Below are 144,179 nucleotides of genomic sequence, written 5' to 3'. Positions count from 1 at the left end.
CGACTCCACCCTCTCCATGACCAAGCAGGTCAACGCCGTCTCCTCATCCTGCTTCAACGCCCCCCGAATCCTCTGCAGGATCTTCAAGTGGATCCCCACCGAGACAAGATGAACAGTCACCCAGGCCCTCGTCACCAGCAGGCTGGACTACGGAATCGCCCTCTACACAGGAACGTCGACCAAGCTCCTGATGCCATTGCAACGCATCCAGAACGCGTCAGCACGTCTGATCCTCGACATCCCCTGTCGCAGCCACATCACACCCCACCTGAGAGACCTGCACTGGCTCCCCGTCAACAAGAGGATAACCTTCAAGCTCCTCATTGACGCACACAAAACTCTCCACAAGACCGGCCCAGCATACCTCAACACTCGACTCAACTTCTACACCCCCACCGCCAGCTCCGCTCCACCAGCCTCGCCCTCGCCACAGAGGTCAGTGAAGACTTTGCTGTCCCTGAGACTTCGTGAACAGGAGGCAAGCTCTATTTAAAGCCCTTGGAGATACTCATCAACATGTTTGATAAAGTTCAGTCCTGTCCTTTCGCTGCCCAAGGCAGAAGCAGCAACTGGAGGCCAAACCAGCAAAGCAAAAACACAACAAAGGGGCAGTACTCCTCCTAGCAGTTCTTCTAGCTCTTCTTCTTGGTAAGTTCCTTGATTCCAGCGAGTTCTAAAGTTCTGGGGTCTGGGCCACCATATTTATACTGCATTTCAATTTCTGGGGCAGAGTGTGTCTGTGTTCAGTTCAAACCAGTTTGGTCCTCTCTAGCCCAGCTTCCAGGCAAGAGGTGGAAACAGCATTGTCTAAGGTAGACCAGGCCCATTCAGGTGCAAGGAAATCTCCTCCCCCTGCTCTAAAATGCAGCCCAGGTCTATTCAGCCCAGCACTGACTCATCCAGGAAAGGCAGGTCACACCTCCATCATCTCCCCTCCCCCCCGCCACCCCCGTGACTGTCTGAAGAGAATGCACAACCCCAGCCCCTGTCTCTCTAAAGCCAGACAGTCAATCCACAACCCAGCAGAGGCACACACGATGGCTAAACAAGAAAATACCCACTAGTATTTTCAAACACACAATATGAAAATCATCTTTAATAAGCGATGCATATTTATAATCTGAGTTCAGGCATGCTAAACTACACCTTTTTATCTTGTCCACATGGGAAGTTATACTTATAAGATGTAATAAGTAAACTCCCATTCTATTGTATGGGACAGATAGCCTTTCCATAGTGAAAAACAAAATACACTGCATTTCACTGTAAGGGCATGTCACACATACCAGGACATGTCCCACCTTTCACATACACTGCACCCTGCCCATAGGGGTACTTTGGCCTACCTTAAGGGTGACTTACATGCAATAAAGGGGAAGGTTAGGCAGTGGAAGCCGGTACGTTTTGGAGGGAGGGGGTTGGATGGGACACACACGCATACACATAACACTTACAGCCATGCATTCACATGCGTGCACACACAAGCTCATCCATTCACAACACTCCTTACCAAACATTCATACATACACGCATGCAAAAAACATTAATTTAAAAGAAAAAACTCTTACATGCAGCGAGCTCTGCCTCAGAGGTTCCGGGAGGCTTGGGACTGCTGCCTTCCCTAAAGAGGGAATGCAGCAGTCCCAACATCATCACAGAGTTGGATGGGGTCAGTGAGACTGCTAACCCCACTCTGTGATGAAGTGTCACTGATTGACACTCGACCCTGGGCGCTTCAGGGATTAAAACTGAACCACCCAGGTACAAGGCAATCTGTGATGCTACCCCTCGTCACTGAGGGGAGGGCCTTAGGGACCTTTGCTGAGCTGAGGACTTCATGCCCACAGGAGCTGTGACTTTCTCAGACTAGCAAAGTTCAGCTCAGCAGCCATAAGCCAGCGCTTTTAGCGCATTGTCAGGCTCCTGGCTGCCTGACCTGAAATGAACAGTGAATGTACTCTCGAAAGGGTTTTTATGCTCCAGGGAAATTGCTAGGCGCTCAGCTAACAGTGGAAACAGTGGTTTGGGACATAAGAAAGGTCAAAGTGTGGTGCAACTGGGTGAGGGGATAAGCCCTGTAACCCACAATTATGTGCGGGAAACTACCAACACAGTGCAAAATTTCAAACCGATACCCAGGCACACAACAATTGAGTATAAAACAGTGTGTCAGTGTGGAAACAAATACACTTTGAAAGATAAGTCAACAAAAATGCAATAACTTTCTTTTTTACCTTCATTTGTGCCATGTTTGGTCCATCTGCATACCGCACCGAAGCCACATTTGTAGAAGCCAGGGTTGTGTGGTGTTAACCAAGTGGAGCTTGTGATGTGTTGGAAGGCGGTGACCCCAGGGGTCAAGATGACTCTCCTAACCACCCGGAACCTCCTCTCCCACAATTACTGCCGAGTCTTATCGAGGGGGAGTCCCCGCCGGGGAGGACTGATCGTACACACTGTCGACACACCACACTTACGAACGGACACCACACCGTGAATCTTTATCAAGTATGAACTTTATCAAGATAAAAGTAGGGAGCAATACAAAGCGATCGAGGGATCGCGAAAGTCTCGTAACAAGGGAACGGGGAAGCGGGACAGTCTTAGAGGGCTATCTGGCACGCCAGACACCCTGCGCACAGTTCTCAATCCTCGAACTGGGGGGTACGGGGGCTGGCGATGGGACTTGCTGTCTTACTCACTTCGGTTTCAGATAATCGTGAGGGTAGCGTTGATGGTCCAGCCGGACCACAGAGTTCTTCAAGCCGCGACGAGGTCAGCAGGGCTTGGTCAGGAGTACTTTGTCGTACTCGTAGTCAGGTGGAGCCGCGACAGCGTCCGAAGGGCTCGGGATGGTAGCAAGTGTCTCTCGTTCTCAAGAGTGGGCCGCGAAGAGGTCAGCAGGGCTCCGATGGTTCAGGTCTTACTCTTCGAGAGGGAGCCGCGACAGCGTCAGCAGGGCTCCGATGGTTCAGGTCTTACTCTTCGAGAGGGAGCCGCGACAGCGTCAGCAGGGCTCCGATGGTTCAGTTCCGTAGATTCGAGGATGAGCCGCGACGACGTCAGCAGGGCTCGGTGGGTCAGAGTCTGTTCTCCTCAAGGTCAGCCACGATCAGATCAGCAGGGCTTTCTTGTCCAAGATGCAACTGCCGACTAGATGGAAGGCAGGCTGTCTTATAGTTCAGGAGCTCTTTGATGTCCGGACCCTCAGAGGCAGGAGGCCGGAGGTCCGAGGGCCAGGCGCCTGATTGTCTGGCGGCTGTGTCTTTGATGCTTTTGGACCATGCGTCCAGGGAATCCCAGACACCCATCGAGGCCGGGAGCCAGCTCACTAGGAAGCCAAAAGGTGCGATCGAAACCAGCCCCCAGGGATGGTTCGGAGGTGTGAGGACATCCAGCTCCTCTGGAGGGGGCCGGAGGTGTGATGGAAGCCTTGGTTTCGGGTACTTGGTGAGTCGTTCACCCCCCTGGGCGAGTCGGGCGTGCACGCCTAGCTGCAGCCGGGAGCGGCCAGGGGCTGCCGAAAGGGAAGAAGGCGGCCGGCTGGCCGGGGTGGCCAAACATGGAGTCGACCGGTCACGTGCAGGGTTGCAGGCACGCGGTCTGGAGGTCGTTTCAGGACCGATGTAGGAGTCTCGTGTATAGTTCTGGGTGGATGGAAATTAGTTCTGTCCGTCGTTCTGGGTTATGGGGGGTCAGCGAGGGCCACGCCACGAGGCCGGGTCCAACATGCGTCCCCTCTAGCTGAAAGACGAGGAGAACTACCCATCCTCTTGGAAGCGGGACAGGTCGTCGGCGTTGGCGTGGTCGGCACCAGGCCTGTGTTCCACAGTAAAATCCATCCCTTGGAGGGAGATGGACTAGCGTAGCAGTTTAGGGTTCTCTCCTCTCATCTGCATGAGCCACCGGAGAGGACGGTGGTCGGTCAGGACCAGGAAGTGGGTACCGAACAGGTAGGGCCTCAGCTTCTTTAAGGCCCAGACTACGGCGAAGGCCTCTCGCTCGATGGTGCTCCATCTCTGCTCTCGGGGTAGTAGCCTCCGGCTGATAGAGGCTACTGGATGATCAATCCCTTGGTCGTCCACCTGGGAGAGCACGGCTCCGATGCCATGTTCGGAGGCGTTGGTCTGGACCACGAACTCTCTGGATTAGTCAGGGGCCTGTAGTACTGGAGCGGTGCACATGGCCTGTTTCAATTCCTCGAATGCCTTCTGAAAGGCGGGGGTCCAACTAACCTTCTTGGGGTTGGCCTTGGCTGTCAACTCTGTGAGGGGGCCTACAATACTCCCGTACCCCTTGATGAATCTACGGTAGTACCCTGTGAGTCCTAGGAAGGCCCGCACCTCGGTCTGGGTCGTGGGGGTCTCCCAGGCAGTGATAGCGTCTATCTTGGGTTGGAGGGGGGCTTCGAGGCTGCTTCCGACCTGGTGCCCGAGGTATACCACGGAGCTTTGTCCTATTTGGCACTTGCTAGCTTTAATGGTGAGCCCGGCTCGACACAGGGCGTCCAACACCTCCCAGAGGTGCTGCAAGTGCTCGGGCCAGTGAGCACTTAACACCGCAATGTCGTCGAAATATGCTGCGCTGAAACTTTTCAACCCGGCCAGGACCTGATTGACCAGTCGTTGGAAGGTGGCGGTGGCGTTTTTCATGCCGAAGGGCATCACTCTGAAGTGGAAATGGCCATCCGGAGTGGAGAAAGCAGACCTTTCTTGGGCCCTCTCCGTGAGGCCGATCTGCCAGTAGCCACTGGTGAGATCGAAGGTACTGAGGTACTGAGCCGAACCTAGGCGGTCAATGAGTTCGTCGGCTCGGGGGATGGGGTGTGCGTCGGTTCGGGTGACTGCGTTGAGTCCGCGATAGTCTACACAGAACCTCAGCTCAGGAACGGTGCCAGGGGCGGCTGCCTTCGGAACCAGGACCACGGGGCTAGCCCATGGGCTGTCGGAGGCTTCCACCACTCCTAGGTCCAACATTTTGTCGACTTCAGCCTTGATGCAGGCTCGAACTCGGTCAGGGACTCGGTAGGCTCTGTGTCGTACCGGAGGGCTGTCCTCGGTGTCCACGTCGTAGACGCACCAACTGGTGACGCCGGGGGTGAGGGAGAAGAGGTCTGGGAATTGTCCTAGTAAGTGGCGACATTCTTCACGCTGCAAGGGGGTGAGGGAGGAGGAGAGACTCACTCCCTCTACGGAGCCATCTTGATCCTTTGCACACAGGAGATCTGGTAGAGGGTCCATTTCCTCTTCCTCTCCGTCGTCGGTGGCAAGGAGTAATCCCAACTCAGAACGCACAAAGTGGGGTTTGAGCCGGTTCACGTGTAGGACTTTCAGGGCGTTCCTGGCTGATTTTGTATCAACGAGGTAGGTGACCTGGCTCTTGCGCTCTATCACCTTATAGGGTCCAGTCCACTTGTCCTGCAAGGCACAAGGTTCCACTGGGGACATGACCCAAACCTGTTGGCCTGGTTGAAACTCGACCAGAGTGGCATTCTGGTCATACCAGCCGTTCATCTCCTCTTTGCTGGCCTCCAGGTTGGCCTCGGCCAGCTCGCGAAACTTCCGCGTCTGGTTCCGGAGGGCCAGGACATAGGAGAACACATCAGTGGGTGTGCTCGGGGGGGCTGTCTCCCAGCCTTCCTTGACCAGGCTGAGGGGACCCCGGACGGGGTGCCCATAGAGCAGCTCGAAAGGGCTGAACCCCAAGGATTTCTGGGGAACCTCTCGGTATGCGAACAGGAGGCAGGGCAGGAGGACGTCCCACTTGCGTCGCAAGGGCTCCTCGAGACCCATGATCATCCCTTTCAGGGTGCGGTTGAACCGCTCAACCAGGCCGTTACCCTGGAGATGGTATGGGGAGGTGAACCTGTACGACACCCCACACTGTTGCCAAAGGGACTTCATGTATTCGGAGATAAATGTTGTGCCTCGGTCGCTCACTACTTCCCGGGGGAATCCCACCCGGGAGAAGATCCCCATGAGGGCCCGGCCCACGACCGGGGCCGTCACGGTCCGGAGGGGGATGGCTTCGGGGTATCGGGTGGCGTGATCGACCAGAACCAAAATGAACCGGTGACCTAAGGAGGTCCGGGGGTCCAGAGGTCCGACGATGTCGATCCCCACCCTCTCGAAGGAGGTACTGACAACTGGAAAGGGCTGGAGGGGAGCCTTGCGCTTACCTCCGCTTTTGCCGCTAGCCTGACACGTGGGGCAGGACTTACAGTGGTGTTCCACATCGGCCCACATGCGGGGCCAGTAGAAATGGGTTACTAGCCGTTGGAATGTTTTATCTTGGCCCAGGTGTCCCGCCAGGGGCACATCGTGGGCCAGGTTGAGGAGGAGGCCGCGGAAACGTAGGGGTACCACCAGCACGCGGGCTGACCCTAGTTCGGCGGTCTTCTGTTCACTGTAAAGTAGGCCATTTTCCCAATAAAGGTAATGGGAGCCGGACTGGTCTCCAGCGGCCTGGGCTGCGGCCTGTTGCCGGAGCCCCTAAAGGGCAGGGCAGGGCAGGAGGTCTGCTCTCAGCAGAACTCCTTTCGGGACGGTCCTCCTTCTTGGCGCCACTGGGCCAACTTGGGGATATCTCATAGGGTGGGGACTGGCTCGACGGCGGGTCCGAGGGGACCTTCGTCGGATTCGCTTCCTTCGATGGAGGGCTGGTCGAGGACCATGGGGTGCTCGCTATCCTCGGGTACATCAGGGGCTGCACTGGGGAACTCGGGCTCTTCGTTCCTGGGATTGGACATTCTGGCGGTCATGGCTCGGGTGCTCACACAGGCCCATTGGGGCAGACCCAACATTTCTAAATGGGTCCTTCTTTCTACCTCTTTCCACTGGGAACTCTCTAAGTCATTCCCCAGGAGGCAGTCTACAGGCATGTCCGTGCGGACCGCTACCCGTAGATCGCCCGAAACTCCCTCCCACTCAAACGGGACCTGTGCTATCCTGCAGGTGCGGACGGAATTATCAGCTGCTATCACTCTACAGGAGGTGTGGGGGATGATCATGCACTCGGGGACTAGCGTGTATCTAACAGACGTGATGCTGCCTCCTGTGTCCCTGAGGGCTCCTACGCTGCGCCCATTCACCTTAACTGTCTGGCGATATTTTTCGGTGTTGTCAGACAGGTAATCTCCTGGGATCATCTCGCTATTCCCCAGGGAGGCTAAGACCATGGCTGCAGGCTCCCACTCCCCCTGTTCCTCTATCTCTTCCTCTTCTAGGGCCACTGAGGATTTCTGTCTGGTGGAGGGGCCAGTGGGAGTGGATTTCGGGGTCATGGGATATCGGGGTCTCCGGCATAGTGCCCGGGTTGCTGACACTTGTAGCATGTGGAGCTGGGGCGGAGCCCTGGGGGTCCTGCACTCGGGGGTGCTCTCGTCGCGGGAGGAGAGCGTGGGGCCTGGTTTCTGGGGGTACTGCGCTGGGGCCCTGACTGGGATCCTTGCTGTTTGCCTCGACCTCCCCCACCTCGCTGGCGGGAAGATCCTTGGTCGTTCCGTGGGGGGTCTCCCCCGGGCCCCTTCTGGACTCGGGTGGCCACCCAGCGATCGGCTTCAACAGCCAGTTTCCGTGGGTTGGCGAGCTTGCTGTCCATGAGGTGCTGTCTTAGTTCCACAAAGCAATTGGCGGACAGGTGCTCGTAAGCGACTAGGTCGACTAGGCCTTCTAAGGTGGTCACATTGCTGCCCTTGATCCACCCATCGAGGGCCCGGGTGTAGTAGTTCAGATAGTCTACCCAGGTGGTGCCAGGAATCTTCTTGCATTCCCTAAACCGCTGGCGATACATTTCCGGCATTAGGCCGTAGCGGAATAGGAGAGCGTCTTTCATGTGGGGGTAGGCGTTCATGTGTGCGGTCGGTAGGTCCAGCAGGGTGTCTCTTCCCTCGCTGAGGAAGCGGCTCCACAGGCCGGCCCCCCAGTCCTTCTCGGGGACCCGGTGGGCAGACATGGCAACCTTGTAGGCCTTGAACCACTGCTGGATGTCGTCTCCTTTGTAAAACTCCTTCACGAAGTCTTTGGGGATGTGCACCTTCATTTCTTTGGGGACCACCTGCTCTCCAAGTCCCGGTGATCTGGTTGCTTCTGCTCTGGCTTTCAATTCGAGTTCTTTGAGGCTGCGCTCGTGCTCGAGCTGCAGTTTCCGACCTTCATGCTCCCTCTAGAGCTTCTTCTCCTCTAGCTCTCCCTGGAGCCGCAACTGCTCAACCGCCAACTTTTTTTCTGCAAGTTCGAGTTCGCCCTCCAATTTGAGGCGCGCCAGTTCGAGCTCATGGCTTCGGTCACGTTCTCGGTCGGCCCTCTCTTCCGAGGACCGATCTCTCCCGGTTACTGGGCTCTGGGTCGGTTGCTGGATTCTCTCACCGGCCGGTGTACCGAGTTCGGTCTGTGACCTCCCTCCCTCGTCGTCTTCGGTCGGGGGGAGGGGTGCTCCGGACTCTACCCAAGCGGTTAGCGCTTTCTGGAAATCTTCCTTAGTACTTAGTCCGGTACTCGGGATACTCAGTTCTCTGCAGAACTGCTTTAGCTCTCTATGGGTGTAGTCTTCCAAGAGGTCTTTGTCGAATGTTGTCTTCGCACCAGATTTTGTAGTCGTCATTGTTGCTCTTCCTTTCTCGTGCGTTTGCTGCTTGTGGGTTCAGGTAGTGTGTCAGTGGTACGATCTTTAGACGTAGGTTCGTATCGCGTCGCTGCCACCAATGTTGGAAGGCGCTGACCCCAGGGGTCAAGATGACTCTCCTAACCACCCGGAACCTCCTCTCCCACAATTACTGCCGAGTCTTATCGAGGGGGAGTCCCTGCCGGGGAGGACTGATCGTACACACTGTCGACACACCACACTTACGAACGGACACCACACCGTGAATCTTTATCAAGTATGAACTTTATCAAGATAAAAGTAGGGAGCAATACAAAGCGATCGAGGGATCGCGAAAGTCTCGTAACAAGGGAACGGGGAAGCGAGAAAGTCTTAGAGGGCCAGCTGGCACGCCACGCACCCTGCGCACAGTTCTCAATCCTCAAACTGGGGGGTACGGGGGCTGGCGATGGGACTTGCTGTCCTACTCACTTCGGTTTCAGATGATCGTGAGGGTAGCGTTGATGGTCCAGCCGGACCAGAGAGTTCTTCAAGCCGCGACGAGGTCAGCAGGGCTTGGTCAGGAGTACTTCGTTGTACTCGTAGTCAGGTGGAGCCGCGACAGCGTCCGCAGGGCTCGGGATGGTAGCAAGTGTCTCTCGTTCTGAAGTGTTGGCCGCGACGGGGTCAGCAGGGCTCCGATGGTTCAGGTCTTACTCTTCGAGAGGGAGCCGCGACAGCGTCAGCAGGGCTCCGATGGTTCAGGTCTTACTCTTCGAGAGGGAGCTGCAACAGCGTCAGCAGGGCTCCGATGGTTCAGTTCTGTAGATTCGAGGATGAGCCGCGACGACGTCCGCAGGGCTCGGTGGGTCAGAGTCTGTTCTCCTCAAGGTCAGCCGCAATCAGATCAGCAGGGCTTTCTTGTCCAAGATACAACTGCCGACTAGATGGAAGGCAGGCTGTCTTATAGTTCAGGAGCTCTTTGATGTCCGGACCCTCAGAGGCAGGAGGCCGGAGGTCCGAGGGCCAGGCGCCTGATTGTCTGGCGGCTGTGTCTTTGATGCTTTTGGACCATGCGTCCAGGGAATCCCAGACGCCCATCGAGGCCGGGAGCCAGCTCACTAGGAAGCCAAAAGGTGCGATCGAAACCAGCCCCCAGGGATGGTTCGAAGGTGTGAGGACATCCAGCTCCTCTGGAGGGGGCCGGAGGTGTGATGGAAGCCTTGGTTTCGGGTACTTGGTGAGTCGTTCACCCCCCTGGGCGAGTCGGGCACGCACGCCTAGCTGCAGCCGGGAGCGGCCAGGGGCTGCCGAAAGGGAAGAAGGCGGCCGGCTGGCCGGGGTGGCCAAACATGGAGTCGGCCGGTCACGTGCAGGGTTGCAGGCACGCGGTCTGAAGGTCGTTTCAGGACCGATGTAGGAGTCTCGTGTATAGTTCTGGGTGGACGGAAATTAGTTCTGTCCGTCATTCTGGGTTATGGGGGGTCAGTGAGGGCCACGCCACGAGGCCGGGTCCAACATGATGCTGCGCGGTATGGTGGGGCTTAACCTGTTCCTCAAAGTCCTACCTCTTCTGAACGTGATCTGTGGATGATTAGAGATATGTTCTAGAATGGCTTTGTCTGCACGTAAGATACCCCAATGCTTTGAGAAGCTTTTCCTGATTGAATGGTGCAAATTATTGAAATCAGTGATCATTCGCACAGATTGTTCTTGATGTTGTGTGCGAACGTGCGACCTCAGTGTGTCATCTCTCTTCACAGTCTGCTTTCAGCTTTGTGTAGTGTAGTGGCGGAAAATCCCCTTTTTGAGAACCTCTCCTTCATATCAGAAAGGTATTTATTTTTACCTATCTGGCAGCTGATTACTTGAGTCTCGGGCCGGGCCGGGTCAGAATTATCACCGGCTGAGCGGTGAGGGCCATTCTGCAGTTATTATTATTTACCTTTTTCAACTTTTCAAACTTGCATTATTTCACTCCTTCCTTTTCTCCTCCTCTTCTTCCCTCTCTTATAGACCACCAATTTCATTTTTCTTAAGACACAGGTATGACGAACTAGATCCTCAACAACCATCTCTAGTGTCCCCTGAACTCTGCACAGAGCATGAGCATGTTTTAGAGACTTTTACACTCCCTTTTTAGGTTTCGAATGTCGAAAGCTGCGCACTGCGCAGCTTTTCGCGCAGGCGAAATCTTATGTCTACAGTATGTGTGTGCTGTTTCGCCCCTCTGTTCCATTGGCTAGCTCCATAAATGGAGGCTAGCCATTGGAACAAAGATCTGTCCGTCAATGCCGGAGCAGATTCGTGGGCGTTCCCGAGAATTTTAGGCTTTTGCCCACGTCATGTGGCTGTGGGCGTGTTTTAAAAAAAAAAAAATTAAGCTTTGTTTTCGCCATTTCGGAAGTGTCCTTTGCAGGGGTGGGTTGCGCGATGTCCCGCTGTCCGTTCCCCCCCCCCCCGCGCTGTCCGTGTGCCCGTTCCCGCCGTCTTCCCTTTATTGCCGTTGCACGTATTTATTTATTTATTAACATGCCGGTTATTAGTAAAGTACATGTAAAAGGCTAACACAGGTACACGCAAAGCTGCTCTTGATTTGTTTTAGGCTCTGTAAAGAACGTCAGCCCGGATTTGTACGGGATCAACAATTCTTTGTAGTTTTAATGCCCCCTCCCTTCTCAGCCGGGACAAGCCCCTGCCCTCGAAGCACACTGTGTTCACCTTGTTTTGCGGCGTCCAAAGGGGCACTGAACCGCTGGTAACTGGCAGTGCTGGGGTGTATTAAACGCACAAATCCTTGGTTACAGGACATAAGGATTATTATAGTGTGAGTGCAGAGTGCGCAGAGTGCAGAGTGCGCAGAGTGCAGATTGTGAAGTAGTGAGTGCAGAGTGAGTGTGCAGAGTGTGAGTGCAGAGTGCAGAGTGAGTGTGCAGAGTGAGTGTGTAGAGTGTGAGTGCAGAGTGAGTGTGCAGAGTGCAGAGTGCAGTGTGCAGAGTGCAGTGTGCAGAGTGAGTGTGTAGAGTGAGTGTGCAGAGTAGTGAGTGCAGAGTGCAGAGTGAGTGTGTAGAGTGAGTGTGCAGAGTAGTGAGTGCAGAGTGCAGAGTAGTGAGTGTGCAGAGTAGTGAGTGCACAGTAGTGAGTGTGCAGACTAGTGAGTGCAGAGTGTGAGTGCAGAGTTGAAAGTGAGTGTGTAGAGTAGTGAGTGCAGAGTAGTGAGTGCAGAGTAGTGAGTGCAGAGTGTGAGTGCAGAGTAGAGAGCGCAGAGTAGAGAGTGCAGAGTAGAGAGCGCAGAGTAGAGAGTGCAGAGTAGAAAGTGCAGAGTAGAGAGTGCAAAGTGGTGAGTGCAGAGTGCAGAGTAGTGAGTGCAGAGTGCAGAGTGACTAGGTAGTGCAGAGTGACTGCAGAGTGCTAGGGAGTGCAGAGTGACTGCAGAGTGCTAGGGAGTGCTGGGAGTGCAGAGTGCTAGGGAGTGCTAGGGAGTGCAGAGTGACTGCAGAGTGCTAGGGTTGCAGAGTGACTAGGGAGTGCAGAGTGACTGCAGAGTGCTAGGGAGTGCAGAGTGACTAGGGAGTGCAGAGTGACTGCAGAGTGCTAGGGAGTGCAGAGTGACTAGGGAGTGCTAGGGAGTGCAGAGTGACTAGGGAGTGCTAGGGAGTGCAGAGTGACTGCAGAGTGACTGCAGGGTGCTAGGGAGTGCAGAGTGACTGCAGAGTGCTAGGGAGTGCAGAGTGACTGCAGAGTGCTAGGGAGTGCAGAGTGCTTGGGAGTGCAGAGTGACTGCAGAGTGCTAGGGAGTGCTGAGTGAGTGTGTAGAGTGTGAGTGCAGAGTGAGTGTGCAGAGTGCAGAGTGCAGAGTGTGAGTGCAGAGTGCAGAGTGAGTGTGCAGAGTGAGTGTGTAGACTGAGTGTGCAGAGTAGTGAGTGCAGCGTGCAGCGTGCAGAGTGAGTGTGTAGAGTGAGTGTGCATAGAGTTGAATGCAGAGTGCAGAGTAGTGAGTGCAGCATGCAGAGCAGTGAGTGTGCAGAGTAGTGAGTGCACAGTAGTGAGTGTGCAGACTAGTGAGTGTGCAGAGTAGTGAGTGCAGAGTGTGAGTGCAGAGTAGAGAGCGCAGAGTAGAGAGTGCAGAGTGGTGAGTGCAGAGTGGTGAGTGCAGAGTGCAGAGTAGTGAGTGCAGAGTGCAGAGTGACTAGGGAGTGCAGAGTGACTGCAGAGTGCTAGGGAGTGCTAGGGAGTGCAGAGTGACTGCAGAGTGCTAGGGAGTGCTGGGAGTGCAGAGTGACTGCAGAGTGCTAGGGAGTGCAGAGTGACTGCAGAGTGCCAGGGAGTTCTAGGGAGTGCAGAGTGACTAGGGAGTGCAGAGTGACTGCAGAGTGCTAGGGAGTGCAGAGTGACTGCAGAGTGCTAGGGAGTGCAGAGTGACTAGGGAGTGCAGAGTGACTGCAGAGTGCTAGGGAGGGCAGAGTGACTAGGGAGTGCAGAGTGACTGCAGAGTGCTAGGGAGTGCAGAGTGACTAGGGAGTGCAGAGTGACTAGGGAGTGCAGAGTGACTAAGGTGTGGTAGGGAGTGCAGAGTGGTAGGGAGTGCAGAGTGACTAGGGAGTGCTAGGGAGTGCAGAGTGACTGCAGAGTGACTAGGGAGTGCAGGGTGACTGCAGAGTGACTGCAGAGTGCTCGGGAGTGCTAGGGAGTGCAGAGTGACTGCAGAGTGCTAGGGAGTTCAGAGTGACTGCATAGTGTTAGGGAGTGCTAGGGAGTGCAGAGTGACTAGGGAGTGCTAGGGAGTGCAGAGTGACTGCAGAGTGCTAGGGAGTGCAGAGTGACTATGGAGTGCTAGGGAGTGCAGAGTGACTAGGGAGTGCTAGGGAGTGCAGAGTGACTAGGGAGTACTAGGGAGTGCAGAGTGCAAGGGAGTGCAAAGTGCAAGGGAGTGCAAAGTGCAAGGGAGTGCAGAGTGCAAGGGAGATCTAGGGAGTGCGGAGTGACTAGGGAGTGCAGAGTGACTAGGGAGTGCTAGGGAGTGCAGAGTGACTAGGGAGTACTAGGGAGTGCAGAGTTGTGAGTGCAGAGTGGTGAGTGCAGAGTGGTGAGTGCAGAGTGGTGAATGCAGAGTGCAGAGTAGTGAGTGCAGAGTGCAGAGTGACTAGGGAGTGCTAGGGAGTGCAGAGTGACTAAGGCGTGGCAGGGAGTGCAGAGTGCTAGGGAGTGCAGAGTGACTAGGGAGTGCTAGGGAGTGCTAGGGAGTGCAGAGTGACTAGGGAGTGCTAGGGAGTGCAGAGTGACTAGGGAGTGCTAGGGAGTGCAGAGTGACTAGGGAGTGCTATGGAGTGCAGAGTGACTGCAGAGTGACTGCAGGGTGCTAGGGAGTGCAGAGTGACTGCAGAGTGCTAGGGAGTGCAGAGTGGCTGCAGAGTGCTAGGGAGTGCAGAGTGCTTGGGAGTGCAGAGTGACTGCAGAGTGCTAGGGAGTGCTGAGTGAGTGTGTAGAGTGTGAGTGCAGAGTGAGTGTGCAGAGTGCAGAGTGTGAGTGCAGAGTGCAGAGTGCAGAGTGAGTGTGCAGAGTGAGTGTGTAGACTGAGTGTGCAGAGTAATGAGTGCAGCGTGCAGAGTGCAGAGTGAGTGTGTAGAGTGAGTGTGCATAGAGTTGAATGCAGAGTACAGAGTAGTGAGTGCAGCATGCAGAGCAGTAAGTGTGCAGAGTAGTGAGTGCACAGTAGTGAGTGTGCAGACTAGTGAGTGTGCAGAGTAGTGAGTGCAGAGTGTGAGTGCAGAGTAGAGAGCGCAGAGTAGAGAGTGCAGAGTGGTGAGTGCAGAGTGGTGAGTGCAGAGTGGTGAGTGCAGAGTGCAGAGTAGTGAGTGCAGAGTGCAGAGTGACTAGGGAGTGCAGAGTGACTGCAGAGTGCTAGGGAGTGCTAGGGAGTGCAGAGTGACTGCAGAGTGCTAGGGAGTGCTGGGAGTGCAGAGTGACTGCAGAGTGCTAGGGAGTGCAGAGTGACTGCAGAGTGCTAGGGAGTTCTAGGGAGTGCAGAGTGACTAGGGAGTGCAGAGTGACTGCAGAGTGCTAGGGAGTGCAGAGTGACTAGGGAGTGCAGAGTGACTGCAGAGTGCTAGGGAGTGCAGAGTGACTAGGGAGTGCAGAGTGACTGCAGAGTGCTAGGGAGGGCAGCGTGACTAGGGAGTGCAGAGTGACTGCAGAGTGCTAGGGAGTGCAGAGTGACTAGGGAGTGCAGAGTGACTAGGGAGTGCAGAGTGACTAAGGCGTGGTAGGGAGTGCAGAGTGGTAGGGAGTGCAGAGTGACTAGGGAGTGCTAGGGAGTGCTAGGGAGTGCAGAGTGACTGCAGAGTGACTAGGGAGTGCAGGGTGACTGCAGAGTGACTGCAGAGTGACTGCAGAGTGCTCGGGAGTGCTAGGGAGTGCAGAGTGACTGCAGAGTGCTAGGGAGTTCAGAGTGACTGCATAGTGTTAGGGAGTGCTAGGGAGTGCAGAGTGACTAGGGAGTGCTAGGGAGTGCAGAGTGACTGCAGAGTGCTAGGGAGTGCAGAGTGACTATGGAGTGCTAGGGAGTGCAGAGTGACTAGGGAGTGCTAGGGAGTGCAGAGTGACTAGGGAGTACTAGGGAGTGCAGAGTGCAAGGGAGTGCAAAGTGCAAGGGAGTGCAGAGTGCAAGGGAGATCTAGGGAGTGCGGAGTGACTAGGGAGTGCAGAGTGACTAGGGAGTGCTAGGGAGTGCAGAGTGACTAGGGAGTACTAGGGAGTGCAGAGTTGTGAGTGCAGAGTGGTGAGTGCAGAGTGGTGAGTGCAGAGTGGTGAATGCAGAGTGCAGAGTAGTGAGTGCAGAGTGCAGAGTGACTAGGGAGTGCTAGGGAGTGCAGAGTGACTAAGGCGTGGCAGGGAGTGCAGAGTGCTAGGGAGTGCAGAGTGACTAGGGAGTGCTAGGGAGTGCTAGGGAGTGCAGAGTGACCAGGGAGTGCTAGGGAGTGCAGAGTGACTGCAGAGTGACTAGGGAGTGCAGGGTGACTGCAGAGTGACTGCAGAGTGCTAGGGAGTGCTAGGGAGTGCAGGGTGACTGCAGAGTGCTAGGGAGTGCTAGGGAGTTCAGAGTGACTGCAGAGTGCTAGGGAGTGCAGAGTGACTGGGGAGTGCTAGGGAGTGCAGAGTGACTGCAGAGTGCTAGGGAGTGCAGAGTGACTATGGAGTGCAAGGCAGTGCAGAGTGACTAGGGAGTGCTAGGGAGTGCGAGGGAGTGCAGAGTGATTAGGGAGTGCTAGGGAGTGCAGAGTGACTAGGGAGTGCTAGGGAGTGCAGAGTGACTAGGGAGTACTAGGGAGGGCAGAGTGCAAGGGAGTGCAAAGTGTAAGGGAGTGCAGAGTGCAAGGGAGATCTAGGGAGTGCGGAGTGACTAGGGAGTGCAGAGTGACTAGGGAGTGCTAGGGAGTGCAGAGTGACTGCAGAGTGCTAGGGAGAGCTAGGGAGTGCAGAGTGACTAGGGAGTGCAGAGTGACTAAGGAGTGCTAGGGAGTTCAGAGTGACTAGGGAGTGCAGAGTGGCTAGGGAGTGCTAGGGAGTGCAAAGTGACTAGGGAGTGCAGAGTGACTAGGGAGTGCTAGGGAGTGCAGAGTGACTAGGGAGTGCTAGGGAGTGCATAGTGACTGCAGAGTGACTGCAGAGTGCTAGGGAGTGCTAGGGAGTGCAGAGTGACTGCAGAGTGCTAGGGAGTGCTAGGGAGTGCAGAGTGCTTGGGAGTGCAGAGTGACTGCAGAGTGTTAGGGAGTGCAGAGTGAGTGTGTAGAGTGTGAGTGCAGAGTGAGTGTGCAGAGTGCAGAGTGCAGAGTGTGAGTGCAGAGTGCAGAGTGCAGAGTGAGTGTGCAGAGTGAGTGTGTAGAGTGAGTGTGCAGAGTAGTGAGTGCAGCGTGCAGAGTACAGAGTGAGTGTGTAGAGTGAGTGTGCAGAGTGGTGAGTGCAGAGTGCAGAGTAGTGAGTGCAGCGTGCAGAGCAGTGAGTGTGCAGAGTAGTGAGTGCACAGTAGACAGTGTGCAGACTAGTGAGTGTGCAGAGTAGTGAGTGCAGTGTGTGAGTGCAGAGTAGAGAGCGCAGAGTAGAGAGTGCAGAGTGGTGAGTGCAGAGTGGTGAGTGCAGAGTGAAGAGTAGTGAGTGCAGAGTGCAGAGTGACTAGGGAGTGCAGAGTGACAGCAGAGTGCTAGGGAGTGCTAGGGAGTGCAGAGTGACTGCAGAGTGCTAGGGAGTGCTAGGAAGTGCAGAGTGACTGCAGAGTCCTAGGGAGTTCTAGGGAGTGCAGAGTGACTAGGGAGTGCAGAGTGACTGCAGAGTGCTAGGGGGTGCAGAGTGACTAGGGAGTGCAGAGTGACTGCAGAGTGCTAGGGAGTGCAGAGTGACTAGGGAGTGCAGAGTGACTGCAGAGTGCTAGGGAGGGCAGAGTGACTAGGGAGTGCAGAGTGACTGCAGAGTGCTAGGGAGTGCAGAGTGACTAGGGAGTGCAGAGTGACTAGGGAGTGCAGAGTGACTAAGGTGTGGTAGGGAGTGCAGAGTGCTAGGGAGTGCAGAGTGACTAGGGAGTGCTAGGGAGTGCAGAGTGACTAGGGAGTGCTAGGGAGTGCAGAGTGACTGCAGAGTGACTAGGGAGTGCAGGGTGACTGCAGAGTGACTGCAGAGTGCTAGGGAGTGCAGAGTGACTGCAGAGTGCAAGGGAGTGCTAGGGAGTTCAGAGTGACTGCAGAGTGCTAGGGAGTGCTAGGGAGTGCAGAGTGACTAGGGAGTGCTAGGGAGTGCAGAGTGACTGCAGAGTGCTAGGGAGTGCAGAGTGACTATGGAGTGCTAGGGAGTGCAGAGTGACTAGGGAGTGCTAGGGAGTGCGAGGGAGTGCAGAGTGACTAGGGAGTGCAAGGGAGTGCAGAGTGTAGAGTGCTAGGGAGTGCAGAGTGATAGGGAGTCCAGAGTGACTAGGGAGGGCTAGGGAGTGCTAGGGAGTGCAGAGTGACTAGGGAGTGCTAGGGAGTGCAGAGTGACTAGGGAGTGCTATGGAGTGCTAGGGACTGCAGAGTGACTGCAGAGATTAAGCTAATGGCAATGTAAATGACAATGCCATTTATTTATCTGTTTTCAAAACCAACACATAAATACAAATGTTGTCATTTACAATGCCAATAGCTCTAACTTTTCCAAAGGCAAAACGATTGCATTGTAAATGCTTGTTTTATTTACACGTAGAACTCGCGTGCTTGCGTCAATCTCCTTCTCGTGTTATCTTGTGTCTCCTTTAAACCTTTTCCACCAACATCACTGTTGGACGTGGCCCATCTGGCAGGTCCGCCCCTGAAGTTTTTATGGTATATGTAACCTGGGGAGGATGAGTTCCCCTCTGAGTGAGTGTGAGGAGAGAGCGACCTACCCTTCCATAGGAATGCATGGGGAATGGATGAGTCCTCGGTAGTTCCCGATGCGTAGGGTGTGCAGGGTCAAGTCTGGTATGTATGAACTCGTGAGATTGAATGCTGCGCAACGGTATATGAGGTATGAGTGTGTCTAGTGTAGAAGTCCCCCTTTTGGAAGTTGGCATATTTGTGGAATATGTGCCTGGCGTATGATTGGCCGGGGCTGGCTGGTGAGCCTGGCTCCCAGGATCTGGGAGGGTCTGCCCCGGTGGTGAATGGAGTGTTTAGCATACTGATGTGAGGGGAGGAGTGAGCCTGGGTCTGCTTGTGGATTGACTGTCTGGTTTGAGTGTCATGAATGAGGCTGGGTTTTCCCCAGACAATGCTGGCTCCACCCCCTGGGGGGCGGCTGATGTTCCTAGCCTGGCCAGTGTAAAGAATCCCCCCATAACCAGTTCCAGCTGGTTCTCCCCCTGCCTGCCCCTTCAGACCAAGAATGTGTGTATAAAAAGGGTGCTGTGACACTCTGGACTTGTTCTTGTTCTCAAACTTGAATCTACCAGGAGCTGCTGCTGCTTGGGCTCAGGGTTGGTTTGCCTCCCTGGGCCCTGCCCTACTCCTGGACTCCTGATGGTTTTCCCCCTCCGAGGAGCGGCTACGCTCCACCTGAGGTCCTAGACTCCCTATGGACTTTTGCAACCTTCATCTGGCCTCTGGGGAGCGCTTTTCTCCTGATCCCTAGCGCTGAGAGCGCGGCATCTATACCCTAGCGCTTGGGAGCGCTGGATTCATCGAGCCGGTGCCACCCGGCAGTTGCCCTGCCCCACGGAGTTGCCAGACGCCCAGCGAGTGCCTACCTCGCCTACCCCCTTGCGTGGCATGTTTACGAGGGAGCCTACTCCTCGAGTTCACCGCTGCAGCCCGGAGTCGGCCGTGGAGGCGCTGTGCCCGCCTCCCTATCCAGGGCCGCGCTGCCATTGGCGGCCCCGGATAAAGCATTGCCGTCCCGCCATTGGTCCTGGCCGCCGGGACTCCTACCGCGTCATTGCGGGGCCGCGCAGGGATTGGCCCGATCTTGGAGGGCTTCCCCAGGCGCACCCGGCCGTCTATGGCTCTCCCGGAGGAGGGAGCGCCGCCATCGCCACGCCAAGAAGTTGAGGCCCCGTGAAGCCGCCGCCTCTATCAGCCGGTGAGTGCAGACGCTCCTCTGCCAGGGGGAGTGCTGTGGGTCCGCGAGGCCTCCTCCCTGGGTCCCAGAGTCTGGAAGGACTCCCACGATGCTCCGCATACGGCTCCTCCTTCCTTGAGCCCAGAGAGGCTCCCTCTTGGCCCCCTTCCTCTCTGAGCCCGGCGAGGCTCCCACCTTTGGCCCCCTTTACTCCCGAGCCCGGCGAGGCTCCGCCTTGGGCCCCCTTCATCCCTGAGCCCGGCGAGGCTCCCCCTTTGGCCCCCTTTACCCCCGAGCCCGGCGAGGCTCCGCCTTTGGCCCCCTTTACTCCCGAGCCCGGCGAGGCTCCGCCTTGGGCCCCCTTCATCCCTGAGCCCGGCGAGGCTCCCCCTTTGGCCCCATTTACTTCCGAGCCCTGCGAGGCTCCACCGTACCAACGCCCCCCCCCTCGTTCTCGAGCCCGAGTGGCTCCTCCAGTTGGCACTCCTTGTCCCCAGGGTCGGCGAGGCCCACACGACGTCCCTCAGTTGCCCAGCACTTAGTGGGCAACTGCTACGTTTAGGTTTGCCCTGGGCTCCCTGCCATGAACATTGAGACTCTGGGCCCCTTGCCCTAGAAAGGCCCGCTGGCCTGTGGATGGCTATGGACTAAGACTAGAGTGATCCCTACAAGTATTCTATGTTGCACCTCTACCGGTGCTCCTGTATGTTGTGTACCTTGACCTCCTTCGCCCCCCTCTGAATATCAGATGTCCCCTGTGTGTGATTCCTAGCAGTGGTCCCTTGGCCCTGCGCTGTACCTTCTTCCCTGTAGCCCCTGCCCGTGCCCCTGGCACCTTGTACAATGTATGTTCCTATGCGTCCTGCTTAATACAGAAACTATTGTTATATATATATGGTGTGGAGTTCCTTTTGTGGGAGGCCGGGGATGTTGTTGTTGGTGGGTGCGTGCGCAAATGCTTCACATGTCCTCCGAGTTAGGCCTGGCTGCCCGCGCCGCGTTACCTAGAGGGCGAGCAGGGGTCGATTTTACATAGGAGTGGTGGTCTCTGACTGGTTGGGGTGCAAGTCCTGGCCAGCCGGGGGTCTCATTTCCTACACTGGTGGCTAGCGGTGGGATCCGGACTTGTGTTTGCGCAGTACCACAATGATAACTGGCCTCCCTACAAAACTCTGTATTGTAAATGGTCGCAAAGAAAAGAGATTATTGTTTTAAGAGTTTACGTAAATGTCCGTCCTATGAAAGATGTGTTCTGGTTAGATGGCCCTAGCTAGGGAGGGTAGATCAACTCCCTAGTACAATGTGTTTTCTGGACTCGCCAGAAGGGTGGGATCCAGTGGTGGCAGCATAATTATGTTCAATGTATATGGTCCCTGTCCATTCCTTAGAATAATGATACCTGTGCCACATAGGGTCAGGTCAGGTTGCTAAAAAATGTCTGTGAAAAATGTTAAAGATTGTTAGAAATACCCGTCCTGTGGAAAGTTTTAAGGGTTACTTAAATATCTGTTCTGTAGAAAAAAAAATGTACATGTATGCTGAGAGTTAGGTGTCCCTAGCTTGGGAGGGTAAATCATCTCCCTAGTGTAATATGGTTTTTTTTGGATTCACCAGAAGGGTGGGATCCCGTGGTGGTTGCAAAATTGTGTTCAAATATGTATGGTCCTTGTCCCTGCCCTAGAGTAATGGTACCTGTGCCCCGAGGGTCAGGCTGAGGAATCAGGGGCGGTGGAAAACTGTCCTACCAGTCTAGGGAACGGTATGTGCATGAATGTTGAGGTATGCTGAGTAATGGAGTATGAGTTCTCTGGGAGGGGGAGCTTGCTGAATCAACGTTAATCTTGTCCTTCCTTATCCTGATGAATGTGTTGGAGGCATCATGCGTTCCGTACCCCGCTGAATGTGGTTTAGGCGTCAGGTGTCGCCCTGGCTGAATTTATGTTAAGTTGTATCCCGGACAAGGAAGACCTGCTGGCTCGGCCGCGGCTTGCCTTGGGGAGAGCTGAACCTTGAGACCTGCTGGCGCTGCTGCAGCTCGTTTTGTTAAAGTTATGGTAGTTGTATCCCGGACAAGGAAGACCTGCTGGCTCGGCCGCGGCTTGCCTTGGGGAGAGCTGAACCTCGAGACCTGCTGGCACTGCCGCGGCTCGTTTTGTTGAATTCATGTTAGTTGTATCCCAGACAAGGAAGACCTGCTGGCTCGGCCGCGGCTTGCCTTGGGGAGAGCTGAACCTTGAGACCGGCTAGTACTGCCGCGGCTCGTTTTGTCGAATTTATGTTGAGTTGTATCCCGGACAAGGAAGACCTGCTGGCTCGGCCGCGGCTTGCCTTGGGGAGAGCTGAACGCTTAGTTCCCAGGTGGAAGACCAGTGGAGGAAGGAAGTTCCAAGACTGTTAGGAAAGTGTGTTCTGAGGGTGTTTCTCCTGGGAGAACGCGGAACCTCAGAAGTAGAGGTAGGGTGGGGCATTCTTGCCCGTGACCTCTGGCAAGCCTGAGGGTGTGGACCCTAGGTGGAAGGAACAGTGGTAGTCGTGGCTACCCTGAGAAAGGGAGTGGAGAAGGGCTATTGTGGGCCCGGGGTTACCACCCCCCACTTCGGATTTGCAGGGACCAGTGGTATCTGGGTGGCCTAGGGCCTGGTCCTAGTCACGGACAACTAAGGCGTGCCAGGGGGGTGGCCTGGTTGGACCTATGTCTTTATTATTTTTGTTATTTTTTTTATTATTTTTCTTGATTTTTAGCCTGTGTATGTCTATCGGCCCAGGTAGGCATCGAACTGGAGGGTGTCTCGGTAGCGCGAGCCACGTCCATGTTCTACCGCCCTGCAGCAGGGAAGTCCATCACGGTAGTGATTGGTCTACCCGGCGTTTGGGCTGGGAGGGGCATGTGTTGGACGTGGCCCATCTGGCAGGTCCGCCCCTGAAGTTTTTATGGTATATGTAACCTGGGGAGGATGAGTTCCCCTCTGAGTGAGTGTGAGGAGAGAGCGACCTACCCTTCCATAGGAATGCATGGGGAATGGATGAGTCCTCGGTAGTTCCCGATGCGTAGGGTGTGCAGGGTCAAGTCTGGTATGTATGAACTCGTGAGATTGAATGCTGCGCAACGGTATATGAGGTATGAGTGTGTCTAGTGTAGAAGTCCCCCTTTTGGAAGTTGGCATATTTGTGGAATATGTGCCTGGCGTATGATTGGCCGGGGCTGGCTGGTGAGCCTGGCTCCCAGGATCTGGGAGGGTCTGCCCCGGTGGTGAATGGAGTGTTTAGCATACTGATGTGAGGGGAGGAGTGAGCCTGGGTCTGCTTGTGGATTGACTGTCTGGTTTGAGTGTCATGAATGAGGCTGGGTTTTCCCCAGACAATGCTGGCTCCACCCCCTGGGGGGCGGCTGATGTTCCTAGCCTGGCCAGTGTAAAGAATCCCCCCATAACCAGTTCCAGCTGGTTCTCCCCCTGCCTGCCCCTTCAGACCAAGAATGTGTGTATAAAAAGGGTGCTGTGACACTCTGGACTTGTTCTTGTTCTCAAACTTGAATCTACCAGGAGCTGCTGCTGCTTGGGCTCAGGGTTGGTTTGCCTCCCTGGGCCCTGCCCTACTCCTGGACTCCTGATGGTTTTCCCCCTCCGAGGAACGGCTACGCTCCACCTGAGGTCCTAGACTCCCTATGGACTTTTGCAACCTTCATCTGGCCTCTGGGGAGCGCTTTTCTCCTGATCCCTAGCGCTGAGAGCGCGGCATCTATACCCTAGCGCTTGGGAGCGCTGGATTCATCGAGCCGGTGCCACCCGGCAGTTGCCCTGCCCCACGGAGTTGCCAGACGCCCAGCGAGTGCCTACCTCGCCTACCCCCTTGCGTGGCATGTTTACGAGGGAGCCTACTCCTCGAGTTCACCGCTGCAGCCCGGAGTCGGCCGTGGAGGCGCTGTGCCCGCCTCCCTATCCAGGGCCGCGCTGCCATTGGCGGCCCCGGATAAAGCATTGCCGTCCCGCCATTGGTCCTGGCCGCCGGGACTCCTACCGCGTCATTGCGGGGCCGCGCAGGGATTGGCCCGATCTTGGAGGGCTTCCCCAGGCGCACCCGGCCGTCTATGGCTCTCCCGGAGGAGGGAGCGCCGCCATCGCCACGCCAAGAAGTTGAGGCCCCGTGAAGCCGCCGCCTCTATCAGCCGGTGAGTGCAGACGCTCCTCTGCCAGGGGGAGTGCTGTGGGTCCGCGAGGCCTCCTCCCTGGGTCCCAGAGTCCGGAAGGACTCCCACGATGCTCCGCATACGGCTCCTCCTTCCTTGAGCCCAGAGAGGCTCCCTCTTGGCCCCCTTCCTCTCTGAGCCCGGCGAGGCTCCCACCTTTGGCCCCCTTTACTCCCGAGCCCGGCGAGGCTCCGCCTTGGGCCCCCTTCATCCCTGAGCCCGGCGAGGCTCCCCCTTTGGCCCCCTTTACCCCCGAGCCCGGCGAGGCTCCGCCTTTGGCCCCCTTTACTCCCGAGCCCGGCGAGGCTCCGCCTTGGGCCCCCTTCATCCCTGAGCCCGGCGAGGCTCCCCCTTTGGCCCCATTTACTTCCGAGCCCTGCGAGGCTCCACCGTACCAACGCCCCCCCCCTCGTTCTCGAGCCCGAGTGGCTCCTCCAGTTGGCACTCCTTGTCCCCAGGGTCGGCGAGGCCCACACGACGTCCCTCAGTTGCCCAGCACTTAGTGGGCAACTGCTACGTTTAGGTTTGCCCTGGGCTCCCTGCCATGAACATTGAGACTCTGGGCCCCTTGCCCTAGAAAGGCCCGCTGGCCTGTGGATGGCTATGGACTAAGACTAGAGTGATCCCTACAAGTATTCTATGTTGCACCTCTACCGGTGCTCCTGTATGTTGTGTACCTTGACCTCCTTCGCCCCCCTCTGAATATCAGATGTCCCCTGTGTGTGATTCCTAGCAGTGGTCCCTTGGCCCTGCGCTGTACCTTCTTCCCTGTAGCCCCTGCCCGTGCCCCTGGCACCTTGTACAATGTATGTTCCTATGCGTCCTGCTTAATACAGAAACTATTGTTATATATATATGGTGTGGAGTTCCTTTTGTGGGAGGCCGGGGATGTTGTTGTTGGTGGGTGCGTGCGCAAATGCTTCACATGTCCTCCGAGTTAGGCCTGGCTGCCCGCGCCGCGTTACCTAGAGGGCGAGCAGGGGTCGATTTTACATAGGAGTGGTGGTCTCTGACTGGTTGGGGTGCAAGTCCTGGCCAGCCGGGGGTCTCATTTCCTACAATCACCCACACATGAGTTATTCGTGCATTTAAACGCTTCACAAAAGGTTCTTTTCGGTTGGGGTTTCCACCATTAGCAACTTCTATATGAATGATAGGAGTCACATTATATTGGACAACAAGTACATACATCATGGTGTATGTATCATCATTCTCCCTTGTATCCTTCCCAGCCCTGAGGAGTCACGGAAAGATTGTTCCACATGCGACGCAACACAAGTCGGCTGGCTTGCTTGAGAATTAAAAGACCGAACTGTTTCCAAACTATACAAAAAACGTATTACATTTTTCTTGGCGTATCTTTCAAAGTGTATCTGTGTCCACACTGACACACTGTCTTATACTCAATTATTGTGTGCCTGGATATCTGTCTGAAATGAACAGTGTCTGTCAGTCTGACCAGTATTCAGCCTGACAGACACTGTTTGTGAGGGGCAAAAGGAGGAGGGGTGTGGCGCCACAGCCCCAATGAACCAGAAGCGGCTGAGGTTAAGGCTTGGCAAGTGGGTGCACTTGCCAAGTTGACATGGCATTAAAAACTGCATACCGACACTGCAGTGGCAAGTCTGAGTACCTTTTCAATGGCTGCTCATGTGGGTGGCGCAATCAGTGCTGCAGGCACAATAGCAATAACAGGTAAGAAGTGCCTGTAAGGGATTTTGTTTATAAAAAACGTATATTATTTTATATTCATTCAAGGCGTGAGTCCTAAGGGAACATTCACCAAGGTGTCATTAGACAACAATAGTTAATGCAAGATGAGAGCATAAACACACGGGGATATCTTATTTGTTTGAGAATGTCAATATATTTATATAGCAAAAATTAAAAAGGAGTACAAAAACATGAAAAAATCAGCAATGAATCATTAAAAGAGGTGAAATCAAAGCTATCCCACATTTCATGACAAACAACTATTCCAAACAAATCAGATATGACATATCTCCGAATGAGGATAAATATCAATGGAGATCAACAAGTATCTCAGGAATAGCTGGTACGGTCGACGTTTCGGTCTTAGTGGCATCAGTCCATCAGACCATCTTCAGGACAGTAGATATTGCTAAAAAAGGACCCTTCTATCCTTAATATTTCCACGATTAAATATTAATGTGGATTTGTGGTCAGCTACGTCTATGTAGATGGCGGAAATTGCACTGAACCACAACACAGAGCAGTCAAGATGATAACGATATTAAGGATAGAAGGGTCCATTTTTATCAATATCTACTGTCCTGAAGATGGTCTGATGGACTGATGCCACTAAGACCGAAACGTCGACCGTACCAGCTATTCCTGAGATACTTCTTGATCTACATTGATATTTATCCTCATTAGGAGATATGGCATATCTGATTTGTTTGGAATAGTTGTTTGTCATGAAATGTGAGATTATTTTGATTTGACCTCTTTTCAGGATTCATTGCTGATTTATTCATGTTTTTGTACTCCTTTAAAATTTTTGCTATATACATATATTGACATTCTCAAACAAATAATATATCCCCATGTGTTTTTGCTCGCAACTTGCATTAACTGTTGTTGTCTAATGACACCTTGGTGAATGTTCCCTTAGGACTCACCCCTTGAATGAATATAAAATAATATACGTTTTTTATAAACAAAATCCCTTGCAGGCACTTCTTACCTGTTATTGTTGGATCACCCAAGCCTACAAGGGTTGATTGGGTTTCCCAGCCTATATATTGCAGGCACAATAGCAGCATTTGATTTACAAGTCCTGGTACTCTCAGTTCACTTTACTAGGGACTTACCAGTAAATCAAATATGCCAAACATGGAAACACCAATCCATAATCAAATTTACAATAGGAGCACTTGCTCTTTAACACTGAACAGCAGTGAGAAAGTGCACAGACACACTAAACCAGTAAAAGCAGAGTCAAAACCGGGACATCACAAAGCAAATAGACAGGGGGAACATGCCAAAAGATGCAAGGTCTAACACCTGGGCTTGCTATCTGGAGAGGAATAGCAAGGTGACAAAAAGCCTGGGTAGAACACTAAGCAGTTTAAATGTCCAATGCACAGAGAATCCTCAGAAGAATCCCTGATTTGGGGGAACCATATAAAAGTTACTACGGGGTTCACGTGTGGTACAGAGCTGTGGCTACCTACTTCCCTTTCTGCTTGTGATCCAAAAGAAGGGCGGGATTGGAAGACATTGCTATGGCAAATAAACAAACACCACGATGAGACTGGAGTGAAACAGCAAGGAAAAAATAGAGAGCAAGATGAGGGACAATACAATGGGGAGAGGGAGGACGAGAAGGGGAGCAAGCTGTAGAAAGAGGGATGAGAGAGAAAGAGACAATGTGTACAAGAGAAAGATAGTTGTGGCTGGAGATCGAGAGATGCAGGAGGAGGGCGAGACAGAAAGAAGGGCAAGACCCGGGCTGTGAGCACAAAGCAGCCCTGGCAAATTTTGTCAGATCAACCCCCGTATGGTGGGTAGGGAGCCAGGGCACTTTATATCATGCACACATACTGAGAACAGTTTGTGGTTGTGTTTATATGCACATGTGATGGCACCCTTATCTAGAAGTGGTGGTATTAAGGGGATGTTGGTAAGTGGGATGGAGGGGGTATAGAGGAGTGACAGCCTTGCTCTTTTCCTCAAACCTTTCATGCCCAGTGGACACATTCGGCTGTATTAATCTCCACCCTAGGAGCTCTATAGGGTAAATATAGCACTGTTAATAATAGACATGGCGCGGGCTGTCTGTCTCCACAGCCGCATGTGGTTGGAATGGAGCTGGGTGTAACCAGAAGTGAAGGAATGGAGCTTGGGAACAGTAGGCATATCAGTAGGCATATAATGTCAGGTCTGGTGCGCTGAGCCCACCTTGTGCAAGTGGTAGAGTAAGGAGTTCCTATATGACCCGTGGCCGTTTGTCCACTCATACTACAGTCAACATGTTGGATTTCAAATGTTTGAAGAAGTGAGCCGCGAGCGGTAGGGGGACGTTAAGGAAAAAGTAGAGGAATTTGGGAAGAATAATCATCTTTGCTATTGCAATATGGCCAGCTAGGGATAAGGGTTAATCAGACCCTCCAGGATATCGCGATTTCGCGATTTCACGATTTGCCGCGAAATCGGCACTTTTTAAAAAATGCTGCGATTTTTACAAAAATGCCCGCAAAATCGGCATTTTTGTAGAAATCGCAGCATTTTTCGCTATATCCTGGGGGGTCTGCTTTATGTGGCTATCGCCTGTGAATTGGGCTAGCAGCCAAAGACATCCAGTGCTGAGTTTTACGCCACGCCCAGCCTTCACTGCCACGCTTGTCTGCCCACACCATTCATGGAGCATTCGAACAAGGAAGTGGTTGCTAATGGACGCCATTTGTCCGTCATTTTAACAGGGCACCTGTTGCCCCACCCTAAAGCCGGCACAGTTTGCACCCACCTCCCTTCTTCACTCCGATGCTGCACCAAAGCTCCTCAGATACTCAGCAGCATTGAAGCGTCAAAGCGGGATGGCAAACCTCACACCTCCAGCCCTTGATGACCTGTTAAGAGGTGCTTCGAAGGTGACTGAGAGGGAGGGGCTGCAGGTTCAGGAGCTGCGACATCTATTCACATGCAAACAGCCCTGAATGTGTCATGTCTCTGCTATTTAGAGGGGGGCTCACACATTCCATTTCTACCCAGGGCCCCAAACATCCGAGACTCGGCCAGATTACACCCCTGATTACACCGAGGCAGCACGTGGTTCTCTTCAGAGAGCGTAATTACTGTCACTAAATTGTAAGCAAACCTCGGTTCTTCAAACATGCAGTCTATAATTTGAGAAAATACAGAAATGGCACAATCGCACCCACACTGATTAACAGAGTATGGAGGACAATCAGTTCAATCAGTTCTCTTAGAGTATCTCCTGTAAGTACTGTGCATCACAGTGGGGGGTGGCATTTTGGACAGAGAGGCTGTCTTCTCGTTGTCTTGTGCAGGAGGGGGCGAGGAGCCCAAGATGATACTAGAATACTGCATGCCCACCCCTGTGCCCACCCTGGTGGATCCTGTTCCCTCTCCTGTGATGGCTCCTGCCCTCCCCTCAGTGATGGCTCCTGTCCCCCCATGTGGTGGCTCCAGTCCACCCCCGCCTGTGATGGCTCCTGTCCCCCCATGTTGTGGCTCCAGTCCACCTACACCTGTGATGGCTCTTGTCCCCCCCTGTGGTGGATCCTGTCTCCACCCTGGGTGGCTTCTGTCCCAGTCCTGGAACGGCCCCTGCAGCGAGGGTGAAGTTCTTGATGGGCCTCTTCTCAAAAGGGCTCAGCTCAAAATTAATATGGAAAGGTCGGCGAGTAAGTAAGTGAAGGGATGGGTGAATGGCTGGATGAATTAGTGAAAGGGTGAATGGATGAATGAAAGATTGAATAAATGGATAATGAGAGAGGATGGATGGATTGATGAGAGGGGAAGGATGGAGAGAAAATGTAAATAGCTGGATGTATGGGTGGAAGGGTAGCTGGATGATGGGTGAGGGGAAAGATGGATGAGGGGAAGGATGGATGGATGAGGGGAAGGATGGATGGAGGGGAAGGATGGATGGATGAGGGGATGGATGGATGGATGGAGGGGAAGGATGGGTGGATGAGGAGAAGGATGGATGGATGGGTGAGGGGAAGGATGGATGGTGTATGAAAGGAAGGATGGATAAGGGGAAGGATGGATGGATGAGGGGAAGGATGGATGAGAGGAAGGATGGATGGATGAGGGGATGGATAGAGGGGAAGGATGGATGGATGGATGGATGGGTGGGTGAAAGGATGGATGGATGATGAGGGGATGGATGGATGGATGGTTGATGAGGGGGTGGGTGAAAGGATGGATGATGAGGGGAAGGGTGGATGGATGGATGATGAGGGAATGGATGGATGATGAGGGGGCGGGTGAAAGGATGGATGGATGATGAGGGGAAGGATGGATGGATGATGAGGGGAAGGATGGATGGATGAAGAGTGGGTGGGTAGATGGATGGATGGATGATGAGGGAAAAGGATGGATGGATGATGAGGGAAAAGGATGGATGGGTGATGAGGGGAAGGATGGATGATGAGGGGAAGGACAGATGGATGGATGGATGGATGATGGGTGGGTGAAAGGATGGATGGAAGGAAGGATGGCTAAGTGAAAGGGTCGATGGAGAGATAAAGGGAGGATGGATGGATGACTAAAATAGTGGATGGGTGGAAGGATTAGTAAGTGAAAGGATGGCTGGATTGGTAAAAGGGTAAATGGCTGAATGGATGAGTGAATGGATGGATGGGATGAAGAGTGGATGGATAAGTGTACAGATGGATAGGGTGAAAGGGTGGATGGATAATGGAGATGAGTGAAAGGATGGATGAGGGGATGGATGAAGGGATGGATGAGTGAAATGATAGATGGAATGATACATGATGGATAGGTTTGCAAACGGTTGAATATGTTTGGAAATGGCTGGGCTTACTTATATACTATTGCGCGACCTCTGATGTGTCTGTAAAATGTACCTATTGTCCTGAAGTTTTGTCCTGAATTTTGAGCTCCTGTCCTGAATTTGTGTCCTGAATTTTGACCCTTTGTCCTGAATTTTTACACTCACCGTCCTGAATTTGCACCAATGCCAGTTGGTCACCCTATTCGCTGGCTTGGAGACGGAGCGCCGTGCAGAGATGTCTGTCCCTCAAGATAAACAGACAGAACCACTCAGCCGAGAGAGCTGAGGCGCACACGGGACGGGGTATCTGCAGAGGCGCGCTGGACAAGGGATGAAGTCAGAGGGTTGAGCTCACCTATTGCAGACCATTTCCCCCTGGGAGTGAGCCATGGGAAGAATCCTAGAGGCGAGAAATTTAACACGGGTGTCAAGTGGCCCCATGTCATGGGTGTCAACTTCAACCAGTCCCCGCTTTTAAATCGGAGACGATTTGCAGGCTGACATTTTGCAACGAAACTACAAGTACCAACATGCAGTTCGCTACTGTTTAACAAGTGACCACTTGGCGGTATTGACTGCTCTTTCTCTAGTGGTTAGGTCTGTCGAACGGGCATCCGGTGGGATATCAGGTCGTGTTCAAAATACACTGTACTATTTAACGTGCTTACTAATAAAAGGGGCGATAGGTATAGCCATCATTAGTGCAGCAGGTACAGTGGCACCAAGCTCTAAGGCTATTGCAAGACACAAACTGACCTGCAATGGTACGCCTCTTCTGGCGCAGGGCTTTGCAACGTGATGCATCTGGGAGATGCGTCACGTAGTAAATACCCCGCACCATGGTGCATCTTTTGCGCCGCCGCTGCGTCACAAAAGTGACGCAACGGCGGCGTAAAAGCAGCGCAAGGGGCTTGTAAATCTCCCCCAAAGTGTCTACATTGTAAAGAAACCAAATATACATAGCTTCATGTTCTTAAATAACTAAAAAAACTAAGATATCTGTGTTTGTTGTAGGAAAAATGGCCACATAAAATGCCGCAAAATTGCCGCTAAATTTCCATATTTGTGCCGCTAAATTTCCATTTTTGTGCCGCTAAATTTGCTATTCGATGCCGCTATATCCTGGGGGGTATGTGAACCACATACGTACTCTGTCCTCCAGCCAGTCATAGTCCAGCTATAGTTTCCATGCCACAGTCCATCCGTATTGTGACTTAGCCATATGCCCAAGTTAGCAGCGAGGTAGTTGTGGGGTAAAAGTGGGTGACAGAGAGAGAGCCGGGGAGGGAAAGGGCCATAGACATGAAAGAGTGGTAGATAGATAGATAGATAGATAGATAGATAGATAGATAGATAGATAGATAGATAGATAGATAGATAGATAGATAGATAGATAGATAGATAAGCAGAGGACAGGAGAGAGCTAGAGAGACTGGATGAAGGAGAGACCACGATGAAGCAGAGGAGAAAAGGTGAGAGAGAAGAACAACAAGAGAAAGAAAAAGAGGTAAACAAAGAAGAAACTGGCTGGGAGCGAGTGGTCACAATAAGGTGGGAGAGCAAATGAGAGAGATTAGCAAAACAAGAGAAAGAAAGTAAAAGAGAAATTAAAGGGAGAGACAGAGTATGAGAGAAAGACAGAAAGACATAAAGAGGTTAAGGTGGAGAGCAAGAAAGAAATGTGATGGGAGTCCGGAAAAAAGTACCAGGGCGCAAAACAGCCCGATGAGAGACCCATTTCGAGATAGCAAGCACATCGATGTGCGCTACCCACACTGCTCACTTCTCACTAGTGGAGAAATTACGTCATGACGTCATGCCAGGTGAGCATTGTGGGGGAAGGGAAATCCTTTAAAGAGTCATTTTCTTTCTGGATTTCCCTTCTCTTTCTGAAACGCAAGATCAGCAACATTGTGGTAGGGCCACCAGGGCTTTAATTGGAAACTTTTTCTGTATTATATGTAACAAGCCATAGTTGCAGCTTATTTCTCTTATGCAACTAATAACCATTGACAGAGCCAATAGTCCTTACTTGTTGTAGGTATGATGTTACTTGTTGTCTCACATATCTGGATGCAATGACAGAAACAGCAAAATACAAGTCGGGCAGCAGACTATGCTAAACACAGATTTTTAGCGTAAGTTTGTTAAAGCCATGCCCCTAATTACACTGGCCACGCCCCTTTGACAGACCACCCATTTTTATCATCCCACTTAAAGCCCTGAAAGAGAGAGAGAGTACATTAATGAATCGATGTGAGACTCCCAACCACCATACTCTGTTAGCCTACGTATTTGTTGATCACCATATTTCTATTGCAAATACACATCCATTTAATTGTTGCTGATTTAAATGTCTGTTTCTCATATGTGATGTGATGTACTATTGCCTGGCGTTGATATTTGATTCTACATTCTAGTGCACTGTGTTATTTGGTATCAGTCGCGGCCAGCATGGCTCGCGGGTTGCGGGCGCGGGGGGGGGGGGGGGGGGGGGGGGGGGGGGGTTGGGTATCGCATTGGAGGTATCAGATACAAACGTTTAAAAAATTTACCTCCAGGCCGGGTCCCACGTCTTCTCTGCTCCTGCTTTCCTGCCTCCTACAGGATCAGGAACAGGAAGCAGGTAGCCAGGCTCCCTTCCCTAAGCCAATCACAATGCTGCATTACAGCGTTGTGATTGGTCTGAGCACCGTAGCACGGTGCTCAGCCAGGGACTGGAGAGGTGGGTATGCTCTCCATGCAGGCTGTAATGCAGCCTGCAGGGAGAACAAGGAAGTGTGCACGACTGTTTAGGGCGGCCCGAGAGGGCGATCAAATAGTCATTGTGCATTTCGGGAGTGGGAAAACCAGTCCTCCCCTGCCCTGCTTGGAGAGCAGAGACACCCGCCCGCCGCAAAGCAGCAGGGTAGAAAACATAAAATTACAATAACATATATATTTTTTTATTTTGCCTCTGGGTTATTTTGGGGCAGATTGTTTTTGACGAAAGAGGCAACACTAAAAAGATGTGCGGTTTGCCAAAGCCACAATGACATTTAGTTGCCCTGGTTGTGCTGAAGAAAGGATAGGGAGTGTGTTAAAGAGTTCCAAGGACGAGTTATAGGGATGAGCAGTAGAGATATGACGTCAACAAGCCGCTTTAGACGCAATTGGCAAAAAAAGTTTAACTAAAACGTAAGCTGGCTTTGGGGGTGGAGGGAAGCTGACGTCACGCACCCAGATACCTCGCGGGTAAAAAGGGTTCAAGTGAATTATACCTTGGGCAGACAGAAAGAGCAGGGAAGCCACATGGGGTGGGTGGTGGTCATTGATGAGGGAACAAATCACAGATACTCTAAAAGATGGAGAGAAAAAAAAACAGGGCGAAGGGATGGGTCGCAAAGGACAAAATGACACGAGAACCCGTGTTTAGAAAGATAGGAAAGGTGAGGAAAAGGAAAATCAAAAGAAAAGATAAGAGACTTGACATAGAAAACATTAGGGCAATATGAAAGGGTGAAATTCGGGAAATACACTAATAGTAATGAAAGTGATGCAACTGAAAAGAAAGAGAAGAGAAATAAAGTGTAAGAAAGACGGAAAGAGGGGAGAACTTACAGAGGGAAAGAGTCAGAAAGTAAAAAGCGGGAGAGAAAGGAAGCAATGATTGAATGCCGAGAAATGAAGGGAAGGCTGCAAAGGAGCAGGGGAGAGAAATTGAAGAAAGGAGAAAGAAAAATAAACAATGCATGAAAAAAGAAAAAAAAAGAAAGGAAATGACAGGACGGAAAATGTGTTTGCTAAATGCGACGTTAGTGGAACAAAGTGGGAGGCACAAGCTGAGACGGTAAAGAACGTCGCTAGGAAACTGAAGATTCAGAAGCCGGTGTGTGTATTCTGAGCAATAAATGGGAATGCGCGTTCTCTGCTCAGATGCAAAGAGAGGTCTGCCGTACTATGACAGCTGTCCCGCCCAAGTTCTGAGTGTCCCAGCCCTGCCGCGCTACCTGCTGCCGCCGAGCTGTGTCTTTAAGGGCTGGACTTGGCCAGCCCAGCTCCTCCCTGGGCCGCCTGCCAGGGTGAAGTCAGCCGCCCCGAGCGTTCAGTTCAGTGCGCGCTGTTGCCGGCTCCTGCTCCTTTACTACAGAGCCCGGAGACATGGCACAGCCTGGCCGCCAAGCTCCTGCACCACCCCGCGGGAGCAGGACTCCCGTGTCGCCGCAGTCCAACCCCTAAATCCACCCAGACTGACCGCAGCGGGAGCCCCAGTGCTCCCCTACCACCATGGCTCCTAGCCCCCAAGACAACGAAACTTTGAGGAACCTTACAGCCAACGATAGTGACTTCAGTGGAGAAACTATCCCTCAACAATTTTTGGTGGGCACCATTTTCTCCTTCATCATCCTGGTCATTGTCTTTGGTAACCTGATGGTGATCATCGCCATAGCCAAGACGCCGCGGCTGCAGACCATGACCAACGTCTTTATCACATCGCTGGCCTGTGCGGACCTGATCATGGGGGTGCTTGTGGTGCCTCCAGGTGCCACCAGCGTGCTTTGTGGGGACTGGCTCTATGGCACCATTGTCTGTGAACTGTGGACCTCAGTGGATGTGTTGTGCGTGACGGCCAGCATCGAGACCCTGTGTGTGATCGCTGTGGATCGCTACATTGCCATCACCTCGCCACTGAAGTATGAGATGCTGGTCACCAAGCTGCGGGCTCGGCTGGTGGTGTGCTTGGTGTGGGCCATCTCGGCCCTCATCTCCTTCCTGCCCATCATGAACCACTGGTGGAGAGACACGGCGGACAAGGATTCCATGGAGTGCTACAACAACCCCAAGTGCTGCGACTTTGTGACCAACAAGTCCTACGCCATCACATCCTCCATCATCTCCTTCTATGTGCCACTGGTCATCATGATCTTTGTATATGTGCGGGTCTTCATTGTGGCCACCAGACAGATCAACCTCATCGAGAAGGACAAGGTGAGGTTTAATGAGCCCCCGGAACCCAACAGGAACCGGAGGGGCTCCAAGAGGAGGCCCTCGAGAATCATGGCCATCAAGGAACACAAGGCCTTGAAAACACTGGGGATTATAATGGGGACCTTCACCCTCTGTTGGCTTCCCTTCTTCATGGCCAACATCATCAAGGTCTTCTACAGGTCCCTCATCCCGGGCCAGGTCTTCCTCTTCCTGAACTGGTTGGGCTATGTCAACTCGGGCTTCAACCCCATCATCTACTGTCGCAGCCCCGACTTCAGGAAGGCCTTCAAGAAGCTGCTGTGCTGCCCACGGAGCGCGGACCGCAAGCTGCACACAGTGCCCCGGGATGTGGCCCGGTGCCCCTGCGCCTTCAGCACCCAACGGAGCTGTGGAGAGATCAAGCAGGCGACCGAGGGGCAGGAGGGCAATGGCAGCCTGAGCAGCAGCAGTCGCTCCAGCAGCAGGACTGACGAGACCCCGCTCAGGACCAGCAATGGCAACGCCCACCATGAGAAAGAGTCAGACATGTAAGGTACCCTACTCAAATGTACCACAATTCCTTGCCCAAAAGCAGTGGGCGCCCTGGGGCCTAATGCTTCCCACACCACACATAAGTGAGCTCTGCAGTCTAAGGGATGCCAGCCAACCCAGCAGGGGGTCCTGCAGGCCAATGTCTGCTCATAATAAAGAGGGTCCTTCTCTGTCCCAAAACATCCTCCACACAAAGGTGGGTGCTCTACTGCCTCATGCCCACTCAGCGAGAAGCCCTGCGCCCAAAGGGGTGCCCATAACAAAGCCTGGAGTGTTGAAGTCCAATATATTCCACCACACGAAGGGAGGAGTACTGCAGCCCAAGGCATGTCACCCAACACAGCCAAATATAATCCCTCTACTCCGCAGGAATCCCTGTAGTCCAACACCTGCTCCACAAACAGGGGGATCCCACCACCCAGGGCATGCCATCCCACACGGGGAGAGACTAGACGCTCAATACATGCCTCCCCCCCCCCCCCCCCTGCAGCAGGGCATTAGTGTAGGCCAAGCCAAACAGCACAGCAGGGAGTCCTCTAGTCCGATGCAGAGGGGACCCCCTTGAGCTTACCACTGCCTTGGGGCAAAGGTCAGAGCTGACGACTTTAAGGCTGGGAACCAGGTTCGAGTTTCGTGTTGGCTCCACATCCTGTGATTCTGGGCATATCACTTGATATCCCCGTGCCCACCAAAAATGAACGCATCCTCTGTAATGTAACGGGTGTCATATACAGCGCCCCAATTCCTTCGGTCGAGTTCCCGCTATATAAAAAAAACAAAATAAAGAAAGAGCTAGGAGCATCGCAGCCTTGCGGTGGCTACACCACACAGGGCATGCCACTCAGCAAAGCAGGGGGCCCCAAGCTGCGTGCATGCCATCTGCTAGGCACAGAACCTAAAGGAGCGATGCCCGCCGCGCCTCACAGCGTTCAGTACTGGCAGCCCAGCTCGGATACCTAGAGGCAGGCGAGAGATGAAATATCCCATTGCGAACGCAGATTTCAGTGTCTTGTATAGTGTTTAGCAGAGGCAAATAGCTTGTTTCTAGGAGCCCCAAGGTTGTTACATAGGGGAACTAAGTTGCATGCAGTGTGCCTCAGAGTACACGGCGCGGCCAAACTGGGTAGTTGTGAATAGAAGACATTTTTCCCCTCGTTCTTCAGTTGAAACCACTTCAACACGTCACAGCTCTTAACAGAGGAACATATATTATTTTGTAGTTCGTGTGTTAAGCAATCGAAGTCCCTTGCATTTGTAATCGCTTAGCACGAAGAAGCTAGCTGCAAAAAATGATAAAATGGCATCCCCACAGTACAAGTGGGATGCCCACGAGGTTTGTCGTGTGGTGTCTTAGCGCTAAGGGGTAATTCGCATGGTGAAGACGCGCTAAAAAATTACCATAGTCGCTGCTTTTGAAAATGCTGCTTTCTGTCACGAAGCAGGCATAGTGCAAGGCTAACAGGTAAGTAAGAAAGTCACGGGGTCTGTGTGAGTGAGACATTCAAGACAGAATAGGGGAGAAACACAAATATGGTATTGTTACTTATAAAGCGCGCGTGGAGTACATAGTTGTCTCTTGGGGCTGTGCCCAATTAAGTGGTGATGCTAACACTGGATGCGGCAACCCAAAATGAATAGTTATTGCACCTGCACGCACCCACGTATAAAAGCACTGGAAATAGGAAGGAAAAGACCAACTAGCCAGACATACCGACAGACAGAGACATGGGTAGCCGGTCCTGAGGAATGGAGGGGACAGACAGAGAGAGGTGAACAAAAAGTGAGAGAGAACATGCATACATATGTGTTGGGCACGGGCAGAGGTTTCCTTTCCACAAACACATACTTTGCACTGTGAGGGTAAACAGACCTCCGCGCGCCCCCACTTCCTTGCAGGGGAGAAGCGTGCTCACTCACGTGCATTAATCTAACTGAAGGGATGTGTTTATTTTAAGATAACAGGGCTGTTGACACTGCCTGGGAGCGCAGCAAATGGACGCCGAGCGTGAACATCAGGTGCCAAACAGCGGGTGCGAAGAACCCACGGGGTGCCTGGGTAAATGTCCCAGGCGAACACACTGGAACCATCCTCTGAAATTATACCATTAAAGTAATAATTCATTTATTCCTTTAATTATCCGTTTGAGTCCACCTATAATAAAATTACACCACCCAGTCCGACAACTGTGAGTGCATAGAAAAGTGAGAAAACCTCTCGAAAATATTAATAGAGAACATTAAAAAGCTTTCTACGTGTGGTTCTGAAAATGTATGAGTTTTAAAAGCGTGCAGGAACTAGTTATAACTCTAGAACTAGTCTTAAACCGATTTGAAGCGGTGTTTTCAGTAGAACTTGCTGGCACTGTTGTCCAACACAGTAAAAGTTTTATTATAAAACTCATTCTATCAACCGCTAACAGATGATAGTCAGAGTGGGCCTGCCCGAAATTCATTAGAGTGACCTGAGGGTGAACTACGCATTTCTCTACCAAACGCGCAAACCCACCGAGCTACCTTAAGTGAAACACCTATCCTTTTGATTTAATATCGCAGGCGTCTTGTGTAAACATATACAACTGCACGAAAAGTAATGAAACGCTATGTGCCTCCCTCCAATAACTGGGTGACAATTATGTTGCCCGAACTCAGTAAGGGGACGAGGACCTTGCGCTGCAAATAAAGGGAGTCCTGTGAGTTTATTCAAATAGTGCTTATGAGACAGGGCTCTGTGTGTATGCATGACACGTATTTGCAATTGAAGGCAAGTGACTAGTCTTTGCCCAGAATCACACAATGAGGAACTGCGGACGCCAGGATTAGAATGCATGTATTGCATTGAAAGAGAGAGCAAATTAGCTCCTTAAAATGCGTCCTTGTGCAATGCAACTGGCTCTCATGTAAAATGCTCCAAAACCTTCGGGTCGGGTTTGAGCTATATTAACAGCAAAAAACAAAAGCATTCTCGTGTCACGTATTGACGAGAAGCAGACCCTCCCTGTTTACTCTTGGCATCGCTCTTGCATTGCAAAAGGGAACACGGGGATCCGAGGAGCGAGCTGCAGCTTCGATAAAGCGCTCCCCCCATATCTTTGGCGCTCAGGGGAAACCTTGTGCCTTCTGTGTAAGGGAAGCCACAGCCTCTGTGATAGAGACGCCGCCCCACCCCCGTGTTCATGGAAGTCCATGCGCTGTACCCAAGCAGTGTTTCTTATGTTACTTTCTAACGTCAGGATGCCTTTCAACATGGAGGCAAGGAGAGCGCGTTTCCCTTGCTCTCGCCAAGCCCATGCCACTCTTGGTATGTCACTGACACTTCAACTGAGCCAATGGGCGCACTACCATGGGCTCGTGATTAATCCAATTCCGAATCATGTCCCAGGGGCATTCCCATCACCGCGGAAAAGTCATATCACACATGGCACGCATTTCACCCGTCCTCCGTCCTAGGGCCGCCGTCCCCGATGTCCAGAGTGGTCTCCTCGCCTAAGTTCGTCTGGTCCAGTTCCAGCAGCCAGGGAAAGCTACGTCACTTGTGCCAGGGAGAGTCCCACTGAACCATGAAGTGTCAGTGGTCACCCTAATCCCAGATCCAGAGGGCACACGTGCCCACGGGTAGTCCACGCCGTCTGTCGGGGGTGTCTTAAACCTGCACCCAACACACAACCCCTGGAGGGATATGTCCCCTCTCCATAATGTGACCAGCGCCTCGCAGTACTGTTAGTTGCCCACGCGCTGTCCCCAATTGAGACACGGACACAGGGTAATACGTTGCAAGCTCTTTTTAACTAACTGCGCCCGTCAAACAGTCTTTATTTATTAAGTGCCTGTTAGGACAGCCTGAGCTTTTTCTGGCCACGTTTCACACGCAGACCCACACACTGCAGCTTTACCCTTGCTTCATTGCTTGCTGGGGCCAGGGGTCAGTGGTTCCCCAGTCTGACACCCAGCAGGTGGGCAGATGACACTCTTGCATGAAGGGGCGGGGGAGGGGGTATTCAGAGCACACATCCCACCCTCGTGATTTTCCTTCGTGTTTCGCTTTGGATCTGAGTGATCTATTTTGGTCTCAAGGGACCTTTCTCCTCTTGCGTTTGGAATGTGCTGCTGCTTTTGCGCCACCTAGCGGCAACAAGGAGAATAGTGTATCCGAGCATGGGCGTCAAATGATGTGGTGTTTCCAATATACTGCATAAATATATGTGCTGGCGCAGCCCTACTCAGAGGGGACAGTTTTCACCTTTAAGTCACCAACTCTTGACGGCAGTGTTTTATCTGGGCCGGTACTAAGAACAGGAGTTTTTTTTTTATTTTGAGAGGGAGAGTACCGGAACTTCACAAGAGCGACGTAATGCTAGTAATTTGAGAGCAGCACCGGCACTTGTCAGAAACAAGCAGGTACTCGCATCTTTTTTTTTAAGTTCAAGGGCTGGTTGACAGGGCAGCTCGCTGGGATAATACGAGCTAAACCTAAAAAAAAAAAAAAAATTGTGCCTTTGAACCGCGCTAAAGCTAAAAAAAAAATGAGTGCCGGTGAACCGACAGACAACTTGCGTGAGCTGCGTACTAAACTATTTACGAACAAGATATATATATAATTTACTGTTGGCAAGTGTTACCTATTGCAGCACTTTTACGATGCTTTCAATTTTCATTTTATCAGCCTTGTATGGTTAAAAGGCGGAATCTGATCAGTTTTCAACCACAGATGCAATTTCCGCCTAGATAGTTTACCTTCTCCAGGCTGCTACCCTTAAAATGCCAGTAGGGCTGGGACTGGCCAGTTGCATGTCAGCGTCGCCCGGCATGAGGCTTATTCTGCCCACCTGTGTATCACCGGAAATCATCACTTCCCTGCGGGACAGCCTGCCTATGCCCAGCAGGATTTTTTTGGGTCTGGATTTATCAGCCTTAATATTTCAGAGCAATCAAAAAACACGAAATACAGTCGATTTCGATTGCCACCTCTCGGCCGTATTTCCACCAAATAGTAGCAAACAGGTAAAGCACGCTATCCTATGACACATTGTTGATATTCCCATTTCCGCCATAACATAGATTTTTAAACAAGAGGCTGAACTTCGTTCTTGAATTACAGCCGTGGCTCTCACATTGGGCGTTAATTAAAACTATGGTTTGTGTTTTTCTGTGGAGGATGCTAACTCGCGTTCTTTGCCTTTTCCCACAACGTTTAATAACAGATATTATTACCCAAGTCGGCCCGATAGATAGAATATAACCTTTAGTTTAAAGGAGTAAGACGCATCTGTGCAGCAAGCGCTTCGCCCGCTAAGCTACCTTCTTCACGCGACTCATCCTTGTAATGATAGGCAGCCGCGAGAACTCATCATGGAACCTGGGGGTTCTACTGAAACGAATTAGAAGGCTTCATAGGAGCCAGTGGTAGGGCTGGGGCAGAATCCGGCCTTACATTAGACTGAGCCTGCCCGGTGACTGACCCTGCCCGTGCCCGTGCCCGTGCCCTATCGGTCTGTCAGAAGTAGTGGCATATCTGAAACATTTCCTCTTATGTGTATGCCTCTGCTTGGAAAACTTGTTTAAATCAACGCCTCCCAATATGGTTGGCCTTAACAGGGAAGCTGGTTCCGGGACTACTTCTGGTGTGAAAGGCAGGGGAGAACCCGCCTGGAACAGCTGGAGCTGTAGTGGTTGAAAATCTTTATTGCATGATTTAAAAAAAAAAAAAAACACGAATGCAGCCCTGCGCACGGCTTTAAAATTCCTAGAGGACAAGCCAGAAATGTAAAAGGGAGAGCCCAGTAAAAGGCCAGGTTTGTATAAAGGTGCATCATGTAAGCCGAGCCATCAACATATTTGGCATGTAAATTGTGCAACACACACGATATAAAAATATTACAAAGGCTCTCCAAAACTCAAAAAATGTCTTTCTTTAACATGCAGGAGAGTTTTAGTTTAGTGAATTTAATTGCATCACTGTATTCAGAGGCACTCATTAAAAGAAAGTGAAACTATGTTTCTTGGTTATCTATTTTCAATTTATTGAACTATTTGTAAAGTGCTCTGAAACACTTATAGGGTCAAGTTCGCACTATATAAAACTTTACACATAAATTAAATAAAAAGAAATAAAAAAAAGTAAAAAACTTTTATGCCCCAGCCACCCTGACAACAATGCCATTAGTGAACCAAGGGCGGTACAAAAGGGGGTGGTGATGGACGGAGCATCTGAATCAATTAAACTCTCACACCCAGTCAAAAGATCTGGGTTTAATCCATCACCGTTCTTTAGCCCACCATGCCATCCCAGTTCAGACATGCTTATATGCAAATCAGTCTGCCCTGTGCCTTATGGGAACAGTCCAGCCCGAACTGCCAAGCCATGTCTTCCCTGGACCGGAAACAAGCTTCCAAGGACCGGTTTCTGGCATTCCAGCGTCTTCAGCCCGGCTTGCTTGAATCCAGTGGCAAAGTGAGCAAAGGACTCACGTCTGGGCATACCCTGCCACACCTATGGCGGCCAAAAGCGGTACAAAAGGGGGTGGTGATGGACGGAGCATCTGAATCAATCAAACACTCACACCCAGTCAAAAGATCTGGGTTTAATCCATCACCGTCCTTTAGCCCACTGCCACCCCAGTTCAGACATGGCTATATGCAAATCAGTCTGACCCTGTGCCTCATGGGAACAGTCCAGCCCGAACACTTTGCCACTGGATTCAAGCAAGCAGGGCTGAAGACGGCTGGAATGCCAGAAATCAGTCCTCGGAAGCTTGTTTTCGGTCCAGGGAAGACATGGCTTGGCAGTTCGGGCTGGACTGTTCCCATGAGGCACAGGGTCAGACTGATTTGCATATAGCCATGTCTGAACTGGGGTGGCAGAGTGGGCTAAAGAACGTTGATGGATTAAACCCAGATCTTTTGGCTGGGTGTGAGTGTTTGATTGATTCAGATGCTCCGTCCATCACCACCCCCTTTTGTACCGCTTTTGGCCGCCATAAGTGTGGCAGGGTATGCTCAGACGTGAGTCCCTTGCTCACTTTGCCACTGGATTCAAGCAAGCCGGGCTGAAGACGTCTGGAATGCCAGAAACCGGTCCTTGGAAGCTTGTTTCCGGTCCAGGAAAGACATTGCTTGGCAGTTCGGGCTGGATTGTTCCCATGAGGCACAGGGTCAGACTGATTTGCATATAGCCATGTCTGAACTAGGGTGGCAGAGTGGGCTAAAGAACGGTGATGGATTAAACCCAGATCTTTTGACTGGGTGTGAGTGTTTGATTGATTCAGATGCTCCGTCCGTCACCACCCCCTTTTATACTGCTTTGGCCGCCATAAGCGTGGCAGGGTATGCTGAGACGTGAGTCCCTAGCTCACTTTGCCACTGGATTCAAGCAAGCCGGGCTGAAGACGGCTGGAATGCCAGAAACCGGTCCTCGGAAGCTTGTTTCAGGTCCAGGGAAGACATGGCTTGGCAGTTCGGGCTGGACTGTTCCCATGAGGCACAGGGTCAGACTGATTAGCATATAGCCATCTCTGAACTGGGGTGGCAGAGTGGGCTAAAGAACGGTGATGGATTAGACCCAGATCTTTTGACTGGGTGTGAGTGTTTGATTGATTCAGATGCTCCGTCCATCACCACCCCCTTTTGCACTGCATTAGTGAACCAAGGGGCAAATCAGTTGTTTTGTGCAACTATATGCGGTTTCAGTGGTTATTTAGATGGAGCAAAGGCATAGTCTATTAAATCCACCAATCAATCAAAGCCAATTAATAAAGCGCTGCTTACCACCCATGAGGGTATCCAGGCGGTGGGGGGAGACTGCCACAGTTCTGGGCTTTCTGTGAATAGTTCGATTTTCAGTTTCTTCCTGAACTCTTGAGGGTTTTGGGCTGTTTGGAGGTAAAGGTCATTCCAGTATTTAGCCACCAAGTGGGAGAAGATACAGCTGCCGCTTCTGAAGATGCGAGGAGTTTGGGCAAAATGGGGGGACATGGAGCGTAGTAGTCTGGTGGGTTGGTGGAAGTTTACTTTGTGGTGGAGGTGGTTGGGCTGGTGTTCTGAAGGGCTTTGTAGGTGTGAGTGTGGAATTTGAACTTTTGAACTGGCATCATTTGTTAACTGAGAGCCAGTGCAGTGCTTTGAGGTGGGGTATTATGTAAGTTCACCTACGGAGCAGGGCCGGACTGGGAACGCAAAAAACTGCCTTGGCAATTATGTTAGACCGGTCCTGGGGGAGGGGGGATGCTGGTGGGAAACACTGCTGCTGCACTTTTGTTGCAGGGGGCCGAATTTGTAGCACTGGTAACAAAACAGCCCCCACTGGTCCAAAATCAGCCCCCACCCTTTCGGCCCACCGTGGAAACACCCGGTGTCCTCTACGGCCAGTCTGGCCCTGCTAGGGAGGTCAAGGGCGAGCTTTGCTGCTGGGTTCTGAGTGGTCTGGCATCTGATTAGCATTTGGGTAGTGATCCCCATATATAGCATGTTGCCGTAGCCTGGGTGGCTGGTGAGAAGGGTTTGGATGAGGGTGTTTCTGGTGTCAGTCTAAAGCCATTTGAACATTTTCTTCAGCATGCAGAGGATATGGAAGCATGCCGAAGGGACGGCATTCACCTGTTTTCTCATTGTAAGCTTGCTGTCGAGTTTGATGCCTAGGTTTTTAGGTGTTCTGTGGGTATGGGGGGCCGAGGTATGCTGGTCACCAGTTGTCGTTCAAGGGGGAGGTGGTGCATCCGAAGATGAGTACCTCGGTTTTGTTTGTGTTAAGCTTGAGGCACTCACTCTGCATCCAACTGGCGATGTTGGTCATGCAACTGTGAAAGTTAGCATTGGTGTTGGAGTGGTCTGAGGAGAGGGACAAGAGGAGGTGAGTGTCATCTGCGTAGGATATGATTTTTATATTGTGAGATCTGACCAGGGTGGGTAGGAGGGCCATTTTGAAGAGAGGTGGGCTTAGGGATGATCCTTGATGGACCCCCAAGACGATGCCCTTTGGGACATTATACATTATGCCTGTATAGCAGTAGCAGATACTAGATCCTGAAGAAACCTGCAACACCTTTGGGTCACATGCTGAAACATGTTAATTTAATCAGCCCAATTCGATCTAATGGTTCTTATGGTATTTTCTATTTTTAATCCTAGCACAGGGCAGCCAGAATAAATAATTCAGTAAACCCTGTAGTTAGTCTTAATTCACTTCACTATTAGCACTGCACCTTCACTACACCAAGCTAGCTCTCAATGGGTCTTATTATTACTGCCTCTAACAAACAAAACATCCCTACGCTCCTCCCTCGCAGCGAGGGGGTTGGAGCCCGCACCATGACTAGGTTCATGGTGCAAGGAGGATCCCCAATGATGAAGAATGCCACCTTTGGTGGGTGAGGGAAACCATCCTTTAAAGCAGAGGTCTTCAAACTTTTTTGCTCTGAGCCCCCTTTAAGCAAAATGTTTTGAGGTTGGGCCCCCCTCCAAAACTTTATGAATTTTTTGGGGGGAGCAGGAGGGACATGGCTATGTTCAGGGGCAGGCACCCTTCCCCTGCAAACAATCAATCACAGAGCTAAATAAACCATATTTACAATACTTGTGCCTCAGTAGGTACTGGTACTCTAACAAACCAATGGCACTCCTAGGGACCATTCAGAAAAAAATTCAAATATTCAAAGACCTAATTAGCCGCCACATGCAATTAATGCTGTGGACAATGAGTCACTAATACGTCCACCATATGTATTTTTGAGAACATTTATCAATTTCCTTAGTGCACAATAACAGACAGATGAAACACTCGATTCACTGAACACAATAAAAAATTAGCAAAGTGTCCCCACTGAAACAGAACCACAAGGAAAAGAAAACAACATATTTTGACGCCTGCAACTTTAACAAGCAAACTAACAACATGGGGACATTGAAACTAACATTAAGGCAAGTAGACTGCTAAAGATGACTTTTTGTAGTTGTTCCATTTGAGGAAAACACATGTGCAGGAGTATGCTGCATGGAAATCTATCTGCATTTTCCCCACATTCGCTCATTTATTTCCCTGTTGCTCTCCGACTGTACATCTGACATACCTAACGACGTCCACCATTTTTGATTTCCATAACCTCTTGCAATTTTCTATTTGCATTTTCCATCCATAGCATGTTCGGTTCATCTAACTATTTTATCTCACGCCTCATCTTTTTCCACCCAAACCTCTGTCCACTTTCCCCCTCTTCCTGTCTTCATAGCTCTCCACTCCACAACTCCTTAATGTCCCAACTAATTCTAGTAATATAGAATCACGTGCACTTTGTTCCTTAAACAATCACTCCACTACAGACCTATAAAGTAAATAACAAACATGACAATTTATGACGCCAATAGCTTTAACTTTTTCAAATGCCAGACCTTTACTGTGAAAACACAAAACACTTACTTACATCAGTTCTCGTGTGTATGAAATGCGAAAACCTGACAGAAACTCCCAGGCCGCAGCGCCCGCTTGCATGTGGCTCCTCTCTGTATACAAATGACACCCGTGATAATCCCTATTTGAGCTGTTTTGCTGTTTGAGTGGTACCTGAACCCTGTATCGAGGGGGTTTCTGTCCATCACATTTCTGTATTCATAGCTTGACTGACATAGCTCAACATTCTGTCCCAACAGCTTGCAAGACGGTCACTACTATATGGTCCTCAACTGAAAATACAATGCATACATTGGTATGCATTACCGTGTTAACAGGGCAGAGGCCTTTGACTGAACCACTGCACAACAGGGGCAGCGCTAGGCATGGGCAGTGTGAGCAGCTGCACAGGGCCCGGTAGTCAGCCCTCCATTTTAGGGCCTTGCACCAATGAGACACAGCCATTTTATGGCATTAAAGATGCAACCTTGCAAGTGCGCCGCCGCCACTTTAGGGAGCCCCCTCCCCTGGCCTCATTGCTTTGGTTTAGGGAAGCGAACCTGAGGGGGGTGAAGGGTGGGGGGCAGTACCAGTTGCAGGAAAACACATTACTCATTTTTGTCCAGCAATTAGGTCTCCACCCCCACCCATGCAGAGGCACAGTGTGATGGCTATTGTCCCTCTGTTTAGCTCCCTGGCAGTATGCACAGGTAAGCATCCCTCACACCTCCAGCCGTTTATGAGCTGTTAAGAGGCACTTAAGGAGAGGGATGGGCTGCATCTTCAGAAGCAGGGGCATCTATTGAGATGCAGGCAGCCAGTGGCGGCTGGTGACTTTTGAAAGTAGTAGGGCGTAAAAGTTGGGGCTGAGTGTTACATCGGAACCTAGCAAAGCAAGCAAGCCTGATCAACAAAAGGGGATTCGGGGGTTGTCCCCTCGGTGAAAATGTTTAAAAAAAGTGCACCTTAATACAAAATTATTTTACATGCAATTAGACATGGGGTCACAAATTTTAAAAAGTTCTAGCAACCGCCTCCTTAAACTGAACGACTTGCATGCACAACTGTACCTTTTATAATGTGTATATGTAATTGTGATTGTGTGTATGTGTAGGTTGCATTGCCGCTTCTTTTACTGAGACAATTCTGTGTGTGTGAACCTTGCACTGCTGTGGCAGTACTGTACATGCAGTGTGTATGAAGCATGAGCTGCTGTCCTGTACCTATGTGTGTGTAAGGAGACGCTGTCGAGGGATGAACCGCCCTCCTCATATCTGACTCTCGCAGGGCTGACTCTGCCTGATTATCTGCTCCTCTGAGGGGTTGGAGGAAGTGGGTTTCCAAAGGCCATAATTAAGAGGCAGCCCCATCCCTATGTAATTGCTGCGCAGTGTGGCTTTTTAAACCGGCTTTCTTTCTTTTGGTCCGAGAGAGGCCCTTCATTACCAGGTCTTAAATACTTGTGTCAACTGATATGGGGGAGGCGTGAAGGAGCCGTGATAATGAAAAGCCCAGGAGCTGTGTGCTCTGCCCATCGAGGCCTCTGCTGCTGCCTGGCACCGCGGACCGGATCGAGAAAACCTACAACTAAATAAACGCGCTGATTTGATGTTGTGCAGTCACAAGCTCATGCACCAATAAGTCACGGAAGCTGAGCAGGTTTCGCTCACAATAGATTAGTCTTGAATTAAAATGCAACGTGCAGACTGCAGGCGATGGTTTATGGGAAAAGTATGCAGTCTTTCTTTTTCGTGATAGACTCTTTCACAAAACGCCATCTTGCAGTCACGGCTCGCTCACAGTGGGGGCCAGGGGGGTGGGGATAAATAAAATAAAAAACTTACCTTGTCTTCACTTGACCGGGTCCGCACCATCTCTGCTCTGGGGTCCCGTTGGCGCCTAGACTAATTAGTAATGGCTGCCAACTTGCCGAGACACAGTAGTAGCCAATCCTGATGCTGCTCTCTTTAGAGGGGAGCTGCTCTCTAAAGAGAGTAGCATCAGGATTGGGCTGAGCATTAAAAAAACGTCGTTCGTTTTTTCAGCACTGGGGTACGTTGCGTTAGGCAGGAAAACCCCTAATCCGTTGTTTTTTTTAAAGCCACATAGTTTACTAGTTGGAAAAGCCCTGCCGGGCAACACCACATGCGCAGTGAGTGCTCACTGTGCCGGCACAGAGTCAGTCCAGCGCCACCCAGTGTCAGACAGTGCATACTACTGTCCATGTCCATGACACACACACACTACGGCCGCAGGGCAATAATTATCGGGCAATTTATTCGAGCGGCGCGTTAATTTATAAAACTTTTATTAACGCGCCACTCTAATAAATTGCCTGATAATTATAGGTGGGGCAACGCCCAAACGCCCTAATGGTAAAACCGCCACTGCAGGCAGCCCTGAATGTGTCACATCTATGAAAATTAGAGGGGCCTAACAAATTCCCTTTCTGCCCAGGGCCCCGAGAATCCTAGAACAGGCCCCGCTGCACAAGCCAGTGATAAAATCTCTGCACCTCAGAGCCATCGGGGATTACTTAATAAGTGACACGCGCTGCATGCACTGTGCCTCTCGCTCACCAGATTTCTTTAGGCAACTTCCTTGACCTTGCCAGCACATTTACTCACCTCTGCCCTCACTGTACTCCGGAGTAAATTAAGACAGCCTGGAAATGCGGCAATTAAAGATCGCCGCACATCCAGGCTATCATTAATTTACATGCATCTGAAGAGGTATTCGCGCCCCCCTGGGAACCACCCCACGCCCCCCAGGGGGGCGCGCCCCACAGTTTGAAGACCTATGCTTTAAAGGGATGCCTCCTGTATAGTCAGCCTTCTCTGTCTATGTTTTCCCCTCTCTTCCAGACCAGAGGGTCTTTTTGTGTTAAGTGAATTCTTGGGGAGATCACCCACGCTGGTCTTTAAATCTCCTCCAGCCCTATGCTAGTGTATGAATAATAATCAATGTTTGCCTAGTCACAGAGGAACAGACTTCCCTGAACTGCTAAGCCTCAAGCTTTGACACTTGAGCACAAGATGTCCATTTTGTCTGTTTTTCATTTCTTAGGTTGAGCCAACCTGCTAGCATAGCTGTCTTGTTACAATAGACTTATTGTGGGTTTACCAAGAGCATACAGGGACTTACAGCCAAATCATTGCTTACAATTGGTTGGCATTATTGCCACTCACATTTGCTCAATGGCTTTCCTTGTCCATTCTGCCTTTGTCCCTTCCTTGGAGCATAGCCTCTTTTCATTTTTTCTGATAAGCTAGCTTCTATCCTGCCAACTATCACTTTTCGGGAACAGCTTTTTTTGGCTTATCACATGCTAGTGCATGTGTCTTCCAGTTCCCTTCCTCTTGCGCTTCTGCCTGTTGAAATACCCAAAGCCCAAGATTCCTGTCTTCCTCATGTGCTGCATGGTCTGTCTTGTGTGCATCTTTCCCTCGCCCAAGCCAACGCACTGTTCCACCTTCTCATAGGCATCTCAGAATGACTGGTCAGACAGGGACCAGGCCCCAGCATTGTGTGTTCTGGTCCCTCTTGTGTCCCACAACCACAGCTGGTAACTGTGCCAGGAGGTAACACAGAAAAAAACACAAACACATGCCAGTAACATTAATTTGTCAAACTATCTTTCATTTCCAAACAGTCTCCTTGTGTGTGTGTATATATATATATATATATATATATATATATATATATATATATATATATATATATATATATATATATATATATATATATATATATATATATATATATATATATATATTGATATTGATTACTGGCAGTTGCCAGTGGCTAATTATAGTCATGAAACATGTCGACCGCACTTGGACTGAGGGTTGAATGAGGCCTGACTACCCTAACTATCACGCCTCAGTACCCCTCACCTCTTCACGTTTTTTAATGAGGCAGTGAGCCATGCAATTAAAGGTTTCCCTCTTTGGACTCCACTGACCTGTTTTAACCTCACCCACGCTCACCTTTGCACTTTTCTAGGCCCCTCACACACATGCACCCACTGGCATAAGGAATAAAAGATCTCCGTAAAAGAGCGGCACTTTTGTGCTGCCCGACGGGCATTGCACCGCCAGCCTGCCGTTGGAGCAGGGTGCCAATGATGATACTGAACATTCATCGGGTGGGATGACATCAGCCATTCAACCTTTGGTATGTGTGAGGCACCCTAGATTCCGAAAAGGGATTACTTTACTCTCTGCTATGTCACACCCTGGAAGAGAAAGACCATTGTGAGTTTCTCTAGTTAATCTTGTTGGGGAACTTTGTACTTACTTTGTTGATTCTCTAATTATAGTCAGAACCAAGTTTCCATAGGAAAAGCATTTTTTTGACTTGGCTATAAGTTTGGTGTTTTTGGACCAATCTTCACGAAATTTTCCCGAAAAAAATTTCAAAGTAGGTTCTGTTTGCCATGGAAAGCTTGGGGATGATCCGTGTGGTGGGAACTGAGAAATTGGGGTGCAAAAAAAGGGTACATTTGTCATGTTAATTAACATAGGAACACGTTGTCGAACTTACAGCCCGAACCGCTGGACAGAATGACACCAAATTTGGCAGAAAGGTAGATGTTGTAAGGCAAATTGTACCTTTTGTTATTTGGTGGAAATCTGTCTTGTAGTTTTTGAGAATGAGATATATCTCTGGGTGCAGATATTTCATGGTGGTTTTGCAATGAATTGAGATTGCGCGCGCTAACAGGAATGCTCTGATTGGTTGGACGCAACATGAACAGAAAGTTGCAGCTGCCATGTTTTTGTCCGGTAACAGTTCCCGGGGCAGAACATTTTTGTGAAATCCCACATGAGGAGTCAGGGTGGAGATACTCTGACACAATGTTTGAGAAATGGGTGTTTTAGTACACAAGTTATGTGCCCAAAATAGTTTTTTTTCATTGCTTGTGATATTCATGACGACTTCACAATCGCCAACGCACCACCTCGTGTACCGTCACAAGGACATCATCACTATTGCAATGTCATTGCAATATATAAAAATATATATATTTGTATACACTCACCGGTCACTGTCACACACTCATGTATGCACTCACAAAGTCGCTCAGACGCTTATCCACCCATTCACATACCCACTCACTCACTTATACATTCAGTCATATACCCACTCAGATATTCATGCACATACTCCCATACCCATTCAGGCCTTCATACACCCACTTACAGACTCCCTAGGAGAGTGATGCACCCATATACAGACCCACTCAGAGACTCATCCACCTACTCAGAGACCCAGTCATAGACTCATGCGTACAGTCTCATACCCACTTAGAGACTCTTAAACCCCCTCATAAACCTACCTGGGCAAATATGTACCCACTCACAGACCCACACAGATACTCATGCACTGACTTACAGACTCACTCAAGGAGTCACGCAACCATATCCAGACCCAATCAGAGACTCAAGCAATCACTTACAGACCCACTCACACACTCATGTATGTACTCACAGACCCACTGAGATAATCCTACACTGACTTACAGATCCACTAAGACAGTCCTACACCCACACACACACCCAGACAGTCACTCCCACACTGAGTCACAGCTCCTTTCAGAGACTTATGCACTCAGTCATACATTCAGAGACTCACGCACCCACTCACGTACATACTCAGATGTACATGCACCCACTCACTCACCTAACCCAGTCAAAGCTCATGCATCTACTCTCAGACCCACCCAGACATTCACCTTCCCAGTGACAGACCCACTCAGGCACTGATGCATGCACCCATTACTCACTTACTCAGAGACTTATGCTCTCACTCACAGACTCTTTGAGAAACTCATACACCCACTCAGATCCACTCAGACACTCATGCATCTACTCCTGGACCCACTCATACAAAACACACCCATACAGGCACTCCTTCACCCCCTTACAGACCCACTTAGAGACTTATGCACACAGTTAGTTATACACTCAGAGACTCATGTACCCACACACAGTCGCACTCACAGACCCACTCACCTATTCAGACACCACTGATTTACACATTTATGTAGCGACTCACAGATCGAATCAGACAGTCATAGACTTACAAAGGCACTAAGGCACCTCCTCACAGAATGAGTGAGAGACTTACGCAACTAATCATAGACCCATTGTGACACTGATGCACCCACTCATAGATGTACTTAAGCAGTTACGCAATTCGTTACAGAAGTACTGATAGACTGATCGTCTCACAGATCCCCTCAAATACTTATACAGTGAAAGGAGAGACTTACATCATTAGTTTCAAATCCTACAGCCTTATTATGATGAAGGCTGTCGGATTTGAAACTGGCCGGTCGGGCCAACTGGCTTCCGAAGGGCTCAAGGAGCTTGTTGGCCAGTCGGAGGCCACTCATAATCCTCTATGTTCAGCGTTTATGCTGTGGGAATTATGATGTTGGTTTCCGGAAGGCTTTTCATGCAGTGCTTTCCTACATGAAAAGCCTGTCAGAAAGCAAGCAGGGCCCCCTTGCCACACAAACTCCTTTTGGAGGCCTGGGGGCACCTATGGTTCCCCCTGTTAATCCCTGCACCACGTGGCAGGCACCACAAGGTGCCTGCCAGAGGTGCGGGATTAACAAAAACACCCATTGGTCCATGGGAGCTTGTGCTACAGCCAGTTTATGGCCCCAGTACAAGCTCCGATAGAGAAATTGGAGTGTGCGACCTCACCGTGTGGTTGCATCCTAATAATGTGTCCGGGACCGCCGACCGTAATGAGGGCCTTAGCGATACAGTGGTGCATGCAGTCATAGACTACACTAAAAAAGGTATGCATTGTGTAATATAGATATTAAGGGAGATGTACATGCTATATATCGTTGTTTAGATAGTAATGTGTTTAGGGTGCTGATTATAATTCATCTTACAGTAATACGTTTTGAATGTGGTTGTAGATATTATATGTCTGCATTTGTTTTGTAATTTTGCAGCGTGATCACGATCTTAACAACAATGTCACAGATTAAAAAAATTCCCTAAAAATGATTTGACAAGAAAATTAACAAAATGTTTGCCTCTTACGTGGCTCTGATTTAAATAATGCCAATAAGTGTATTTTTCAATATGTGAATTACATTTGCTGATCACAGACTCTCCACAGTAAATGCAACAAAGTTGTGCCAACTCAAAAAATTCTTAAAAATAAAACCAGTTATTATTGTACTTTTAGATAAATATATACCAAATCAAAAAATGAGTGGGATATAATATAGATATAACATACAATATCTAATTATAAAAAGAAAATCCAAAAATCTTAGAGGCTCACTTAAAAAAATGGAAGTTACAATTAAGAAATAGAATTAAAAAAAAACTGAAATTCACTGGAAAAAATCAAAGGTTAAAGGGACGTTATAGTTAGGCTGATTTTTCACTCATACAAAACCAAAGAAATTCAGCAGTTATATTTAGCTGAGCTAACTATAACTCATGCCCGCAATGCACAACTGATGACCTCACATATTACATGACTCATGACATGGTCAGTGACATGTGGCACCCAAGGTAAAGAGACTGTTCTCGATAAATAAAGGTTTCAGATATTTTCTCTTCAAAATCGTAATTTCTGGACAGAGCAGCATGATGCTTTCAAGTTATGTTAAGTTTGCCCAGGGTTCAGCAGCACTTAAACAACATATTTGCCCCAGCCTCAATATATTATTGATTTTTCTGGGCACCCATTCTAAACTAAAATAATTCATGTTGTAAATTATATCAGGGACCATTGTCAATTGTCCTGAAATTCACAGGGCATATTTTATTTTGTACAAATGTTGCAAAGATGTTTTATTTTTCATTGATATAAATCTACTTCAAAAGACAGTAAGTTGCTCTCTGTTTAAGTGTCCTTTCATTAACTAATAATGACAATTCATTGGCAGTCTCTTCAAACTTAAATAACACTCCATAATTAAAACATAATCCACGAAAACATAGTTCTTTTCTGGTGGGCAAATATTAAGTAAGACCAATAAACAATCAATTAATCAAAATGGCTGTAACCACCTCGGGGCTTGGAGAGGACATGACTTCTTAATAGTCACAGGATCAGAACTTTCTGTAATTACAGGATGTGTTGAATATCTCACCCTTTGTTAAATTTCAGTAGGACAAACCTGCCGGAATTTAACCAGGAAAAATTGTATTTTATTTACTATTGCATGCAGAATTTGGTGCTCTAATCACCAAACTGTGTATATTAGTTCCCAAAAACATATGATAGATGGTATTTATTGCACCCAATAAATAATGAATCCCATGGCATCATTGTTTATTGGGTGAGATAAATATCACCGGCTTCATTCCGATAAGCTCTGAATCAGGACCATAAAGTTTAACTGAAGTGAGAAAAATAGTAAGTTGTATATTGTGCCCCTCATAAGTGAACTGTACAATTAGTAGTCATATATTTTGCAAGATGCAGTAAGAACACTTAGCTCCTCACAAGTGATCCTATCTCAGCAGAAAACCAGGCTACCATAAACCATGCACTTGGGTCTGACATGCCACAGCACCACACTAGGCCATCGATCCATATCCTTGTCATCATCTTCCCCCACCACTCTTCGCATGTGTCCTGCTTTTCAGAGAGCTCTCAGTCTTTCAAAGTTTTTAAGAGGAAAGTAAGGTGCTGCACCTACTGCACTCTTCCATTTAAATGCTTCAAACTGAGGCAGGTAAATTGTGATTTATGAATTAACCAAGTGTACAATTCTGGCCAGACACAGCATTTTTCATTCAGTTTTCATGAACAATCTACCATTCTTCAGCCACGGCTTTCCAAATGATAACTTTTAAGTGAATAAGAAATGTTGGTCAGACCCTTCAAATGTGTTCTGCCTGTATTTAAAAAGGACACATAACATGTCTTCTTCACTTATTCATCCACTGGTTGGTACCGTCCAGCTCAGTGCAAAGGGCAGAGGAGTATGGTCAGGAATAATACAGACACATTATTGACTTAGTAGATCTGCCCAACCTCACCCACGTCTTCAATAATGGGGCGTCCTTGTCCGTTACCTTATTTTTCACCAGGAGATTTGGATAACTGGAAGCAGATTCAGGGCAGTGGCCAATCAACTGTTTTTTCGCCTTTTTTTCAGAGAAAAATCTGGAGTTTGGGCACGTTCTGTGTGCAAAAAGTAATAACCCTATTCAGCATCCATTTTAACAAATTGTATTGTATTGCAATATTTCCATAGCGCTTACTACCTCTATATGGAGCGCTGAAACACGTGCTTGCATGGACAACAAGCTATGCCATATACGGTGTGTGGTTGGAAGGTTGTCTTTGTTTTTTTATCATTTGTAGGAAGTGTTTCCATGTCGTGTGTGATGACCACTACAGTGCGGTAATTGTGTTCTGGGACGCAGAGGTTAGCAGTGTGGTGGATGATGAGCTGTGAGACAGAGATGTTTAGTTTATGGTGTTCAGTAGGCTGACAGCTTTGCGCAGCTTTCAGGCCCATTTATATTGTATTTCTAATCATCACAGTCTACCAGTCTACTTAGCTGGTTCTGTACTGGCTTGTCCAGTCAGAAATTTTGTTTATATTATTGGTCTTTAGGTGGCATGTTTGGAGCAAGAAAAAAGTGGACAGATCTATTGGGATGGGCTTTGCTACGATCATCCAGGCGGGTGAGCAAGGCTGCTTTGGTCTCAGGGCAGGGGAGGAATGGTCTGCCAAAGTGCACAACGACTGTTTGGTCGGCCCTCTCGGGCTGCCAATACCAGTGATGCACACTTCCCTGTCTTAATGCAGGCTGCATTACAGCCTGCATGGAGAACAGGCCCACCTCCCTCGCTGAGCGCCATGCCCCATCGCTCAGACCAATCACAATGCTGCATTGAAGCATTGTGATTGGCTCAGGGGAGAGAGCCTGGCTGCCTGCTTCCTGTTCCAGTCGGAGGCAGGAGAGCAGGACCAGAGAAGTCGCGTGACCCGGCCTCGAGGTAAGTTTAGATTTAAAAAAAGATTATTTTGGCCCCACCTCCGCTCGACAACACCGCGACCCCACCACAGCAGCCTGCTCGCGAACCCTGCGCCTGCCCCCCACCCACGAGCCATGCCAGCCGCCGCTGATACAGAGTCCTTTGAACATTGTCACTGTAGCTATAGAGTACCAGTGGGGTGATTGCAAGATAGGAGTCATGCATTCTCTTGGGAGAAGGCAGAGAAGAGGTCTTATGGTAGCATCTTGGATGAGTTCTTTTTTGCATGTGATGAATCTGGGTGCACCAATGTACAGGCTGTTGGTAAAGAGGAGCTTTCAGATTACGATTGTGGGAATGGCTTGCAGTTTCAGTTAGTATCCGTTGTATGGGTAGAAGTTAAACAATGTTTTCATTGTGTAGAAGGCACTCGGTGACGTTGTTAACATGGCATGACGGATAGTCTGAAACCATGGTAATCCCTAGGTTTCTGACTTCTCTTTTTTATGGAGGGAGTCTTGAATTCCATGAACCTTATTGCAGTAAAATGGCATTTTTGCCATTGTTCACAAGTCATGATCTCTGTTTTTGCAGCGTTGATCTTTAGATGTGCATTCAATATCCATGTGTTTAAGGCGGGAAGGCAGTCATCAAGTTTTGAATTGTTTTTCTTCCTGGCCAATCATTTATAGAATGGATTGGGTATCATTTGCTTAGTTGTAACAGATGATTTTGAAAGATGTAATCCAGTTTAGCAATGGGATTAGCTAGATGTTGAATAACAGAGGAGATATGACACCACAGTGTTAGGCCTGAGGAACTGATGAGAAAAGTGGAGAGTAAACGACACTTTGACTGATCTGAGAAGAAGCAATCGATTTTAAAGTATTTTCACATACTCCAAGATGATGGAGTCTTTATAGTAGTGTGCGAAGGCAGACAGTGCTAAATGCAGCTGATAAATCCAGACGATAGGTCGGCCACTCTGTTCTTGTCCACTGTGAGTATTAGATTATCACAAATGGAAATGATGGCTGACTATCTGCGTGGTCTGAAGCTGGGTTTTGGTAAAAGATACAACCATAAATAAGTGCATACACATACTCACTTTTGTTGCATTACACTTGCTACCACAGTTGTTAAGTAGCATTGTTAGTTAACCCACTGGTACTTATTTAAACACACTTTGAAAGATGAAAAGCTTAATTGACTGCAATAATATTGAAACCCATAGCCTTCCAGTTGTCCAAAGAGTTCTATAGTAGGGAGATGAAGCCACTGTGCTCTTCTGCTCACTCCATCGGCTGTTAAGATATCTCAGTGAGATAACACACCATTTGCAGAGTTCTTAGTGTTTCCAGCAGCTAGCAGCTCTCACTTTCCAGCATTGGCAAAATAACTTAGGTGATTATTGGGTCTGTAGTAGAGCACTGGATGTAATCTGTAGGCATGATGTTTGAATCCATGTTAGAGAGAATAGTAGTTTAATGCGTTTGTTACAGAGTTTCAGGCATACCCCATATGTCACAATATCCAATGCAGTTAAAAAAGTAGTTCAATGGGTTATGTGCCTGCTGTCAAGAGCTGCATGTAAGGTGCAGGGCGTACATTTGAATCTAACTCGTGTTCATTCTTCCGTCGCCAATTATATGAATACCATTGATTTGTGTGTTAATTATATCTGTTATTGAGCTTCCAGATTAAAATTGTGCTGTGTCCTGTAAGTACAGTCATTATCAGTACACCTATTCACCTACATCCACATAAGTGAATTTCACCGAGTGTTAATTATTATTATTATATTCTTATATAGCGCCAGATTCGACCCCCGAAGGGGTATCTCCGCGCTTGTCTTGGGAACCAGTCCTGGTTTTTCCCTGTGAGATAGCTCCTACAGGGCATCCCCAAGGTGAAAGCCAGGCATCCCGCCGCGGGGGCCGTTGTGGAGATTAAGCAAGCTTAATGCCCAGAGTTGCAGAGTGTGAACCCATGATTAGGTCAGGCACCGAAGCGAGAATTATCAAGTCCATGGACATTTGAGCTCAAGACCCTGCCGCGTCGGGAATTGAACCCTGGTCCCGGGTCTGACCACTGCTTCAGGGTCTGCCTGCTCTAACCAGTGAGCCACACTTCTCCACAACAATTAAGGTGCATGTTATTTTTCATTCCTACCCTAAAACAAGATGCAGCGCATTGTTAGCAATTCCTTCTGCCTCTCCATGTTCCAATCACATTATGTTAATCCTAATGTGGAAAAGGGGTTGCCTTTTTAGTCAGGTTGAATTTATTTTATTGACCTATTATTACATAGCTCTTAACCACTTATGACTTGAAAGAGTGTATCAGAAGGGCGTGGCATTCCCTCTACTCTCGGCCAACACACTTAGCGGCCCAAAAGAAAACGTGCAAAAGCTGTTAACTGATTGTAAAGGTCGGTGATTACTAGGAGGGTTCAAGGCCATCTCTCTTTTAGTTCACTCCCTACTCCATTCTGAAAATCCCGGCAAACCATTTATTGGGAGAGAAGGGAAGACTGCTCTTTTTTGATCTCTGAGCTAACCCTTTTTAGATTCTTCCCTTATGCATTCCTCTTTTATCCTACTAAATCCACTCCTCAAATTAACAACTTATAATTCCCAATAATATTCCACCGCTGATCCATTTTGGGTTCCAGAATAGCGTGGAACTCACCGAAAAGCAGTTTAACGTCACGTCAGGGGTAGTAAGCGCTATATAAATACACTGAGAATTATAATTTGAGTGCCCTCGTTTCCAAACAGCTTTGTGAAGTCTACACGAGGAGCCAAGTTAGTGCTTGAAATGGAAATCTAAAAGTGTGAGCACTCACTATCGCACAGTATCAGGGGGCTTATTTACAAGCCCCTTGCGCCACTTTTGCGTCATATTTCCCATGTTAAAAGTGATGCAAAAGTGGCGCAAGGGGCTTGTAAATCTGCCCCCAGATTTCTACGGAGAAGGTCCGGTACTCTGCAATTCCAAACATTGCATTCCAGATAAGAAGTGCATGGACTCTCCCTTTCAAATGAAAGAAGTGCAGACAATCAGTACCTTCAAGTATTTGCCCATTTAAAGCACTGAGCCAAGTTAACGGAACAGGTAGATTGGTTGTCACCGATTTCTGAAATCTGGCTACATCAATGAACACCAAATTAGAATCTGAGAATGTTCACTGTGAGTTTGTGCCTAAAAAGTGCATAGCTACACAGAGCTTTAAGTAAAATGTAGTGTAAACATGCCTGGTTGTGGACAGTAATTACCTATTCAAATGATGGGTGTCCCAGCAGGAACGCTTACTGTGGCTTTGATGGTTGAAATATTAAAAAAGCCTTAATTCCCCCAATAAGTGTTGCATTTCAGAAACCATGCAGAAAAAAATAGGACAGTAAATGATAAATTCATATATTCATGTTGCTAAGAGGATGATAACAAAATTGAATTCTATAAAACAAAACATGTAGTTGTTTTGAATGTTAACACAAGTAGAAACACATCCTAAAATAAGACCTTTAAGAATAAGTTCTTAAAACTACTACATATTCTGAGAAAAACTATTCAATGTATTTCCAGACAGATCTGTGAAAAGTGTGATGCGCTGCCACGAGCTTTAGATTAAATTACATTAACAGCATATGTATATATAAACCTGAATTTGGCAGCACAACTGCAGAAAGCAAAAAATGCTGGGGTTCGACCGATTTTAGGCCTCAGGAAAGCAGCCACAATTCCTACAGTTTGAAGTCATTGCATTGTTTCCCTCTGTACCAGAATCACATGTAATGAATGCCTTGTGCTCTTATTATAAAAGCGTCAATGGACTGGAGCCAGAAATTTCATGGAAGGATTGCGCACTATGTTCCTAACATAAAGCTATCCTTATCTGCAGCACATCACCTCTTTAACCCGCCAGCAAGGGAAGTGGGAGCTTTAATCATATGGAGCAGAAGGTATGGAGATCACACACCTGCAACTTGGTGTAGAATACAAATGATATACATAAATTGAGATAAGTATATAATATACCCAAGCGAGTCATAGGTCAGCTCTTTTTAACTAACGGCATATAGAAAGTAGTTTGCTGGTTGAGTTGGTCCTTATTTGTGTGTTGTAAGCTGAATAGAGAACGTGAAGACGCAATTGTCTTTATAGGTTCTTTCCTTGGAATGTGGAATGATTTAGTTATCTTGAAAATAGCCATGTTTTCAACTGTCACCTGAACTGTATATGCTCCTGTACCAGGTGTGGCAGGCCCATTTGGGCGGAGGGGCCAGAACAGTGTCTACAAGGCTTAACAAAGGTCAGCCTGACCGACTCTGTTCACTTTCAGTTCAGGCAGTCAAGAGCCAGGCATGCATATTAAGCGCAGGCTCCTGGCTGCCTGAGCTGAACTTTCCTGGGCTGAGGCAGTCACAGCTCCTCTGGGTGTGATGTCCTCAGCTTAGCAAAAGTCCCCGAGGCCCAGGGCCGGACTGGTAAACAAAACCAGCCCTGGCAAAGTGCTCGGTCGGCCCCCTGCCCACTCCGGGGGGTTGGAAGTGCCGCCGAGCTCTTTGCCGGGGCCGGTTTTTGGCCGATTTTGTTACAGGGCCGATTTTGCAGCTATGCTGCAAAAACAGCCCTGTAACAAAAACGGCCCCCAGGCCCCAAAACCGGCCCTCACCCATGCGGTGCACCGGGGGATTGCCCGGCGCCCGCTACAGCCAGTCCGACCCTGCCGAGGCCCTCCCCTCAGTGAAGAGGGGTAGCGTCACTGATTGCCTCGAGTCTGGGCGCTTCAGTTTAAAGCCCTGAAGCACCCAGAGTCGAGTGTTAATCAGTGACACTTCATCACTCACAGAGTGGGTTGGAGTCAGTAGTCTCACTGTCCCCATCCCACTCTGTGATGATGTTGGGACTGCTGCCTGCCCTCATTGGCTGACCTTAGGTCAGCCAATGAGGGCAGGCAGCAGTCCCAAGCCTTCAAGAACCACTGAGGCAGTGCAGAGCTGGCTGCAGGTAAGTGTATGTTTTCTTTTCTTTTAAAATTTTTGGTGCATGCGTGTATGTATGAATGTTTGGGAAAGAGTGTTGTGAATAAACGTGTTTGTGTGTGTGTGCACACATGTGTGAATGCATGGTTGTGAGTGTTATGTGTATGTGTGCGTGTGTGCTTCCCATCCGCCCCCCCTCCAACCAAAACTTACCAGCTGCCCCTGTCCTGTACGTTTCGAATCTTATGTGGTAGAGAGTCCCAGAGCTTAGCAGCTTGTACTGAGACAGAGTGCCACCTATGTATTTCTTATTTTAAGGTGGTATGTTGATGAGTAGTGCAAGCCTAGAGCACAATGTCCGGTGTTTGCTGGTATTGCTTTAATTTAACTTGTAGGTGTAGTGGTCGGGTAACCCTAAAATCAGGACAGCCTCAAAAAGTGCTCTGTATTTTGACAATGGCATATAGAGATGGTTCACTCTAGTCAGGCCCTCATTATGAGCAGCCTCAGCAGTTACCGCCCACATCAGAATCATGAGAGCCGCAGTTACACTGCGGACCAATTAACTTTCACCACGGGTCAAAGTGCGAAATTATTGTGGGAATCGGATCTGGTGTTGCCAATTCCTCTGGTAAGTCCTGGTTACTTAGTCCAACTTGCAATGGGTCGGATATTCCCCATCCCTGAATTTACTGGTACACCTGGTATGAGTGACCCTGAGGGTAAGGATTATCAAGTGCATTTATCAGGCACTCATAATGAGGGCAATGGGCTCTCCTTACAGCTGGCCTGGAGTAGCATCCCCCAGTTGAATACCACTTTGTGCAACTACAAGTTTCCAGTGTCTCTGGAGCTAGAATTATCCGTTTCGCAAACTCTGGACCCGGTAATTCTAGTCCCTGAGACATCGAACTCGGAGACCTCTAAAGAGCATGTAGCTGCACTCAGGGCCAGCTTTAGCCCTAATGGCACCCAGTGCCACAATGTTTGTTGGCACCCCCTCCCAATGACCACCTCAGCCACAGATTCCCTCACTACCACCATTTGACAGTGTCCCTCATGTATCCATAACCTCTGTCTCTTAAGATTAATTTAGTTTTATAGCGCCACTCATACCAGTTTAAGGTGTCAGAACACTTTACATCACACACACATTGCAGAGTTAGAATTATACATGTGTAAATGAGTGTGTAGGAAATGTTACAGAAGACAGAGGCCTACAAAGTGTAGGAGTCACATGTCATCCATTCTGGTAGGCAGTATAGTTTGAGCCATTGGTCTGGAAAAATAAAAATTCAGAATAAAAAATGTAACACCATTGTTAGGGGTTGTCTTTAATAATAAAAAATGATTTCCACCGATTGCAGGGGAACATAGGAAGAGCCCTGAAAGAGGTTAAGGTTAGCTTTGACTTCTGGGGGACCCTGCCTCCATCGGTGGCGGGTAGAGTCGCCCTCCTAAAGATGGTGACACTCCCAAGACTGCTGTATTGTTATAGAGTGTTACCGGTCTGGATCCCACCACGAATGTTCAACCAACTCAAGTCGCTGGTGCTAGCATTCATCTAGGGGGCCAGTAGGCAGAGAGTAGCACTCATGACTATTATGAGACTGAGGGCAGAGGGAGGGTTGGCGGCTCTGTACTTTGAGAACTACTATATAGCAGCGCAAATGCAATGGCTCACAAAATGGGTGGCAGACAAACTTAGAGGGCAAGGAGAGCTGAGAGAGGAGACCCCAAACTTGAGGATTTTATCAAAAATACTACAGAGACTTCCTTGCCGAGACTGGGAACTCTCTGCAGACCTGAGGACAGCATGTAGATGCTGGAACAGGATCCTGAGAAGATCCAAGATTAAGCACCCCTATGCGCCAGAGATTTCGTTGATTATATGTGAGCCGTGTGGCTCCCACCTTGTCATTGCCAACTCTGGTTTGGATTTTGTAAGTGAGAGCAGTTTTACTGCTCTAGCTTCCAAAATCCAAACCAGATTGCTTTTCCACATGGGGAGCTGCATGTCAGCAACTCCCCGTGTGGAAAAGCAATGCCGTCTCCCGATGGAGGCAGGGAGCCGGCGGCACCGTGGGGGAATTGGGGTCCCCCCACAGTCTCCAAAAGATAGTGCCACCCCGGGTGATGGGGTCCCCGGGGCCAATAGAGGGGCCACGCAAATAAATATATGTGGCCATGCCCCGGGGGATGGGGACCCGGGTTTGGAATTGGCCACAGGAGGGGGCACACGCGGCACCCTTCCCGTTTGCATTAAAAAAAAAGTGGTTCCAGGGCCCAAAAAAGGAGAAAGAAGGGGGCCACACAGCCCCCCTTCTACATTTTTTTTTTTAAATAAAGACCGGCATCGTGCCAGAGGCCCGCCCCCTCCCAGCAACACTCTGCAAACGTGCCCTGTGGTGCGTTTTAAGTTAGGGAATTAATTCTCCTTCAATACTGGGGGTCCCTGGGGGCCAATTAGCTCACCGGGTACCTCCAGTAAGCGCCACAGGGCTGCCTTCCAGAAAGGTGGTCCAAGGCCACGCCCCATTTTACACCTCTCTGCAACACAGATCTGTGGAGCTTAGTGGAGGTACCTGGTTGTCTAGTTGGACCCCAGGGACCCTCAGGACTCAAGGGTATTTAATCCCCCAATTTACAACGCACCCTGTGGCGCGTCTTAAGTTGGGGGATTAATTCCCCTTCAATACTGAGGGTCCCTGAGGGCCAACTAGTCCACCAGGTACCTATTGTAAACGCCATAGGGCTGTGTTGCAGAGAGGTGCTCCAAAGCCACGCCTCTTTTTTACACCACTCTGCAAACGCGGATTCTGGTGCACTGCTGGTTGGGCGATGAGGTCCCCTTGTGTCCAGAGGACTTCAAGACACAAGTGGACTTCATCCTCTGAGCAGCCGTGCGCCAGAAGCTGCGTTTGCCGTGGCGTGTAAAAAGGGGCCTGGCCTCAGAACACATCTCTGAAACGCAGGTCTGTGGCACTTACTGGGTGTACCTGGTGGGCTACTTGGCCACCAGGGACCTTCAGGATTCAAAGGGACTTAATAGGGATGTCATAGTTAGAAATTAGCATGTAAAAAACAATTGAAATTCACTGAAAAAAACATAGGTTTCAGGTACGTTATAGTTAGAAATTAGCTTTTTAAAAACCTTATAAACTCACTGAAAAAAATAAAGGTTTCAGGGACGTTATAATTGGATGGGCATTTCACTCTTACAAAACCATAGAAATTCCACAGTTATAGTTAGTTCAGCTAACTATAACTCACGCACCCGGAATGCACTGCTCATGACGTCACATACTACATCATTCATGACATGGTCAGTGACATCACTGATGACATCTTAAATGACAACACTGATGACATCATCCACATGAAATTCTGATGCACCTCCTCACACTCTAATATAACCTTTGATACACCCACTGTAAAATACAGGCTACCATTTTCTAAATCATTGACACACCAATACAAGTTACTACATACACACTCACTGATTCCTAGGTCTACACACACATCCACTCATTCATCCATACAATCACTCATACATGCAGTCACTCATCAATACAACACTATCATATGCACACATACACCTATACAGACACTCACACACCGCCACTCATCCATGCAGTTGATCACACACCTAGTCAGTCATGCTAAGAATCAATCACACTCCCATTTACTCACCAATACAATCATACACACACCACCTCACTTATTCATACAAATACTAACGCATACTTACTCTCTTATATAATCAGTGATACAAGTACACACTCATCCATACAGCCAGTCTCAGAATAATTGACTATCATGTAGTCATTTATATACTTCAACTCTCACATACACTGTCTTTTACATATGTAGTTACTTGGACATGTACCACTGAGAGATCCATTCACTCATCAACACACCCATACACACACTCATACACCCATACAGCTGTTTCCACATGCACTCTTGAACCTATACACCCAGTGAATCAATCACTCACACATCTATGCACAGAGTCACACACCTCCCACCCACACACACACACACACTCAATCTCCCAAAAAAATACTTAGACAACCAATCAATAACCTATATAGACACTCATGTAGCTACTGACTAACCCATGCAGCAGCTTGCACAACAACAGACAGACTGATACAGACATTCACACAGTTTAGTCACTAATCCATGCATTCAGTAAGACACATTTATTCACTCACTTATACAGTCAGTAACGCACATACAAAATCCTCCATCCAGACATTTATACACCCAGTCATTCTTCAATACACCTTGGAATATATATATAAAACATATTTAAACTTTACAGAAATACACAGTCACTGGATGATGTTATCAGTGTTGTCATTTGAGGTGTCATCAGTGATGTCACTGACCATATCATGAATGATATAATATGTGACGTGCAAGGTATAGTGAGCTGAACTAACTATAATGGTGGAATTTCTATGGTTTTGTAAGAGTGAAATGACCACCTAACTATAACGTTCCTGAAACCTATGTTTTTTCAGTGAATATATATATATATATATATATATATATATATATATATATATATATATATATATATATATATGTATGTATGTATGTATGTATGTATATATATATATATATATATATATATATATATATATATATATATATATATATATATATATATATAAATATATATTACCTACTGGCGATAGCCAGTAGGTATATATAGTTAGGATTTTTTCTCTATGGAACTTTTGAAAATTCTATGTCTAATAACTTTGGCGTTTGTGGACGGAATTGGCTGAAATTTTCAGGAAAATGGCACATTTTGTTTCTAAGCAGCCCCTGAAAATTGGGGGGGGGGTCGTCAAGGGGGGGCCGAGAAAAAAGGGGGGTCCCAAAACGCGTTTTTCCCATTCATTTTTCCATAGGGCGGTTGGCCTCACTTTTAGCTCGAGCGGCTGAATGGATTTGCACGAAATTTGGCAAAATTGTAGGGACTGTTAGCCCGATGAGCCTTTGCTAGGTCTCAATATATGTGCTTCAGTGGATTTTGAGAAATTAACGTTTAAAATAAGATATATATCTGTAACAGCGCTCCGGGCAGCGCTCCGGTTCGCGTACTTTTCGCGTAACGGAACTTTGCGATGCGAAGCTGATTGGCTCTCCGGTGTCTGTCAACATTCTAAACAGTCCGGAGCGGCCGCCATCTTGTCTCTCGGTAGGATCGAGAGACAAGAGGAGGCCAAAACAAACGGGGAAATGAAGGAAAGGGGGCAAGGTAGACCCCTTCTGACCCCCTAGGATTGATGAGGGCGATATTATAAAGCCACGCGGGCCCCCAAAAAAAAGAAATCCGATTTTTTCGCCGTAGTGACGCGTCTTGGTACGCGAACCGGGCAGCTAACCGGGAAGCTAACCGGCAGTGTAACGGGAGTCTGAGGAGAAGCTGATTGGCTGTTATCATTGTAAACAGTCTGGAGCGGCCGCCATCTTGTCTCTCTGTGGGATCGAGAGACAAGAGGTGGAAAAAAAAAAGGTGTAAATGAATGAAAGGGGTAAGGCAGACCCCTCCTGAACCCCTAGGATTGATGAGGGGGCTATTAAAGTTCCCTGCGGGGCAAAAGAAAAAAAAATTGCGATTTTTCGCGGTAAAGGTGCTTCCTGGTACGTTAACCGGGCAGCTAACCGGCAGCGTAACGGGAGTCCGACATATTGTTTTTTTTGAACGTTTGTGATATGTGCACGTGTGGATTTTGTCTAATTAAGGTTAAAAAAAATATATATCTTTAAGCGTGTTCTGGCGCGCTTACGTTTTGGGTTTGGTTTGCGCTGCAGAGACGATACGTCACGGTTATGCGATGCATCATGAGGCGTCTCACGGGCTACGTGATACGTCACTTAATAAAGAATATATTTTACAGCTATAGATATTAGCTTTTAAAAAACCAATGAAATTCACAGAAAAAACCATAGGTTATAGACCATATATAGTTAGGAATTTGCATTTACAAAACCTTGAAAATTCAATGAAAAAACCATAGGTTATATACCATGTATAGTTAGGGATTAGCATTTAAAAAACCTTATTTTATTTGCACAAAACCATTGAAATTCCATATATAGTCACTGATGACATCTCAAATGACATCACTGATGACATCACTGATGACATCTCAAATGACATCACTGATGACATCACTGACATCTCATTTGACATTACTGATTACATCACTGATGATATCATTTATGTGATAATACATCTTCAGACTCTAATATAACCTTAGATACACTCAGTGTAAACAGGCACTCACAGACTGTCACACATCCATGGAGTTACTCACACACCTAGTCAGTCATGCAAAGAATCAATCACATCTCCATTTCCTCAACTATACAGTTATACACACCTTACTTATTCAAACATATACTAACACATATTTACTCTCTTATACAATCCTTGATACAAGTTCCCAATGATTCATACAGCCACTCTCACATTCACTGGCTCTTATGTTCAGTTATTTATATATGTCAACTCTCACATGGAGTGTGTTTTACATATGTACTTACTTTGACATGTAGCACTGAGATATCCATTCACTCACCAATATACTCATGCACACAGTCAACTGTCCATACAGCTGTTTCTACATGCACTTTTGAACCCATACACCTAGGGAATCAACTGCTCACACATCTATACACAGACATATTTTAACTTTACAGAAACATACAGTCACTGGGTGTTGTCATCAGTGATGTCATCAGTGATGTCATTTGAGATGTCATCAGTGATGTCATCAGTGATGTCACTGACCATGTCATGAATGATGTAATATGTGACATCATTAGCAGTGGATTGCGGGTCCGCGATATATAGTTAGTGCAACTAACTATATATGGAATTTCAATGGTTTTGTGCAAATAAAATAAGGTTTTTTAAATGATAATCCCTAACTATATATGGTCTATAACCTATGGTTTTTTCATTGAATTTTCAAGGTTTTGTAAATGCAAATTCCTAACTATATATGGTCTATAACCTATGGTTTTTTCTGTGAATATATATATATATATATATATATATATATATATATATATATATATATATATATATATATATATATATATATATATATATATATATATATGATTTTAAATGTTCAAGCCATTTAGTTAATTGAACATTTAAAATCATATATGTGTGTGTGTGTATATATATATGCATGTATATTCATATATATGATTTTAAATATTCAACTACTTTAATTAAATTAACATTAGTTCAAATGGATGTGATTCAAATTGTCCCTTCAAATGATTTATATGAGAGTGTGTTGCAGTGGCAGCGGCTGGCCTTGTGTGGTGCTTGACATACCCCAGGTCTGGGCTGGAATACATTTATACCTGTATCTACACCTCTAGGGCTGTAGTAACTTTAAAAGTGCATTTTGTGAATTGGAATTGTCTTATTCATTTGTTGGTGTGTGTTAGCATGTCCCTCCCAAATCCCTCCGTACATGTACATAACTCCTCTCATTTAGTAACAAGTATTATCGACTTTTCAGCCACACCCCCATGTCCCACCCACATATTGTATAAAAATGTATACCTATGTTTGTGGAGCTCTTCGCCACCTTTGAGGAGGTCCCCACACAGAAATGATAGGAGAGGTGGAGGTCTCCATCCATAGGCTAGTGAATTGTATTTGCAGTACATAAATAGTAGTACTGTACTGCTACTTCACATACTACAAAATGTAGCTTGTGATTCTAGTCTGCTGGCTGGTACTCCACTTTTGATTTTTAGATCCCATACAGCTTTATCAATAATGGTGGCCTTGGAGGATATTTGGTCTTGCAAATGGTCCAACGTTGATGCAGTATTTGTAAAAAAAAAATGTTTACAAGAATACTGGTTTGCTAATGTATCTTTTTTTTAAAAAAAATCTAAAAAAAGATTGGTTTGGGGGTTCGCTGGAAGTTTTCAGCGCATGTCAGGTTTGACTAGGTTATCAAAATCTTTTTTTTTAATGGGGCACTTTCCTTAAATCAAAGTGGATTGCACAGTGTCGTGGTGTTATGACCATCCTTAGGCCATTTTGAATAATTGCAATTTGGCAATGGCTTATTAAGGTTGTTTAACAAGGAATCTTTATCAAAACCTTCACAGATACATGGTGGTGTCCTGACTAACAAGTCTGAATAGCCCTGGTCAAGAATTACATTATTCAAAATAGGGTAAACATGCTAATTGTTATGTGACCTATGTAAAAGGTGTGTTTTAAATTAACTCTTGTCTATGTACAGTGTTTTTTGTGGTATCATATTTGATTTAGGATGAGGGGCACAGGTTGGCATCACATTAGGCTTATTAAATGTGAGGTATGTTTTTTAGCAAATTGCTTGGGCTTATCCCATTGAGGTTGTTGAGTGATGCAGAGAGGTTTCTGGTGGTATCCATCTCAATGCAAAGAAGGCTGTTGGCTCAAAATATGTGAGTCTGGTTGCGAAAGACCAATTGATAGCCTACAGTGGAATTAGAGAGCAGCCATTGCTTATTATTGATTGGGTTTGTTGTCACCCTCACTTGCTTGTTTTTTTTGTTGGCTTGTGGGGGGATTTCCTTCCTCTTCTTGTGTTTGCCCTTCCCCAGGAGCATAGCCTGTTTCCTTCCACTGAATACTTTTCAGGTGCTACCTTCCTTTTTTTAGTGAAGAACTTCATAGGAGCGCATGTGTTTCCAGATTCCACCCTTGTGTACTTCTCTACCCCCTCCACAGCACTGAGTTTTGCTCTCTCTTTTCCATGTGCTCAGCCCCAACTCCCTCCGTGTTAGGTTAACAAGTGCTTTAGCCACCCCGCATTGCATTCTCACTCATGTGCTCCTCCCTCAAGTACTACTTCCCCTTCACATCCATCCACTGCCTGTTGCTGGCCACTCACATCTACTGGCTCCCAATTACTGCGCAGTCCCACACACCACCCTACCACTGCCTGTTTCTGCCGCCATCCACCCTTCTGCTACCTGTAGAAGCCCCCTTCCTGCACCTGCAGTACTTTTTAGGTCAAGTTTACTCGAACCTATTACTGCTAAACTAGAAAATTCCTAACAGGCGGATTTCAAACAGTTCACGAGAATAGAATCACGTGACAAGCTCCTCATGCACGAGCTTGCCCGAGCCTTCCCCCTGCCAGCAGCATTTCTCCTGCACTCGGCCCACCTTCCTCCCTCTCTCTCCATATGGTGCGCTCTGCCTCAGGCCAGCATCTCTCCTCACCTAATTACGGCCGGCACATCAAAGGCTGCTGCTCCCTATGCGTCTCGTCACCCTTCCTCCATTGTTTTCACTTCCCGAGATTTGACGTGGGGATGGATGAAAGCGCTTTCTGGGATATCTTAGGCCTGTAGTGTTGCCTTAGAGCACCCGGAGGAGTCTCACTAACTTCTCTGGACATTTACTAGAAATCATCACTTAATATAACCCCGGAGGGCTGAGTGTTTCTCTCCCGCTGCTCCCTGAAGAGTTACCCGAAAAAACAGCTTATATTTGGGTCATGCAACAAAACTCGTATTTCATCGCCCATCACAAATTAACCGCGGTCCAATCCAACACATGTAAACACCTGACCCATTTAAAATCCCCTTTCCAACATGCTCTCCCGCTGCATAAATAAGGAACGCGCTTGCACAAATTCAACTCGGCGTGAAATGAAGGACTGGGCTCCCGAAGCAGCAGCTCCCCCAGGCACTTTTGGTCTGTAGTGGCACGCGCTTACGACATTAACTGCAAAGCACAAAAATAAATCACCATAAAAACTCAATGAAATATGTCAATTTCTTCCAGAGTAACCGAGATATTATCTTGCAGCTGGCGCTTTTCTGCTCGAAGGCAGCATAGAACAGCTCCAACTGCCGGCCTGACTCCACAGACCACCACGGAAGACATTTTAAGGAAACTGTGCGTCGAATAGATGGATTGCTGAATCTATATGGTTCGCTATAGAGGAATCAATGTTCTGCCTCTGAGTTAATTAATGTATTATTGAGAAAGTGCAGGTGTTCCTATGGCAGCAGAAAATGACGCACTCAAGGAAAGTGCCAATAAATTAGATTTCATGCAAAGAGTAGAGTACAGCTAATTCCCGCCATGCTGCGAGTCATGACAAGCGCTTCCCTCCCTTGTGGGGGTTAGCAGGAGGGAGTGGGGCGGGAGGTGAGGACGTGACTGCTCAAGTACTTTCCTAAAGATTGAAAGTCGAGAGTGCCGTGCGCAAACAATAGTACAAAAGGTTGATTCCAGCACTGCAGTGTGAATGCACCCAGATTAGTACTCAGTGGTGCAGAATAATTCAAACTATCTTTCAATCACTTGTTTGCTGTCAAGGGGTTTGCTTGTGTTTTAATTCTTTAGTTGTCTGGGCTGGACTGTCGTTTTTACGTGGTCCCAAGACTGATTTGCGCACCGGTGCAGAGGCGGTTCTAGAATTTTTGGGGCCACAGGCAGAAAGGAGAGTCTCCTCTCTAATTCGCATGCACTGTGAGACATTCAGGGGTGTTTTAATCTATAGATGACCTTGCTCCTGTAGCTGTGTTATGCCACCAAAAATATTCACTGCGCCAAGACCTCAGATTCACAAAAAGGTTTTACTGACGCACCACTATTCTGCCAGCACATATGGACAACTCACAAGTGCACCCAGGACCCTAGGTTATGCATTTATAACCAGTTTCCCTTCTAATGGATCATTAACATGGGAACCACATTGCCCAGAAGTACAGTAGATTGCATCCTTACTGCTTATGCAATCAGTCACAACATGAGCGGGAGGCAGCACTACAATTCCCAACCTACCACCCCACTTGACTCTGTAAACCAAGCACTAGTCTTGCAGATTTCAGTGGTTAGTTTCTGGTATCCCCCCGTGCATATCGCGCACCACCATTTGTCTGCCTAGCCCTAGGCATCAGTCTTCAAAGGCTGCAGCTCCCCCGCCTCCCCCCCCCTGCCACAGCAATGCCGAGAGCTTTTTTTTTTTTTAATTACGAGCAGAAAAGTCCCAGCAATTGCTCAGTTTTTCACAGTACTTGCACCACTGCCGAATACACCATGACTTCCCAGACTTGCACGCAGAAGACAGCATTATACTGGCCTGGGTTCTCATCAAGTATTTTACCAGAAAAGTCCCAGCAATGGCTCAGTTTTTCACCCTACTCGTCTCCTCTGTGCACAACCCTCACCCACCCTCAAACACCCTCACTCACCCACACACCCTCACTCACCTTCACACCCTCACCCACCCTTAAACATCCCACTCTCACAGACCCTCACACCCCCTCAACCTCACACCCCCTCAACCTCACACCCCTTACCCTCACACCCCCTCACCCTCACACCCCCTCACTTACCCTCACACCCCCTCACTTACCCTCACACACCCTCACTTACCCGCACACACCCTCACTTACCCTCACACACCATCACACACCATCACACACCCTCTCACCCTCTCACCCTCACACCCCCTCACCTCACCCTATCACCCACACACACCCTCACATCCTCACTCACCCTCACACCTCACCCCCTCACCCTCACACACCTACAACTCCACCCTACAACTCAACCCTACAACTTAACCCTACAAATACAACATCCAAATCCACCCTACAAAACCAACCTCCAACTACAACTCCAGCCTCCAAATCCACCCTACAAATCCAACCTCCAACTACAACTCCAGCCTCCAAATCCACCCTCCAAATCCACACGCAAGACAACTACAGAACCCAAGTCCACCCTCAAAATCAAACTCCATCCTCCAACTCCACCCTCCAACTCCACCCTCCAAATACACCCTCCAACTACAACATCCAAATCCACCCTACAAATCCAACCTCCAACTACAACTCCAGCCTCTAAATCCACCCTACAAATCCAACCTCCAACTACAACTCCAGCCTCCAAATCCACCCTCCAAATTCACACGCAAGACAACTACAGAACCCAAGTCCACCCTCAAAATCAAACTCCACCCTCCAACTCCACCCTCCAACTCCACCCTCCCACTCCACCCTCCTACTCCACCCTCCTACTCCACCCTCCTACTCAACGCTCCAACTAAACGCTCTAACTCAACGCTCCAACTCAACGCTCCAACTCAACGCTCCAACTCCACATTCCAACTCCACATTCCAACTCCACATTCCAACTCCACATTCCAGCTCCACATTCCAACTCCACATTCCAACGCCACCCTCCAACTCCACCCTCCAACTCCAACCTCCAACTCCAACCTCCAACTCCAACCTCCAACTCCAACCTCACCCCTCAATGCCACTTCACCAATCAATGCCACAACACCACTTAATGCCACAGCACCACTCAATGCCACAGCACCCCACAACGCAACAGCACCACTCAACGCCACAGCACCACTCAACGCCACAGCACCACTCAACACCACAGCACCACTCAACGCCACAGCACCACTCAACGCCACAGCACCACTCAACACCTCAGCACCACTCAACACCACCGCATCACTCAACGCCACCGCATCACTCAACGCCACTCAACGCCACAGCAACACTCAACGCTACAGCACCACTCAACGCAACAGCACCACTTAATGCCACAGCATCACTTAGCACCACTGAAGGCCACAGCATCACTCAGCACCACTGAAGGCCACAGCATCACTCAGCACCACTGAAGGCCACAGCATCACTGAACGCCACAGCATCACACTTTGCAACCAATCAACAACAACTGGTTCTAATATGTTCTCTCAATGTTTTAAGCTTTATTAGAAATGTTACAAAATAATGTTAATATTTCACTTCTGTTCTTGGATTATCATCACAGTAAAATACACCGAACATAATCTTCCCATAAGTTATTTACAAAAGTTTAAGCTATTGCCATTATACATTACAATAACTTTTATTTAAGTATTAATTATTAAAACAAATAAAAGCCATTGTTATTTGTAATATTAATACTTCAAAGTCATGTAAATACAACACATATTGCATTAGAATGCTATAGGTGTCACGTTTGCAAAAGTTAAAAATATTGGCATTGTAAATGACAAAGCTAGTAATTTCCCTACTTTCAATACCAACACATAAATAAAATATTTGTCATTTGCAATGCCAATACCTCAAACTTTCCTAATGCGAGAACTATTGCATTGCAAATGCTTGTTTTAAATGTATCTATTTGTTAATTTATTTTGAAGATCAGACTGGAAATTGCTACTGGTCCATCTGCCTTAAAACACTTTTGCAATACTTCTATTTCTTTTTATTTACCGATCTATCTTGGATCAGTAACCAAAAAAAGTCACCCATGTCATTCTGTAGCTGTGCACGGTAGAACATCATCACACCTTTATTTTTTTAGGTCTCGGCCTGCTTAGGCTGCGCTTGCGCATGCTCGCCGGCGAGATCTTATGTTTCTCAGTGTGGGGCTTGAACCCGCCCCTCTTCTCCATTGGCTGGCTTCCTAAACGGAGGCCAGCCATTGGAGGAGAGGGGCGTCTGTCCATTTAAGCCCGGTCTTTTGGGGATTTGGGGATGTTTTTTAGTTTCTTTCTCTCCTCTTCCATTGTCTGGAATTTTACATTCCAGCCAATGGGAAGAGGAGAGAAAGAAAAACACGCCCCCAAATACGAAAATTACGGGGCGTTCCTCCGAGGCATTTCTTCTTGACCTTGGAGAAAGATGGTTGGTCCACTATCCAACCCTGGAAGCGCCCGGCGCTTGAAGTCAGGAGAAAGAGGCGAAATATGCAAAGTAGGAATGAACCCTGCAGCTTTGCTGGTACCAGATGGCACTGTTGAGTCCAAACATCCACCGACCCTAGACACCTCAACACAAATACACAACTCATGTGCAGCCCTTCCACCCATGCAGTACTGGCGATGCACCCCGTGCTCATGCACACCCTCACTCTATTAGCGTAGTAGGGACATTCACAGACTACACCCTTCACCATCCTGGTCTGTGGCTTCTAATTCCACCCACACCGAACAGATATGCTTCAACCCTTCGTACCCTCGCCACGGGATCAGTAACCCTTCCCACTGCCGCCTCCTTCAAACACACCCAAGAGCCCCCCCCCCCATCTCTCAAACGTCCGCACCTTCCAGCAGCCTTTGAATGATGGAGTCTATATTCAGCTTGTCGCTCTCGCCCATGGCTTCCGTACCCCAGAGCGTTTCCGATTCCTTCTATGTGCCGCCGGCTCTGTTGTAAACAATCACCTGCAGCACTTACCGCGCGGCCTTTGCAACCATGTATTTTGTGATTGGAACTGGGTGGCGCCGTTAGTGATTGGTCGAGTGTATAAAGAGGCGGGTTCCTTTTGAACTACAACTGTCTTGATTGGGTGCCCGAATACTTCGAAACAACCCACTGTACTTGGGAAAGGAACTCCTTCACACGCGATACCTTTATGAGCATGTCGAAAAGGGACAGGACAAGGACACTGAAGAAAGATGCAGGAAGTTCAGGCTTATAGATAGATACAACCATTGGCAAAGCCACCAGGTCTCTCTTACGTGAGGTTTTTGGATGTGGAATGTTTTTAAAACATTGTAGGAGCAGCGGTGTAACATTGCTTAATGCCAAGAAAAAAGCGCTATGACGCTGCCAGTATTAACTGGCTCACGTTTTTTGTTGTTATTTTTTTTTATTCGAGCCTGGGCTGTGCGGCTCTGCTATGGATGCTGTATTGAAGTATAGACTTTAAGCCCCGCCCACTCTCCACCCATATTTGTCATAGCCCTTGGTGAAGGCTGGCTTCTGATTCGCTAATAGACTTGTTAGTGCTCAGGAGAGAACAGCGCGAGATTGGCAGGCGCACACGGCTGGGCCTTCTCGGCCGCCTTAATTAGCGCCATTAATTATTTTATTTAATTGTGTCCCTGATTATTCGTCCGTGACCAGGGCATGAGAGCCACCGTGCACGGCCAGGCCATTTAAATCGAAGTCTGACTCCGAGATCGCTTACCAAAATGTGCAGTATTATCCGCAATCTATTCATCCGGTCCTCCCCACCACCCCTGCACAACACGCAGTGGGCGACACAACAGTCGCCAAATAAATGAGCAAAGCATCAGCAAAGCCAATCGTTCTGTGTGTGGGGGGTTCTGTGTGTGTGTGTGTCTGGGGCTCTGTGTGTGTGGGGGGCTCTGTGTGTGGGGGGGCTCTGTGTGTGTGGGGGGGGGCTCTGTGTGTGGGGGGGCTCTGTGTGTGTGTGTGTGGCTCTGGGTGTGGCTCTGTGTTTGTGTGGCTCTGTGTGTAGGTCTCTGTGTGTGTGGCTCTGTGTGTGTGGGGCTCTGTGTGTGTGCGGGGCTCTGTGTGTGTGCGGGGCTCTATGTGTGTGGTTCTGTGTGTGTGTGGCTTTGTGTGTGTGGGTGCAAATGCAATAGGTCTCGCATTTGCGAGAGATTCAGCTATTACTCTCTACTACACTCTAATGCTTACCTATTGCCATTGCAAATTACAATACCATATATTTATCGGTTTTAAAAAAAACAATAAATCAAAAAAATGACATTTGCAATGCCAATAGCTCTAACTTCAACAAAGACAAGACCATTGCATTGTAAACGCTTGTTTTTAGCTTTCAGCCATGCTGCACAGGATCTTACTGATGCAGTACAGCATGGCTTTAAGGCATTGGCAAAACCAATACGTCCTAAAGGCAAAATCTTTTGACTTTGCCAATGCTGTTTTGTAAGTGAAGAAGGCAAAATAGCGTGGCTTAGAAAGACACTAAAACTGAAAGCAAGTCTTTGAAAACTGTTGACTAAAGTTATTTTTTAAAATAAATACGCTCATCTGATAATATGTACTTGTGATAAGCATCTGCTGTGGCAATAATATTTCTATGATTTCTTTTTAAAAATGTTTGATTTCTTTTGATTCTAATGCTAAAAGATGCAAGCAGGGGAGTCAAGACTCTGCGACATCCTCCCAACTTTTCTCTAGAACAGAAGAGCATTGTTCTAGATGAATTTGGGTTGCTTTCAAAACACCAGCCACCTCTGAAAGACCAGTATTTCTTAAAGTGACACCAGCTTGACTGGAAACCTTTGAAGTCAGTCCAATATTGTTTCTCTCTGCTCTGTAAAAACTACCTTTTCCTGCATCAAGGCAAGGTGTGAGGGAAGGCCAGCTATCTCGATATGATCTACTATTCTTTGTATGGGCTCTGCTTTGAATCCTCCTCCCACCTTTTAATAAAAGCAAAAGACGTTTTATAGCTGTTGCATAGTTGGCAGCAATCTGTGACTAAAAAACATGATTATTTTCATGTTCCAAAACCATTTGTTAGCATGATGATGACGTCCCCAGAAATGACATCATAGAACCTTCAACCAGAGGATGAGATTGCAGAATTTCAGTTTGTATCCACTTGGAACTTAGTTCAGGGGAAAGTACTATGTGGCACTGATCTAAACCTGATTGAATCATAAAATGCCATTTTTAGGTCTCGTCTGAGCCAGCGCATGCGCTGCTCTGCGAGACATTTAGTAACTGGGTTTTAAAGTGCTACCAGAGGCTTTTGCTGGCCTCAGGCGTGCGGCCACACGTGCGTGAACGTGCACAGCTGCCATCTGGCTTTCTGTAATGGCCTTACAGCATTTGAAAAATGCTCCTCCACCCCTTTGCTCTCTGCTCTCGCTATCACTACCACCTTCCTTCTTCCCCTCCCTCTTCGTCACCTTTATTTGCCTCTTCTATCGCTTTTATTGAACATTCAGAATCTGTTTTTTGGTTTTGGTACCGACAGCCTTTCTGAACCCGATCAGAATTTGCAGTTAGTGTAAATAATACCATCTCCTAGTGAATAACACACGAATACCATCTCCCCGGATTTTCTTCCTGTTTGGAGCTACTTGAAAAACAGACAGCCAACCAGAGTGAGTTCATGCTGACTGTCCAGCTACTGGGCAGTTCAGCCAAACCTACTCTTGTGTACACTGGAAGGTGTACCATCATGTGTAGCCTGTGGTTAGTTGTATGCGTTTGTTATTCAAGAGTATGGACCGCCTAGGTTAGGACAGCGCAACATGCCTGTTTCTTGTTCTTTTTTTTTATTCAGAGATTCAATTATATTAATTGCAGAAATAAGGTGTTCGTCATTTTCCATTTTGCACTCAAGGTCTTTAAATGCACGAAACTAGAGCCTGTTTGTGTGAGGCATCGCTCATTTCATGCTGCCCAGCCCATCGCTTACACACACTCCCCTTTAATGCCCAATCTGAAGATCAGCCAACATTTTGGTAACTCTTCACAACCTCAACTCCAGTGTCATTTCACTTCCAGCACACGTTTGTTTTTAGCAAATGCCATAAGGTTCGGATTGCTGGTGTTTATATTCAGGTGATTATGTATCCTGACATCCTTTAGGGCAGTTAAAATACATCGGAACCGAGCCGGGCTAGTGTTCTGCCCCGTGGGATAAGATCTTCGCATGGGTATTTATAGCGCCTACTACCACTGACGAGGCGCTGAGGTGTTTAGAGCAGATATTTTCGGGGAAAATTGTGAACTGAACGAAAATATGCGAAGCAATCTGAGAAACATTTGAATAACATCTTATTTGAATACATTCAATGTGGTAATATTATGAGAAAATAAACTTTATTTACAATTTGACTTCGAACCGCGGTATAACTATGGAATTGTTGCAAAATGTTTACGATGCTATTGTCAAGGTGTAGATAATTCAGGTTCCGAGAAAGTAACTCACGCTCATCTTTATAAAAAATATTTGCGAATTCAATATTTCAGAAAATTCAAATGAGCTTATAACTGTTTATTATTGAAGACACAGTTCGAATACTAAGTACTTTGTCATTTATGTATTAAACATTGGTATAAAAGAGGAATAAAAGAGGAAACACAGCAAACTCAGCTACCTAACGTCTGCGAGTGTATGACCACCTGTTGAGTGCCAGTGTTTTTTTTGCTCGGTGTTTGTGAAAAACGGTAATTGCAGTGGCAACCTCGGAGCACAAACTTTGGTTCAAATTATCATTAGCTTGCTTGCACATTAAGTTGTCTTGTAGTTTTAGTCTGATTATTTCAGTTCGGGATATGTGATAAGAGTCGCTGTCATCGAGATTCTTGTTTTCATGCCCTTCAGACAATGTATATGAACTTAACACAGACAAACGTCTAGGTACAAATTACAAATAGGAGCTTTGTTGTAATTACAGTTGTATATGAACATTGGAGCAGCAGCAATTAAACCCGTAACTGATAGTTTTTACACGGTTCGAACACACGACGGAACTCTCAGCATCATTGATGATGTAATGATTACAACACTTCACAAATAGTTTTAAATTGTTTTAACCCCTGTGTATAACTGCATTTGTGACTTCGACGAGTTTTGGCACACACTGTGACTTGCAGTATCTGAAGGAAAAGGATTCATTGCTGCTACATAACAGAATGGATGGATAATATTTGTGTAAAACTTTAGCTAGCATATTAGCCTACTAGTCACATTTAACTCTGTAAACCATATGCTTTGTTACTCTACTGGGTAGCTGTATAATACAGCAGCTGGCTATTACTTTGCCTCCGTGCGTTTTCTGGAAACATTTGACTACTTACGATTCTCTAGAGCAGGTTCTCTGTCAGGCATTTGTTCCTGAACCACACTGGTGTGGTTGTGTGTTTTGAAAGGCGTGTGTTATTTTTAAAGAGGTATTTCCTGAAGGGCCGAGAGACGAGTGGGTCTTACAAAACATGTATTTGTAAAGAGCACAAATCAACCCTTGGGGCTTTTTGGCGCAGGCTACACGTGTATTGTTATCCATCTCAGTGGTACTAATGTTATCGACCTCTGAAGGATGTAAGGCTGAGTGGGCCTTCGAGAATAAAATCTGTGATCATGAGCAGTTCAGCAAACCAGCAGACCTAATTAGACCATCCATTCTAGTCTGTCTGATGAGTGTACAGTTTATCGTTTTTTCATGGTAGTTTGCAGTAACACTTTGGGTCTTGAGCCACGCCGCCTAACCTGTTTCAGGTCTGGTAGTGTTGCAGCTTAGGAGTAAATATCTTGTGCCCTTACAAACAACCTGTGACTGTATGTCAACCTTCCTAGTTCAATGTGTGTGGGTCTTCTGGGGAGTAATATGTCCGATCAAGGTACAAACGGAAATATTCCATCTATGGTACTTGTTTCTCAGTCACTTGGAGAAAGCCTGTCCCTTTCTTGCACTGTTTCTGCTGCTCATGGGTGCAACCTCCCTGTGTGGGTATTGCTGATGTTTCCCCGCTTTATGTTCAATAGAGAGATCTCCGAGACCCACATACCGGTAGTTCCCAGTTCCCATGTTTCCCCTGTTCCATCGGAGTTCGGCACTCTGTTTCCTGGCCGCCCTAGTTATTGTTGTTTTTTTTTTTGGCAACATCTCTCCAGATGTACACACTGTTGGCTAAAGAGAGGAGAAAGCCCGATTGCAGCCAGCGATGGCTGCTTTGAGAGGCAACAGGTTTCTTTAATCTCCTCCTGGTGATTTACAGTCTTTCCCCTTGAGCTGTGATAAGGCTGTGAGTGACCAGTTTATTGCCATAAGTTTGCCTGTTCTTTCCCCAGCCTGTGTAATCAGTGCTTGGGTATGCCCCAGACTTGCACAAAACAAGCATTGGCATAGCCAATAGGCCTCGCCTTTGGGACCTTATAAGTGTTTAGCCATGCAACAGTTGATGTTGTTGCACCAAGGTTATTGTTCTGCATAACTAAAAACTTATAAGGAGACCTATTGGCTGTGCCAATGCTTGTTTTTATGTCTCGCCTATGCAACGCATGCGCTGTCTCTCGACACATGCTGTATCTACTGTATGTTACATTACAAAAGAGGGGAGTTGAACCCATGCAGTCGCGGGGACCTGGGCGTTGTCTGGTAAATGTAAAGAAAGGGTCCCCGCAAGGAGAACGTGTTTGAGTGAGAACACACTGACACAGTTGCCAAACAATTAAAAATTAATCAAACTGTTATTCTTAGATAAATGTTGTCATTTATTTAACAACACTACGTATGAATCAGTGAAACATTTTACAATCACATTAGAAAAGTGAAAAGCCCCATGTAGGGAAAGGGAAAAGGGGGGAGGAGAAGAAGTGGTGCTCAAAAGCGGTGAAAAAGTTAGGGAAAGTACACAGACTCAAAAAAGGTAAATATTTACAATCTTCGAAACGTAATTGGATTTATTCCAAAAACCAAGAGCCAACACAGATTATGGCAAGTATTGAAAATACAATTCGACTGGGGACATTCTACGGTCACGTATATAGTTTAATACAATCCAGGGGATGTGCCGAAAGTCCCAATGGAGAAAGTCGTCGACCCCTATATGTAGGCTAAATTAAGTCCTTTACCGGGGTCTTCATCAGGACAAGTGCAGTGGGGGAAGGGGCGATTCATACGTAGTGTTGTTAAATAAATGACAACATTTATCTAAGAATAACAGTTTGATTAATTTTTAATTGTTTGGCAACTGTGTCAGTGTGTTCTCACTCAAACACGTTCTCCTTGCGGGGACCCTTTCTTTGTATCTACTGTATGGGTTTTCAGCAGGCCCATTCATTTCGATTCGTTCCTTTATGTGCCTTTCGAAATTCCTTTGTTTTTGTTGGTGAATACTTTACATTTGTCTTTCCTTTTGCTGTTTTGATGAAGCGCTGGAGACTGACCCTGTTACATGGATCACTTCACTATCAGCCATACATGTTAGTTTCGGCACACTACTATTTCTTTTGCCTGGGCTTGTTTTGACTTTCCAAACGTGCTCAGCAGTGGGTTGCAAATCTCGTCCTTATCTTATCTTCACAAGTGCTTTTTCAGCCGAAGGCTATGTTGTTGTTCCTCCTATAACATTCTTGATTTTGTTAGCTCAGAAGTCCATACCTTGAATATTACACTTACCTAATAGAAGTGTAGTTTAAGAAAAAGGTCAATAGTAGGATCAACCTATTTACATTGTGCTTTTGACAGCATGATTATTTGGATATGATTAAAGAGGTAAACATGTTGTTATTGCTAGTTTTTTAATGAAAATGGAAGCAGCTGTAAGTTGCGTGCTTTCAACATTTGATGCTTTCTTTTAGGTTTTAATTGTTGGTAACATGAAACCTATATCAAGGGATGCCTCCTTGTGCTCGCCAAATGAGGCTTGTAATGTGAGGTTACATATCAATATAGCCTGCACGTAAACAGTGCAACACCACCTCAGCACCACTGCCGCACCACCTCAGCAACAGCACAAAACCACTTCAGCACCAGTAAGCTTCCCTTAGCATCACTTCAGCAGAACCACAGCAGGACCACCTGAGCATCACTCAGCAGCACTTGAGCACCACAATTACACCAGCATAGCACCACCACAGCATCACTCGGCCCTATCGCAGCACCATTTCAGCCCCATTACATTACAGCCTCAGCACCAGGACACCCCCTCAGCACCAGCACAGCAACACCTCTGCACCAGTGCAGCCCACCTCACTATCATCGCAGCACTTCCCCAGCATCACTATCTCAACATCAGAGCAGCATCAGCATATTTTTATTTATTTTTATTTAAAAAGTTTTATATAGGGCTAGCTAGACCCATAGATATCAGAGCGCTTCACATACACACTGTGAAAAACAGAAGGGCCTCTACATTACATAGAAGGCTGGCAGTAAGTAAGCAAACCACGGATAAAGAATACAGCATGAACAATAAATAACTGTGCAACGTAGGGGGAGATAATAAAAAGAAAAAGAAGGTGATTAGCATAGTCCGTTCACCAACAATCCTTGAATGGGAGTCAACTCGGATATTGAGGTCTAGGTTAGTTGACGTTGTTGAGGAAAGTATTTGTTAAGGAGAAGGAGTTTCAGGTCCCTTTTGAAACAGGAGAAGGAGGGGTTGCATCTGAGGACTCCAGGGAGAGCGATCCATATCCTGGGAGCATTGCCAGAAAATGATCGGTATTGGGTGGTTTTCTTTTTCATTTTTGGCGGAATGAGAAGGAGTGAGTTTGAGCTTCTAAGTGTTCTGGATTGACCTGCTCTTATCAGTTTGTTGTTCAGGTAGTTGGGGGCCAGAGAGTGGAGGGTTTTGTGTGTAATGCAGGCCAGCTTGTAAATACATCTCCCTTCCATGGGAAGCCATTTGAGGGAGTTGAGATCTGGAGTGATTTGTTCAAATCTTTTTACTCCAGATACAAGTCGAGCGGCCATGTTGAGCACTGCCCTTAGAGGGGCTAGGTGAGCTTTTGGAGTCCCTGTAAGGATGGCGTTCCCGTAGTCGATTTTAGAGAGAACCAGGATTGAACTACTGTCTTGAGGTCATCATGGGGAAGAAAAGGTTTCAATTTCTTGAGGTGTTTTAGAGAGAAAAGAGCACGTTTTGCAGAGTTTTTGATGTGGGCCTTCATTGATAGTTTCTTGTCAAGGGTGATGCCTAAAGACTTAACTGAGTCGGATAGAACGAGGGGGCAGTTTAGGGCAACCAGATTCTTGAGCCACTCTTGGATAGGACGATGGTTGCTTTTTGGAGAGAATAGGATCAGTTCCATTTTATCTGGGTTGAGCTTTAAGTGGTTGATGTTGAACCAAGTTTGGATCTCCGTAAGAGTGGTATTGAGGTGTTGGATGTCATTGGTTGATTTTGAAATAGATTTGGGTGTCATCCGCGTAAAGGTGGTAGCTCACTCCAGCTTTCTTCAAGATGATTGTGAGGGGCTCCATGAAGAGATTGAAGAGGGACGGGGAGAGGATCGAGCCTTGTGGTACCCCAAGTGTGACTTTTGTTGGCTTCGAGAGAAAGGAGTTGATTTTAATTTGTTGCGAGGGATGTTGGAGGACGGAGGAGAACCATTTTAGAACAGTACCATTTATGCTGGAGCAATTCGACAAGGTCTCCAGAAGAGCTGGATGATTTACTGTGTCGAATGCCACTGATAGGTCAATAAGGATGAGTAGGCAGGCATCACCATCATCTAAGGGCTTGCGAATGTCGTCTGAGACGTTGAGTATAGCTGTTTTTGTGCTACAGCCTTTTCTGAATCCCCATTGAAAGGCGTCGAGGAGGTTGAACTCATCAATGTGTTTATTGAGTTGGTGGAGAACACATGACTCCAATGTTTTTGCAAGGAATGGGAGGTTGGAGATAGGTCTGAGGTTGTTAAGATAATAAGGGTCGGCCCCTGGTTTCTTTAGAATGGGTGTGATTTGTCCTAGTTGAAGGGAGTCTGGGACACAGCCTGAGCTGGGAGAGGCGTTGATGATTTTTGTCCAGAAAGGGGAGATGGTGTGGTTGAGTTCTTTTATAATTGTGAAAGGGAGGGGGTCCATGGTGTGGGAGGAGGTTTTATATTAGAAATTATCTTGAAGACCTCATTTTCCGCCATTAGCTCAAAGTCGGACCAATGCGCATTGTTTTTTAGCTGGCGGCCGGTCTGATTGTCCTTATTCAGAAGTTTTTCTGCATGGTCAAGGGAAGTAGAAGGGGGCAGGTTATGAGGGAGGGAGAGTTTGCGGTTTGTATGAAGGATTGATCAATTTTAGAGACTTTATTAGTGAAGAAGGTGACAATTTCTTCATATCGCTCATTGGTGGCTTCGATATCTTGAGAGGGAGAGCAGTTAATTTGGCTTTTCACAATGCTAAAGAGTTCTCTCGGTCTGTTTTTCGCCAAATCTAGTTGGCTGCGGAAAAAAGACGCCTTTTCACTGAAAATGTGTTTTTTGTATGCCTGCCGAGCAGATCTAAGTTGCGTTAGGTGTAAGGTGGAGGATTTAGGCCTCCAAGCCCTTTCCGTTTGTCTGACTTGACGCCTTTCATCATTCAGCTCCACGTTAAACTAGGGGTTCGATTTGGTTTGCCTCTGTTGTTTGAGTTTGAGTGGAGCTACTTGGTCTAAAACCTCTGTCATTTTTGAGGTAAAGTGTGTAGTGAGGCCATCAACCATCCATGATGAGGGATGGAGTTGAAGATGGGGGTGAATCATGGTTTCAAGTTCGGATAAAGGAACTTTTTTGATGTTTCTGGTCAAGAGTTTTGGTTTGACGTCACAAATAGGTTGGTGGCTGACAGGTGTGTCAATCCTGAACAGAATGAGATGGTGGTCGGACCAATCAATGGGAGAAATCGCTCTCTGAGAGATCAGTTCGTTGTTGGTAATGATCGCATCTAGTGTTGCACCTTTGATGTGAGTTAGCTTATTGCAGAGTTGTTTGAGGTTATGTATTTCCAGAAGGTTGGATAGTTTCAGGACAGTGGAGTCTTTTGGGTTATTCCAGTGGATATTGAGGTCACCCAGGAACTTTGGTGTCTGTCAAGAAGAACCGTTTTATTAGGTCTTTTAGTTCTTCGGGAAAAAGGGTACGTTCTCCAGGTGGATGGTGTGGAATTTGATGGGTGAGGAGCCCTTGGTGGTGAGTTCGACACCCAGGTATTCAAACGATAGGTATTCTGCAGGTTTGAGTTTGGTAATCTGTATTCCAGCTTTGAGGGTGATGGCCAGTCCCCTCATCTTTAGCATCCCTCAGCATACCACAGCATCAGCACAGCACCTCCTCAGCACCACCTCAGCAGCAACTCAGCACTACTTCAGCATTAGCACAGCACCACATCCGCACCAGTGCAGCATCACCTCAAAACCAGCGCAGCAACATCTCAGCATCACTCAGCACCACCTGAGCACAAGCACACCACCACCTGTGCACCAGCTCTGCACCACCTGAGCATCAGCAAAGCACCACTATCACAGCATGACTCAGCAACACAACCAGTGCAGCACCAACTCAACATCAGCCCAGCACCACTTAAGCACCACCTCAGCACCAGGACAGCACCAGCACAGCATCAGTTCACAACCACCTCAGCATCAGCCCCCCACCACCTTCCCATTAGCACAGCACCATCTGAACAGCACCACAGAACCATCTTAGTATCAACATATCACCATCTCAGGATCAGCACAGCACCACCTCCTCATCAATGCACCACTACCACTGCGGCAACAACTCAGCATTCAGCACAGCACCAACTCAGCACCAGCACAGCACCACTTCATCATTTGCACAGCACCATCTCAACATCAGCCAAGCACCACGTCCATATCAGTGCACTCCTACCAGCTTAGCCCCAGCTCAGAAGCAGCACAGTCTCACCTCAGTAGCAACTCAGCACCAACGCAGGACCACTTCAGCATCAGCGCAGCACCACCTCAGCATCAGCGCAGCATCAACTCAGCCCAGCACCAACTCAACATCATTCAGTACCACCTAAGCACCAGCACGGCACCACCTGATCACCAGTGCAACACAACCTCAACAGCATGATTTTGCACCACCACATCATCACTCAGCACCACCACAGTGTCAGTCAGCACCAATACAGCATCACTCAGCACCACCTTGGCATCAGCACAGCACCACCTCAACATCAGCACATAATCATCTCAGCCTCAACACAGCACCACATCCTCATCAGTGCACCACCACCAGTGCAGCACCAACTCAGCATCAGCGCAGCACCATCTTAGCTCCAGCACAGGACCACCTCAACATCAGCAGAGCAACATCTCAGCATCAGTACAGCACCACCGGGACAGCCCCATCTCAACACCAGTGCAGCCTCACCTCAGTAACTCAGGACCAACACTGTACAACTTCAGCTTCAGCACAGCACAATCTTACCATCAGCATAGCAGCAACCCAGCAAAGCACCAACTCAGCACCACTTGAGCACCAGAGTCGCACTAGCACAGCACCTACACCTCAGCATTGCTAGCACCAGCACAGCATGACTCAGCACCAGCACATCATCATTCACAGACACCACAGCATCTCCCAGCAGCACCTCAGCATCACCACAGCTTCTCCTCAGCTTCACTCAACACCACAACAGCACCACTTCATTATCAGTACAGTACTACCGCCGCATCAGTGCACCAGCACATCACCAACTCAGCACCAGTGCAGCCCCAACACAGCATCAGCACAGCAAAATCTCAGCTCCAGTGCAGCCCCACCTCAGCACCACTGCAGCACCACCTCAGCAGCAACTCAGAACAAATGCAGCACCACTTCAGCATTAACGCAGCACCACCTCAGCACCAGTGCAGCTTCACCTCAGCACCAGTGAAGCACCCATGCAGCACCACCTGAGCAACAGCACAACAACATTTGAGCCCACACAAAGCACCCCTCAGCACCACCTCAGTATCATTCATCACCACCTGGGCCCCACCTCCGCACAAGCACACCATCACCTCAGTATCACTCAGCGCCACCTCAGCACCAGTGCAGCACAGCACCACCTCAGCATCAGCACAGCTTCACCTGAGCACCACCACAGACCACCTCAGCATCAGCACAGCTCCACTTGAGTATCACCATAGCACCATCTCAGCAACATAACAGCACCACCTCCTCATCAGTGCACCACCACCAGTGCACCATCAACTCAGCATCAGCACAGTATCACCTCCACATCAGTGCACCATTACCAGCGCAGCCCCACCTCAGAAGCAATTCTGCACCAATGCAGCACCACTTCAGTATCAGCTCAGCACCATCTCAGCATCAGCATAGCACCACCTCTGCAAAAGTGCACCACCACCAGCACAGCTCCACCTCAGCACCAGCAGAGCCTCACATCAGTAGCATTTAGCACCACTTCAGCACAGCACCACCTCAGCGCAGCACCACCTCAGCATCAGTGCAGCACCAGAGCAGCACCACCTCAGAATCAGTACAGCACCAGCACAGCCCTATCATCAGCAAAATTCAGCACCACTTCAGCATCAGTGCAGCACCACCTCAGCATCAGCACAGCAAAATCTCAGCTCCAGCGCAGCCCCACCTCAGCAGCAACTCAGAGCAAATGCAGCACCACTTCAGCATTAATACAGCACCACCTCAGCACCAGTGCATTTTCACTTCAGCATCAGTGAAGCACCCATGCAGCACCACCTGAGCAACAGCACAACACCATTTGAGCCCACACAAAGCACCCCCTCAGCACCACCTCAGTATCATTCATCACCACCTGAGCCCCACCTTTACACAAGCACACCACCACCTCAGTATCACTCAGCGCCACCTCAGCACCAGTGCAGCACAGCACCACCTCAGCATCAGCACAGCTTCACCTGAGCACCACCAGAGCACAACCTCAGCACCAGAACAGCTCCACTTGAGTATTACCATAGCGCCATCTCAGCAACATAACAGCACCACCTCCTCTTCAGTGCACCACCACCAGTGCAACATCAACTCAGCATCAGCACAGCATCACCTCCACATCAGTGCACCATTACCAGCGCAGCCCCACCTCAGAAGAAATTCAGCACCAATGCAGCACCACTTCAGTATCAGCTCAGCACCATCTCAGCATCAGCATAGCACCACCTCTGCAAAAGTGCACCACCACCAGCGGAGCTCCACCTCAGCACCAGCACAGCCCCACATCAGTAGCATTTAGCACCATTTCAACACAGCACCACCTCAGCGCAGCATCAACTCACCATCAGTACAGCACCACCTTCTTATCAGTGCACTATCACCAGTGCAGCACCACATCACCATCAGTGCAGCACCAGATCAGCATCACCTCAGAATCAGCACAACACCAGCACAGTACCATCATCAGCAAAATTCAGCACCACTTCAGCATCAGTGCAGCACCACCTCAGCATCAGCGCAGCATCAACTGAGCACAGCACCAACTCAACATCATTCAGTACCACCTAAGCATCAGTACGGCATCACCTGATCACCAGTGCAGCATCACCACAACAGCATGATTCAGCACCAGCACATCATCACTCAGCACCACTACAGTATCAGTCAGCACCAACGCAGCATCACTCAGCACCACTTTGGCATCAGCACAGAGAACCTGAGCACCACCACAGCACCACCTCAACCTCAGCACATCATCATCTCAGCCTCAACACAGCACCACATCCTCATCAGTACACCACCACCAGTGCAGCACCAGCACAGCTCCACCTCAGCATCAGCACAGCACCACCTCAACATCAGCATAGCACCATCTCAGCATCAGCACAGCACCACCTCCACATCTGGGCACCACCAGCGCAGCCCCACCTCAGAGAAAATGCAGTCCCACCTGAGCACCAGCACAACCCACCTCAGAAGCAATTCAGCACCATCACAGCACAACTTCAGTATCAGCTCAGCACCATCTCAGCATCAGCATAGCACCACCTCTGCATAAGTGCACCACCACCAGCGCAGCCCCAGCTCCAGCACAGCCCCACATCAGTAGCATTCAGCACCACTTCAGCATCAGCGCAGCACCACCTCAGAATCAGCGCAGCATGAACTCAGCTCAGCACTAACTCAACATCATTCAGCACCAGCTATACACCAGCACAGCATTACCACCACGTTATGATTCAGCACCACCACAGTATCAGTGCAGTCCCAACACAGCATGAGCACAGCAGCATCTCAGCTCCAGGGCAGCACCACCTCACCACTAGTGCAGCACCACCTAAGCAGCAACTCAGAACAAATGCAGCACCACTTCTGCATTAACGCAGCCCCAATTCTGCACCAGTTCATCTTCACCTCAGCACCAGAACAGCACCAACTCAGCATCCCTCAGCATCACCTGAGCAACAGCACATCACCATTTGAGCACCACCAAAGCACCACTTAGCACCACCTCAGTATCAATCATCATCACCTGGTCACCACCTGAGTACCACCTCAGTATCACTCAGCACCACCTCGGCACGGTATCAGCACAGCACCAGCTCTACGCATCACCAACTCAGCATCAGCACAGCTCAACCTGTGCACCACCACAGCACCACCTCAGTATCAGCACAGCACCACCTCAGCATCCGCACAGCTCCACCTGAGCATCACGATAACACAACCTCAGTATCAGCACAGCACCATGTCAGCATCAGAACAGTACCACCTCCTCATCAGTGCACCACCACCAGTGCACCCTCAACTCAGCATCAGTGCAGCACCACCTCAGCACCAGCGCAACACCACCTCAACATCAATATAGCACCATATCAGCATCAGCACAGCACCACCTCTACATCAGTGCACCACCACCAGCACACCCCCACCTCAGCAACAATACAGTCCCACCTAAGCACCAGCACAACCCCACCTCAGAAGCAATTCAGCATAAATGCAGCACCACTTGAGTATCAGCTCAGCACTACCAGAACATCAGCACAGCATCACTTCAGCACAACACCAACTAAGCATCACTCAGCACTACCTGAGCACCAGCTCAGCACCACCAGAGCACAAGTGCAGCACCGCTACCTCAGCACCACCTTAGCATGATGCAGCACCATCTCTGTATCACCGCCTCAGTATCACTAAACATTACCTGAGCGCCACCACAACACTACCTCAGCATCAGCACAGCACCATCTCAGCATCATATCCTCATCAGTGCACCACCACCATTCAGCATCAGAGCAGCATTACCTCAGCACCATCTCATCAACAGCACAGCAGCACCTTAACATCAGCACGGCACCATCTCAGCATCAGCACAGTACCACCTCCACACCACTGCAGCAACAGCACAACCGAACCTCAGCAGCAGTTCAGCACTAACAAAGCACCCCTTCAGCATCAGCACAGTATCACCTCAGCATCAGCGCAGCATCACCTCAGCACAGAACCAACTGAGCATCACTCAGCTACACCTGAGCACCAGTGCACCTCCTCAGCATGACTAACCACCCCAGCATCTATCAGCACCACTTCAGAATCACTCAACGCCACCTCAGTATCACTCAGCATCACCTGCTTATTATTCAGCATCACCTCTGCACCAGCACACCACCACCTCAGCATCACTAAGCACCACCTCAGTCTGCGCTCAAACTCTGGCATAGGTTCATTCTGCCATTGTGTCCGTCCGCTTCTCTTGTAATTCAGGTACTATTTCCCAACCTCCATCAGACCGTTGTTTATGTCTCCTCCCCATAACAATAAAAAAGCTACAACAAACAAGCATTAGAACAGTGAGGAATATGTTGCCAGCATTGAAAGAACAAAACAACTAGAAGACATTTTTTATGTGAATTCTTTTTAATAGAGTAGTTCAGTTGTACATGTCTTCTTGGTGATATAAAAGGTAACAAAAATGATTATAACAATTTTTAATTATGACTTTTTAACATGCTACATAGCAGCCACAATGGTCTACAACATAGCTCAAAGACGTTGCCATAGTCAATAGCTCTGGCTAAACACTTATAAAGTCCCAGAGGTGAGATCTATTGGCTATGCCAATGCTTGTGTTTCTACCTGATTTCCTACTTGGATTTCCCCTCCATTTTGTGTCCATCTTTCTTCTTAATACTTTAATTTCTCTCCATAGCCCTTTCTCTTTCTGTTCATACTCTCACCTTTCTCAATTTCCTCTGTCATTTTCCACTCCCTTCTTGCCTCTCCCTTCCTGCCTCCACAGTACAGCTCGTTCTGATCTCAGTCCCACCCTTTTTTTGTATCCTTCCCTCAGTCTTCTTCCCTCTTTGAATCTTTCACCTCCTCCCTCTCTCCTAATTTATTTCTCGCTCTCTTCCCCAACCCTTGCCTCGTTTTCCGCCCCTTTCCTCTTTGCTGTCTTTAACCTGTCTCGCTTTTTCACTCTCCCGTTGGTCCTTTCTGCTCTCAGGGGCGTCTCGTTTTTTCCAATTCTGTATTGACCTCCCGGCACATCATGTTGCAACCCCTTGCCTCTCCTGAATCCTCATCATCTCTCCATTTTCTTATTTATTTATTTATTTCAGTCCCTCAGGCAGTACACCAAGTCCATACTGTGTACAACCACCCTTCCTTCACTATCCCTTCTTTATCCTTCTTCCACTCAATATCTCTCTCACTACGTTACTAGTCACGTTATTGGACCAGTTTAGTCTCACAACTGTGGACATCCCTGAATCTCACTCACGGTCTAGAAGTTTGGCCTAGCGTTCACGATCATTGTAAAGAGCTAGAGGTGGGTGACCAACTCAACGTTGGAGTCCGGCTTGAGATTGAGGCCCTGGCTCAGGTTGAGGTCCTCTTTGGATTCTCGAGACCAAAACTAGTCGAGCTGTAATGTGCCTTCTGCCTGCCACTCACATTCTGACATCATACAACAAGAATTAAAAACTAAAATAAACTGTGTTTAAAAGGAGAAAAAGAGGTACCCATAGAGTGGGTGAATTGTATTCCGTGACCCCTAAAAAATTTGGAACCAATTCTGGCTTACCCTCTTGACCAAATTATGGCATCCCAGGCAAATATTTTAATTTACAGAGGTTCCTTTTTCTTTGGTACCAAATATGAGCGCACCTTCTAATACATGACTTAACGGTGTGGGCTGTATAAAAAAGACCCTGATGTATAAAAATGGAAAAACTTTCTCTTAGACACTTTCATCGACAAACTTGAATCAGTGGGATCTCCAGGAGGGTCGGATTGCGAGACTGCCTATACACGGCTACAGAACTGTGTTCTAACTGCCTTAGATAGTACTGCTCCTATCCGAAATTCGGTAAATACCAAGAAGATGAGAAAACCCTCCCCTTGGTTTACATCGGAGCTTCAGATAGCTAAATCTGCCTGCAAAAAACTGGAACGTGAATGGTGTACCAACTTTTGCCCGACAGCTAAAAACCAATATAAAAAAGCGCAAATGAACTATAACAAACTGATTCGTGCCACTAAAGCACTTCACTATAAAAATCGCATTGGGGAGGCAGAGAACTCTTCAAAAGAGCTTTTTAAAATCTTTAAAGAAATCTCTGTGGTAACCAATGACAACACGTCCCAAAATGATTCTGTAGAAACGTGCAACAATATTGCTAAATACTTTGCCGGTAAAATCACTGACATTTATGCTAACTTCTCGAATAATTTGCCCTCAGGTTTTGACTTTGTAGAGAACGAAGAGGCTATTCTCTCGGAGACATGCCTAAGATGCTTTTCAGTCCCTTCACCTATAATACTAACAAGCATCTGTAAAGGCATAAAATCAGGCTCCCCTCGGGATCCTGCTCCCCCCAAGATATTAGCAGCTACTCTAAAAGTCTTAGAACCTCATTTTAGACATGTACTCCAACTTTCCTTTGCCACGGCTACCCTCCCTGCAGAGTGGAAGAAAGCTATTGTACTTCCGATAAAAAAGAAACCTAACGTGAGTCAGGACATCTTAGAAAACTTGCGTCCCATCTCGTTGTTGCCTTATCTGGCGAAGGTGGCCGAAAAAATTGCCAATAGTCAACTCATGGCTCATCTGGAGTCCAACAATGCCTTTCACAGTTCGCAATCTGGGTTTAGGTCAGGATATTCCACTGAGACCGCCCTTCTGAGAGCGACCGAAACCTTACGGGTAGGTGCTGACGAGGGCCAGACCATGGCACTGATTATGCTTGACCTCAGTGCCGCGTTCGACACTGTAGCACATTCCATCTTGCTGCAGTGTCTGAACAAAGCCGGGGTCACCAAGGAGGCATTGGGCTGGTTGAAAGCTTTTCTTACCAACCGCTGCTTCCAGGTTCAGAGAGGGATGTACCTCTCTGACAGCATAGCCTTAGAACAGGGGGTACCTCAGGGCTCTGCCCTGAGTCCCACCCTGTTCAACCTCTATATGGCCCCGCTGGCAGAAGTGGTTCAATCGTTCGGCATTGAATTAGTTTCATATGCCGACGATACCCAACTGCTTATCTCCCTGTCCCAAGCCCCCTCCATAGCTGCGGACAACTTTAAAGCCTGTATGCAGGCTCTTGCAGGTTGGATGACCCAACACTGCCTGAAGCTAAATGGATCAAAAACTGAGGTTTTGGTAAAAGGAGGCAAGGATGCGAGCTGGACCAAGGAGTGGTGGCCATCCTGTCTGGGGCCGTTACCCACTCCCTGTAAAGAAGCTAAGAACCTGGGGATCTGGGTTGATCCCAGACTTTCCTATGACAGCCATGTACACAAAGTTGTTGGGAAATGCTTCGGGGTTTTGAAGACCCTAAACCGCACTCTAGATCTCCTCCCTCTTGAAGCCAGACGAACCATGACCCAAGCCCTAGTGACCTCGCGAATAGACTATGGCAATGTGCTACTCCTCGGAACAACGCAAAAGAACATCAGGAGACTACAAGTACTCCAAAACACGGCAGCACGCCTAGTCCTTAGACTTCCTAAAAGAGCAGCCTCTAAACCGGCCCTGGCCACTCTTCATTGGCTACCCATTAAAAAGAGAGTCCTATTTAAAGCACTTCTTATGTGCTACAGGATCGTCTCGCATAAAGCCCCCCCTTATATGACAGATCTGGCTATCCCCTATGAGCCTAACAGAACTCTTCGCTCTAGAGGAACAGGATTGCTCAAAATTCCCCGCATCAAAAAAGCCAGAATGGGAGGACGCTCCTTTCGTGTGTTGGCTGCCAATGAATGGAACTCTCTCCCTATGAGCATCAGACTAGCGGACACGGAGACTAATTTTAGAAAACGTCTGAAAACTCACCTGTTTTCTCTATCATCTCTTTCATTTGGCTCTGACTTCTCGACACAGCGCGGGGACACGCCGGGAGGGCGTCACCATGCGCTTTATAAACCCCTTTATTATTATTATTATTATTAAGGTTAATTTCTTCTGCATGATAAAAATACTTTTTTTTAATTTTAAAGAGACTGTCATATTTTTACATGATGATTGTTGCATGATTTAGATGCCACCTATTTTCAGGATGCGGCTCTTGCATGGTCTCTAAGAGGCCAGCCAGACCCTTGACTCGGCCGTGGCTCAGCTCTCCCTCAGTTAATTTGTTGGCTTGCCCACCTCTATAAAGTACATTATTCACCCTAGCAAGTTCAGTGACAATTATAACAGTATCATGTAATACTCAATGGTATATATAATGCATTTACTTTCTTTTGTATCTCTTCTCTTTCCATTGTTCGTGTATTGGAAAGGCTTGTCCACAGGGATGAAAAGAAAAATTCCAATCCGTGATTAAGGCCAGCCGGAGGGGAATATGTGGGTAAGTCGCACACTACCTACCAACTAGTCTGTGACAGTGATCGAAGTGCATTTTAAAAAGTATGGGAACTGTGAGCTTGAGGGCAATGTGGGTGGGGGTGGGATCAAAGAAGTAGCTAAAGAGAAAAAAATATTACCTAAATATTGTTTTGATCTTTCACTTTCAGGTAACTGCATGTAATATAAGGAAAAATAAAGCTAATCTGTGGGAAATGCTCAATGAAACCTGTATTGGTCAATATGATCACTGCATGTGTCTCTGTTCGTAACCAGAGAGTTACAGAACTAAATTCTGCTTGGTGCAGTGGGAAATAGTGTTGGAAATAGTGGCTTGTGTATTTATAATGTTACGAGGTCCCAGACGGTGACAGAAAGCATTGCAAATATGTAAGTCATATAAAATTACATTACAGTCAGTACAAGGTAGTTTGCCATTTAATGTTGAAAACGATTGTGTTTACTGTAAAGCAAGTGCTTTCAAAATAAATAGTTTAGTAATAAGCATTCAGAATGTACCAAGTGATTTGTTTATGTGTCCATTAAGAGGTTTCACTCCAAAACTCAGCTGGCAAAACTTGACATCACTAAATAATTGGCATAACAAAGCCTCAAATGACTCAATCAATTACAGTCATTTACTCACTCCTAAGATGCCTTTACATTTGCTGATGACCCAATTGAGCACCTTAACATTTATTTCAAGAAGCAAGTACTCTAGAGAGAAGGCTTCTTCCTTGTCCAGCGGTCTGTCCCTGCTTCACAGCACCAGAGGCCTCTACCTTTCCATTTCAGCTGACGCATCTCAACTGCCTTTATTTGTGGTCCTGGTAGGAGGTCCAAGTGGACCTGGGTGCAGGGCAAGGACCTGGAGCGGTCGGCACAGGAAAAGGCATATCAGTCTGTGCATGGACAGGGACAGCAGGCAGTGCAGGGGCAAGGACCGCAGGCAGTGCAGGGGCAAGAATGGCAGGCAGCACAGGTACAGGAACAAAAGGCAGCGCAGGGATGACAGGCAGCGCAGGGACAGCAGGCAGTGCAGGGGCAAGGACCGCAGGCCGCTCAGGGGCAGGGGAGAAAGGCAGCACAGGGACAGCTGGCGGGCAGCACAGGGGAAGGGAGGACATGCAGTGCAGGAACAGCCGCAGCACAAGGGCAGTGACGGCATGTAGCCGAGGGGCAAGGAAGCAAGTAGCACAGGGATGGGGAATCAGGCAGTGCAGGGGCAGGAATGGCAGGCAAAGTACCATATGATGTAGAGACAGGCAAAAGAGGGGTGGCCCGGTCTAGCCTCCTATGGGCTATGATGGCGTGGATGGGCCTGCCCTTGGCCCGAGTTGTGACCAGGCACCGCCTGCATGCATCCCACAATGTGGGAATTGGCACAGGTACTTGAGGCGTCTGAGTGGTAAACAGCTATCCAGTAAATCTTCAATCCCAACCCAGCAGCAGAGGCTGCTGGAAAGTGTAGGCTGGCAGGAGGGAAATGAGGGAGTCCATCGAGGCATGTGTTGATGCGGGTTCTTTAAGGCACCTGGGTTGGAAACAGCTGTCCAATGAAGCTCCAATCACGTCCTAGCAGCGGAGGCTGCATGAATATGTTTGCTAGTGGGACGTATCTGTGAGATTCCCATAATGCAGGAGGTGGTGCAGGTTCTTGTAGGTGCCTGGGTGGGAAATGTCTGTCCAACTAAGCTCCAATCAGCCCCTGCAGTGGAGACTTCCGGGATGTGTAGGCTGGCGGTAGGGAGCTGTGGGAGTCCCACGATGCGTGAGTTGGCGTGGGTTCTTTAAGGTACCTTGGTTGGAAACGGCTGTCCAACTAATCTCCAAACACGTCCCAACAGCGGAGGCTACTGGGGTGTGTAGGTAGACAGGATCGATCTGTGGGAGTCCTGCGATGCGAAGTAGGTGTGGGATCTTGAAGGCACCTAGGCGGGAAATGGCTGTCCAACGAAGCTCCAATCACGTCCCAGCAGCGGGGGGCTGCTGGAATGTGTAGGCTGGCTGGAGGGATCCGTGGGAGATAGTGGATAGACTATGTACTAACAATCAATGCGAAAGGGTTTATTGGCATTAATATATACTTTTAACAATGAATGAACTAGGCATACTGTTGCTATCATAATATTTCATAATAACAGACCCATAGCATCGGGCATAACGTTTTCCAATGAACCAATAAGGCTGAGACCCGTTATTGCTGCATTGCCACCATAACCAATTCAGGAGGTTATAGAGGCTGTAATGAGCATAAACCTTTCCCACAAGATAATAATTGTGCATAGAGTCATAGTATTACAATTATATAGAAAATTATGTTTGCCAGAACAACATGCAATCACATCTCAGGTATCTATCAAGGATTAGCACTGTTCAAATCTTTAACCCAAAGGTTTGCCAGCCACCATCCTTTCTTACTACACTAATTTATACAATTCAATGTAAAAACACATGAGTACTGGCTTTGACATGGTGTAATAATGATCCACTCTTAAAGTCATGTTGGCTTTAATGTATGCTTTTCACAACAAAAATGTTCGGCTGTATGAATTTCTCTTAACCTTTCATAATAGACAGATCAGACCTGCAGTACCTAACACTTTTTCCAACAAAGCAATAAGACCTATAGCAATTTACTGTAGGTTTGTCACCTCAAACAAATACTACTACTACTACTACCACTATACTGAAAATAAGTTTTCCTGCAAGACAACCATTAGGCATACAGTCACACAATTACAAAGATGTAAACAACTACATGGTGTGAAGAGCATACAACATTAACACAGATTTTCGCAATACAAATCTTTTAGTTCCAGGATTTGTCAAAAGGATAACTAACACCAAACTCTTAGTTTAGGATGGTAATCTGTGAGATTTTATGCAATGAATTCCCTTCATACAAACGCCAGGACAGTTTAACAACACCCCACCCATAAAGATGCCTTCATGTGCATGTGTTTTCCACAATAAATTTCCAGGATAAATAAGTCCTGCCTACTGTCTTTGAAACGATTTTTCATAATAAAGAGATCAAACTTATGACATCAGACATTACTTTTGTCAATAAACCAATCTAGTCCGCAGTCTTTATTGATGGCTTGTCACCATAACCAACTAAGGCTTTGAATAAAAGCTTTTCAACAAAACAATCACTAAGAAAACATTCTATAACTTACAAATAGGTGCAAAATTGCAGTTATCAAAATAATATCTACCCCTCATAGATGCCCAAAAAAGATTCTCACGTTGCAAATCGTCTACCCACTGTGGGTTGCACCACCTCAGACAAATTCCAAAACAGTAAATTTATGAATGTCCATCCAATAGTTCACATTGTTCAGATTTTCTTTATTCTTCTTTCATTTTTGACAAAACACCGGGCAGCCAACACGTTTCGTTCTTATTAAAAGAACTTCGTCAGGGCAATTTTTTATATAATGGCGATTTTATGTTGTTAAAAGCAGACGCTTCTTGCTAGAGGATTGAATTACACACTCTCCTGGCACTTCCTCAATAATAAGAACAACTTTGACAATTCATTCACGTCTGTAATGCCTATAGGGACCAAGGCTTGTATTCTCCCTTGGGTCTTGCTACAAAAACCTATTGATTGGCAGTTGTGCCAGCAGCAGGATTTCACGGAATTGCCAGCAATGTCTCTACTCAGGTGCTCAAGAAAGACATTGCAGTTATCAAAATAATATAAATCCCTAGTTGACGCCCAAAAAAGATTCTCACGTTGCAAATCTCTACTACTAGAGTTTATCAGTGGGGTTAAGCAAAAAAAAAAAAAAAAAAAAAACAATGCCAAGTATGTAAATCTTTGGGATCCCATTTAATGAAACACCTGTCACAGTGTAATGAAAATCCACTTTTGAAGACCTATTGCTTTTAACACATGCTTTTCACAATAAATTAACCAGACCTAATCACTTTGTCATAACATTTTATAAGAGACAGATCTCTGTTGATGAGTGACTTTGATCACTGCCTGTCTGGCATGAATCTCGGTGCCATAAAACTACTGTTGCCGCAACACCCTTTTCAGCTCTGCAGCACTGACTTGTTTAAAAGAAACGCCTATGGCTGGATTCTGTTTTCTTTAAACAATAAAACAATTGTCCCCTATGCATAAGAATCATTTAAGATTTTCCTTTCCTGTGTCCATCGCCCTGTCTCATTGACCGCTGGGCCAGTGTTATAGTTGGTGGTGCCTGCACTGGCTTCAACAATGTTAACCCGTCTGTTCTACAGTGGTAACCTGCCTGGTCTACATTGATAACCCGTCTGTTCTACAGTGTTAACCCAGCTTTCTACAGTGGTAATCCGTCTGTTCTACAGTGGTAACCCATCTGTTCTACAGTGGTAACCCATCTGTTCTACAGTGGTAACCCACCTGTTCTACAGTGGTAACCCATCTGTTCTACAGTGGTAACCCACCTGTTCTACAGTGGTAACCCGCCTGTTCCACAGTGGGAACCCGCCTGCTCTACAGTGGTAACCTATTTGTTCTACAGTGGTATCCCCGCTGTTCTACAGTGGTAACCTGTGTGTTCTACAGTAGTAACCTGCTTGCTCTACAGCGGTAACCAGCCTGTTCTACAATGGTAACCAAGCTGTTCCACAGTAGTAACCCACCTGTTCTACAGTGGTAACCCGTCTATTCTACACTGGTAACCCAGCTGTTCTACAGTGGTAACCCGCCTGTTCTACAATGGTAACCCAGCTTTTCCACAGTAGTAACCCGCCTATTCTACAGTGGTAACCCGCCTGTTCTACAGTGGTAACCCAGCTGATCTACAGTGGTAACCCAGCTGATCTACAGTGGTAACCCAGCTGTTCTACAGTGGTAACCCGCTTGTTCTAGAGTCGCAATCCATCTGTTCTACAGGGGTTACCCCGCCTGTTCTACAATGGTAACCCAGCTTTTCTACAGTAGTAAACCGCCTGTTCTACAGTGGTAACCCTTCTGTTCTACACTGGTAACCCAGCTGTTTCACAGTGGTAAGCCAGCTGCTCTACAGTGGTAACCCAGCTGTTCTGCAATGGTAACCCAGCTGTTCTACAATGGTAACCCATCTGTTCAACAGTGGTAACCCAGCTGTTCTACAATGGTAACTCATCTGTTCAACAGTGGTAACCCAGCTGTTCTACAATGGTAATCCGGCTGTTTTACAGTCGTAACCCAGCTGTTCTACAATAGTAACCCGTCTGTGCTACAATGGTAACCCGAATGTTCTACAATGGTAACCCATCTGTTCAACAGTAGTAAACCAGCTGTTCTACAATGGTAATCCGGCTGTTTTACAATGGCATCCCAGCTGTTGTACAATAGTAACCCGTCTGTACTACAATGGTAACCCATCTGTTCTACAATGGTAGCCTGTCTGTTCTACAATTGTAACCCGTCTGTTCTACTGTCTGTAATTGGGGCAGGCATTCATCCTTTACAGTGTTCCTCCCACTCCATCAAACACTAAACGAGGCCAACAGGGAAGAAATGGGTCAGAAAATGGGCTTGGGCCCAAAATTAATACATTAGGTCCCCATTAGCAAATTAGATAGGCAAGATAGTCAAGGTGTATGTGTTTTGCAAGGTATCGGAGACGGAGTGCATTTGTCATTGCTGCAGGCAATGTTTGTGGAAATACTCATATCTGAGAAATCAACAGTAAAAACCGGCACACCAGAACATAAAACAGGCCGACAAATCAGCCAACACACTGATTTGTGAGACCAGACCTTCCAGCACTGCAATATTGACGTATATATTATATACTAAACGTTTGACCTCCAGCCTATACATTTGAGCATAGCTGGCCATACCTGCGATCACTCTGGACTCGAACACCCTTTTATGATGGCGTTTCCTGTTGTTGGAGATGCTGTCCTCAAAACAGGTGGTATCAGCCGTCTGGGCAGAGCCATGCAGGTATGCTAATAAAGAAGCGTTGCTTGTGCATTGCTAATTGCAGGCATCGCGGGCCATCCATCAGTTCCGCGTTGGCACCTGACATTCGCCACAGGCAGAAGCCCTCACGGTCAGGCCACGCGCCATTGCATGGGGGCCTGCAGAGAACAATTGCCCCAGGTGTAACCCAGGAATGCGCATTGTTTACATAATGCCCAGGTGGCGGGCGAGCCGGGACAGGTAGGCTGCTTTCCAAGAAATATGCCAAGCGTCTCCCCTAACCGCGTGCCGAGGCTTTGTTCGTGAGAAGCATACTTTCTCAGACACCTGGTTCCGGGTGCAAAATCTCCGAATTATATTTGAGGTGAAACCAGGATGTGAAATGGAGAGAGAGAGGTTCACGAGCCCCTTGCGCCAGAATACGTTATAAGACGTGTAATTTGGACGTCCCTAGTGCGTCACTGCGTGGGCTGTAATATCGAACGTTCGTTTTTCCCCCTCGACAGAAAGGCACGTGACTGGGCCTAGTGTAAAGGTCAATCGCCTTGACAGTACAACAGGGGCGCAGGAGAGTCAAATTCTCGGGGTCACGTGTGGGAGGGGCCTTGGAGGAGGACAGCAAGATAACCCCAGTGCTGCTCAAAGTGCATGGGAAAACCTAACATTTCACAAGGTTTTGATGTCAACAAGTGAAACATTTAAAAACACGTCAAAATATGAATAATTCAGTAGTTACTGGCTCAGTAAGTTGATTATACATGTGGCCTTTAAAGAGTAAACTGTTGGAGGAGTGTTGGACTGAAGAAATCTATAACTACAAATAAGATCAATACAAAAACAATGCTTTAAATGGAAAATAATAAGTGCAGGTACTCACCAAATTGAGATGTGGACTAAGGGGTGGGGCTTGGGGCGGAGCTATTTGCAGTGCTAAGGGAACTAGCCAGGGGCACACATTTAATGTGAATTAGATTGAATTGGTGTGCAGATATGCCTAATGATACTAAAGCATTTCTGCTAGATTTTGAGTATTCCATTTCCCTTATACCTACAAAAGGGTACATTCGATGTCATTGAATGTAATTCCACGTGGGGTAAGGTGTCCTATTATTATAATGTAGCGTAGTAGAATCTAGAGCTGTGAGCAGCTCAGCCATCCCCCCCAAGCCTAACAGGAGTAGCGCGCTGCCACTGCATCTTTCAGTCAGCATTGTGCATTATAGCAGCGCTCCAGTTTGTCAGCTGAGTAGGCGCTATAATTTGTGACCGTGTATTTCTGTGCGTGATATTCTAATGCCTGATGTGTGGTACTTGCGCAAAAACAACAAATGATGGACAGAATGCAGAACAATGTCATACATTCACCCCAGTACAGAGATCTAGGCCTAAATCCATCTTTTTTTGCACTCCACACCACCCCAGTTCAGACATGGCCATATGCAAATCAGCCTTGACCCTGTGCCTCATGGGAACAGTGCAGCCCGAACTGCCAAGCCATGTCTTCCCTGGACCGGAATCAAGCATCCTAGGACCGGTTTCTGGCTATCAGCCGTCTGCCGCCAGGATAGCTTGACTGATGTGTCGTGGCAGGACTGCATGTGCTTTAGAAACGCTTACATTCAGCTCTGCCCGCATTACTAAACCTTGAATCCCACCGGCTCTGCACAGCAGCATCACTATCACTACCTTCCTCCTCAGTCTGGCTTCAAACAAGTGATGTCCTACTCTGCTATACCAGCAGGAAGCCTTCTTTGAATTCCCTAGAGTCAGGAGATATGGCCATTGCACCTAGAGTAAAGACACGTTATAAGGCATGGGCATAGTGGGCTAGTCTTTCAGGGGGCTCCCAGACAGAGCCAGCTCTGTTCTGCAGAGTCTTGCCCATATGATGTGTACTAATTCTAAACAATTTACTTTAAATACCATGTTTTCTTTAATTTATTTTTATTGTGGGCAATATGTGAGAGACTATTACAGATATTTTGCAGAGAAATGTTGTTTGTTTCATGCAACAGGCATACAAAAAACTTTCTTTTAGGTCAAAACAGGACCTCACATATGAGAAATGGGAGGGTGTCACAGAGATTATTTGTAGCATAATTAGTGAGCCACTGCTGTGTTACAACACACAGCACAGTCCCTGAATATTTGATGTAAAGACATTCAGAATTTGGACGAATGTGCCTGTTAGTGATCTGGCCAAAGACTGCATGAACGAGCTGAAATTGAATCAGGAATTCAAAACTGTTCTCAACAGGGGCCCCAAAAATACGTTTGGGTCAGGGCTTCCAAAATCCTTAAAATCTCCCTGAGTGCTAGTGACACCACAGAACCTGAGTGGATACTGTGTTAGTAATCACAGTGAGAGTGGGGCCCCTCCTGAACTTTCTGCCAGCTCTGAATGAATGCCTACGGGCTGCCGTTCAATTAGCAAATTGTGGGGAGTAGATCAGCACTTGATCAGTATCCTTCAGGAAAACGGACCACTCATTGGCAGCTGGGTTGCGCTTCTTTTTGTGCATGCCAATTTCCCTTAGCTTGGCTTGCTGCCCCATGAGTACCGGTACTCTCTTTAGACTAAGAGAAGTTCCGGTACTCAAGAGCAGAAAATTTAGAAGTGCCGGTACTTAGTACCGTTGAGTACCGGCCCATTTAAAGCGCTGTACAAAAATGACAAAATTCCATTGTTTGTATATTTCCTTTTCAGTTTAGTGAGACCTCTGACTATCACCAAAATTACACGAAGCTTGTTTATTGAGTAAGTTCTTCTGTAATACATGAGAAAAATGTTGCACAATAATGTGACTGCAGCTGCAAATTCCAATCAGTTTTACAAAAAACAACAATGCCCCTGCGCTATACACATTAAGTTAATCCTTAATAGTACTGATATCAGTTAAGTATAGAAACGTGGTGGAAGTTGTTTAAGCAAATCTAAACTTTAGGTCAAATTTCGAGAACAATTATACATAAGTAAAGATATATGAGTTAAGAAACAATCTGTTCTTCGTGTAGCCACTTCTGTTTATTGTTTCATTTCACAAGCCAACACGTGTTTCATCGCAGGGAACAAACTGCGAATCTTCAGGGCTGTAATGCAAAATTTCAAGGATTAGATGCAATCCATCCGGATGTCTAATCCTCCGTTGTTTGTGACAAGTGAGCTTAGAGAAGATGGCCGGTCAGTGTGTAGACTCTATTAGGTGTCCTCGTAGGTTAAAGGTGAAATACGTTAGATAAAACGCCCAAGTAGGGGCGTTGCGTGGAATCCTGAATTCGGATGTCTTCGAAACACGGCGCCGGGAACCAAAAGAGGGAGAACTGTACCAACTAGGTACAACCGCCTCGTGGATTTAGCAGCGTATCCACCCAACCACGAACTATCTTCTCTTCCCGGTTTTTCACTTAGCTCGTGAATAATCGAGACTCGTCAAATCCGGCACAGCCCGAGTGTGTACGCTTGGAAATCCGAATTCAGGATTCCACGCAACGCCCCTACTTGGGCGTTTTATCTAACGTATTTCACCTTCAACCTACGAGGACACCTAACAGAGTCTACACACTGACCGGCCATCTTCTCTAAGCTCACTTGTCACAAACAACGGAGGATTAGACATCCGGATGGATTGCATCTAATCCTAGAAATTTTGCATTACAGCCCTGAAGATTTGCAGTTTGTTCCCTGCGATGAAACACGTGTTGGCTTGTGAAATGGAACAATAAACAGAAGTGGCTACACCAAGAACAGATTGTTTCTTAACTCATATATCTTTACTTATGTATAATTGTTCTCGAAGTTTGACCTAAAGTTTAGATTTCCTTAAACAACTTCCACCACGTTTCTATACTTAACTGATATAAGTACTATTAAGGATTAACTTAATGTGTATAGCGCAGGAGCATTGTTGTTTTTTGTAATTGTGTGGATCGTTCTGGTCCATCTTGGAGCGGTTGTGCGGGATTACCGCTCGCCTCATTGCCTACACTGACCACTCTTTGAAAGTATTACCTTGCGGCCACCCAGGTAGTGCGCCTAGTATTTCTGGAACACTAAAAGACCTCCCAGCTGTCTATTGTTCCAATCAGTTTTACCCTTTGCCTGGCGAAAGTAATTGATAAACTGCAAATAGTTTTTCGCTATTTTCTTTGTTTTAAAACCTTTGCTTCACGGAGAGTGGTTTAACCATACGTTTGAGGTAATGGCCCCTTTGTTACCACAAACATCAGGGCCTGGAGCAGATTTATTACCATAAACCAAAAAAAAACCAATACATTAAAGCCTGCCTGTCTGATGCTTAATGCCCTTTCCCCACACCCTCCACCAGAACATTCAGAAGGGTATAAACCCACCTTACCCACCGGTTCACGTACCTAACTAAGTAGTACAAGCGCGATTGATAGACACTTTTGACATAATCTTGAACACCATGAATTTTTCTAGGCTGCTCTATATTTCATTATTTTAGCTTCTCTGTTATAGTAAAATGGAACCAAACATATGGGAACCAGCCTTGACCCTCCAGGAAAATAAGTCCAGTCTGCTAAGCTGCTGATATAGGTACTGGCTAGTTGTGAAGTAATTTCAGTAAAGGTTAGTTTGCTTCTAAGCGGTTATCCCTGCAATTCCTGACACTGAATTTTGGTCAAAGAAGGCATGTCTGGATCCATGGAGAAGTCAACCCGTTTCCAGCAGTTTGATATCTCAGAAAGCCCAGTTGTGCCAGAGCAGTCAAAAACAGACACCTACCTATACAACATTTTCATGATTTATCTATGGCACCATTAATGCACCATAGAATAATGAGTTATTTCATTATGTTTTCTTAAGTACAAATGTTTAAGTGGGCTGGGTCCTGCTGGCACTCAGTGCCGGAAGTTCTAAAAAGCAAGTGCTGAGACAGGTCCCTATCGGGCTCTCCAGTTTTGCACTCACCCTCAGGGTAAAAAAAAAACTTAACTCAGCAGCAGTACCACCCTTAACTGCCTTAAATGTAACTTCAACGAGACTCGTTATAGTTCTTTCACAGTTTAATAATTTCAGAAATGAAGCATTTTCAATATTATATACAATGAAGCCGCAGTTGTTGTTTATTTATCTTATGCAACAAAGAACCAATAACCAAGCCAACTGTCCTGATTTCTGGTTGGTATGTTACTTGTTGCTTTATATATCAGGATGCAAGGACTGAAGCAGCAAAATACCAGTAGGGCTGCGCACTATGCTAAGCACAGACTTTTAATCTGCATTCAACCTACCACAGGCGGCCATACCCTGTTGCTCATGGCCAAGGGCTGTGCACAGCAGAGTTTGACCACAACAAACTACTGCAAGTGGTCAACCCAGCAGAGTACAACCAAAGGCCATGCACAGTGAGGGTTGACCATTAGACCAGGCCAATGAGTGTTCTTTGTGTGATCAAATAGAGGCTGGTCTCTTTTTTATTTTTTGGGGGTTTTCTTTTGGGTCCTTTAACCCCTTCGCTGCTAGGCCTTTTCCCCTCCTGTGCTAAGCCCTTTTTTGGCGATTTGGGGTAGTGCGCGCTTAGGCCCTTGTAACTTTTTGACCACATAAGGTATCCACGCCAAATTTGCGTCCTTTTCTTCCAACATCATGTGGATTCTAAAGGTGCCCAGGGTTTGTGGATTACCTTGGAGGGGTCCCAGAAATTAACCAAAATATAGTGATTTTTTTGTTTTTTTCAGAAAAATGGGAAAAATGGGCTGCAAATGAAAGCCTCTGGGTTTTTCCCTGAAAATGTTATCAAAAAAGGGTTTGTGGGGCTGAAATCTCCATTTTCTCAGCTTTTAGGAAATGACAGTCTTTTGTCAGAGAACCGACATTTTTCACACAGTTTTGGCATTTTTCTGGGACATAGCCTATTTTTGCTATTTTTAGAGCTTTCCACCTCCTTCCAGTTAATGGTAGAAATGAGTTTGAAAGCAATAATGGATCCTAGAAAGCTGTACATTTTCAAAAAGTAGACAAAATTCTGAATTCAGAAAGGGGTCATTTGTCTAAATCCATGAAGGTTTCTTTATAGAAACTAACAGTTAAATATTGGAATAATTGAAAATTTGTTGAAAAAAACAGCCTTTTGTCTCAACGTTTTCACCTATAACTTTTTCTAGTTTTGACAGCTCTTAGAAAGCAATATACCGTTACATCCGTTAGACCTTCCTGGTTGTGGGGATATATAGGACTTGTAGTTTCACCAAGAACCCGACGAACCCAGATCCAAAAACTGAGCAGCAACTTGCAATGGTATTTTTTCATTTACTGGGTATAGAGCACTTTGTCTTGGAAAATGTATACATGGAAAAATCTGTATGAAAGACACCTATGTATTTCTGAATTGGGTACAAAATATAGAGTTCAGAAACAGTATATTATTGCTAATTTTCAAAATTGGGAATACTCATACTAGCATGAGAATTATTGGTCATTTTTCAAAATTATTTTTTTGTTACACAATGTCTTTCATTGAAAGGGAGAAATGCGCAAAAGCTCAATTGGTAATAACAGTTGATTTACAAATCTGAATTACCCCAAGTCTCCCGATAAAAACGGTACCTCACTTGTGTGGGTCGCCCTTGTGCCTGCGACAGGAAACGGCGCAAAATGCAAAGTGGTGACACCTAAATTTTGCAGTTACAAATTGACCCTTTTTTAGCAAAGTGCCTACCTGTAGTTTTTGCACCCTAGCTCTGCCGGCACCTAGGGAAACCTAGCAAACCTATACATTTTTGAAAAGTAGACACCCAGGGGAATTCAGGATGGGGTGACTTGACTGCCTACCACCAGGTCTTGTTACCCAGAATCCCTTGCAAACCTACGAATTTGACAAAAAAAACACATTTTCCTCACATTTCTGTGGAGGAAAGTTCTGGAATCTGCTTGGATCAACAAATTTCCACCCACCCAGTGTTCCCCCAGGTCTCCCAAAAACAATGGTACCTCACTTGCGTGGGTAGGCATAGTGGCTGCGACACGAAACAGCGCAAAACGCAACGTGGTCGCACCTCAATTTCCCAGTGAAATCTTGCGCTCTTTGGACAAAGAGACTACCTTTTGTTTTTGAGCCCTAGCTCTGCCAGCACCTAGGGAAACCTAGCAAACCTATACATTTTTGAAAAGTAGACACCCAGGGGAATTCAGGATGGGGTCACTCGACTACCTACCCCCAGGTTCTCTTACCCAGAATCCCTTGCAAAGCTAAGAAATTGGGAAAAAAAACGCATTTTCCTCACATTTCTGTGGTGGAAAGTTCCGGAATCTGCGTGGATCAACAAATTTCCACCCACCCAGCGTTCCCCCAGGTCTCCCGAGAAAAATGGTACCTCACTTGCCTGGGTAGGCATAGTGGCTGCGACAGGAAACAGTGCAAAAAGCAACATGGTCACAACTCAATTTTTCAGTGAAATTGTGCACGTTTTGGGTAAAGAGACTACCTTTTGTTTTTGAACCCTAGCTCTGCCGGCACCTAAGGAAACCTAGCAAACCTATACATTTTTGAAAAGTAGACACCCAGGGGAATTCAGGATGGGGTCACTCGACTGCCTACCCCCAGGTTCTCTTACCCAGAATCCCTTGCAAAGCTAAGAAATTGGAAAAAAAAACGCATTTTCCTCACATTTCTGTGGTGGAAAGTTCCGGAATCTGCGTGGATCAACAAATTTCCACCCACCCAGCGTTCCCCCAGGTCTCCCGAGAAAAATGGTACCTCACTTGCCTGGGTAGGCATAGTGGCTGCGACAGGAAACAGTGCAAAAAGCAACGTGGTCACAACTCAATTTTTCAGTGAAATTGTGCACGTTTTGGGTAAAGAGACTACCTTTTGTTTTTGAACCCTAGCTCTGCCGGCACCTAAGGAAACCTAGCAAACCTATACATTTTTGAAAAGTAGACACCCAGGGGAATTCAGGATGGGGTCACTCGACTGCCTACCCCCAGGTTCTCTTACCCAGAATCCCTTGCAAAGCTAAGAAATTGGAAAAAAAAACGCATTTTCCTCACATTTCTGTGGTGGAAAGTTCTGGAATCTGCGTGGATCAACAAATTTCCACCCACCCAGCGTTCCCTCAGGTCTCCCGAGAAAAATGGTACCTCACTTGCCTGGGTAGGCATAGTGGCTGCGACAGGAAACAGTGCAAAACGCAACGTGGTCACAACTCAATTTTTCAGTGAAATTGTGCACGTTTTGGGCAAAGAGACTACCTTTTGTTTTTGAACCCTAGCTCTGCCGGCACCTAGGGAAACCTAGCAAACCTATACATTTTTGAAAAGTAGACACCCAGGGGAATTCAGGATGGGGTCACTCGACTGCCTACCCCCAGGTTCTCTTACCCAGAATCCCTTGCAAAGCTAAGAAATTGGAAAAAAAAACACATTTTCCTCACATTTTTGTGGTGGAAAGTTCCGGAATCTGCGTGGATCAACAAATTTCCACCCACCCAGCGTTCCCCCAGGTCTCCCGAGAAAAATGGTACCTCACTTGCCTGGGTAGGCATAGTGGCTGCGACAGGAAACAGTGCAAAACGCAACGTGGTCACAACTCAATTTTTCAGTGAAATTGTGCACGTTTTGGGCAAAGAGACTACCTTTTGTTTTTGAACCCTAGCTCTGCCGGCACCTAGGGAAACCTAGCAAACCTATACATTTTTGAAAAGTAGACACCCAGGGGAATTCAGGATGGGGTCACTCGACTGCCTACCCCCAGGTTCTCTTACCCAGAATCCCTTGCAAAGCTAAGAAATTGGAAAAAAAAACGCATTTTCCTCACATTTCTGTGGTGGAAAGTTCCGGAATCTGCGTGGATCAACAAATTTCCACCCACCCAGCGTTCCCCCAGGTCTCCCGAGAAAAATGGTACCTCACTTGCCTGGGTAGGCATAGTGGCTGCGACAGGAAACAGTGCAAAACGCAACGTGGTCACAACTCAATTTTTCAGTGAAATTGTGCACGTTTTGGGCAAAGAGACTACCTTTTGTTTTTGAACCCTAGCTCTGCCGGCACCTAGGGAAACCTAGCAAACCTATACATTTTTTAAAAGTAGACACCCAGGGGAATTCAGGATGGGGTCACTCGACTACCTACCCCCAGGTTCTCTTACCCAGAATCCCTTGCAAAGCTAAGAAATTGGGAAAAAAAACGCATTTTCCTCACATTTCTGTGGTGGAAAGTTCCGGAATCTGCGTGGATCAACAAATTTCCACCCACCCAGCGTTCCCCCAGGTCTCCCGAGAAAAATGGTACCTCACTTGCCTGGGTAGGCATAGTGGCTGCGACAGGAAACAGTGCAAAAAGCAACATGGTCACAACTCAATTTTTCAGTGAAATTGTGCACGTTTTGGGTAAAGAGACTACCTTTTGTTTTTGAACCCTAGCTCTGCCGGCACCTAGGGAAACCTAGCAAACCTATACATTTTTGAAAAGTAGACACCCAGGGGAATTCAGGATGGGGTCACTCGACTGCCTACCCCCAGGTTCTCTTACCCAGAATCCCTTGCAAAGCTAAGAAATTGGAAAAAAAAACGCATTTTCCTCACATTTCTGTGGTGGAAAGTTCCGGAATCTGCGTGGATCAACAAATTTCCACCCACCCAGCGTTCCCCCAGGTCTCCCGAGAAAAATGGTACCTCACTTGCCTGGGTAGGCATAGTGGCTGCGACAGGAAACAGTGCAAAAAGCAACGTGGTCACAACTCAATTTTTCAGTGAAATTGTGCACGTTTTGGGTAAAGAGACTACCTTTTGTTTTTGAACCCTAGCTCTGCCGGCACCTAAGGAAACCTAGCAAACCTATACATTTTTGAAAAGTAGACACCCAGGGGAATTCAGGATGGGGTCACTCGACTGCCTACCCCCAGGTTCTCTTACCCAGAATCCCTTGCAAAGCTAAGAAATTGGAAAAAAAAAGCATTTTCCTCACATTTCTGTGGTGGAAAGTTCCGGAATCTGCGTGGATCAACAAATTTCCACCCACCCAGCGTTCCCCCAGGTCTCCCGAGAAAAATGGTACCTCACTTGCCTGGGTAGGCATAGTGGCTGCGACAGGAAACAGTGCAAAACGCAACGTGGTCACAACTCAATTTTTCTGTGAAATTGTGCACGTTTTGGGCAAAGAGACTACCTTTTGTTTTTGAACCCTAGCTCTGCCGGCACCTAGGGAAACCTAGCAAACCTATACATTTTTGAAAAGTAGACACCCAGGGGAATTCAGGATGGGGTCACTCGACTGCCTACCCCCAGGTTCTCTTACCCAGAATCCCTTGCAAAGCTAAGAAATTGGGAAAAAAAACGCATTTTCCTCACATTTCTGTGGTGGAAAGTTCCGGAATCTGCGTGGATCAACAAATTTCCACCCACCCAGCGTTCCCCCAGGTCTCCCGAGAAAAATGGTACCTCACTTGCCTGGGTAGGCATAGTGGCTGCGACAGGAAACAGTGCAAAAAGCAACATGGTCACAACTCAATTTTTCAGTGAAATTGTGCACGTTTTGGGTAAAGAGACTACCTTTTGTTTTTGAACCCTAGCTCTGCCGGCACCTAGGGAAACCTAGCAAACCTATACATTTTTGAAAAGTAGACACCTAGGGGAATTCAGGATGGGGTCACTCGACTGCCTACCCCCAGGTTCTCTTACCCAGAATCCCTTGCAAAGCTAAGAAATTGGAAAAAAAAAAGCATTTTCCTCACATTTCTGTGGTGGAAAGTTCCGGAATCTGCGTGGATCAACAAATTTCCACCCACCCAGCGTTCCCCCAGGTCTCCCGAGAAAAATGGTACCTCACTTGCCTGGGTAGGCATAGTGGCTGCTGCAGGAAACAGTGCAAAACGCAACGTGGTCACAACTCAATTTTTCAGTGAAATTGTGCACGTTTTGGGCAAAGAGACTACCTTTTGTTTTTGAACCCTAGCTCTGCCGGCACCTAGGGAAACCTAGCAAACCTATACATTTTTGAAAAGTAGACACCCAGGGGAATTCAGGATGGGGTCACTCGACTGCCTACCCCCAGGTTCTCTTACCCAGAATCCCTTGCAAAGCTAAGAAATTGGAAAAAAAAACGCATTTTCCTCACATTTCTGTGGTGGAAAGTTCCGGAATCTGCGTGGATCAACAAATTTCCACCCACCCAGCGTTCCCCCAGGTCTCCCGAGAAAAATGGTACATCACTTGCCTGGGTAGGCATAGTGGCTGCTGCAGGAAACAGTGCAAAACGCAACGTGGTCACAACTCAATTTTTCAGTGAAATTGTGCACGTTTTGGGCAAAGAGACTACCTTTTGTTTTTGAACCCTAGCTCTGCCGGCACCTAGGGAAACCTAGCAAACCTATACATTTTTGAAAAGTAGACACCCAGGGGAATTCAGGATGGGGTCACTCGACTGCCTACCCCCAGGTTCTCTTACCCAGAATCCCTTGCAAAGCTAAGAAATTGGAAAAAAAACGCATTTTCCTCACATTTTTGTGGTGGAAAGTTCCGGAATCTGCGTGGATCAACAAATTTCCACCCACCCAGCGTTCCCCCAGGTCTCCCGAGAAAAATGGTACCTCACTTGCGTGGGTAGGCATAGTGGCTGCGAAAGGAAATGGTTCAAATTGTACGGTGGTGAATTTACAATACCAAATTGCAAAACAACCTTGATTTTGGGGGGGGGGGGGCACCTGAGTTTTTGGCCCGGGGCTCGGTGGTATTCTTAGGAAAGTACAAAACCCAAACAGTTCTGAAAAGTAGACCCCCGGGGGAGTCCAGGGAGGTATGGCATGCGTGGGTCCCCGAACGTTTTCCTACCCAGAACACCTTGCAAACCTTAAAATTAGGGAAAATAATCACTTTTTCAAACTTTTTTGCGTGGAATCACCGTGCCGGCAAAAATGTCCTACCACCCAGCGCTCCCCTTGTTCTCCCAAGTAAAAGGATACCTCACTTGTGTGGGTGCCCCACAGCAGAACAGGCCAAAAACGAATGTTGAAAAAAGTAGTATTTCAGTGTAACAAATTAAGCCCCCCTGCCTTAGTCACAGGCCTTTGGCCCACCCACACAAGTGAGGTATCATTTTACTCGGGAGAACAAGGGGAACGCAGGGTGGTAGGACATTTGTGCCGACACGGCGATCCCACGCAAAAATGTATGGAAAACTGTTTTTTTAACCTAAATTTGTGGTTTGCAGGGATTTCTGGGTAGGAAAACATTGGGGGACCCACGCATGCCATACCTCCCTGGACTCCCCCGGGTGTCTAGTTTTCAGAACTGTTTGGGTTTGGTAGTTTCCAAAGATGCCCGCCGAGCCCCGGTCCAAAAACTCAGTCCCCCCCCCAAAAAAAAGAAGGTAATCTTGCTATTGGTTATTGTAATGTCTCCACCGTACGATTTGGACCGTTTCCTGTTGCAGCCACTATGCCTACCCACGCAAGTGAGGTACCATTTTTATCGGGAGACCTGGGGGAACGCTGGGTGGGAGGAAATTTGTGTGAGCCCAGTGACGCCACGCTTTCCCACGCATAAAAAGTGTGAAAAAACTGACTTTTTCCGCAAAAATTGAGGTTTGCAAGGGATTCTGGGTAAAGGAACGTTGGAGGATCCACGCAAGCCATACCTCCTTGGAAGCCCCCGGGTGTCTACTTTTCAGAAATGTGTGGGCTTGGTAGGTTTTCCTACATGGCCGTCTCGCACGGGGCCAAAAACCCAGGTACCCCCTCTTTCAAAAGCTGGTGGTATTGAATGTCAATCCCACCAGCTTTTGAAAGAGGGGTTACCTGGGTTTTTGGCCCCGTGCGAGACGGCCATGTAGGAAAACCTACCAAACCCATACATTTCTGAAAAGTAGACACCCGGGGGCTTCCAAGGAGGTATGGCTTGCGTGGATCCTCCAACGTTCCTTTACCCAGAATCCCTTGCAAACCTCAATTTTTGCAAAAAAGTCAGTTTTTTCACACTTTTTATGCGTGGGAAAGCGTGGCGTCACTGGGCTCACACAAATTTCCTCCCACCCAGCGTTCCCCCAGGTCTCCCGATAAAAATGGTACCTCACTTGCGTGGGTAGGCATAGTGGCTGCGAAAGGAAATGGTTCAAATTGTACGGTGGTGAATTTACAATACCAAATTGCAAAACAACCTTGATTTTGGGGGGGGGGGCACCTGAGTTTTTGGCCCGGGGCTCGGTGGTATTCTTAGGAAAGTACAAAACCCAAACAGTTCTGAAAAGTAGACCCCCGGGGGAGTCCAGGGAGGTATGGCATGCGTGGGTCCCCGAACGTTTTCCTACCCAGAACACCTTGCAAACCTTAAAATTAGGGAAAATAATCACTTTTTCAAACTTTTTTTGCGTGGAATCACCGTGCCGGCAAAAATGTCCTACCACCCAGCGCTCCCCTTGTTCTCCCGAGTAAAAGGATACCTCACTTGTGTGGGTGCCCCAAAGCAGAACAGGCCAAAAACGAATGTTGAAAAAAGTAGTATTTCAGTGTAACAAATTAAGCCCCCCTGCCTTAGTCACAGGCCTTTGGCCCACCCACACAAGTGAGGTATCATTTTACTCGGGAGAACAAGGGGAACGCAGGGTGGTAGGACATTTGTGCCGACACGGCGATCCCACGCAAAAATGTATGGAAAACTGTTTTTTTAACCTAAATTTGTGGTTTGCAGGGATTTCTGGGTAGGAAAACATTGGGGGACCCACGCATGCCATACCTCCCTGGACTCCCCCGGGTGTCTAGTTTTCAGAACTGTTTGGGTTTGGTAGTTTCCAAAGATGCCCGCCGAGCCCCGGTCCAAAAACTCAGTCCCCCCCCCAAAAAAAAGAAGGTAATCTTGCTATTGGTTATTGTAATGTCTCCACCGTACGATTTGGACCGTTTCCTGTTGCAGCCACTATGCCTACCCACGCAAGTGAGGTACCATTTTTATCGGGAGACCTGGGGGAACGCTGGGTGGGAGGAAATTTGTGTGAGCCCAGTGACGCCACGCTTTCCCACGCATAAAAAGTGTGAAAAAACTGACTTTTTCCGCAAAAATTGAGGTTTGCAAGGGATTCTGGGTAAAGGAACGTTGGAGGATCCACGCAAGCCATACCTCCTTGGAAGCCCCCGGGTGTCTACTTTTCAGAAATGTGTGGGTTTGGTAGGTTTCCCTACATGGCCGCCTCGCACGGGGCCAAAAACCCAGGTAACCCCTCTTTCAAAAGCTGGTGGTATTGAATGTCAATCCCACCAGCTTTTGAAAGAGGGGTTACCTGGGTTTTTGGCCCCGTGCGAGGCGGCCATGTAGGAAAACCTAGCAAACCCACACATTTCTGAAAAGTAGACACCCGGGGGCTTCCAAGGAGGTATGGCTTGCGTGGATCCTCCAACGTTCCTTTACCCAGAATCCCTTGCAAACCACAATTTTTGATGGAAAAATCAGTTTTGACACACTTTTTTTGTGTGGGAAAGCGTGGCGTCACTGGGCTCACACAAATTTCCTCCCACCCAGCGTTCCCCCAGGTCTCCCGATAAAAATGGTACCTCACTTGCGTGGGTAGGCATAGTGGCTGCAACAGGAAACGGTTCAAATTGTACGGTGGAGAATTAAGTTTTCAATTTGAGAGCGTGTGATTCAAGGAAATTGTGACAGACAATTTCAAGTTTGCAGGAGATTCTGTATAAAAATCAATAGAATTCACCAGAAAGACATGACATATACTTCCATGGTTTAACAATAATAACTAAATTTAGTACGTTATTTATAGCTATAATGTACACCGTAACAGAGTTACTCCAAAGTGAAACATTCAAGGCATGGCTAACTATTCCTCAAAGACACTCACATACAGGTTGGATTTGGCACGAGGGCGAGTGATGGTTCAGTACATAAAATTTTACTAACAAGAACTTTCGAAAAATGAAATGCTCTGTCAATAAATAAATGCATAAAAACCGAACCAGTGACTCGCAACTCGTGAGCTGTAAAGCCACGACAAGGCACCAACCGTTTTACAGGCCATTCACGCGCCTTTCATACCTGATACAAACCAGACCATTGACACCATCCAGAAAGAACAGCAACACATTACAACAATCACAATAAGGGACAAGGTACATCCTACTTCAGAAAGAGATAAAAGACAAACATTACTGCACAGCCATCTAATCCGCAAGCACACACACATTCTGGTTGGATTTGGCACGAGGGTGAGTGATGATTCAGTACATACAATTGTATTCGCAAGTAATTTCAAAAAAATGAAATACACTGCGTATAATTGAAAGTATGATAAACTGAACCACTGACTCACAGCTCGTGAGCTGTAAAGCCACGTCAAGGCACCAACCTCTTTACAGGCCATTCATACACCTTTCGTACGTGTGACACATACAAAACATTCACACCGCCAGCCGCGGACCCATCACATTTCAACACTCACACCAGCAGACAGCGCCATTCAAGGGCCCATCACTTTCACACGCCCACATTTCCGACATTGCAACAACACAAAATGATGGACTGCGTGGAGTGTCACTCACCTAGCAGTGTGTGTAGTGACCAACAAAAAGTAACTACTCGCACACCGCTAGCCGAGCGCCAGTCCACCCACACCACCATCCAAGCACCAGACCATGCACACCGCCAGCCAAACACCACTCAGCGCGCACCGACAGCCAAGTACCACTCCACACACACCGCCAGCCAAGCACCACTCCATGCACAGACAGCCAAGCGCCACTCCACACACACCACCAGCCAAGCACCACTCCACGCACACCACCAGCCAAGCGCCACTCCACCCACACCACCAGCCAAGCACCACTCCACGCACACCACCAGCCAAGTACCACTCCACACACACCACCAGCCAAGCGCCACTCCACACACACCACCAGCCAAGCGCCACTCCACACACACCACCAGCCAAGCGCCACTCCACACACACCGCCAGCCAAGCACCACTCCATGCACAGACAGCCAAGCGCCACTCCACGCACACCACCAGCCAAGCACCACTCCACACACACCGCCAGCCAAGCACCACTCCATGCACAGACAGCCAAGCGCCACTCCATGCACAGACAGCCAAGTACCACTCCACGCACACCGCAAGCCAAACGCCACTCCACACACACTGCCAGCCAAGCACCACTCCACACACACCGCCAGCCAAGCACCAGTCCACGCACACCGCCTGCCAAGCACCAGACCACACACACCGCCTGCCAAGCACCAGTCCACGCACACCGCCTGCCAAGCCCCAGACCACACACACCGCCTGCCAAGCACCAGTCCACGCACACCGCCTGCCAAGCACCAGCCCACGCACACCGCCTGCCAAGCACCAGCCCACGCACATCGCCAGCCAAGCGCCCATCCACACACACTGCCAGCCAAGCACCAGTCCAGACACACCACCAGTCAAGTGCCAGTCCATGCAGGCCGCCAGCCAAACACCAGTCCATGCACGCCGCCAGCCAAACACCAATCCATGCACACCGCCAAATAATTTTTTTTTAAAAACAAAGAAAAAAATTACAAACCATTTGGAACTAGATATAAAACTACAACTACAAACAGCATTAACTAAAAAACAAAATACTAATGCCACAGATGCAACTGAATAACCAATAAAAAACATTACAGACCAGGCAGTACACCATTAGACTCACGGTAGCTCCCAAAATTTCTTTTGAGTGTGATACATTTTGAAACATCTGGGCACACAAAGCCCAGGATTAGAAGGACAATCAGCACAGTGCATACGAGTATCCTTCCGCACATCTCTTCGATAGCAGACTTTACATCTCTTACAGGGATTGTTTTTTCTGGGCGTGGCAGGAATGTAATCAGCAAAGTGGCGATCTCGCAATCTAGCCACTTCCTCCACCACTCCGACTCTAGGAATATGTGCCTGTTCCACAACAACAAGGCTGCCTATCACAGACTCCTGAAACTGAACAAAAGTCGACTTTGACGCAGGAGAACACTCCTTGAACACAACAAAAGCATTAAAAGTTGCTAAATTGAACAGATGGATGGCCAACTTCTTATACCAAATATAAGACTTACGAATAGCAGTGTAAGGTTCCAACCTCTGATCAACTCTGTCAACACCACCCATGTGCTTATTGTAGTCTACAATGCACACAGGTTTACGCACTTCAGCAACAGCACCCCAAACAGGCATAGATGTAGTACTTTCATCATGGATGGTACTCAGCATGTACACATCCCTCCTGTCGACAAATTTTACAGCTAGCAGTTCATCACTACGCAAGGCACTGCACTGTCCCCTCTGAAGCTTTTTGCAAACAAGCTCTTTCGGATAACCTTTACGGTTAGAGCGGATTGTGCCACAGGCAAAAGTGTCTACTTTCAACAACTCCTTAAACAATGGCAAAGCAGTGTAGAAGTTATCAAGGTACAAATGGTGGCCTCTGTTAAACAGTCCTCTAGCAAGATCCCAGACAATTTTCTCTGCCACTCCAAAAGTGGACGGACAACCAGGGGGGTCAATAGTGGAATCCTTACCAGTGTACACACGTAAATTGGAGACATATCCTGTCCTACTCTCAGACAACATATACAGCTTAATTCCATAACGTGCCCTCTTGCTAGGAATGTACTGCTTAAAAAGTAAACGACCCTTGAACAAGACCAAAGACTCATCAATAGAAATTTCTTTGCCTGGAGAATAGATCTCTGAAAATCGATCTACAAAATGATCAATAACAGGCCTAATCTTAAAAAGGCGGTCATAGTCAGGGTGATCTCTTGGCAACGCCAAATCATTGTCAACGAAATGCAGCATACGAAGCAAAAGTAAATACCTATCACGAGTCATAACTGCAGGAAATATAGACGTTGCCATCAAGGGACTGGAAGACCAATATGAAGCCAGGGAAGGCTTCCTTATCAAGCCCATCAAAAAAGTCAAACCGAAAAACCTATTCATCTCATCCAGATTTGTGGGAGTCCAACGGGTAGCTCTAGAGTGGGGCCTAAGTTTGGCACTGTTCTTCCTCAAAAACTGTTCCGCATACAAATTAGTATGCTCAACAATCTCAGCCAAAAAGACATCATCCATGAACAACTTAAAAAACTGTATAGGCAAGAAATTTTCACAATCCACTTTACACCCTGCATAACCAGTAAAGTCAGACAACACCGGCTGCACCATTTTTGGATCAACCCAGAGTCCAGCACTTCCAATGGGAATGCTTGAAGCACCAGGTTGCAAGCCAGATGTCTCTTGCTGCATCGGCACATCAATCTCCTCCTCTAAAACAGGCACTTCGTCCGCACTGAGATTGGATTCATCATCCGATGATTCCATGTGGAGAGAAAACTCACTGCCTGAATCATCCTCTCCCTCAGACGCACTGTCAGTCTCATAATCCAGCTCAGAGGAAGATTCAAGAAGCAAACTAATCACCTGCTGAGCAGTCATTCTACGGCTAGCCATAATGCTAACTAAAAAAGATTATTTGTCAAACACGTGAACCACAAATCCTTTGAAAAAAAAGAAATAAACACAATGTTGCTTTATCTCACAGACCTATATACTCCAACACTATACCACTCACTTGACAGAAGCAGCTAGACTCAGCACCACCTACTCTGCACAGACACGGAAAGGATCAACAATATCCCACTAAAAAAGAAAAAGGTAAAAAAACAAATTACACATAAAACAACGCAAAAAACATCGCAATTAATTTCATGCTCAGAACACAAACAGAAATACAGCCATTATGACAGCACTTACAAAAAAAGACATTTATGCATAACAATAATACTCATTTGAAGTAAACCCTACAAAAATGTTTTTCTTACCAAATAAACGCAAATACGCAAAACTGCAGAACAACCACTGTCAAAACCACAAACAGGAATCACAAGCTTTACACTACAATAAAAAGGAGAAGAAAAAACATTACAATCACATATTGAAATAATGCACCAGTCAACACACAATACACCAAAAAAGCTAAGGGGTAAGTGGGCCTAAGAGTATAAATAAAATATTCACCCCTGTAAAAGGGGAGAAACCCTTGCCCTTGAGGCCACCCCCCACACATGGCTTCATTGGTGGTCCAGTGGGCCAATACATTATCAAACATTCAATGTACCAAAATAAATTGCACCCTTTGGGGAGCAACCCTTGCCCAAAGGGGCCGCTCCCCATACACATCCCTGGTGGTCTAGTGGCCAAATGGATACTGACCCTTGCCCTAGGGGTCACTTTGCTTCTAAACATCCCTGGTGGCCTAGTGGGCCCTACAAAAAAATAGAATACCGACGTGATCTGCCTACCCCAAGGGGGCAGACTGCCAGAAACATGCCCCCAAGGGGAGTGACCCTTGCACAAGGGGCCACTCCCTATAGAACACAAAATCTGTGGTTCAGGCAGGCAGAAAAATACAAAATATAAGGGGGGCAGACACCATAGACATATTTGCACCCCTTGGGGAGTGAGCCTTGCCCAAAGGGGCCTCTCCCCACACACATCCCTGGTGGTCTAGTGGGCCAAAATGGAAAGTGACCCTTGCCCAAGGGGACACTCTCCTTATAACCATCCCTGGTGGCCTAGTGGGCTACAAAAAACATAAAGCATGGCTTGATCTGCCCCCCCCACGGGGGCAGACAGCCAAAAGCATGCCCCCAAGGGGAGTGATCCTTGCCCAAGGGGCCACTCCCCATACAGAGTAAAATTGGTGGTCCAGGGGGCTCAAAAATACATAAATATATGTCCTGCCCCTCCCCCCCCGGGGGGCAGACACTGTAAAATTATATGCCCCCCTTGGGGAGCGACCCTTGCCCAAGGGGCCACTCCCCACACACATCCCTGGTGATCTAGTGGGGCCTAAATGGAGAGTAACCTTTGCTCGAGGGATCACTCTCCTTTCACGCATCCCTGGTGGCCTAGTGGGCTACAAAAAACAAAAAGCATTGTTTGATCTACCCCCCACGGGGGCAGATCGCCAAAAACATGCCCCCAAGGCGAGTGACCCTTGCCCAAGGGGCCACTCTCCAAACAATGTCGCATTGGTGGTCCAGTGGGCTACACAAATCCGCAATATATCTCCTGCCCCATCCCTGGTGGCCTAGTGGGCTACAAAAAAACAAAAAGCGTTGTTTGATCTGCCCCCCACGGGGGCAGATCGCCAAAAACATGCCCCCAAGGCGAGTGACCCTTGCCCAAGGGGCCACTCCCCAAACAATGTTGCATTGGTGGTCCAGTGGGCTACACAAATCCGCAATATATCTCCTGCCCCATCCCTGGTGGCCTAGTGGGCTACAAAAAACAAAAAGCGTTTTTTGATCTGCCCCCCACGGGGGCAGATCGCGAAAAACATGCCCCCAAGGCGAGTGACCCTTGCCCAAGGGGCCACTCTCCAAACAATGTCGCATTGGTGGTCCAGTGGGCTACACAAATCCGCAATATATCTCCTGCCCCATCCCTGGTGGCCTAGTGGGCTACAAAAAAACAAAAAGCGTTGTTTGATCTGCCCCCCACGGGGGAAGATCGCCAAAAACATGCCCCCAAGGCGAGTGACCCTTGCCCAAGGGGCCACTCTCCAAACAATGTCGCATTGGTGGTCCAGTGGGCTACACAAATCCGCAATATATCTCCTGCCCCATCCCTGGTGGCCTAGTGGGCTACAAAAAAACAAAAAGCGTTGTTTGATCTGCCCCCCACGGGGGCAGATCGCCAAAAACATGCCCCCAAGGCGAGTGACCCTTGCCCAAGGGGCCACTCCCCAAACAATGTTGCATTGGTGGTCCAGTGGGCTACACAAATCCGCAATATATCTCCTGCCCCCCCCCCCGGGGGGGGCAAGCACAGTAAAACAATATGCACCCCTGGGGGAGCGACCCTTGCTCAAGGGGCCGCTCCCCGATAGAGGAATCCCAAAAAAAAACAAAAAAATCAGACTATTCTGCATTCCTGCTGCACGACCGTGCAGCAGGAATGCAGAAAAGAGGCACCGGGGGGAAAGGCAAACCCTTTTCTGTCCCCCGGTGCCTCGCAAAGAAAGATTGTTGCAGCGAGATCGCTGTACGTACCTGTTTCCCCACCGAGGCGCAGCTTGGAAATGGCGGCCACCGGTGGGGAAACAGAAAGTAAACAAGTGCCGACGTCAGCGCGGCTCGCGCGCTGACGTCATCAGTGACGTTGGAGGGGGCGGGTGGGGGGGGCACGGGAAGGTCTTCCCCTGCCTCCCGCAGTAAAAAAAAAAAAATCGCCGACACGCGGGTGGAGCTGCAGCCCTCCTCCCGCAGGTAGGCGCCATGACGGCCGGGAGCCGTCATCAGCACACGAGCGCTGTGTGCCATGACGGCTCCCGGCCGTCATCAGCATCGAAGGGGTTAAAAAAGGATTAAAAACATACCTCTTCCCTAAGACAGTGTAACGACTGTGGCAGTGTAAAATCGCGTATGGTTGGTTAAAGTCAAAAGCGCCAGGATACCCTTTGGGTGACAGTTTTCTGCGCTATATAAATATGCCATACAATACAATACAATACCTCTTGTGGGTCCACAGACCAAGTTCCAGGTCCACCAAACTTCGAGCAGGTCCATCAAATGTTCAAGAACCTTTGTGGATTCAGTAACACTGAGCTATGATTCATGCATCTGAGAAGTGGCCTACATGGGTCCAGCAGTCTTTGTCTGGGTTTGCGGAACCCAAGATAGGATTGTTAGACCTTTGGAACAGCACTTGTGTCCAGTAGGCCCACATCAGGGCCTGTGAACCCTGCAACAAAATGTACTTTTTAAAATCTTGAACGAAGAGTCCCCATCCAGTCAAACAAAGGGGTCACAGGACGCTCCAATTTATCCTGTAATATCATCTGCAACAGATTGTTCTCTGTTGCAGTTATTATCCAATCAAAGATTTTCAGATCCATGGGTCCGACTTTAGATGTGACGAGCCAAGATGGACAATAGGAGAAAAAGGTCCCTCGTCCAATTAGATATAAATATTTTGATAACTTAGCAGATGGTCTGCAAATCTGAGTTTAGGGCGCATCCTCAGTCTAACGGCCACAAAATCTCTAACTTTTTAACCCTTCCTAGCTAAATCCATATTTTTTTATATGCAGGGCACGAGTTTGGGGTACACGTGGGTGGACAGCATCCACCCACTGTTTTCTCAGGGCGGACGCCGTCCACCCTCCCAAAAAGTTGGGCCCACAGAAATATGCTGAATTAGTCCCTGTGCAATTTGCATACACCGGGACACATTCAGCAGCGCCTGCACATTGTTGTCTGCTTTCAATCTGCAACAACATGCAGGCTGGGAGGGGGCTTTCTTCTTTCAGATTCCTGCTATGCCCATGACAAAGGCCGAATTTGAGGGATCATCAGGCTTCCTTTTGTTGGAGTCTCCTGGCTGGCAGCAGTCAGGACTCACACCTAGAAGCAAATACAGCAGATGGGAAACAAAGGCTCACACCTTGTTAGCACTTCACACATACTTTAGAGAGGCAGCTTTTCACTTTGTTCAGACTCTGTTTAGGTCCATATGCATGCACTGTAAGAATGTCAGATGTATTGTTCTTTCCGAGTACTTGCACAAAATAAATGTAATTTATATAGTGCTTACTACCCTGAGGAGGCATTGAAATAATTTAAGTACCACTATTTTTTCTTTTAAAGCAGTATGGGTAGAGGAAGTTTACGCTGACAAAAGACTACATTGTTTTATGCGTAGTTTACAAAAGTGTGAATCTTCTGCTCCAATCTGGAGGGTTTCCCTATATACTCGAAATGTGCTCCAATGTACTCATGGATCACTGACAAAATATTGAAAACAAAAATATACAATACCTAAAATATCGATGTCAAACTCTAGAATACAAAAATATCGAAGTTCTATCTACAAACAGGTAAGTACAAAAATGTTGAATCAAATATATCGTTACAAAAAATATAGTTAGTCAAAATATTGCATTTTTTTAAGTGTCTTAAAAGTAATTTAAAATTAATGAAATAATAAATATAATTAACTAGAACATACTTAAAAATACTGAAATAACCTTACAATTATTAAATAATTAATTTAAGTTAAAAAAACACACAATTTTATTTTTTAACACATATATATACATATATTAACATATTATTAATAAAAAATATACAATATTTTTACCGTAGGATAGCGGGAGGGTAACATTTACTATTACCATTCCAGTGAGTGGAACAGTAGGGTAAACGTTGGATAGCGTAGGGGTAAAAATGACTGTTCCCGCTCCAGTGAGTGCAATAGTAGGGAAAGCATTGGATAGCGTAAGGGGGAAAATTACTATTCCCACTCCAGTGAGTGCAACAGTAGGGAAAGTGTTGGATAGCGGAAGGGTAACAATTACTATGCCCACTCCAGTGAGAGCAATAGTAGGGAAAGCGTTGGATAGCCTAGGGGTAAAAATTACTATTCCCACTCCAGTGAGTGCAACAGTAGAGAAAGCGTTGGATAGTGAGAGGGTAAAAATTACTATTCCCACTCCAGAGAGTGCAACAGTAGAGAAAGCGTTGGATAACGTAGGGGTAAAAATTACTATTCCCACTCTAGTGAGTTTAACAGTAGGGAAAGTAAAGATTTAATATATTAATAAAAATAAATTAATTATCAATACCAATAAAAAATTAATTAAAATAAATTACAATTTAATATTATGTAATAATTAATCAATTAAAAATACTAATAAATATTAGTTATTAAAATTAATTTCCTATTAATACAGTCAGTCAAGAGGTTTTTATTTTGATTTGTATCATAAAAGACAAATATAAATCAAGCATAAAGTACATTTCATAATTATTTAAAAAAAAATTAAAACCATAAATACTGTACACATTAAAACCTGGGATAAAACAGTATTAAATATCACACCGAAAAGACACATGACTCGATCCATAAAAAAGAGAACAACTCTTTAAAAGGAAAGTGTTAAAACATCATCTAACCCTTGAACATTACTTAAAATATGGCTCAGGGACTCAGATTCCGTGATCGTAAGGACCAGGCCCAGCTAGCGAACTTTGACACACCAATGACAATATAGGCGGAAGTATCAGATTTAAATATCCTACTTGCAGTACTTGCAGATCTAGTGCCCAATGAACAACATGCAGGTCTTAACCAGACTCGTCTGGGAGTACATTGGACAACAAAATAAGAAGTGATCAATAGTTTCTACTTCCTTTATTCAAAAGGGGCATTTATCACTACTTTCTGGATTCCAAGAGTGTGTTAACCCACTTAGGGGGAGTGAGCCCACTCTCAGCTGGTGATACAATTTTCGATTGAGTGGTTTAGTTATAATGTCCCAGTAGTCTTCATAGCTCGGAACTTCCTTGTTAACTAGAAAGGCCGAGGTCATAGACTACCCCCACACAGTAGATAGTCTCTTCTCCATGATCCTTCTCCAATACATTTCCTTGAAGATTTTCTTGGGTGGGAAATTCGCGGTGGCTGGATCTACCCACAGAGCCTCCAATCCCATATCTAGCAACGACGATCTAACAGCGGATAACCAGGGAACTCTAGAAGCCCCCTGTAATCCCTTTATCTCCAAAGTGGTATCGGCATACATGGACAGTTCCGGTGTAGTCCACAAGCGCCGCCAGAACGCCAGTGGTCTATACCGTGCCACATCCTCTATCTGGTTACATCCCAAGTCAAACAATAGGGGTAGGCAGGGAGTAGATTGGGGTAGACCTATAGCTGTTCTGAGGAATTTGTTCTGTGCCACCTTCAGTCTAGATAAGTCGCTAAAACCCCACAGTTCAGCTCCGTATAAAATGGAAGGTAACATTTTTGAGCCATAAATTTTAATCAGTGGGGCCAGGGGTTTAGTAAGTGAGTTGGAATGCTCCTTCAGTAAAGCCCCCCCAAGCTGGGCATGTTTAAGGGACAAGAGGTCTAGCTGGGGTTTCCAGCTTAGATTTTTCGCTCAGGGTAACACCCAAGTATGTAAAGACCTCTGTTTGATCCAAGATAACCCCACTCATTTAAACCTTGGATTTAACTGCTCTTTGGCCCCGAAGGACCATAAATTTGGTCTTTCCAACATTCACCTCTAGCTCATGTTCGCTGCAAAAAAGCTCAAAACGGGACAAAGCTAGCTGTGAGCCCTGCCTCGTTTTAGAAATTATGAGCGTGTCGTCAGCGAACATGAGCAAGGGTACTTTCATACCGGCAAGGGAGGACGCATCTGTCAGGAAGTTAGAAAAGTAGTTTGTCACCCCATTAATAAACAGGGAGAACAGGGTGGGTGCTAATACCCCTAATTTCCCTTTAGCGACCGCAAATCTATCTGTCACCTCTCCTGGCTTGCCCCATCTCACTTTGACATAGGTATTCGCATGTAGGTTCATAAGTAATGCCACCTGCTCTCTTGGCATGCCTTGGTATTAATACAAATTAATTACCAATTAACAATTAATTAACAATAAATTAAAAATCAATGCCAATAAATAAATAAAAATGATTTTCTTCATTACAATTAAATTACTTCCCACCCTATTCCCCTATAATCCCACAACCCACTACGGAAATAAATTTATAAAGTTAACATAATTATCAATTAATCAATTAATACAAATTCATTACCAATTAAAAATTAATTAATTAACAATTAATGAATTAACAATTAATTCAAAATATATACCAATAAATAAATTAACATATTTAATTAATTACAATTAAATCACTTCCCTCCCTATTCCCCTATAAACCCACAACCCGCTAAGGAAAAAAAACTAATACAATTAACATAATTATCAATTAATCAAATAATAAAAATTAATTACCAAATAAAAATTAATTACCAATTAAAAATGATTTACCAATTAAAAAGTATTTACCAATTAAAAATTAATTAACAATTAATTCAAAATGAATACCAATAAATAACTTAACATATTTAATTAAGTACAATTAAATTACTTCCCATCCTATTCCCCTATAAACCCAAAAACCGCTACAGAATTAAATTACGCAAAAATTAAATAACATTAAAAAACACTTATATATATTATTAAAAATTCGATATATTTTAATACCTATATTATATACTTCGATATTTTAACTTTCTATATTTTAAAAACTGATATTACATTACTTACCTTCAATTCGATATTTTTCACCACTATATTCTGTCCATTCGATATTTTGTCCATTCTATATTTTGACTTCGATATTAGTGCTATTCTATATTTTTGAATCAATATTATGTCTGTATACCGTACTCATGATAGACATGTTAAACATATAATGTGAGGGCCTAAGATCTGATGTCACTTCTTATGATGCCACTTCCTGTGATGTCACGTGCCGTGATGTCACACGCCACGATGTCTTACGCCACAATGTCACACACCACGATGTCACGCACCACGATTTCATGCACTGTGATGTCACGCCCCATGTTGCCAGTTGCATTGTGATTAACTAGGTTAGTCTCCCCACTTCTTTTTTTTCGACTTTTGTCCTGTTTATATGCTATTTCCAGAAAACTACTTAACAGATTTAAAGCAAACCAAGGAAAGGCTCTTCTTAGAGTAAATTTCGACTTTCATGGCAAGTTTGGTGTAATTCCGCTTAGCGTTTTATCCTGTAGCAAAGAGCAAAGATTCCTATGGCAATTCGAATGGGAAAAGCCACGTTTTTGACACCCTGATGACAGATTTGCATGAAACGTCAAGTGTTGTGCTGATTAATTTGAGAGCATAAAAATTGTTCAACAAATTAAATTGCCTTTCCAACTGAAACTGTGATCTAACCATAACGGCAGAGTTACTATCACTAACTATGTAATCTAGATAGATAGATAGATAGATAGATAGATAGATAGATAGATAGATAGATAGATAGATAGATAGACAGACAGACAGACAGACAGACAGACAGACAGATAGATAGATAGATAGATAGATAGATAGATAGATAGATAGATAGATAGATAGATAGATAGATAGATAGATAGATAGATAGATAGATAGATATTCAAAATGAATTAGTATATATTTTACACTACAGGCAATAGTGATAGATATATGGATTATGGTAATCTTCTCATTTTAGAATTTCCCTTTGATGTGTTTGAGGATAAAGGGGTGAGCTGGAAGGAATGTTGTGAAATAACCATAGTATTTTCTACTAATTCTAAATCATACCTTTATATTTTGTATCTGTGTTTCGTTTCAGAAAACGGCAGCTGCCAGTTCACCGCACTTCCCCCTCTCTTCGGACTGCATCTTAAGCTACCCCTCACTTGGGAAGTATACCCTCATTGTTCGAACTCTGCTCAGGTATTCCGAAACGCACACTCCCACGAGCTCCGCCCCTTCCCCGCGACGTTACAAATCTGACATTTTGTAGAGGACGCTGTACATAAGATACCGGAGTATATTATTTTTAACAGTGTTAAATATAAATGGCAAAATGTAAAAAGAACATGTTTATTTTCATATTGTTCAGGTAGCAGAATGAAATGTAATCGCTACTCTGTTTTTTTCCGTTCCTAAATAAAAAAAAAAAAAAGAAAAATGGTGGAGCCCATGACACCGTCTAAGAAATTACTAATGGCCCATTTCAGATACGACACAGCGCTGACAATTCATCGCAGGCAAAGCTGCCATCAAAACCACTGTCACTGTATCCATTGGTGCAGATGGCGTATACCTCAGTGTGTTGAACAGCTGTTGGAGAGAAACGTGTGCAGCCGGAAGTTCACAAGTTCCACCTCTGGCTGGACCAACTTCGACTCTCCTCCTCAGAAAGTCGATATAAAGAGCACTTTCTTTGTGGTTGTGAATCATAACGCCAGTCACGGACAGAAAGGTCATTTTGTGGTAATGCTGTTTAAATTGTCTATGGTAACTTGTGATTTGCAAAGCTGTGCAGGACTCTTTCGATGCAATGTGTAGGCTCTACATCAGAGAAATTGGGGCCAGGCACCCCCATACATTTAAATTATCGCAAAGTACATTTCTAAACACTTTACGTGCCATCTAGCAGCACAAAACCATGATGAAACTGGCATTGTTTACTCTCATTGGCTCACGGGGTCCTCTTGTTGTACTAAAAGCATGGAAGGCTCCAGCTGATTGGTTTCCTGTTCTGTCGCTTCAGATCTGATAGAGGTAACTGACTTTTCATGAATTAGAAGGGGGTGGTCTAGCATAGACAAGGGGCCAGATAATGTCAATTTCAAGGGCACTTGCGAATTTTGCACCTTTGATGTGCAATTCTACACCTGTAAAGATAATCTTTAGGCCTATATTTTCACCGACTGACTCGAGCAAAACCAAAATTTTTTTAGCAATAGAACCATGAAAAATTGGTGAAAATGTCAGTGGCGATTTGTCCAACACCACTGTGGCTTACATACTTTGCCTCACAAGCTAACTTTAAGTGAATTACTGTTCAGTTTGCAAGCCAAAATAATTTCTCAGCATTAAAAAAAACCTTTAAAAAGTGTTCCTTTCTATTGCAGTAGTGTGATGTTCACAAATGGAATAATTGTTAAATGGCTCTGCTCTCTCACTATTCTCTCACTCGACAACAATGATGGTTTGATGTCGTTGTCGCATCATTGTCACTTTGTGGAAATGGGGATGGCTGTTACCTTGAACAATTCAATAGGGGTTTGTATTTCATGTCTGTAGTGCAAACAAATGGCTCTGTTGGCTTTAGGTTCATACAATTGACCTACAATATTATCCCACCCACTACCTTGCTTCCTACTACATAGCCATAAATAGTTTGTAATCTCTATTCTTACCTCCATATCTCCTCACCTATACTTATCTTGCAGCGTTGTGGATGAGATACTACTTTCATGTCATATAACCCATATGATATAGGGAGGGTAAACCCTCTGCCCTGCCTTAGAGGCCCATCACCGGTGGACTTGATATGTGGCAATCTATGCCCCAGGCTCTTGGGCCTTTCAGAGGACATACCCAAGCTTACCTGTGTTTTTTTGTTATTTTTTTAGCAGGAGGAGATATAAAAACTTTGCTATGGTCTTTATCATATATTGTATACAGCGCTGACCTAGAATTGTCCATTTCGGATGGTTTCACAGAACTACTTGTCAGTAATCGCCTGAGTACAGATTTGCTAATGTTCACAAAAAGCTGCATGAAAAATAGGTGCATTGCTCGAAGTTCCACATATAGCACAGAGTCACATTTATAGCAGGCCGTGTGCAGATGACAACACTGGAGATGCAAAAACACATATTGCATCGCTTAGGGAATCCGCAATGCTAAATTGGCACTGTACCATCGCGAATTGAATTATAGATAGCAATATTGAGCAACATTTTGCATCACTTTTCTACTTGAGGTATACACTGGAGTACAAAATCCCAAATCCGACCAGCCAAGGAAGCTTCAGGTAATAGATGGAATTTACATAAAAAGTATCCAAATTACACATTGAAACAAAACGAAACAAAAGCGCACATCTCCACTTTCGCCAACGGTGTAGTACCGGTTTCATTTGGCATACATTTTCTATTCAACCCGAGTGGACGCCACTATGCTTGACTCCATTACATTTTGTGTTGAGGCCTATGGTTGCTTGCATTGCTCTGAGCCCATCACTCTATGCTGGTATTTTAAGAGGGCCCGCGCTGCTTTAAAGCAGAGGTCTCCAAACCGGTCCTGGAGGGCCGGATCCATGCCAGATTTTTAAAATTACTACATGTATCTCAATGGGGATATCCAAAAAATCTGGCATGGATCGGCCCTCCAGGACCGGTTTGGAGACCCCTGCTTTAAAGGTAAGCAACAGTGGCACCTCTTCATAGGTGTGGCCTCTGCGCCGTTTAGGGGACGCTGTCTGTCACCCAATACCGGTATTTTAAGTCAAAGAGTGCATTAGGAAATTGGCAACAAATGCCCACACCATAAAGACAGCACTAGTGATACTTTATACTTAATGTATATAGATATAAAAATGGGACCACAATGCCGTTTTAATTCAGGTTTCAGCTTAAATAAACATTGCAGTTGTACGCATTATTCTCGCACTCTAATTTTATGTCACTCCTATAATGGTACAATCCAAACTCCACTGACGTTCATTTAGTGACCACTTTTAATTTACGCTTATTTTTCGTCAAAAGGTAACTATATTCCTGCCTGGACCGGCATTTTAAAGGCAGGGGATCCTCGTTAAACGTGTAAGATGGAGAGCTTTGATTCCCACCGTTGCAGGAGTCGCACCTGGAGTGGTACAGTCCGTCCGCATTCTTTTCCCTTCCTTTGGCCTTTGGAAGCTACAATTCTCACACTCGTGAGCGGGGACTTGCCTATGTAATTGAGGAGACCTCGGCGTGTAGCACTTAAGCCCGCAGTAGGTGGCAGCGAGAAATATCCCTCAACCTATTCATCTCACCCGCTCGTGCCCCGGGAGGCAGCTTCCTTTTGTGCAGCAGGTGCAGGGGCACAGGGGCCCAGAGGCAGGACCACTGAAAACGCAATATTTATGTCTTTTATTTTTCAAACAGCAGCGAGTCCACCTCATTTTCGCGCTCAGGAGGGTTGGTGGATATCGTCAAAATTTCAATTCAGTAGGAAACTTTTCCCGCACAGACAATCAGGAGGTGGAAGTGTCGCGCAGGCGGATTGGCCTCTTTGAATTTTGGAGATTTTTCAACAGTCTGTTGCCTCTGAAAGGTCCCTGCGGCTGAGAGACAGTCACATGTGAGGTGTTAGGAAGATTTCACAATTAGTGTGTACCTCTGACAGAGCGAGGGGCTGTGTCCGACTCAGTCTGTGGAAACCGCCTCTGCCTCGCGATGGAATGAAAGAATTAAGCGACAACTGGCTGAGTTCCCACCTAGCATCTGTCCGTCCACTCTCCCCGAGCACAGACACGCTGTTCCCTCACCCAGTTCTCACTGCAACATTTCGTTCCCCGTCCCAAAATATCACAGGGACCACCCCCAGACGGGCCTGCCCAACTTACGCAAGCATTTCACTTTCTGTTTACAGTTTCAACACAGTTGTGATCAAAATGTATAGTCGTGTCCAGTCTGCCCAGATGTCCGAGTGAAGGCTAGTGTTTGCGCTGTACTGCAGCAGTTGTAGCAGAGACTGAATGCGCTTGACGCTATGTTATCTTGGTTGTATTTATAGAGCTAACTCTTATCATAGCCCACTTCAAGCCCTTAACCCCTCCCCTGCTGATGACGGAACCGCTCCGTCATCAGCTACGGTTGGGCTGTGCTGATGACGGAGCGGTTCCGTCATGGCCCGGCCGCCGCGCCTGCGCGGCGCTGATTTCGCGCCTGCGGGGCAGTTTTAATGAGCGGGGCGGGTCATGACGGAACCGCTCCGTCACCAGCACAGCTCAACCGCGGCTGGTGACGGAGCGGTTCTGTCATCAGCATGCGGCCACCGAGCGGCCGCCCCGCCCACTTAGCGCTGCGGCGGAATAGCCGCCGCAGCGAAAGGGTTAAGGTGGAGCCGAAGAGGGAAGGGGGACAAGAGAACAAGGCATAATGTGGAAACAACTTGGTGAGATATGTAGAGTTGAGAGGGATGAAAGAAACTTGAACCCAGTTTTACTAAGGCTTTGCAGTGTCGTAAACTGATGCCATGCAATCAGGGCCAGCCTTTGCAGGAATAGCGCCCTGGGGGTGAGACTATCAGCAACATCAAGTTGCCGATCGTGAGCGTGGAAAATAAACCTCCCGGCAAGATTCTCAACCCGGGGAGGTCAGGTTTCTCATTGCGAGTGGTCACGTATGCTCGCGACCGCTCGCAATGAGAAACTACCAGTCCGCGTTGAGAAAGCTGCAGCTCGAGTACAAATCTACTCGAGCGGCAGAAAAGGACCGCTTGCACTGTGCAAGATGCCGTTTGCAATGATTGCACAGTGCGGACAAGCATCCGGCACTGTGCAATCAGTGTGAACAGCAAATTCCCTACTGCATTACGCAGTTCGCGTAGCTACGCGTAGCTTGCGTAGTGCAAAGTGCATTTCGTGTAGCTACCTGTAGCGCTACAACGCGAACTACGCCCAGGGTTAGTACAGACCCGGCAAGTCTGTGCTTCTAAAGGTATGGGTGCATTGCTGAAGTCAGTCAGGTGGTGGACATGTGGCTGACTCTCACAGAGAGCTCTACAGGAAGAGGTTCTCAGGGGCCAGCAGGGTGATCAATATTAGTCCTATAAGCAACAAATATGATCCTTTTTTATGGGAAAAGGGTATAAACATCATGTTACTTTGGCTATGGCGCCAAAAATCTTGCATTAAACATCTGACTCCTCCATAGTTATAAAGGCATTTCAGCTTGACGGACCTGTCAGAAAAACTGCGCAATTGAGGCTGTCATTCTTTGCAACTTGCTAGTACCTTACACTGGATCATTGTGTCTATAATGGACTTCCTTTCCCTTGTATGGTAAAGTGTAGCGCCCCTAGGCAGCTTGGCTTCAGTGTAAATTTGAAGTTTTTCAAGCCTGTACAGAGCTGCAAAAAGGGCAGTTGGGTTAATGCAGACTACGTCACATACCAGGCTGATTCCAAACACGCCAAGCGCCCCTGAAAAACTAATAAAGTTGTGTTAGAGCTAGTTCCACACACCCCTATCAGGAGGTTCCTTTATAACCAGGGATTTAAATGGGCTAGGTCCTGCCTGTGCTCAGCGCCGGTAGTTCTAAAAAGTAGGTGCTGAGACGGGTCCCTATTGGGCTCTCCGTTTTTGCGCTCACTCTCAGGGTGAAAAAATAATCTTAATTCTGCAGCAGTACCACCCTTCATTGCCTTTGAGGTAACTTCCAGGAGACTGGTTGAAGTTCTTTCACAGTCTCATCATTTCCAAATCGAAGCATTTTCAATACTATATACAACAAAGCCATAGTTGTTGCTTATTTATTTCTACTAACAACCATTGACAAAGCCAATAGTCCTGTCTTGTTGTAGGTGTAATGTTACTTGTTGTTTTATATACCTGGGTGCAAAGATAGAAGCTGAAAAATACCAGTTGAGCGGCACACTATGCTAAGCACAGATTTTTAGCTTATGTGTTTTTAAACCCCGCCCTAAATTACATCGGCCGTGCCCCTTTGACAGACCCTCCCAGTGTTTTCATCCCACTTAAAGCCATGCCTATAACCTTACAGAAGTGTCAAGGTTGTCACCAGTCTCCTAACCCCTACACAGCCCGCCCACCTGACAGCAAACAAGCTTCCTCTTACATTCAATAGCTCCATGAGCTCCTTTAAAACTAGTGATTTGCAATGATTGACAGCAACAATTGTGTGATGGTACTTGTCCGCCATTTTAATTCTTCTGTTGAGTCAACCAACATTTCTTATGCACGCTTATCAGAGATCTGCACTTAAGTAGTGTTTTACATGTATGCAGTTGAAATGCAGAAAAAAAAACTGAATTATAATTGTATTTATATAGCGCTTACTACCCCTGACGAGGCGTGGAAGCGCTTTACTTCAATCAGCACGCTGGTCAGGAACCCAAGGTTAATAGTTCATTGTTATTGGTTACTGCTTGCTATTGGGATCAATCCTGCGCACTAAAAGCAAACCATTCCATAAATGCAAAAAAATAAAGCAAAATAAACAGTGAACCTTCAAAGAAAATACACACGGTTAAGCATTTACTGGCATAAATGTGAAATAAACGTGCTAAGTATTTTTAGACATAATTTATTTTATTTTACCTTTTATTTTTTATGCAGTTGTATCTAGTGCTTGCAGAGCCATCTCGATATTACAGTGCTTTAAATAGAATAATGACAGCATGAACTATCTCCAACAATAAATTACTCGTAGCATTACAGAGAGAAACAGACAGACATTCGTCTCCGAAAGACAGACAGAGATAAGGATGAGGGGGATACAAATAACAACTTGGCTGAATATAAATTAACTATTTACAGTTAGTCAACTGAGTACATAAAATAATGTTTCAGTGACAACAATGAACAAAACAACTGTATATGCTAAGCTAAGGAGCAGAATGCCGTAGGAAAGGAGAGTTTTGATAGACATTAAAATATGACCATAATAGGAGAAGGTCAATTCCTATTTGAGGAATTATGCATGTGGATAAAATATGAGCAGAAACCCTATTTACTGATTAGCATTAATACGTTTTAAAACGTTCCTCGTCTCTAGATATCAATATACGACACCTAATAGCATAGAGATGTGATTTTCTCTACAGAAATTCTTTAGTTGTATGCAAACTCTGAAGTACATCTTATTTAAATTATGGGTGTGAAAAATGTGCATAATTAGTTTTTGCTTAATTAAGTACATTGCTGACAAAATTGTGCAAAATCATGCAGAAATAAAACCTGGTACATAACACTATATTTTTGCATGAAAGGCGCCCGTGTGTCCATTTTGGATGCGATAATGCAATTCATGCAAAAAATAGCACCAAAAAACACAATTGTGAACAACAGCCATTCGCCTTCTGGTATTCTTGTTGTTTCTGCATTCCCATGCTACATGTTTACCACAAACAAGGCATAATTATGCAGCATGGCATAATTGCAGGAATTTTGTGTAGCAGGAGTAATGTGAAAATCCTGAAATTATGGGACTGACAGCAGCATGATTTAAATTTCCCCAAAGCCTAATTTAAATATTCTTATTTGAAATCATATTTAATAAGACATTTTGTGAAGTTATGTCCTTCCATCAACACATCTAATTGTGGCTATTGCTGGAAGATCGAACTGTCAAGGACAATAATTAAAGACTAAAGATGACAGTAAACAGAGCGGCTTGATTAAAACACCTCTTTATTTTAATTGCACTTTCTTATACCTTTGTGTTCTATATCGGGTTAAGCAGAATCAGATTTCATGCCTATTCATTTGAGTGATTTATGGCCACCAAAGCAAAATTAAGGGCAAAACAATGGTTTATTAAAAGTCATCACCTTAAGATAAGACAGTAACCTTTAAGTACAGAATTAGACAAACATGTTTAGGCTTCCTGATCTTATTTCCCAACACAACCTCTTCTAAAAATAGATGACGTAGAATAGCATGTTAAATAGTGCAACTATGTCAAGCTTGTACAAACAGCATAAAACGTGGTTGGAAATTACAAACCGTTACACAAATATTGTTCTAAAGCACAAATATAGATAGCATGGGTCAAGATGAACAGGTGTAACATAAGAATGTTCAGGGATATAGCATTGGAACTGTCTGTGACTCAGAAATCATCTTTCAAGTTATGAAAAGTTCTTCTAAGAGTGTTTTCACAAAGCTGCATAGCTGTAAATGATGTTCACTGAAATGGCATTTGCTATTTGGATTTGAGCTTAATTATGTAACAGTAGATTTCAATAGCCAGGATCACCTTTCATGAACTGGGTGTCCCTAATGATATGATGGTTGAGGGTCATTAGATTGGAGTTTAGGGAACTGAGCTCTGGATTTACTGTCCTTGATACAACGGAGTGCCTCGTGACAAATTCCTCTCCTGTGTTACGCGAAGGGCAGAAAATAGCTCTTCACCAGAGTTAGTAAGAGTTGCCTGCCAATAACATCAGCGACTGTAAATCTTGCTGTTCTGCATGACACTAATGCCCACATGCATCAAAGTCAATTGCATTCGCAAACGGTGCGAATCGCAATTTTTGGCCGTTTGCGAATGCAATTGACTAATTTGGAATGCATCATGCATTTAGCAATTTTAGGAATCGCAACCATGTTGCGATTTCTAAAATTGAGATTGCATTTAAGAAATCGCAATTTCAGATTTCTTAAATGCAATGCATGATAATTTTTTAATTGCGAATTCGCATTTTGGAAGTGGTAAATTAGCATGAAGTTGAACTTCATGCTAATTTTCTGAAAACTTTCAAATATGCACAAATTGCATTTTTGAAAGTTTTAATTTACACACGCACATGCTCTTGGGGCATGTGTGTGTGTAAATTGCATTTAAAGTTACATTTTAGGGGTGTAGGGAGGGGTTCTTTGGACCCCCCCTGCACCCTTGAAATTGCATTCACATTTTGCGAATCGCAATTTGAAATTCGCAAAATGTGAATGCCTTCCCCTTGATTCCTATGGGCCTTTTGGCCCATAGGAATCAATGGGAAGGGTTTTCCTTAATTGCGATTTGCAAATTGTGAATCGCAAGTAAGGAAAAACACAGAATCGCAAAAATAAATGCGAATTGTTCATGCATTGCAGTTTGCGATTTCTAAATTGCGATTCCTTAATTTTCGCAATTTAGGAATCGCAAACGGGTGCAATGATGCATGTGGCTGTAAGCCTCTGCTATTGCCTAATGGCAAGTTAGCAGTATCTTTCCTGCGATTTGCACTGAACACACACCCTCCAGTACAAATTCCTAGGTGTAGACAACAGTATCAGGGTCAGACATGTGTGACGTGTACTTTAGGGCACAGAGAGTATGCCACAGGTAGTAATATCAGTCAATAAACCACTTGACTCCTCGCTTGGTCCTTTTTTTACTGGACATTAGGATCAGGGGATAAACCAGGTCATCCTAATATAGTAGACCTGGCTTTGCCCCCAGACGTAAGCGTTTTTCCACCCGCCAGTCGCAGACACGCCTCCTTGCATATATTGACAAGGGAAGGTACAATGGGTGTGGGCCAGAATTGTGTGTAAATATCTGTTCCTAGAGATTATAAATGCAGAGTCGCACGAGCATTGGCACTGGACACCCATGGAACCCCCAGGCAAACAATTGCAAGATAGAGAACTGGGTTCAAATCAAACAAATCTAATACCTTGCAATCCCCACTGTGGTTTCCATCTGAGGCAGAGAACATGACAAAAAGTTTCTACATACAAAAATTGCACCTCAGCACTTTTGAACTGAGCCACACAAATCGACCTGGCCCTTCAGTCACCTGTGCTTTATATACTTATGTTTCCTTAATGTTGTGAATAGGTGACAGGTGACAAAGATGCCATGCTCTGGTCATCTTGATGGTAGACTAGAACATCCCATCTGTTGAAGGACTGGGTTCTTTAAGACCCAGCGGTGCCAGGGCACAACACCTGAAACCTTCGTGGGTAACCTGCTCCGGCGTACGAATCACAGAGACACGGGACACTTCCTTTGGCGTCAAAGATTCAAGGTTTATTTGCTGCAGGGAACACAGATATCACGACAAGTACAACTCGTGCAACTTGGGGAGACTGCTTCAAATTGGTTCTGTGGATCGCTCCTTTTATACAGTTTTTACCCATAGGACAACATGATACACAAAGGTTTACAACCCGGTTCCCACCATTATCCCCCAGAGGGGTCGCTTTGGTCACTTTGATACACATGAGGTCCGGAACATAAGTGCGGAAACATTTGGCGGTTCCCAACTGTAAAAACCCATCTTCCCAACATTAGTGCATTCCAATCGGCAGTAAAACAGATCGAAATAGGAACAAGGACAGGTGGAGAGGAAGACGGAGACAGTGGGGAGATCGGAAAGGGTGTAAAAGGGGAGGTATCGGGAAACACGAGATACAGGCATCAAAGGGACGTGCCTAATGAGATGCACGGCTGAGACAATAAACCGGCACGGCAAGATGAGCCTCGAGCGGGGCCATCTGCCTTACAGTATCATCCCCCTCGTCATAAAGACACTTTCAAAGGACATGTGTCTTCCGCAAATATCTTGGGAGTCCCAGGGTCGCGAAGCGGACATCGTCCGTTCGCTGGCTACTTGAGGGCAAGAGACAAAATGGATGCCGTATCTAAGATGGAACCCGTGGGTACAGATGAGAAACCCACATAACAAACGAACGGTTTAAGTTAGCACAGCGAAACTGCGCACACTTACTAAACTCGTCATTTGCGGTTCATAGATACCAGACTCGACCATATTCGTGCGAGTCGAAAACACCACTTACGATTGTCACGGAACCTCAGACGCTCCTTTTGCCCTCATGTAGGCAAGCACTAGTCGGAATCATATTCGATATTCATCAGACCATCGAGATGTTGCTGTAGCATAGCTCTGTCCAACCGAGTCCCCTTGGTAACAGGTGGCTGTCTCATACACGTTGTAGCACAGAGGCCACATAAGGCAGGACCACACTGCACACAAAGGCAACACGTGAACAGGAACACCACAACGACTCCGATGATCATCAGAATCTTCCAACCCCAAGTCGACATCAGGCCCCAAAACCATCCAAGTAGCGTCCAATCCCCTACATCCACGTGTATGGATTCGGAGATCTTATGCAACCTCGAGATGGCTTGATAGACAGTTGGAGCGTTATCTGGAATGAAAATGCAGCAGCTCGAATGGATCACCTTACATACCCCACCTCGATCTGCTAAGATGACATCTAAAACCATACGGTTTTGTAACGTCATAAGTCTATCCGCCTGAAGTTCAGTGGTGATATTACCAAGGGCACTGGCAGTAATATTAGCTGTCGATTCTACCACTCGAGTCAACTGTCTCAGGTTCCTACTATTAACCATAGGTCCCCAAAACGGGAGGAAACCCTTGAAAAAGTCTCCTGCCTCTTGACCGGCAGTATCCTCTTCGCTAATTACGCCTCGCACAACTCTAGTCTTATGATAATCGGCATCTACAGTGAACGTCAGAGGCAACAGATTTGCAATGAAACATGAGCCCATGAAGTCAGCGGGCAACCATGCGTATGCACGATCATAACAGATAAAGTATGTACCCTTGGCAGCCAGAAACACAGGGGACGAGAACATCGGCAGAATGTAATTTTCAGTGCAAGCACTTGCTCCAAGTCGGGCTTGCGATCTTCGGCCACGACCCATAAGACAAAAATTACCAGTGTGGGGTACGACCCATATTGGAGGCGAGCTTTTAAGCTGCTTTTCACTGGTGAACACACTATATTCACCTCTACTTAGGACCTTATAGGCTTGTACCTCTTCCTCGGGAATAAGCGAGGGATCATAGATATCGCTATCTAAATCCTCTATTGCTATCGACAAAGGTTTTTGATACGAGGTAGGACCAGAGTAGGGAGAACGTGGTTCTCGAATGGGGTGGAAACCCAGTGCGCTTCGAAACATTGTCTGAAATGCTCGAGCAGACCCTTGGGAGCTATACGGTAACACCAGATATGGAATTCCCTTATCCGTAGTATGTGGCATCAACCCACACACCCAACAATTAGTAGTGTTAACCACTAACTGATGCTGATGAAGGAGCTGAATAAAGGAATTGTTGCGGAATTCTACACGTCTAGCCTGTTCGTGTTCAGGTAACATATGAAAGGAATGAGGAGAAACAGTGGAGGTAAGTTTAGGGTCAAGAGTAGGAGTAGGTGTAACAGAAGGTAAGAAGTAAGACATCGTGTAATACACCCCACCCGCCAATAATGCAGAAGCAGTCAAAAACAATACAAATAGTTGGAATATGAAACATTTGGTACGACTGAGTTGCTGCAGCTTGAATCTATGAGCCTGAGCTCCTTCCAAATCATTCAGCTTCGAGAATGCCATTCCCTACGACCGTCCGCAACGTTTCTTGACGCACTTCGTTCTGTGTAGCAATAGTCAATCCCTAGGAGTTCCCAGGAACCGACGGCCTTTAACCTAGCGTCAAGACCTACTATCCAGAAGGAAGTACGCGCGCGGCCCTACGGCCTTCAATGCACAATATATATATGTATGCAAAACAATATCTCTCAGCTGTGAAAGCAAAAAGTGTAAGGAACGAAACTCAATGAATATGTACAAAATAATTACAGTGGTACGAATGTTCAAACTGATCGTGGAAAACGGGATAATGCAATTATCAATACAGCAAAGCAGGATCTTTTATTAGTCTTTAGTGCTAGATCGCAAAAAGTATCGAGTTTTCCCAGGACGTGTCTGTTCGTCGAACAAAGGATCCGTTGAAGGGACAGCGTCCTGTTGATCAGCTGAATGTTTTGGTCTTGAGTCCTTCTCTGACAATTGTTCAACAATGTCTCTCTGCTGCACTGAGGATTCTCCGACAGGTTGTGCGTCGCTAAAAGGTACAAACGCCGGCAATCCTTCGGTTTCAGTTGATGCAATGCCTTTCCTCACCCACGAGTCTGCTGGCAACGGAATGGGGACTTTCTTTGTGTGGGTGGCGTGCACCCAATTCTTCCGCCCCTCAAGACGAACTGCAGTTCTCGTGGCAAGGAGGACCTGATAGGGTCCAGTAAACCTCGGGTCCAAGTTGTTCTTGCGCGAAAAGTTCCGCGTCCCCACCCAATCTCCGGGCTGGAGCTGGTGGCCTGGACCCTCCGTCTGCGTCGGCAATGCTTCGTGAACCTGTTGGTGAATTAACCTCAGTTTAGCAGTCAAGTCATGAAGATAATCGATCAACATTGGGTACTCAAGATCACGAAAAATACCTGGCCTAGGAACCCCACACACATTCGCAGGACGACCGAACACTATTTCATAGGGACTAAGCCCTACTCGGGAGTGTACAGTCGCCCTAGTTGACAGTAATGCTAAGGGTAAAGCGTCAGGCCACGAAAGACCAGTCGTAGCCTGAATCTTTGCTAGCTTTAGTTTAAGGGTGCCGTTATACCCTTCAACCAAACCAGCTGACTGGGGATGATTGGCGCTGTGGAATTTCTGATTAATTCCAAGGCCCTTACACACACTCTTCATCACACTACCCACAAACTCACTTCCGTTATCTGACCACACGACTCTAGGCATTCCATACCGAGGAAAGTATTCCTTCAGTAGGATTTTCGCAGTAGACAAAGCAGTATTGTCTTTGAGAGGATAAGCCTCGATCCATCGGGAGAATGCGCAAACCACAACTAAAACGTATTTCAGGTTATTGCATCGCTCCATATGGATGAAGTCCAATTGAATCACCTCAAAGGGGCATGAAGGGGGAGCAAAACTGCCAGGAGGAGTTGGGGTTCCTTTGCCAGGATTGTACATCATACACACCATACAATTCTTCACCAGACGTTCAGCACATTTCGTGATACCATCATTCTTCCACACAGGAGACAACAATTTGCAAATACCTTTTGAGCTAATATGTGCTAACCCATGCGCCATAGTCACAACGGCCAGCACATACGCATCCGGTAACATCCATCTCTTCTGATCAGACAAATCAATCCAACAACCATTCGCATCCAACTTTCCCGTACTTTCTTTCCACTTCGTCTTTTCAGCGTCGGTGGCCTCATTCTGAATTGCTTTCACACTCTCGATAGTGTCCTCACACATACTCGATTCTGTAGGCCACCTAACCGAACTCGTCACATACATTCGAGTGCTAAGGTTCCGGGCAGTCTCCTTAGCAGTTTCATCCGCAAACGCATTACCACGACCAACATCATCCGTCACCTTACGATGCGCACTACATTTAACAATCGCTACTTGCTTAGGCAACATCAGGGCATCCAAGAGATCATTCACAAGCTGTCCATGCTGAATCTTCGTACCATGCGACGTCAAGAAACCTCTCTCTCTCCACAATCGTCCAAAACTATGTGCGACGCCAAATGCATATTGGCTGTCGGTAAACACATTCACACGTTTCCCTTTCGCTAACACACACGCTCTAGTCAGAGCAATCAGCTCTGCAGCTTGGGCAGAATTCTGATTTAATCTTGCAGTCTCAACAACAGTATTCAACGTTACAACAGCATAAGCAGTAGTCACATCGCCATTCGGCAACTTAAAACATGACCCATCCACATACAATGTACCATCCGGATCTTCCAATGGGGTGTTTTTAAGGTCCACTCGACCTTTTGTTTCTTCTTCGGTCCTCAAGTAACAATCATGTTCTGCTACTTCATTTGACTCTGTGCTAATTGGTAACAAAGTTGCCGGGTTCAGAACATTACAACGTTTTATTTGAATGTGGCTTGCCAACAGCGTCAGCTCGTAACCAGACAACCTCGCACTCGTCAAGTGCTGAGTTTTCGTCCGATTCAAAAGAGTATCGACTGCATGCGGAACCATCACCGTAAGCATATTATCCATGACCAGTCCTGCTGATTGTCGGATGGAGACCGCGGCTGCCGCTGTTGCTCGTAAACAACTCGGCAATGCTCTAGCTACCGGGTCCAAAGTCGAGGAAAAATATGCACATGGACGTTGCTTACCACCAAAAGGTTGCGTTAAGACACTCAAAGCACAACCTTCTCTCTCGTGAACATATAATGTAAACGGCTTGCTGTAGTCGGGAGTACCCAACACAGGAGCCGAACACAATGAATCACGCAGTTCAGAAAAACTTTTCTGACATTCTTCCGTCCATGGTAAAGGAGTCGAAACATCCTTGCACGTAAGAGCCACTAATGGTTTCGCTAGCAATGAAAAATTTGGAATCCATTGCCTGCAGTACGACGTGATACCTAGAAAGGCACGCACATCTCTTTGGGTTGTTGGCACAGCCATGCGTGCAATTGCTGCAATTCTCTCTGGGGTCAACCTCCTTCCCTCCTTTGACAATAAGTGACCTAGATAGGTTACTTCTTGACAACAATATTGGAGTTTAGTAGGTGACACCTTGTGATTTAACTCACAGAGATGTTGCAGCAGCGACACCGTAGCAATTTTGCAAATGTCCTGAGTATCAGCAGCCACCAATAAGTCGTTGACGTATTGGATTAAGGCCGCACCGACCGGCAACCTAAACGCATCCAGTTGACCCTTCAAGGCTTGGCTGTAAATCGATGGACTTTCACAGTAGCCCTGAGGAGCGCGTTTGAACCGGAAGCTGCGTCCACCAAGAGAGAAACCAAAAAGGTCCCTGCTCTCCTCGGCAATCGGGATGCTGAAAAACGCATTTTTCAAGTCGATCACCGAAAACCACGATGCAGAAGCTGGAATCAGAGTCAGTAGCGCCGTGATGTCAGGCACAACAGGGAATTGAGGAACCACAATTTTATTCACCTCCCGTAAATCGATAACAAAGCGATAAACAGGCGGTTTCGAAGGATCAGTACGTTTTAGAATGGGCAGTACAGGGCTGTTGCACACGTTTCCCCTAGTCTCTTCAATGACATCCTTCTCGATCAGATCATAAATGATCGCTAACAGTGCTCGTTCACCATCAAGGGAGATACGATATTGGGGAATACGTGGCAATCGCACATTAGATTTCAACTGAACAACATATGGGGAGATGTCAAGCAGGCCCACATCATTGGGACCTGTTGCCCACAAAGACGCAGGAAGAGAACTCAATTCCGGTGGGAGCTTATCGAGAGACAAGTACATGGGAGAGACAACCCTCTCTCCTAACGTAAGCTTTACACCCGCAGGAGAACAATACAAAGTCGCATACAAACGTTTAAGCAAATCCAGGCCCATAAGATTTTCGCCACAACCCGTGGTTAGAATCAATGGAGCTTCTAGCTCACGTGGCCCAATTTTAAGGGGCAAAGGGCGCGAAACTGGATTGCTAACGGGGGCGCCAGAGAATCCAACGGAAACATTTGTTAAGCCAGACAAAGGTGCGCCAGGGAGTTTCGAATGCTTAATGGAACTTTTCGCTGCACCAGTGTCCAACAGAAAAGGCTCAACGACGCCCGATGTAGCAACTGCG

General features: G+C 47.0%; 1 protein-coding gene across 3 annotated transcripts; it reads left to right on the top strand.

Annotated features, from left to right (window-relative positions):
- The first annotated feature begins 33,917 nt into the window (after positions 1 to 33,917).
- LOC147683643 (beta-4C adrenergic receptor-like) lies at positions 33,918 to 129,084 on the top strand. 3 transcript variants are annotated; one of them, XM_086944030.1, is made up of 3 exons: positions 33,918 to 35,326; positions 94,669 to 94,736; positions 127,834 to 129,084. In XM_086944030.1, the coding sequence occupies exons 1-2, from the start codon at positions 34,098 to 34,100 to the stop codon at positions 94,706 to 94,708; spliced, it is 1,269 nt and encodes a 422-aa protein (XP_086800156.1). In that variant the 5' UTR covers positions 33,918 to 34,097; the 3' UTR covers positions 94,709 to 94,736; positions 127,834 to 129,084. The 3 variants fall into 3 exon arrangements, with proteins under 3 accessions (XP_086800156.1, XP_086800157.1, XP_086800155.1); XM_086944031.1 differs by having other exon boundaries at positions 33,961 to 35,326; positions 94,681 to 94,736; positions 127,834 to 127,971; XM_086944029.1 differs by lacking the exon at positions 94,669 to 94,736 and having other exon boundaries at positions 33,961 to 35,326; positions 127,834 to 128,155.
- The last annotated feature ends 15,095 nt before the right edge of the window (positions 129,085 to 144,179 follow it).

This window comes from Lissotriton vulgaris, chromosome 11, assembly GCF_964263255.1.
Source record: "Lissotriton vulgaris chromosome 11, aLisVul1.2, whole genome shotgun sequence".
In the NCBI taxonomy this organism is placed as follows: Eukaryota; Metazoa; Chordata; class Amphibia; order Caudata; family Salamandridae; genus Lissotriton; species Lissotriton vulgaris.
Note: the sequence above shows the minus strand (reverse complement) of the source record. Positions and strands in the feature narration are given on the sequence as shown.

Bases quoted from the DNA above. Each gene is read 5' to 3' on its own strand.
- LOC147683643 (XM_086944029.1), top strand. From the start codon at position 34,098: ATGGCTCCTAGCCCCCAAGACAACGAAACTTTGAGGAACCTTACAGCC. The intron at 35,327-127,833 runs GTAAGGTACCCT...GTTTCGTTTCAG, and splicing joins CATGAGAAAGAGTCAGACAT to AAAACGGCAGCTGCCAGTTC.